The sequence below is a fragment of the Pan troglodytes genome, chromosome 20 (assembly GCF_028858775.2).
Source record: "Pan troglodytes isolate AG18354 chromosome 20, NHGRI_mPanTro3-v2.0_pri, whole genome shotgun sequence".
Taxonomy (NCBI): Eukaryota; Metazoa; Chordata; class Mammalia; order Primates; family Hominidae; genus Pan; species Pan troglodytes.
The window spans coordinates 22,431,219-22,552,897 of NC_072418.2; the positions used below are offsets into that span (position 1 = coordinate 22,431,219).

The window sequence follows — 121,679 nt, forward strand, 5'->3', positions numbered from 1 at the left end:
TCTGATGACCTCATTTAACTTTAATTACCTCTTAAAAATCTCCCTCTCCATACCCAGTCCCAATGAGGGTTGGGACTTCAATATGAATAACTCTATACACATAAAATTTAACAGCTTAGATGAAATGATTTAATCACTCAAAACATAAATTATCACAATTACCCAATTAAAAAACTGATATTTTTGAATTGCCCTACACTAGGAAGAAACTGAAACCATAATTTTATTTATTTATTTATTTATTTATTTATTTTGAGATGAAGTCTCGCTCTTGTACCCCAGGCTGGAGTGCAATGGTGTGATCTCGGCTCACTGCAACCTTTGGAATAATGTTCATGAGCCCAAAGACAAGACAACCTTTGGAATAATGTCCATGAGCCCAAAGACAAGATTCCCAGCTTAATAAATGGCCCAACAGCATCAGAATTAGAAGATTTAGAAGTAACTAGAATTCTTCCTAGCTCCATTGGAAAGGATGAACATGGGGGCTCCAGCAAGATAAGTACAGGGGCAGTGGACAGTGACTGGTCTAGTGAGAATAGAATCCCAAAGATCCTGGGAAATAAAATTACACAACAAGCTTCCAGGAAACAAGTGGAACAAACGAGGCAACCTCGCAGATACTACCAGGAATGGATAAGCAGAAGAGGGTCAGAGCCACAAAATCTAAACAAAAGACACCAAACCATAAGAAGCACCCAGCCCTGTGAACACCAGCTGTGGCTACATCAGTACCAATCTTTTCAGACAGCTGCCGTGGGACTGCTGAGAGCAGCCACACACCAAACAGCAGTGCATCTGAACACAAGTCCGAAGACACTCCTCTCTATTAATCCTCATTTTGAGAAGATGGATATGGTTATGTTACAACATCCCCATACAACACTTGTGGGTGAGGGTAATCAGACACCCTCACCTAAAGAGGGCACAGGAAGGAGGAGGATGAAAACAGACGGCTAGGGAAGGGATGTGTGCTCTGGATCACATAGACTTTCCCCACAGGCACTATTTAAAACAAAAGAAGAGCCCTAGAAATGTGCTGTGGTCTCCCTATACTTCCTCATCTTGCCACATGCATAGGTGCCACATGGTTTTGTTTTGTTTTGTTTTTTGAAATGGAGTTTCGCCCTTTCGCCCAGGCTGGAATGAAGTGGCTTGACCTAGACTCACTGCAACCTCCCCCCCCGGGTTCAAGCGATTCTCCTGTCTCAGCCTCCCGAGTAGTTGGGATTATAGCGCCTACCACCACGACCGGCAAATTTTTGTATTTTTAGTAGAGATGGGGTTTCGCCATGTTGACCAGGCTGGTCTTGAACTCCTGACCTCAGGTGATCTACCTGCCTCGGCCTCCCAAAGTGCTGGGATTACAGGCTTGAGCCACTGCGCCTGGCAGATGCCACAATTTTTTTTTCTTTCTTTACACAGGTGCTGATGAAATCAGGTGTAAGTAACCCTAAGGGGTAAATTATTCACTAAATGCAGTAATAGGGTCCAATTTTTATGACCAGGTTTTCAGTTCTTTGATATTGTCCTACATTCAGAAATCACAAATGAAAAATACTGGAATGTGTGACGTGAACAATGTCTTGGAGATTAACATCCAGGTTTTTACATATTAGATGTAACAACATGAAAGCTGGTACCATCTGGGAACCAAAGGAACTGTCCCTGAGAACACACAATTTTAGGGACATCAATTATTAAGAGTTTACATGGAAGCAGAAGTGCTCCTAGATGTTTCCATTATCTAGATAGAAAAATTCAACAGATGAGCCCCAGTGAGTTAAGGAACATCTCTGACAGCTGTGGGTGATGGGCTTTCCATCCAAAGCAGAGATGTGAAACCTGACGGGTTTCAATTGACCCCGAAGTGCTCCATATCTCAAAAGTCAATCCCACAAAGCTGGAACGCTATCTGTTCCTGAGGGATCAGGTCCCACCTGTGTCTCTAAGACACTGCCTTGAGATGAGGCCGATGATTTCAAACGTAAATTGCCTAAATTATCATCAGCTTCATGTTGTGTTTTGGAGCTTGTCCACTTAAGTGGGTTGATAAAAAATGGCTCACAAGACACATGCCTGGGAAATGGGGTTTTCTTCTTTGCTCTTGGCAGATCCTGGGCAACCCTATAATTAACCTTCTTGATGTCTCAATTTTCACATTCGCGAAAAAGGTGCCAGTGCGCGTGACATTTCCCTGAAGCCACAGCCCTTGTCACCCCCTGCAAAGCTCTGAAGTTGTGCACAGGTGGGCCAGGTGGCAGATTTCTCTCAAAAGCGGCTGAGCTCGCGCTCTGGCTAGGGAAGGCAGAGGCCTGCGGCACAAAGTACATTGTCTTAGACATCAGGACGGTTTCTATAGCAGTTTAGGAAAGAAGGCAGCTCCCTGGGCTGGAGACGACGCAATGCTCTGGGAAGAACCCTGGGTGCGGGTGAGAGAGGAATCCGAGCTGCACAAGGCCAATGAGGGGAGGACAACCCGCCCGATTTAGACAAAGGTAAGGCATACTTCCTAGCTTAATACCCTCCTCAATGCCCAGCCCAGACCTGCCTTTCACGTCCCTAGCTGTATTCACTCTCCCTGGCGACCGGGCGGCGTAGAATCGGCGGCCAGCAGTGCTTTAGACACAGGTTAAGTGTCTGCCCCTCCCTCCAGGGTTACGCACCACCCCGATGCATACTGGGATTGTAGTTCTGAAGCTACCTACCCATGGGCTGAGAGCAGTAAAGAGACTACAACTCCCAGCATACCAGGCGCGGCGCGCACCGCCCTGCCCCTTCCTCTGGGGTTGCGAACAGCCCCCGAGCCTGGTACAGGCTGGGATTGTAGTCCTGCAGCCTTGTGGCCGAAGGGCTGGGACTGGCCATGAGATTACATGTCCTAGCATGCTCAGCCAGGCGCGCGCAGCTCTGCCCCTTCCTCCAGTGATGCGCACAGTCCCTGATCCCTGTGCATGCTGGGATTGTAGTCCTGCAGCCCTGCGATCACTTGCCGGTAACAAGAAATTTCAGCTCCCGGCATGGTGGGCGAAGGCCCCCACCTTCAGCCTCGCTCCTCCATGCCTTCAGAGCAGTTCCGCCATGCAGAGGGGGAGACTGCCTGTTCTTTAACCTCTCCTACCTGATGGGAGAGGACAAGCTACCAGGGCAGCTTGTCTCACCAAGAAACTGTGATACTGCATCCCCCAACGTGCTGGCTTCCTGACTTCCAAAGTTGCGGTAAGTTTGATTTCTCACAGAACCGCAAGAGTCCGGGATCGTTTCCCAGCCTGCCCAAAGTTGCCATGGTTCTCACCCTCTGGGAGGTTGGCACACCCAGTGACACCTTGTGTCCCTTGAAACTAATCTGTGTCACCTTTTAGGCTTTTGAGACCACTTGAACTCTGACTTTGTGGCGTTTATTACCAAATCTACTAAAATGGGTCAACTGTCAGATTTTAACTCCTTTTCCACACATGTTGGTTAGGTAATCTGTTGATTAGACATGGTTTTCTCCAAAAGGGGATTCTCTCTTCCTGATTGCCTCCAAGAGAAGGATGAAACGATTGGGCGCTCTAAGGATCTATTTCCCAAACTTGAGATTCCACACTGATCATTCCTGGGCAAAATGTGTCTTTCTGTTCCATAACCACAATCTTAGGCCAGCCTGAGTGCCATCCCAGCCCAATGGGGGTTATGGAACTCCAACTTAGTTCTGTTTAAGTTTTATGTAAATATCCTTGTCTCTGTTTCACCTGGCTCTGTTAGATAAAATGTCTAGGAGAAAGTAGGAGGTGACAAGAATACAGGTGAAATCATAGGTACTGGAATGGGGCACACTGATTCTGTGGAGGCAGAGGGAGAACAACAACCTAAAACCCAGGGAATGAACAACTTAGACCTCAGGAGCTGTGGGGAATGGAGGGGCATTAATAACTTTTCGTCTTTCTGAATTACCCCTGGTGCAACCCAGAAAAGAGTCTGGGAATCTTGTTGGGCCAGGACAAAAGTAGTTCTGGTTAGACCAGAAGGTAAGGCACAAGCTGTGAATTCATCTCCTCCTTTGGCTCCCCACATTAACCCTTAAGAATCCTTTGAGACTGTTCTGTCTCTCTGTGATGTAGGTGTGGAATTCTAGGGGGCAGCGTGCACTCTCAGTGCCCAGCTGTCTGAGACCACAGTTCCTTCAGATGATGAATGATATGGTTTGGCTGTATCCCCACCCAAATCTCATCTTGAATTGTAGCTCCCATAATTCCCATGTGTTGTGAGAAGGACCTGGTGGGAGGTAACTGAATCATGGGGGTGAGTCTTTCCCATGCTGTTCTCGTGATAGTGATTATGTCTCACGAGATCTGATGGTTTTATAAAGGGCAGTTCCCCTGCACATGCTCTCTTGCCTGCCACCGTGTAAGACATGACTTCGCTCATCCTTGCCTTCCTCCATGATTGTGAACCCCGCTGCCCTGACCTACAGCCATGTGGAATTGTGAGTCAATTAAACCTCTTTCCTTTATAAATTACCCACTCTTGGGTATGTCTTTATTAGCAGCATGAGAACAGACTAATACAATGGAGAACCATCGCTTTTTTCTGAAGAGACTCAGTCCCTCATGGGTAAGCTTAAGCTGGACGCTAGGCAGCACTGATTATATTTTCTCCTTCTGTGAACTGGAGCTCCTCCTTCCATTTTCCTACCACCATTAATCTTTTTGGTCAATATTTGGGTAAATTAGAGACATAGATAAGGGAATCTTAGACAGCCCCAGCATAGCTAGACTCTTGCTTATTTCTCTTCCCGGTTTATGAAATCAATTATGTTGGCACAGAGAGATACCCTTAGATGGGGTCACTCAGGAGCAATTAGAGCAGTGTACTTCTAGAGAAGCTGATAGGACAGGGCAGATGTGCCAGTGAGGATCACAGCTTCTGTCTAAATTTTTGAGTCTATCTGTGTGTGGCAGATGAATTCAGGAAAGATCCCAGATCCCTGGAAGGGACCATTAAGAGAGGATTCATGTAGATCAGAACACTAGGGCATGTGTTCATCAGTGACCTTCTAAGTCAGATTGACAGGGTTAAGTCTGTGGTAGGGCTACAGAGCAATGCTTGCCCATGAAAGCCTCTGATCATGTGTAAAATATGTGGTTCTGGCAGGGGGAGACATCTTTATCTGACAGAACATTGTACTTCTGTGGATGTGAGATTCTTTGCTCTTCCTTAACAGTGCACCGCTGACTGATTGTTTGAGAATCACGCATACATAGGCCTGTTTATTTTGAATTTCTTAAATATTGGAACAGGAAAAAACATTTTTATCCACTTTTTTTCTTTTTTTTTGAGATGGAGTCTTGGTTTGTCTCCCAGGCTGGAGTCCAGTGGTGCAATCTCGGCTCACTGCAACCTCTGCCTCCCAGATTCAAGCGATTCTCCTGCCTCAACCTCCCGAGTAGCTGGGATTACAGAAGCGTGCCACCATGCCCAGCTAATTTTTAGTAGAGACGGGGTTTCATGATGTTGGCCAGGCTGGTCTTGAACTCCTGACCTTGTGATCCACCTGCCTCGGCCTCCCAAAGTGCTGAGATTACAGGCGTCAGCCACCGTGCCTGGCCTTTATTCACTTTCAAATTGAATAAGAACATGAGCAACTTCAGGGAAAATGTCACGAGAGGAAACTCTGGGGCCCTGCCCATCCCCAGAAACCTCAGAAATCCTGATACAACCTGAACCTGTAGAATTCACCTTATCAACACTGATTCATTTTTTTGTATAGATTTATCTTTCATTGGACCTTTATTTTGTTCTATGTCATGAAGAACATGAATAATAAGTCATTTCTTTCCTTTGTGATAGGAACATCAATTTTTCACATGTCAAGTATTAATGATGCCATCCTCCACATAGTTTTTCTTGTTTATTAAATTTTTGGTTTGGTCTAAATATTTGTGTCCCCCTCCAAATTCATATCTGGATAGTATTAGGCATGCGACCTTTCGGGAAGTGACTAAGCCAAGAGAGCGCCATCTTCCTGAATGGAATAAGTGCCCTTTTTAATAATATTGAAGGGAGTGTCCTTGTCTTTCGCCATGTGAGGACACACCAAGAAGGTATCATCTATGAGAATCAGGGCTGTCACCAAACACCAAATTTGTTGGCACCTTGATCTAGCACTTTCCAGCCTCCAGAATTGTGAGCAATAAATTTCTGTTGTTTTTACATTACCCAGCCTAAGGTATTTTGTTACAGCAGCCTGAATGGACTAAGACACTTTCTTAGGCACTTTAGTCTATTTCTGAATTTTTAGTTCCAATTATCTATTAGCTTTTATTTATTTATTTTATTTATTTATTTTTAGACAGAGTCTTGCTCTGTCACCCAGGCTGGAGTGCAGTGGCACAATCTCAGCTCACTGCAAGCTCCATCTCCCAGGTTTGCGCCATTCTCCTGCCTCAGCCTCCCAAGTAGCTGGGACTACAGGTGCCCATCATCACGCCCAGCTAATTTTTTTTGTATTTTAGTAGAGATGGGGTTTCACCATGTTAGCCAGGCTGGTCTCGATCTCCTGACCTCGTGATCCACCCACCTCGGCCTCCCAAAGTGCTGGGATTACAGGCATGAGCCACCACGCCCAGCTGATCTATTAGCTTTTTTAATCAAGATTTTTCACAGGGCTGGCCAATATTATGGTTTTGTTTGTTTGTTTGTTTCCCCAGAGTTTTCTTGGCTCTTCTTATCTTTTCATCTATATGCTGTTTTATTTTATGTATGTATGTATGTATGTATTTATTTATTTATTTTTGAGACAGAGTCTTGCTCTGTCGCCCAGGCTGGAGTGCGGTGGCACCATCTTGGCTCACTGCAACCTCCACCTCACAGGTTCAAGCAATTCTCCTGCCTCAGCCTCCCGAATAGCTGGGATTACAGGCACCTGCCATCATGTCTGGCTAATTTTTGTATTTTCATAGAGACAGGGTTTCACCATGTTGGCCAGCCTGGTCTCGAACTCCTGACCTGAGGTGATCTGCCCACTTCAGCCTCCCAAAGTGCTGGGATTACAGGTGTGAGCCACCACAGCCGGCCTAAATGCTATTTTATAGTAAAATGCCTACCTCCAATATCTAATGGTATCTATATTAGAACAAAATTTAATTTATAAACTACCTTAAGGACAATTTATATTGATAGTATATTGAGTTTTTCTAAGAACATGTAATTTTTCTATTTGCTTATGTCTACATTCATATATTTTATGAATGTCGTATGTCTTTTCTCATTCTGTAAACCTTTGTGTAATATGGATTCCTAGTTTATTTTATTCCTCTAAAAAGTAATCTGAGACACGATAAAATTGTAAAGAGTTTATTTGAGTAACAGCAATTGATTAATTATAGGACACCAGTCTAAAAGAGGTTTAGGTTTCACTGACAGTGTAAGAGGCAACTATTTATTGGAAAAATGTAGAAACAAATTATTTGATTAGTGGTAGTTATAAACTTGTTTCTTCTTGGTTTTTTGTTTGTTTACCTTGTTGAAAAGTCCCTAGTTATATAAGGTTGTTGGCTACTTCTGATTGGTTGAGCTTCATTTCTGTTTTTCTTTAAAATAGGCAGCTATAAGAAATAATTCAAGTTAAGTTTAGCCGGGCATGGTGGCTCACGCCTGTAATCCCAACACCTTGGGAGGCGGAGGCAGGTAGATCACCTGAGGTCAGGAGTTCGAGACCAGCCTGGCCAACATGGGGAAACCCTCATCTCTACTAAAAATACAAAAAAATTAGCTGAGCATGGTGGCAGGCGCCTGTAATCCCAGCTACTTAGGAGGCCCACAGTCTGGTTAAAACTCCAACTGCCATTTTTTCTCTTTCTGACACATAAAGTGTAAAGGGTTTTGTCAGGTCAGGTAGCCCCAGGGCTGGCGCCGACATGAGTTTTTCTTTTAACTCACGAAAAGCTCGTTGCTGTTGGTTGTAATAGATGTAGTTTATCCAATTTACATTTTTATTAACTGTCACCCACCAAAATATTGACTTGAATCCTGCAGCTATTTGATTTCAAGCTTTAAATTGATTTGGTATTCCCCATGGGACTCCAGTTGCGTCTAAATAGACGTGAGAGTTGAAAGACCCATAAGGGGCTTCTCTCGCTTTACGATGTCTTATTTTTCTTCCCTCTGGTTGATGAAATGCCAGGGTGAAAGGGATAGCCAATTGGACTAAAGTACAAGTGCCACTCCAGTTATTCGGCAGAATGCCCAGTAAAGGTCCACCACAATATCACCACACATTAGCTTGGGGATGAACAAGGGCTGATTGATAAGCTCTTGAAAATTCTTAAGCTCACTGCATCCCTTCAGGTCTCCAAGGAACGCTAAGTTTTCTCCCTATCATGAGAGACACAAAGTGAACTTACTGTTGGGAGACGGAGGCTGGATGGCCCTCGGGGACTGACCTGCAGGGTGCCGGACTTTGGGATATAGCAGAGAGAGCTTGGCACGACTTGTTACTCCAGGCTGTAGAATCCTGAAAAAGAGCTACCATGCAGCCCATGCCTGGTCAACTGGAGGACCACCTTAGTGGAAAGGGGACAATCTGGGCCTCTGGCCTGCCATGTGCACAAGCATAACAATTGCTTTTGTTTAACGTGGGATGGAATATTTGATCCATTCCAACCAGGCATTTGCATCTTGGTATCCTGTCTTAATTGCCAAAGTTCGTTTTAAGTCTTTAACTTATATGATCCTCTAGTAAAATGAATGCATGATTTTAGGGAATTACAAAAACCATTTGGGGCAGTCCATCCTTGCTCTTTAGTGGTCCACAGAATGTTGGACCAACTACAGCATAAAAGCTCTACATTGGGGAGCAAGACTCCTGGTTGACACTGGAGTCTTTATCAAGATTTCCCCAGATTAAATAGTCCTAATTTACTAATGCCCAGTCTGAGGAGATTCAGGAGGGACAGAGGTACTTTTCTGAAGTAGAGAGCTGTCTTTCACTTGGTGAGTCCCCACAGGGTATAACAAGGCAAGCATTAAATGCAATAGTTTGAGGCAAAATTGACTTGGTTATGTTAATAACTAGATGGTCAGCAATAGAGCGAGGAAAGAAGAAACAGTAATACAATAGATTTTGAAAGAGTTAAAAGTTTTCTTAGCTTTAGTTTGGTAGGGTTTTCCCCTGGGACTATGGCCCACGACTCTGGAGGGGGCGGCGCTTTCTTGACTCAGTTGTGATGAGTCCATCCTTTTTCCGTTGTACGAACAGCAGTCTCGGTGGTTAGCAGCACAAGGTAGGGTCCTTCCTAGGCTGGCTCGAGTTTCCTTTCTTTTCACCTTTTGATGAGAACGTGATCTTTAGGCTGGTGCTGGTTTGCTGGAAATTCTAGGGGTGGTACATGTGCTAAAAGACTTGTAGTTTTGAGGTAAAGGAAAGTGGAAGATAAACCAAGTATATAATTTCTAAGAAATTGACCTTTTGTTTTAAATGTGGGGACGTCAGCAGTGGACTTTATAGTCTTTGGTGCCTTTCTACTGAGAAATTTCTTTTAGCACCTGCTTTTATTAGTTTTTAGACCAAAGAAAGCCAAACACCATTTTATATTTAATAATGCTTCTTATATGATTTTTATACCAGATAAGCTAAATTTCACCATTATATTAGTGTGTTATTAATGTGAAACTTAATTTTAATAAAACCTTGTAGATATATTTATCCAATTTTTAATGTCAGACCATAAGGTAAGATTTTTATAGACTCTTTTTAACCTTTTATAATTTTTGTTAAAGAGTACGTTAGTGCTTTAAGAAAAACCTGTTGTGTTTTTATTTTAATGTCCAGTTCACAAAAAAACTGGATGATACCCCTTTAACTTTAGCTAATATGTTTACACACAGAATTTTCTTTAAAATTAACGTTTAAAAACTTGCTTAAACCTTCAAAACAATAATTTTTTTAATCTTTTAATGTAGGTAAAAATTTACATTCTTATGCCTCCTTATAATCCTTTTACCAAAGGTATATTTTACTTTCCTTATACACCTTGCACATAAACTGTTTTTTTCAATAGTTTTACATTCAGGAGGCCTAGCTACTTTTAAATTATACAACATTTCTTGCATAAATTCTTTTTTTATAACATTTTTCTCTTTCATGACTTTTGCAGACAATTCTTTGACATGCCTCAACTTTCTGACTTATTACAAACCTTTCTTTCTTTAAACAGTTAATTTATTTCAGGACAAGAATTTACCATATAACACTCTTTTTACATAAATTCTTCCCCCACTTTTTTCCCTTTTCTTTTGAAGATGATAACCATTCTTTTCCAAAGTGAACTTCCTTTATGTCTGTGGACGAGACTGTCTAAGGCCACAAGATTAGAAGTTACTATAATACATGTTACACTGTTAACTTTTAGCAAACTTTACTTTTGTTGAAAACCTTGTAAGTTTGGGATTTTAATTATCCTTTGCCATTAATAAGACCTTGTTTTGTCCAAATTAATTTAGAATTGGTGTAGATGGCTTTTTTTTTTTCCTTCAATTATCTGGGAGGAACGATTGATCCTCCTGTCCTGAAGGGAGTTCCTCCTAGGTCTGGTCGGGTCGGACCCTTGTATGGTAATTAAGATTTAGATGCCCTGTTAGGAAAACTTCTGGGTTAAGGGAATTTTCAGTGGTTAATGTTAAATCACACTTTTTTTTTTTTTTCCCTTAGGATACTTCTGAACTGGTGAGGTGTGCTCACAATGAGGTTTCCTCTAAAAGTTATTTTTTTACTTTCTTCTGTTAGCAAAGCAGTTGCGGCTACAGATTGAATGCATCTGGGCCATCTGCGGGTTACTGGGTTAAGGATTTTTGATAGGAAGGCTACGGGTTATCAGTGGCCTCAGTGCTTTCAGAATACGCCCTTGTTTACACTGACAACAAAGTGGTATTGGAGTGTTATAGGGTTATGGAGAATACCTTCAATTATCAATTATAGGTTTTAAATTTACCCTGGCTTTTAAAGGAATAGGGTACACTTTTTTCTTAACTACTTGTATATCTCTCTTTCTTTCTCTGATTTTCTTTTTCTCTTTGACTTTCCTTTTGCCTCTGTCTCTTTCTCTTTCTCTGCCTCTCTCTCTCTTTCCTTGACTCCCTCTTCATCTCTGTCTCTTCCTCTTTCTCTCTCTGCTGGTCTTTCCTTGCCTCTGCAAGCTTGCTTATGCTGCTGTTCTCTCAACCATTGTGGGGTGGGGGTCTAAAACCAGCTATAACCAAGTGTCTATGTACAGGAACTGGTCTGGGTGCCCTGGCTTACAGGTTACCTTGTGCCATACCTTTGAAACAAGGGACCTGTCCAATCTTCCTTCTGATGGCCAACCCACCTCTAATGCTGGCCAGTCTATTTCACACAAAGTTCTAAGTTTTCCTGGTATCACAGTAACACTGTAATCTCCCTTAAATCCTTTCTTGAAAATTTTCAACATAGTTCCTACTGGGGCAGGCTTACTTTGTGCCTGACCCATGCTTCTTCAAGACAAAACACCACGCTCGCACCACACGCACACCACAAAACAAATAACGGGTAAAAAGGGCACACACATACTTTTACAGTTTACACCAAACCAGAATCAATACCAAAATCGGGGTATCTAGAAATCCAAGCAAGGTCAAAACCAAAACCAAAGTATCAAGCAATCCAAGTCAAGTCAAAAACAAAAACCAAAGTGCCGGTACAGGCACGCCATAGGTGATCAGGCCACACTTCCACTCAAATGGAGTGGGCAAGTTCCAAAGACTGGTCTTACCAAGTTTCAGATGTCCAGACTCCAAGTGCCAGTTCCTTCCCGGTGTTCAGCCACTGCATTGATCCTCCGCGGGGGCTGCCACACGCTGCTCTGGTGAGGCGTTCCACCAGGGAATTTGCTTACCCGGGAGCGCTCTCAGGATCCGCATCGCTCAAGCTGGCCGGAGTCCCCCGCAGGGATGCTCCACAGGGCAGGCCTAAGCCGCCTAACAGGCTGCCTCAACTGTCCGTTAATCACCTCGCTTCCTGGTCAGGGAACCAAGAAATGTAGCAGGACGAGCCGCAGACAAAACCCCTCAGACACCGAGTTAGAGAAGGAAGGGCTTTATTCGGCCGGGAGCATGGGCAAGACTCACGTCTCAAAAACCGAGCTCCCTGAGTGAGCAATTCCTATCCCTCTTAAGGGCTTACAACTCTAAGGGGGTCTGCATGAGAGGGTCGTGATCGATTGAGCAAGCAGGGAGTAAGTGACTGAAGGCTGCATGCACCAGTAATTAGAATGGAACAGAACAGGACAGGGATTTTCACAGTGCTTTTCTATACAATGTCTGTAATCTGTAGATAACATAACCGATTAGGTCAGGGCTCGATCTTTAACTACCAGGCCCATGGTGTGGCGCTGGGCTGTCTGCCTGTGGATTTCATTTCTGCCTTTTAGTTTTTACTTCTTCTTTCTTTGGAAGCAGAAATTGGGCATAAGACAATATGAGGAGTGGTCTCCTCCCTTAGTGGCGCATGCCTGTAATCCCAGTTACTTGAGAGGCTGAGGCAGAAGAATCACTTGAACCTGGGAGGCGGAGGTTGCAGTGAGCCGAGATTGTACCATTGCACTCCAGCCTGGGCAACAAGTGCGAAACCCCATCACACACGCAAAAAAAGGAGGACACTATGGTAGGCTGCTTGGGAGTTAGGAGCTGTATCTGACATGAGGCCAGGAGAAGCCTTGGCAAAGCTCACATGACCTTCAAGCTCCTTTCACTCCAAAACATGAGCAAGGACTGTGCCGTTGCTTTCCATTCCTCAGGTGGGGACAAGAAGTGGAAACCTATGCAGACACTAAAGATAGGGTTTGTTTTACAGGCAAGGTAAGAAGAACTACAGAGGAAGAACCTACTGCAGATGTTTCCCAGGAGACTTTAATTGAAGTATCAGCAAAACTGAAAGGTAACGAGAGAATCTTGTGCCTCTGAGGGTGTCTTTCCCATGGATCCCTGCTCAGTTGCCTTTCACGGGCCCCCTGATTTGCGTGAACTCCTGACCTCAGATGATCCACCTGCCTTGGCCCTCCAAAGTGCTGGAATTATAGGCATGAGCCACCGTGCCTGGCCTGTTCCATGCATTAAAAAAAAATTAAAAAATTAAAAAAAATCAGTGAGAACAAGAAGAAATGTAAATGCTGGGCTTTTCATATAAATCCAGGGAATTATGGGACAGTTAGTACCCACCTCCCAGGGTATTATGAGGATAAATTCATGTCATCTTCCCACCACAGTGCTCTGTAGCGTGCTTCTGAGCACACAGAGCATGCTCCATAAACATTGCATTAACGCATGTGTGCATGTTGTTTTCCAAATGCAGACTTACTCAGACATGAGCTGCCTTCTCCAGCCTCTGTAAAGTTTAAAGGACCAGCAGAGTATGCCATGTTTTAGGATAGTGATTGGTGGTTTTTATTTTGGACTGAAAGCATTTATGTTGTGAGAAGAGTATGGGTTTAAGGAACTGTGTGCTGTGGCACTTTGTCTAGTTGAGTGCTGCTATAAGTGATCTAGGGCAAGTAGGGTCAGCATTAGCTGTGAATGAAGCCAATCCATGGACCCCTTTCAAACCTGCAGAATTGGCCAGGCATGGTGGCTCATGCCTGTAATCCCAGCACTTTGGGAGGCCGAGGCGGGTGGATCACTTGAGGTCAGGAGGTCGAGACCAGCCTGACCAATATGGAGAAACCCCGTCTCTACTAAAAAATACAAAATTAGCCGGGTGTGGTGGCACATGCCTGTAATACCAGCTACTCGGGAGGCTGAGGAAGGAGAATTGCTTGAACCTGGGAGGTGGAGCTTGCGGTGAGCTGAGATTGCGTGCCATTGCACTCCAGCTTGGGCAAGAAGAGCAAAACTCCATCTCAAAAAAAAAAAAGAAAAAGAAAAAAAGGGAAAAAAGAAAACATTAAATGCAGCAAGATGCAGGTCAGAGCATACCTCCATTTGTGTGCTCTTGTGGACAAAATTTAAATGGCAAATAAGATTTTGCATTTATTGACGTTTTTCTTTACATTGCTATAAGTACAAATACCCATTTATCCTTTGACCTCCTATATCTTTATTCTGTATGCATATAAAAAAAATGCTAGATCTGTATCTAGATTATACATGGGTAAACACAACATATAGAATTATATGACTTTGCCTATGTAGATATTTATGTATACAATAGATATTAATCAACATTTTAAATTCCCCAGCCTACACTGAGGATGCAGATATAAACTTACTCTCATCTATATGGATCCATACCATCTCAGACTGGAACACAGCCATACAATGTTATGTTTAAACATCAATAAAGCTTCACATATAGGTGCATGGCCTGGGAAGTATGTTTTTGGTAAAGCCATCTTAGACTCTAGTTCCAGCTTAGCATTTCAGGGCCCTGCTTCCTTTCTCACTGTATGCCTGTGATTCACATTTGCCATTTGGGTCGATTGACTTATATCCATCTAAGCTGATCTAAGTGGTTTATTAAACTCATCTGGGCTGCAGAAGTTGAGAAGGAAAGCGACCTCTGACCTACTTATTCTGAGGCTTGTCTACAGGACATATGCAATAATGGGAATTACATTGACATACCTATGTTACCCATTTTCTGTTTTTTTTTTTTTGAGATGGAGTTTCACTCTTGTTGGCCAGGATGGAGTGCAATGGTGCAATATCAGCTCACTGCAACCTCTGCCTCCTGGGTACAAGCGATTCTCCTACCTCAGCCTCCCGAGTAGCTGGGATTACAGGCACCTGCCACCACACCTGGCTAATTTTTTGTATTTTTACTAGAGATGGGGTTTCACCATGTTGGCCAGGCTGGTCTCGAACTCCTGACCACAGGTGATCCACCCACCTCGGCCTCCCAAAGTGCTGGGATTACAGGCATGAGCCACCGTGCCTGGCCTTTCTGTGTATATGTTTATCTAGCCACCGATATCATATCTATATGTATAAAAAAGACCACCAAAGCACTCAGAGGTGATTTTTATTTTCCATTCAGGCCAAGTAAATCCAATCAGCCATTAGCTCAGTGAAGATTTGTCAAATCCAAGCCACACACCAAATCACGTTATACTAAATGTGAAAATGTTCTCATTACTGGGCACCAAGGTGTTTTAAATTCAGAGTCTAATCAAAATAGCCCATGTGGTTCTGTCCATCCAGCTAGGACGCTTCAGACATACCAGTGGGCCTAACCTTTTTCACAAGGAGCTCTGGCCTGGCCAACAAGAATCACCTTTGGTGCTTCAGTGCAGTGTCACCATCACCTGTTTGAAATGCAGCCAGGTAACATGTACCATTTTATTTGCTTTCAGTATCACCGTCTATCTTCGAAATGCAGCCAGGTAACATGTACCATTTTATTTGCTTTCAGTATCACAGCCTATCTTCTAATAAGAAACGTAGGCCTCTGGCTGGGTGTGGTGGCTTACACCTGTAACCCAGCACTTTGAGAGGCTGAGGTGGGTGGATCACTTGAGGTCAGGAGTTCGAGACCACCCTGGCCAACATGGTGAAACTCCCATCTCTACTAAAAATATTAAAATTAGCTGGGCATGGTGGCATGTGCCTCTAATCCCAGGTACTAGGGAGGCTGAGGCAGGAGATCACTTAAACCTGGGAGGCGGAGGTTGCAGTGAGCTGCGATGATGCCACTGTACTCCAGCCTGGGCAACAGGAGTGAAACTCCATCTCAAAAAAAAAAAAAAAGGAATTTTTTTTTTTTTTTTTCTGTGCTGGGTTTACTTAGCATACCTTTCAGATTCATGAATGTTGCAAATAACAAGACTTTATTTTTAAGGGCTGAATGGCATTTCATTGTGTATATATACATTTTCTTTCTCCATTCACCTACTGATGAACACTCAGGTTGATTCCATACCTTAGTTATTATCAGTAATCCACTTCCTTCCCTTTCATTTGTGTTTGTTTTGTTTTGTTTGAGATGGAGTCTCATTCTGTCACCCAAGCTGGAGTGCAGTGGCGCGGTCTTGGCTAACAGCAACCTCCGCCTCCCAGGTTCAAGCAATTCTCCTGCCTCAGCCTCTCGAGTAGCTGGGATTACAGGCACACACCACCACGCCCAGGTAATTTTGTATTTTTAGTAGACATGGGGTTTCTCCATGTTGGTAAGGCTGATCTCCAACTCCCGACCTCAGGTGATCCACCTGCCTCTGCCTCTCAAAGTGCTGGAATTACAGGCTTAAGCTACCATGCCTGGCCAAAAGCCTAGGTTTCTTTCTATGTAAGCCTAGGTTTATTTCTATGTAAGCCTAGGTTTATTTCTATGTAAGCCTAGATTTATTTCTATGTAAAGTATAAAAGAAATTTAAACTCATAGAAGCAGAGAGTACAATAATGAAAAAAAAAATCTCCTATGGGGTTTTTTGTCTGATTGAGAGCTTCTTCATGATCTTTCAGGGATTGTATTTTCTTTCATCTTCTGCATCCTCCTGTTTTTTAGCCAATGGATGAAAAAAGATACAGAGAAGACACATTTGCTTTTATCCACTGCACTTCCACTCACTATTAGTCATTGTGGATACAGCTGAGAATAGCAGTTTTCTGGCAGGACAGCCACTTCTCAGTAATAAACAACTGAAAAAGTATAAATGTGTCATAAAAAGCTAATGGATTTTAAGAAAAACAAGCATAGGCATCAATAATGTTTGTGGTAAATAAAGATTCATATTGTTGATTTCTATTGAGCTCCCGTAATATTTGATAAAAGCTTGCAAATATACAGCAGAAAAGGAGTATTATTCTAAATCAGAATATTGTTATGGCTATTTTGTCAATAGAAGTCAATATCCAATATACAGAATGGTTATTTTGTCAATGTAAGTAAAAATATGACTTCACACTAATAGTCTCACCAATAGTTGTAATCAAATGCTATTTTTTATTTAAAATTTTATTTCATATAAGTAATCCCAGCACTTTGGGAGGCCCAGGCGGGCAGATCATGAGGTCAAGAGATCGAGACCATCCTTGCCAACATGGTGACAGCCCATCCCTACTAAAAATACAAAAATTAGCTAAGCATGGTGGCACATGCCTGTAGTCCCAGCTATTCGGGAGGCTGAGGTAGGAGAACCACTCGATCCCGGGAGCTGAGATCATGCCACTGCACTCCAGCCTGGGGACAGAGCAAGACTCCATCTCAAAAAAAAAAAAGGTCTATATGTTTGCAGACAGACCAGATGTTCAAAGAAAACTATATAATAAACATTTACTAATACATTTTTCAGGATTCAGAAATACATGGATTCTATTTCTATTTCTTTCTCTTTTTTTTTGAAATAGAGTCTTGCTCTGTTGCCCAGACTGGAATGCAGCGGCATGATCTCAGCTCACTGCAACCTCCACCTCCGGGGTTCAAGCGATTCTCTCCTGCCTCAGCCTCCAGGTGTGTGCCACCATGTCTGGCTAATTTTTGTATTTTTAGTAGAGCTGGGTGTTGGGGTTCAATCAGGCTGGTGGGAAAAATATTTAAAAGAGTAACAGTCAAAAGCTCTCCTAAAAGGCCTGAGAGTTTGCATAGCTTGATTGCTTGGCTGAAGGCAGCCAGGGTCTCTTTGCAGGAGGCCAGGAAGATTAGGGTGCAAGTAAAAAGGAATGTAGGAAGTTTATCTTACTAACCTGTTTAGTTATATGGGCTTAAGACTAACTTGTCCTGCTGAGGGTACTTTACTGCCGCCTACTCGGGGGTCCGCAGTTTATTACCCACAAATGGTGTTGGCTTTAGGCCTGGGAACCTGGCCTTTAATTTTACCCTCTAGTGGTGTTTACTCACAACTTTTGTTAATTAGTCTTACTGAATAAATGCAAGCCTCACTATCTGATCAGAGCCAAGTTGCAACTGTTTACAGAACTCACCTTGGAGCCTGTAAGCAGCTCAGACCCTCAGCTGGACTGGCAGAGCAGAAATGTGTGTCAGTGTACTTTATTAATCCACAGCGAGTGCCCCCGCGAAAGGAGCGCTGCCTCAGACGGGGTTTCACTATGTTGGCCAGGATGGTCTTGAACTCCTGACCTCAGACAATCCACCTGCCTTGGAAAGTGCTGGGATTACACGCCTGAGCCACTGCACCTGGCCATATTTTATTTATTTTTCTGTATAATTTTTATTATGACCATAAAAATAAACCTGTAGTCAGTAACAATTTAATTGTACATTTTAAAATAATTAAAAATGTATAATTACACTGTAATTCAAAGGATAAATGCTAGAGGTGATGGATACCTTATTTACCCTAATGTAATTACTACATATTGTAGGCCTGAATCAAAATATGCCATATAAGGCATAAAGATATACACATACTGTATACCCACAAATACTAGTAATAGATTTCAATAAGAAAAAAAAATTTAACCTATGGGAACAATTCTTCAACTCATTTGCAGTTTAAAGCCACTGGCAAAGTGACGAGTAGAGATGTTATTCCACTATGTACCAAACAGTATATTGTTACCATCTTTTAAGTACACCCTTGATTAAGGTGGGATAGGTTAAAGTTAGTGGCATAATGGCCAGGTGCGGTGGCTCACGCCTGTAATCCCAGCACTTTGGGAGGCCGAGGTGGGCGGATCACAAGGTCAGGAGATTGACCATCCTGGCTAACACAGTGAAACCCCATCTCTACTAAAAATACAAAAAAATTAGCCGGGCATGGTGGCGGGTGCCTATAGTCCCAGCTACTCAGGAAGCTGAGGCAGGAGAATGGTGTGAACCTGGGAGGTGGAGGTTGCAGTGAGCCGAGATCGCGCCACAGCGCTCCAGCCTGGGTGAAAGACCGAGACTCCATCTCAAAAAAAAAGAAAAAAAGTTAGTGGCATAATAATGCTTCATTAAACGCAGAATAGTCTTAACATGGTATAAAAAATGAAATTAAGTTCACACATCATCTAACAATTTTTAAATATACTGCATTCGATTACATAAAAGTACAATTAGTAAAATAATATTCTCATTTAATACTTTTAACTGTAATTTTTCTCACTATAATGTAGAAAACTATTACTCTGAACCCCCACTTTTTAAAAATCTTTATTAATAAAGTAATTCATTATAATTTTTGAAAAAAAAAAGTTTTAAAATGGTCTGCCAACATGTTAATGTAGGTTAGGCCACCCAAAAGACAAAGCAAAACATCAACATTAAGTCATAGGCTAGGATTATACAAATGAGAACCCCCACCTTATACATTACTTAATATAAGTTAACTACAAAGAGCCTCTCCACTTACATTTTTATCATGCATCTTACATTTTAATGTCCTTATTCTTTTATAGAAAAGGTCATAATACCCAATAAAAGAGAATCTGTAATATCCCTGATGCAGCAACACTTGATCACATGCTTTCACATGTGACCACAATAGGAATAAAATAACAGCATAAAGAATTTGAAAGTTGTATTACATCATTATTCACTGTTCAAAAATTTTTTTCAAGAAACAAGTACACTTTCAATGAAATTACAATGCTTCAGAAAATCTCCCTTTTAAAGTTATATACAAAAACAGCTTTAGTTGTGGATTCATTTTTATACTCAATACTCTGATTTAGTGTAATGTCTGAAGTGTCAGTGCCTTATTCTAGTGTAAATTCTCATATTTACATAAAATCAATTTTGAATTATTTTTTTCATATTTACATCTGCAAAAATATACTTTAGTATAAACTCTCTGATGTTTTCTAAGCTATAGATTTTGAAAAAAAAAAGTCTTTCAAAATTCATTATATTTGCAGGACTCTTCTCCAATATAAATTCCATGATGTTGAATAAAGCTGGAGCAACTGCTTCAGGGTTTTCCTCTAGTACACAATGTGTGCAACAAGATCTGGGATACAAGTAAAGGTACTACAACCCCCCCTTATATTTGTAATAGCTGATTTCAGAATAAATATTCTTCTTTAAAGGCTTATATTTTCTGAAAGATTTTTTGACAGTAATTGCACTTTTAATGCTTTTATTAACTATGAACCTTCTTCTGTTGAGATGTGAGTGGGCGTTAATGGCGTTTCCATATTCTTTATATCTGTACAATTCTTCTCAAGGATAAAAGCTTTCCTGTGAAATAAGGTGTAAGCACTCAAAAGTTTTGCCACATTCTTCACACTTGTAGGAGTTTTGGCAGCTTTAATTCTCTTACCTACAATCAAGTGTGGCAACCATATAAATGCTTTGTCTCATTTCATACTTTTCCAGGGTTTCACATTAGTATAATTTATTTTTATGTATACAAAAGTTGGAGGTGGTGGTAAAAGCACTGTTGCATCTTTCAGGTTTGTAGAGTTCCTCTTCAGCATGAATTATCGCCATGTCTCTTAAGAATTGAGAACTTGTGGCTGGGCGTCGTGGCTCATGCCTGTCATCTCAGCACTTTAGGAGGCTGAGGTGGGTGGACCATCTGAGGTCAGGAGTTGGAGACCAGTCTGGCAAACATGATGAAACCCCATCTCTACTAAAAATACAAAAATTAGCTGGGCATGGTGGTGGGCACCAGTAATCCCAGCTACTCGGGAGGCTGAGGCAGGAGAATGGCTTGATACCAGGAGGCAGAAGTTGCAGTGAGCTGAGATCGTGCCATTGCACTCCAGCCTGGGTGACAAGAGTGAAACTCCATCTCAAAAAACAAAAAGAATTGACAAGTTGTTATAGGCTTTGCCATATTCTTCACACTTGTAGGGTTTCTGTCCAGTATAAATTATGTGTAATAAGGGTTGAGAACTTCCTTAAAAAGCTTTGTCACATTCTTTGTATTTGTAGGGTTTATGTTCCATATAAATTCTCATATTTAGTCAGAGTCCAGGGCTAGTTAAAGGCTTTCCCACATTCATCACATTCATACGGTTTCTCTCCAGTATGAATTATCTTATGCTTATTAAGGGTTGAGGAACATTTAAAAGATTTTCCACATTCTTCACTATGCAGGGTTTCTGTCTAATATGAATTTTCTTATGTTTATTAAGGGCTGAGGACCAGTTAAAAGCTTTGCCACATTCTTCACATTTGTACGGTTTCTCTCCTGTGTGAATTATCTTATGTTCAGTTAGAGTTGAGAATGCAGTAAAGGCTTTGCCACATTCTTCACACTTGTAGGGTTTCTCTCCAGTATGAGCTCTCTTATGTTTAGAGAGGCTTGAGTACCAGGTAAAGGTTTTGCCACATTCGTCACATTTGTAGGGTACATCTCCAGTATGAATTCTCTTATGTTTAGTAAGGTTTGAGGAACGGTTAAAAGCTTTGCCACATTCCTCACATTTGTAGGGTTTCTCTCCAGTATGAATTATCTCATGTTTAGTAAGGGTTGAGGATGAAATAAAGGCTTTGCCACATTTATCACACTTGTATGGTTTCTCTCCAGTATGAATTTTCTTATGTGAAAAAAGGGTTGCGGGGTGGTTAAAAGCTTTGCCACATTCTCTACATCTGTAGGGTTTCTCTCCAGTATGAATTATCTTATGTGTAGTAAGGTTACAGGACTGCTTATAGGCTTTGCCACATTCTTCACATTTGTAGGGTTTCTCTCCAGTATGAATTTTCTTATGTGTAGTAAGGTGTGAGGACTGCTTATAGGCTTTACCACATTCTTCACATTTGTAGCGTTTCTCTCCAGCATCAATTTTCTTATATGTAGTACGGGTTGAAGACTGGTTAAAAGTTTTCCCATATTCTATACATTTAAAAGGTTTTTTTCCAGTATCTCTTATCTTATGTTTGTTTGAATTTGAAAATTTATGCAAGAATTTCACATATTCATCACATTGAAGTATTTTTCTCTGGGTAGTTGTCAAACATTGTTTAAGTCCATTATAACCTCTTTTGTGCACTGGACACTCATCTACACTTTCACAGCCTTTTTTTAACTGTAAATTGTCATGTCTACATTTTTCATATCTTCTTAGTATCACTTTTTGGAAAGAATCTTTTATGCTGTGCTCTGACCAAAGGTCTTGGGCAAAATGAGAATACATAACTGAAAGAAACAATAAAAACACATGACTTCAATTGCTAGACTCAGATAAATATACTTCACAAATCTAACCTATAAAATTATACAAACTACGTAAGCAAGATGACACAGCAAAATACCACAAGCTGTAATTTCTTCCTGGATATATAACTGTAACAAAAACATACTGACCAAAATACATTTGTAAAAAATTTATAAATTAGTTAAGTGTGTAAAGGGCTCCAGGTGAGCACAATGCAAAGAGCCACATAGAAAAAAAGAAAAGTCTGTTACTTATACCCAACACAGCTCTTACTGCTCTCCAGTATAAAATTGTGCCTTTAAAAGTAAATTGCGGGCCGGGTGTGGTAGCTCACACCTGTGACCCCAGCACTCCGGGAGGCTGAGGCAGGTGGATCATGAGGTCAACAGCTCAAGACCAGCATGGCAAAGATGGTGAAACCCCGTCTCTACAAAACTACAAAACGTTAGCCAGGTGTGGTAACAGATACCTGTAATCCAGTTACTTGGGAGGCTGAGGGAGGAGAATTGCTTGAACTGTGGAGGCAAAGATTGTAGTGAGCCAAGATCATGCCATTGTACTCCAGCCTAGGTAACAGAGTGAGACTCTGTCTCACACATGCACACAAATATGTAAATTGCCAACCCCTGGTTTCTTTTTTAAAAAACAAGAAAAGTATTGGCACATACATCTTTATTTCTGGATTCTAGGGGCTTTTTTATTTTTATTTTTTATTTTATTTATTTATTTATTTTGAGGTAGAGTCTCGCTCTGTCTCCCAGGCTGGAGTGCAGTGGCGCCATCTCGGCTCACTGCAAGCTCCGCCTCCTGGGTTCACGTCATTCTCCTGCCACAGCCTCCCAACTAGATGGGACTACAGGTGCCCGCCACCATGCCCGGCTAATTTTTTGTATTTTTAGTAGAGATAGGGTTTCACCGTGTTAGCCAGGATAGTCTCAATCTCCTGACCTCGTGATCCGCCCGCCTCGGCCTACCAAAGTGCTGGGATTACAGGCATGAGCCACCGTGCCCGGCCTCTAGGGGCTTTTTAAAATACTGGTTAATGTCTCCCACGACATGAAATGGTAATATACGTTGGAATGACACTTTGAGTCTAAAGGTAAATGTTTCAGAAGCAAAGAAACTGCAGTATCCCAAACACGGAATGGGTGTAGCAAGTGATTACTGATTTATTAAGAAGAAATAAGAATAAGCCGATTTAACTAAACAACACAAAATTTTAGACAAGACACATCCTAAAAACATGTTTGAGAAATTCCAAGAATTGCTATCCAAGACGATTGATTTTCAGACTATGCGAGGACAGAGCTATATTATAAAGATCATAACAGGTAGCTTTTTGTTCATGTCCAAATCTCAAAGATTACAATGTATACAAAATATTAGGGCAACATGGCCCCATCAAAAAAATTATAAAATTTTCAAAAGCAACAATAAAAAGTGTATAATTTTTAAAATTCCAAATAAATTGAACAGGCCAGGCTTGGTGGCTCATTCCTGTAATCCCAACACACTGGGAGGCCAAGGTGGGGAAATCAAATGAGGTCAGGAGTTTGAGACCAGCCTGGCCAATATGGTGAAACCCCGTCTCTACTAAAAATACAAAAAATTAGCTAGCCGTGTTGGCAGGCACCTGTAATCCCAGCTATTCAGGGGGCTGAGGCAGGAGAATCGCTTGAATGTGGGAGGCGGAGGTTGCAGTGAGCTGAGATTACGCCACTGCACTCCAGGGCGAGACTCCGTCTCAGGAAAAAAAAAAAAATAAAACAAATAAAATAAATTTAATTTTCACAAAGTGAAACAGGAACACAGACAACTACTGAAGATTAGAAAAATGAGGATAACAACGAAAAAATATTAAAATAGAAAACAAAAATTGTGGGTGTAAAAAATACAAAAACTAAGTGAAAAATTTCTTAAAAGAAAAAATTGTGTAAATAGGGCAAAGCTGAAAAGCTGAACAAACAAACTAGGATATACCCAAACATCTATTTATAACAAACACATATATAAACAAAATTTCAAAAATCACAGATAAGAAGAGAATTTTGGGAGCTGCAAGATAAAAATGATGGTCATTTATAAGCATAGTCTTATGAGATAACCAATAAATTGATCAAAAAAATTTTTGTAGGTCAAAAGGAAACTGTGATATTGTTATTAAAGTTATAATAAAAAAAGATGTCAAGTGGGAATAGTACCATCACCAAAATTGTACTACCAAATAAAAAGAAGTCCTTCCAAAATAACCAAATCCTGAGAAAGTATATTGGCACTGCATATGCCCTATATATCAAGGATGCTGAAAGGAGTTTTTTTCCACAGAAAATAACATAATGCAAGAAAACAACACATAATCATATGAAGATATGTAAGTTTCTGGAAAAGATAGGCACATTCATAAAAATGGAATTTCTTACTTAACTAATGTTAGTTATGTTAATCATAATGGTACAGTTTAAAAGATAAAAGTATGGAAATTATGAACATCTGTTAATGAATAGACAACATAAAAAATATAATTAGTAAAATCAATAACAAATGTGAAGGCAGATGTAATAATGAGGAATTTCTGTATGCAACTGAAGTTAATTTTCTACTACATTAAAATATATTGTTGGATCTTTTAGAGGTTTTAGATAATCCCCCAAGGTACTACTAAGAAAATATCCGAGGCCAGGCACGGTGGCTCACGCCTGTAATCCCAGCACTTTGGGAGGCCGAGGCGGGTGGATCACAAGGTCAGGAGATGGAGACCATCCTGGCTAACACGGTGAAACCCCGTCTCTATTAAAAATACAAAAAAAAAAATTAGCCGGGCGTAGAGGTGGGCGCCTGTAGTTCCAGCTACTCGAGAGGCTGAGGCAGAAGAATGGTGTGAACCCAGGAGGCGGAGCTTACAGTGAGCCAAGATCGCGCCAGGGCACTCCAGCCTGGGCGACAGAGCGAGACTCTGTCTCAAAAAAAAAAAAAAAAAAAAAAGAAAATATCCGTATAGATACACAAAAGAAAATAAGAAAAAAGCTCAAAGCATGTCAACACAAAAATAAAAAAAACTTAAAAAGGAGAAATTAAGACACAAAGATACAAGAATCAAAACAATTATTTCATTAACAGTTTTTCTCTTTCAGAAAACTATTTAAATATAATTATCTTTCCAATCAAGAGACATACTTCTAAAAAGGCTCATTAAAAAATTTTAAAAATCAAGATTCAACTTGCCTTTTTACAAGAGTCAGCTGAGATCTAATGACAAGAAAAGACTGAAAGTGGCAAGACCAAGTAGAAATTTCATGTAAATACTAACAAAATGAGAGCAGAAGAGGTCAAAATAATGTTACACAAGCTACATTGTTAAAGTCAAAAGCTGTCATATTTTATAAAATGTACTTTAAGTTAAAACTTCAAAAAAGAAGGACATTAAACAATATATAGATTAATTCATGGAAACCTATGACAAATTTGTTTATCCATGTGTGTATTTGTGCGTGTGTGTGTCTCAAATTGGGGTTTCAAATATATAAAGCAAATACTAACAAAGTTGAATAAATAGAGCAATATAATTATAGTAGGATATTTCAATACCCCACTTTCTGTAATAATAATAAAACAAGACAGTATATTAGTAAGGGAACAGAGGACTAGAAGGCAGTAAAAAACAATTATTTCTAATGAAGGTATAGAGAACACTCCTCAACATCATCAGGATACACAGCCTTCTCAATAGCTCATAAAACATTCCTCTTTCTAGACCACCTGTTAGGTCAAAAACAAAGTCTTAACACATTTTTTTAAACTAAAATTTCATAGATTACTTTCTATGACAAAAATGGAATTAGAGTATAAGACAATAATATAAATAATTGATAAAATTTCAAATATACAGAAATGATACAACACACTCTTGAGCATGCACTTGTTGAAATAAACTTGGCTGGGTGCGGTGGCTCATGCCTGTTACCCCAGCACTTTGGGAGGCTGAGGCGGGTGAATTTAACTCCATCTCAAAAACAATCAAAAAGGAAATAATTAATATTGTGAAGATGTCTATACCGCTCAATTTAACCTATAGATTTAATGGAATATTTTTCAAATTTCTCATTGTATTTTTGAAGAAATAAAAACAGCAAATCCAAAACTATATGGAACCTAAAAAGACAAAGTACCCAACAATCTTCAAAAAAAAAAAAAAAATGTTGGAGGCATTACAATTTCTGATTTCAAAACACATCAAAAAGCTACAGAATTAAAACAATTTGGTATGAGCATAAAGATGAAAAAGTAGACTAATAAAACAGAATGCAGCACATGTATTATATCACCTTTCACATAATTACTGCAGCATTGCTACCGAAAGCCAACAGGTAAAAGCAATGCAAATTTCTGTCACCAAATCAGTAGATATAAAAATACTGGCATATCACTCAATTTTCAAAAAGAAAATATTCTAACAACTATTAAGATAAATATTGATGACATTATGCAAAATAAAACGAGCCAGCCACAAAAAGACAGAGACTGTATGAGATATATAAAGCAGTTATATGCTTAGAAACCGAAAAGAGTGGTGTTTTAAAAGTGCTAGGAAATGTGAAGAATTGGTAGTTGTTTAATGTGTATTGAGATTTAGCTTTGCAAGATAAAAATATTCTAGTGATATGTTGCATGTCAACATAATTAATATAACTAAACAGAATATATATATATATATTTATATATATATATTATTTTTTTTCGAGATGGAGTCTCACTCTGTCTCCGAGGCCGGAGTACAGTGGCAAGATACCGGCTCACTGCAATCTCCGCCTCCCAGGTTCAAGCAATTCCCCTGCCTCACCCTCCTGAGTAGCTGGGACTACAGGCATGCGCCACCATACCTGGCTAATTTTTTGTATTTTAGTAGAGACGGGGTTTCCCCATGTTGGCGAGGATAGTCTCCATCTCCTGACCTCATGATCCGCCTGCCTTGGCCTCCCGAAGTGCTGGGACTACAGGTGTGAGCCACTGCGCCTGGCCTAGAAATATTTTATTATAAATTTTCTTACGTGTTTTTGACAGATAACACATTTTGTTAGGTGTTTCCCCCACACAAAAATAATATAGATTCATAAATAAATAGATGTTGAAATTAGGAGAATTTTTATGACTACTCACGTAGACAGGATTAAAAAACTGTTTCAGGCTGGGAGCGGTGACTCGCACCTGTAATCCCAACACTTGGGGAGGCTGAGGCAGGCGGATCACCTGAGGTCAGGAGTTTGAGACCAGCCTGACCAACATGGTAAAACCCCGTCTCTACTAAAAATAGAAAATTAGCTGGGTATGGTGGCGTGTGCCTGTACTCCCAGCTACTCAGGAGGCTGAGGTAGGAGAATCACTTGAACCCGGAAGGTGGAGGTTGCAGTAAGCTAAGATTATGCCATTGTACTCCAGCCTGGGCAACAAGAGCAAAACTCCCTTTTAAAAAAAATAAAAAAAGAAAAGAAAACAAAACAAAACAAAAAAAACCTGGCCGGGTGCCGTGGCTCACGCCCATAATTCCAGCCCTTTGGGAGGCCAAGGCAGGTGGATTGCCTGAGGTCAGGAGTTCAAGATCAGCCTGACAAACAAACATGGTGAAAACTCCCCTCTACTAAAAATACAAAAATTAGCCAGGCATGGTGGTGCACACCTGTAGTTCCAGCTACTCAGAAGGCTAAGGCAGAAGAATCGCTTGAACCCAGGAGGTGGAGGTTGCAGTGAGCCAAAATCATGCCACTGCACTCCAACCTGGGCAACAGAACGAGAATCCATCTCAAAAAAAAAAAAAAAAAAAAAAAAAGACAGGCACGGAGGCTTGAGCCTGTTTAATCCCAGCACTTTGGGAGGCTCAGGAGGGTAGATCACCTAGGTCAAGAGTTTGAGATCAGCATGGCCAACATGGTGAAACCCCATGTCAACATGGTGAAACCCCATCTCGACTAAAAATACACAAATTAGCCGGCTGTGGTGGCGGGTGCTTGTAGTCCCAGCTACTCGGGAGGCTGTGGCAGAAGAATCTCTTGTACCCAGGAGGCGGAGCTTGCAGTGAGCCGAGATCGCACCACTGCAATCCAGCCTGTGTGACAGAGTGAGACTCTGTCTCAAAAAAAAAAGAGAAACCTACTCTGAAAAAGCACACTAATGTAGAACTTCAAAACAATAATAAGAGAAATGTTTACTCATAAAATCTGGTATGCAACATTGATGTATCATTTAAACAAACATTGTTAGGCCAGGCGCAGTGGCTCACATCTGTAATCTCAGCACTATGGGAGGCCGAGGCGGGCAGATCACCTGAGGTCAGGAGTTCAAAGACCAGCCTGACCAACATGGTGAAACCCCATCTCTACTAAAAACAGAAAAATTAGCCGCGCGTGGTGACACATGCCTGTAATTGCAGCTACTTGGGAGGCTGAGGCATGAGAACTGCTTGAAGCCAGGAGGTGGAGGTTGAGGTGAGCCAAGATCGCACCACTGCACTCCAGTCTGGGTGACAGAGAGTGACTCTATCTCAAAAAAAAAAAAAAAAAAAAAAATTGTCTACGTAACTGCAATATTTAGCTGTTACTGTGTACTCATTAAATGCAGGTATTTTGAATCACTGGCATGCACTGTGTGGCAGTAAAATTTCAGAGAATATATGCAGTGTAATTATACACAGAAGATTCTGAGAAATTTTTAATAAATAACCATTTAAAAGAAACTAGTTACTTTTTATGTTTTAAATATCTTCTTACACAAAATGAAACTGCTATAATCCAACTTTAGAAGAAAAGAATAGACATATTGTTAAATAAAAAATATATATATTTTGCAGAATAGGGTTAGACCCTCTGATATGTAAAACAAATATTAGGAAATAAACTACATTATTATTTAGATATAGGCTGAAGAAAGTTGATGAAAATTCTGTAATTCCCTTTTGCCTGCAGCAAACTTGAATTTACAAGTAACTATTTTCGTAAATATGGAGTACCTACTAATTATCCAATTTACTTCAGGCATACCATGCAAATTCTAGCACACTGTCCTAAATTTCTGAATCTAAAATTACCACAAATTTGAAATAGAAAACAGAAATGTATAGGGAGAGTGACCTCACTAAGATGAAAAGATTAAAAGTCCCCTATTTTCATATCCTCTTACAGCAAAAAAAGGTTAGCTATCCCTGACAAAAATGCCTTTATGAGAAAACCAGGCATTATGGCTCACACCTGTAATGACAGCTTCATGGTACATTAAGGTAGGAGAACTGCTTCAGGCCAGGATTTTGAGACCAGTCTGCGTTATGTAGCAAGACCCCATCTCCAAAATAAGTGCCTGTAAGATTTGAGATCCAGGGAGGGAGTTGTGAAATGCTGTTAAAGCTGAAGATTGAGAAGTGTTCTATTCAGAAGGCAGGCCCTCATTCAGGTGGGAAACTACAAGACCCCTGGTTCTTGGCTACAGACCAGGATAGGGTTCACCCAACTTGGTCCCACTGAGAATTCTGAACTTACTCTCTAACTATCCGAAACTCCTCCCGGCCACAGTCTGGCAGAGGTCCTGCCATTCCAGAGACCTGGAGGAAGGTGCCCATTTACAGCCACGTAGGCAGGCCTGCAGACCTTGGCCTTTACTGTGGTCCCTGAAACAGTTCAATGACTCAGTTTCATTTACCTGTGCCACAGTTTATGGTCAGTTCTGCCTATATAGAAACCCACCCAGTTACCTGAGGAAATGCTCTCTGGTACACAGTGAAAGCCACACTCATCCACATCCTGATACAACGCCCACCATATGCAGAACCGAGTGCAAAAACATGTCCTAATGTCTGCCCTATGGAGCAAAGTCCTGAAGGATATGCAGTCTGTCCAAAAATAAAATGGGAATTACAACTACCCAAGTCCCTGTATCAAGCCAACTAAAGGTGAACCCTAGTGCAGACCCAGCAGCCTTGTGACCAAGCTACAACCCCTCTTCACTACAAATTCAGAGGGAATCTCATCACACTAAGGGCCCAATAAAAGATTTTTTACTTTCTAAAATTAGTTTATGAAAACTTGAAGAGGTGTTTTGTTTTCTCCATCAAATTCAGACACCAATACAAAACTATATTGTGCCCATATTTTAAAACTATATTTTAATCTAGGACTGGAAGTATGTGGCAGAAGAATTAGTCAAATAAATAAAAAAATCCATTGAAATAGAAAAATAAGTAAAATGCTGTTTGTAGATCATACAATCTTATTTTTAAAAAAACCAAACACAGTACTTTTACATTTGCTGAGGTGTGGTTTACTTCCAACTATATTGTCAATTTTGTCCATTCAGGACATAGGCATGGGCAAGGACTTCATGACTAAAACACCAAAAGCAATGGCAACAAAAGCCAAAATTGACAAATGGGATCTAATTAAACTAAAGAGCTTCTGCACAGCAAAAGAAACCACCATCAGAATGAACAGGCAACCTACAGAATGGGAGAAAATTTTTGCAATCTACCCATCTGACAAAGGGCTAATATCCAGAATCTACAAAGAACTTAAACAAATTTACAAGAAAAAAACAACCCCACCAAAAAGTGAGCAAAGGATATGAACAGACATTTCTCAAAAGAAGACATTTATGCAGCCAACAGACACATGAAAAAATGTTCATCATCACTGGTCATCAGAGAAATGCAAATCAAAACCACAATGAGATACCATCTCACATCAGTTAGAATGGCAATCATTAAAAAGTCAGGAAACAACAGATGCTAGAGAGGATGTGGAGAAACAGGAACACTTTTACACTGTTGGCGGGAGTGTAAACTAGTTCAACCATTGTGGAAGACAGCGTGGCGATTCCTCAAGGATCTAGAACTAGAAATACCATTTGATCCAGTGATCCCATTACTGGGTATATACCCAAAGGAGTATAAGTCATGCTACTATAAAGACACCTGCACACGTTATGTTTATTGCGGCACTACTCACAATAGCAAAGACTTGGAACCAACCCAAATGTCCATCAATGACAGACTGGATTAAGAAAATGTGGCACATATACACCATGGAATACTATGCAGCCATAAAAAAGGATGAGTTCATGTCCTTTGCAGGGACATGGATGAAGCTGGAAACCATCATTCTGAGCAAACTATCACAAGGACAGAAAACCAAACACCCCATGTTCTCACTCATAGGTGGGAATTGAACAATGAGAACACTTGGACACAGGGCGGGGAACATCACACACCGGGGCCTGTCGTGGGGTGGGGGGATGGGGGAGGGATAGCATTAGGAGAGATACCTAATGTAAATGACGAGTTAATGGGTGCAGCAAACCAACATGGCACATGTATACCTATGTAACAAACATGCACGATGTGCACATGTACCCTAGAACTTAAAAGTGTAATTAAAAAAACCCATACACAGTACATTAAAACCTCTCTAAACTAATAAATACACTAATTAAATTAGGAAAATATAAAATTAACATAAAAGTATATCTATGGTTTCATACAGTTTAACTATCTGATAAAATAAAGAAAAAATCTTATTTACTATAACATTAAATAATAAATTTCTGAGGAAAAAATTAACCAAGGAGGTAATACAAAAAAAAAGAATGAAACAATTGGAGAAGATCCAAGTAAATTTTAAAATAGTTTATGTCTATGGATTGAAAGATTAAATATTACTGAAGTGCCATATTATCCAAAGTGATCTACAGATTCAATAAACTTCCTATTAAAATTGCAGGTTTTTTTTCACAGTAATCAAAAATACAATTCTAAAATTTACATGAAACTAAAATAAACTTTGAATAGCCAAAGCAATCATGAGGAAAAAGAACAAAGCAGAAGGATATCATACTTAAAATTTCAAACTATACATTTCAAGACTATATAGTAATAAAACAGAAAAATGAACAAAAAAATGGAACAGAAACTAATACTTTCACACACACATTTAAGACCTGATGCAAAAAGAGAACTTAAAGAGTTTTCGTTTCTCAAAATCATGCAGATACTTGTGTGTCCCCAAAACAATGGAAAAACAGCCAGATAGTGCAGTCTCTTATCTGTCATGAAGAGGACTTTGGCTCTCAGTGTGAACTTGAAGGAAGCTCACCGAAAGAAAAATAGAAATCTTAGAGAATTGAAAAGCATAAGACAGAAGATGCCTCTTTGTGAGAGCAAAATTAAAAGAAAAAAGAAAAGAAAAGAAAAAAAAAGCTGCCCAGGAACTATTTCCTTGGTAACACAGCTTCCCAAATCACATTTTAAGGACTCGCTTTCTCTTTGACCTTGGGACCTCTATCTGTGTTGTCTGTCGTATTCATTTTCACTCGCACCTACCTGGGGGTTTGGCAATCATCTCATGCCTCTTCATAGTTAAAGGTTTTTTTCCTTGCTCCAGACAGGTGATCAGGTTTGGTTTAGAGACAACAATACCTGTTTTATTAAGAATAAATAATATGAATCTTGCTCATATTCTCCAATTACAAGCTAGTACTGTGCTCAGCAGAGAGGATGTGATAAAGTATTCTAGTAAATTAATACTAAAATACTAAGTTATAACAGAAATTTTTTTTCTTTTTTGAGGCAGAGTTTCACTCTTGTTGCCCAGGCTGGAGTGCAATGGCTCGATCTTGGCTCACCACAAGCTCCAACTCCAGGATTCAAGCGGTTCTCCTGTCTCAGCCTCCTGAGTAGCTGGGATTACAGGCATGTGCCACCACGCCCGACTAATTTTTGCATTTTTAGTACAGACAGGGTTTCACCATGTTGGTCAGGCTGGTCTCGAACTCCTGACCTCAGGTGATCCACCCGCCCGGCCTCCCAAAGTGCTGGGATTATAGGTGTGAGCCACCAAGCCTGGCCTATAACAGAAATTTCTAAATATTTAGAAAATACTTTCAATTTGTAGGTTTCTTAATTTTACTACTGGGTTCTACTAAATCAAAAATTGGTGGTGGCAATTAGATTTTCAGGTGGGGGCAACAATATTTTATGCCACTAAATTTTTGGAATTACCACTAATTTGGAGTGAAGAACAAAGCTCAACTCAGGAATGTGGAAAGTTTGGATTAAGATGAAACATCATGAAGAAATTCTTTTCCAAATGAAAAAATTCTGAAGATTTTTCTGGAAAAAGGGGATCTGAAACTCTTGTATGCAAAGAATAAATTACTAAAAAACATTCAACAAAAAAGAGAAATAAAACCTTTAGAGTAATATTATGAATTATGTACTCAAGTTATCCTCACCAAGGAAGACCAGGTTACTGTAGTTCTCTAACATCACATTCCTATATAGATTCCGCTGTGCAGCGTCCAGGCAATGCCACTCCTCCAGAGAGAATTCTATGGCCACATCTCTAAATTGCAATGGTCCCTGAAAAACACACACACACTTATTTTTACCAAGTGGCCATGGGTGGAATTTTTAATTTGACTTCAGGTGAAATGAGAGAGTAAAGAGAAGTGGTTCTGACTTATAGGACTAAAATTATCCAATAAAATGATTTTCAACACAGAAATATTCTCTAATGTATTCTCTAACTCTGAGAAGAAAGAGCAGCACAAGATCCACAACATCAGTTCATATATGATATTTTTCTAGATAATAAAGTATAAAATTACGGCCATGAACACGAACATGTACATTTTTGAGTGGTATATTTACATCATACGGAATGAGTAGTGAATATTTTTCAGATAGAAAAGAAATGTTGGGTTAGAAGGCACCTCTCAAATTTTAATATGTACAATAAGCTGACGACCTTGTTATGCAGGTTTTTTTTTCCAGAACATCTGAAATAAAGTCTTTCTTATTTATTTATTTATAGATGGAGTTTCGCTCTTGTTGCCCAGGCTGGAGTGCAATGGCGCCATCTTGGCTTACTGGAAACGCCGCCTCCTGGGTACAAGCAATTCTCCTGCCTCAGCCTCCCGAGTAGCTGGGATTAGTCATGCGCCACCATGCCCGGCTAATTTTTTTTTGTATTTTTAGTAGAGATGGGGTTTCTCCATGTTGGTCAGGCTGCTCTTGAACTCCCGACCTCAGGTGATCCGCTGCTTCAGCCTCCCAAAGTGCTGGGATTATAGGCGTGAGCCACTGCGCCCGGTCAATTTTTTGAATTTCTAACAAGCTCACCAGTAATGCCAATGTTTTTGGCCCCAAAAGGATATTTTTTCAAACATTTAGTAAGTGGAAGAGCCTGTGTTTCCCCCCACATTTTCTAGCCTATAAACAAAGAGCCCTCATTTATCAAAGAAAATATGTAGGAAAAAAATAAGAAAGGCCAGCTGCCAGATTAAATGTGATGGTTTATGCACATCAGCTGCATAAAGATACTTAATAATAAAAATAACTCTATAGTGAAAAAAATCTCTCAGGGAGCTACTTAACCAAGTGAATCATTAGCCATTAACTGCACTAGGACAAATTTTTATGATATGCTAATGCTCACAGAAGAACACAGCATCACTGTTGAAATACTCCCCCCAAAAAAGTAAATTATAGTCTGAATTTAACCATAAAGAAACATCAGTTTTAGGCCGGGCGCAGTGACTCACGCCTGTAATCCCAGCACTTTGGGAGGCACGAGGTGGGCGGATCGTGAGGTCATGAGTTCGAGACCAGCCTGACTAACAGGGTGAAACCTCATCTCTACAAAATACAAAAATTAGCCGGGCGTGGTGGCAGGCACCTGTAATCCCAGCTACTTGGGAGGCTAAGGCAGGAGAATTGTTTGACCCCGGGAGGTGAAGTTTGCACTGAGCCAAGATCGCGCTACTATACCCCTGGCCTGGGTGACACAGCAAGACTCTGTCTCAAAAAAAAAAAAAAAGAAACATGTTTTATGCAAACTTTAAAATACAGATTACTCCTCTGTTCTGTAATTTTTAGTAGTAATTTTAAGTAGGCTTCACTTAGCTCCCTAGAGAGCAGGTATCTCTTAATAATTTTTTTCAGAACTTTCTGGGTAATAAATGCCATCTCATTTAAATAAGCATTTTCTTAATCTCGTTCTGCATAGAGCTAATAGAACACACAGATGGAGCCTCAACATTACATGTTCTCCATCTTTACTAAGGACCAGAGTTTTGCCCAATAGAAATCTTGAGTATCCACATCTTTCCATGTTCAACAGCCACAGAGGAAACATTTTTAATATTGCAGATTATAAATTATTGCTGAGAATCCTGCATAGCATATAAGAAGCTATGATGCAGAGAATAAAGAGAAGGCTCTGAGATACAGGAAAGAAATATTTTTCAGAGACCCTTGACTATCATAAGAATTTTAACAAGTAGTTAAACCAAACTCATTAGGGCGGAAAAACACAAGTAGAGAAGTAAAGTTTTGTAAGTACTAAACAAAAGGCAGTCCAGGAAGCAGAGTGGACACAGCTCTTCATCTGACGCATGTTTACCTGAAGGAAAGTTTTTTTTTTTTCTTCCTCCTTCTTCTCTGGAATTCATTCTCAGATGAGACTCTCTGAATAAATTACATCTGCACCTTGAGAATATGCTTTAAAGGTGTCAGTATTACATGTTTACCTGATAGCATGACATCAATTGGCAGAAAAAGAAAAAGTTAACCCATTTCTGTCCTTTAAAACAGAAGAGATTCAGGAACAATGAGCTGCTCCATGAAAATAAAAATGTTTCTCCTTTCCTGTCCCCAGGTGCCCTCCCCTGCCACAGACACCAGCAATTTCTGCTACAGTAATGGAAATATGTGCCACACTGACCTGTCCCTACCAAGTCAAAACAGAATAGGCCCTGTGACCATCCTTTAGTGCAAAGGTGGAACTTAACTCTCATGAATGTATTTTGAAGCCCTCATACCTGATTCTGGCCTCACCTTAGAGTCATATGAGGCCCTTCATTAAACAACATGGATGCTTCCACACACAACAATAAACAGAAGCTGTGGGGAGGGCACAAGAGATTTCTGCAAATTGGCCATGTGATCCTAATGAGAAGCCTGGGCTGATAACCACTAAGCTAAGCATTGCCTCTCAAGCTTTAACGAGCTTATAAATCACTTGGTAATTTTGGCCCCACTTTATGTAGTGTGATTTTGCAGGTTTGAAAAGGGTCCATGAATGGGTGTTTTAAACAAGTTCCCTGTCAATGCGGATGTTGCTCCCCCTTAGCTCATTATTAGCATTAGTTACAGAAGCAGGAACAACACAGGGTCCCTTACACTCAGCACTCTTGTCACAACCAAATACTTCTGGTACAGATAAGGACAACCCATCTCCATCCTAAAGTTTTATATTCTTTGCTGGCTCTTTACAGACAAAACAGAAGGCAGCAATGTCTGAGTAAGTCTTGATTTAAAAAGCAACATGTACACATTTACTAATGCAATGTTTATTAAGCAGGTACTATGTGCTCAAGAGTATGATACAGAGCACTGTGCTGGGTATTCTCATAACACCCTGGGAGCTGGCACTAAGGGTTTAATAATTTCCAGGATGTAGTTAAAGGTCCCAGCATTTTTATTTCTTCTATTTATCGGTCATCAAAATTTTTTTAAAAATTGTATAGAATAAAAGCTAAATATAGACAGATGGAAGAGATATAGAAGGAAGAGTTTAATGTATTATAGAGATAATTTTATTCTATTCATATTTACTTTTTTGTGACTTATGGAGCAACTACTGGATCTGCAGGAATAGAAAACAAGTTGCTAATTAGAATGTCTCTGCAAGCATTGGTTTTAATACAACATTTAAAAACTAAGACCCTAAAATACATACTTTATTTTTCTCATTTATATGCTTTTGGGTTTCAGAAAATTGTGAGCACCAGCTCTAGAAATGCAGTAGGATTTACCAGCCAAAACTCTGATCTCTTCTAATCAGTTCTGTGAGGCAAGACTCCATGGTAGGGTCAGAACTAAATAGTCTCCAAAAAGGGTGAATCTGAATAGGTCTGGGGCAGGGTGAAGACACTATGTAGAATTCTGTTCTCTATGCCACTGGGGTATTTCCAGTTTTGTTTTTCCTAAGCTTACCTAAAAGAAATGTAAATCCAGAGTTTCTGCAATTTTAATCTTTTCTAGCCACTGCCCTGTCAACTTTATACTATATACTAATATGCAATTTAAACAAATCCCTTAAGGTCTTCTAGGGTAACTTTTTTTGTTTTGAGATGCAGTCTCACTCTGTCGCCTAGGCTGGAGTGCACTGGTGCGATCTCGGCTCACTGCAACCTCTGCCTCCCAGATTCAAGTGAATCTTCTGCCTCAGCCTCCCAAGTAGCTAGAACTACAGGTGTGCATCACCATGCCTGGCTAATTTTGGTATTATTAGTAGAGATGGCATTTCACCATATTGGCCAAGCTGGTCTCAAACTCCTGACCTCATGATTCGCCTGCCTTGACCTCTCAAGTGCTGGGAATACAGGCATGAGCCACCGTGCCTGGCCTTTCTAGGGTAATTTTATTAGAAAATAAATACGTACACTTAAGGAAAAAGAAATAGAAATTATACTGCTGGGTGTAGTGTCTCACGCATGTAATCCCAGCACTTTGGGAGGCTGAGGTGGGTGGATCGCGAGGTCAGGAGTTCAAGACCAGCCTGACCAAGATGGTGAAACCCCATCTCTGCTAAAAATACAAAAATTAGCTGGATACGATGGCAGGCACATGTAATCCCAGCTACTCAGAAGGCTGAGGCAGTAGGCTCACTTGAATCAGGGTGGCAGAGGTTGCAGTGAGCTGAGATTACACCATTGCACTCCCTCTCAAAAATATAAAAAAAAGAAATTATAATAACGGTTCTTCTCTTCATAAATATGCCTTCAGATGTAGACATCAGAAGCCACAGCAATATAAAGTGGCCTAAATAAAGCCCAAGATTTTAGACACATTGTATTTGTTGTACCAACCATATGATGCACAATTCAATTATTTATCCAGTTGCTAGTCTAGACTAAAAGTTTCTGGATTGTAGGAACCATGACTGCTTCATGTTTTTTTTTTTTTTAAATGGCCATATGAAATGGAAGCTACTAGTTTATCTATTTGGGTCTCCAGATCTCCTCCTTGTTTATCATCCAAGTACCAGGAAACTGGAGAAACTCTCATCTGGGTACCAACCAAAGACATCTCTTGTATGAGGGGATGAACAAACACAGATGACTCATTTCTCTTACACTGAGACAGAAGCAGAATTAACTCCTGTCAGCCTGACACAATTCTGCATGGGACATCTCAAATGCCTCAAAGACACCTAGGTGATTTTGAAGGAATTCCCAGTGGCCCTGGGCTGCTGGCCCAATGATAAGCCAGGCTGGAGAGACTCAGGCTGATTCTAAATAGAAAATGGAACTGCCCTGGTGGAACTCCACAACCTGGATCACCCATTCTGATTTACTAGCTCTTGGGTAAGAGAAAGAACAAAAATACTCTACTCCAGTATCACATTTTACAGGTAAATATAGTTGTGGTTGTGGTCATGGCTCTGGATACTTTGCAGCCTTGATCTCTCACTACAGATTATGCCATCAGATTCTATTTCCTCCTGGAGCCTCTGATCTCACTGTAGCAGGTCAATGAACAAGATGTGAAACATCTCAAAGAGCCACACTCCCAATGCAGAAAATGCCTTTTGTTAGTTTTCTGTACATTCTCTATCCAAAGTCTGGCCCTTTTTTATCTGCAGATTCTAGGTAGGATCAACTTGGCTCTGTATCCTTTGGTGTTACAGCAAGTGGAGTACAATTAAAGGAGCAATCTTAAGAAAAAGCTCAGATTAGATATGAGATTGATCAAGTCAGCCAGAAAATATTCCCCTAAAAGCAATTTCTCTCTCAACACCCAAAGTACACAGCTACTCTCAGCATGAGAAACATGAACATTATGTAGAAAGGGGGCAGATTTTCAGAATAATTTTATAAAGTTTCTTTTCCATCTCTGCTGCTCTCTCATCTCCTAGCCATTGAATAGGGGTTCTATATTTAAATACATCTGACAACTTCCAACAACACTTTTTGATGAAGAAATAGAATCTGACTGTGTTCATATAGTGGAATATATTAGAGCTTGCAATATAACTAACTAAAGAGCTATGTTGGTGGTGTTTGGGTGGCCACATCACCTGTCTTTATTTGTCCTGTAATAGCAGCATTCCAATGTAGTGAAATAAAAGATACTAAAATTGTGTTTACTCATAATTATCCCTATTGAATAAAGTAATAAACATGTCAGACTAATATCTACTATAACAATTTGGTAGTAAATTTTCTTTGGATATTAGATATAAATATCTAAGCATTAATAATTTTAATGAACTAGTCATAATGTATGTAGCATTTTTTAAAATTGCAACTATATTTCAATTAAAACACTTTTACACTTTCAAAAGTGTAAATAATATTAAAATAACCATTTAAGTGAAAAGGAATGCTTATACTCTGCTGGTAGGAGTGTAAATTAGTTCAACAAGTATAAAAAGCAGTGTGGTGATTCCTCAGAGAACTAAAAACAATTATCATTTGACCCAGGAACCTCATAATTGGGTATATACCCAAAGAAATATAAATTATATTATAAAGACACATCCACATGCATGTTCATTGCAGCACTATTCACAATAGCAAAGACACGCACAGGCCGTAAATGCCTATCAATGGTAGACTGGATAAAGAAAATATGGTATGGTCAGATGCGGTGGCTCATGCCTGTAATCCCAGCACTTTGGGAGGACAAAGCATGTAGACTGCCTGAGCTTAGAAGTTTGAGACCAGCCTGGCAACATGGCAAAATCTTGTCTCCACAGAAAGTAGTACAAAGAGAAAAACTGGCCAGGTGTGGTAACGCCCGCATGTAGTCCCAGCTACTTGGGAGGATGAGATAGGAGAGATTTGCTTGAGCCTGGGAAGTTGAGGCTAAAGTAATCCAATATCATGCCATGGCACTTTAGTCTGGGCAATAAGTGAGACCCTGTCTCCAAAAATAAAATAAAATAAAATAAAAGATTTAGTAAAAACAAAATATGGTACATCATGGAGTACTCTGTGGCCACTAAAAAAAAAGATCATGTCCTTTGCAATAACATTGATGAAGCTGGAGACCATTATTCTTAGAAAACAAATGCAGAGGCTGGGTGTGATGGCTTATACCTGTAATCCCAGCACTTTGGGAGGCCAAGGGGGGTGGATCACATGAGGTGCGGAGTTTGAGACCAGCCTGACCAACATGGAGAAACCCCGTATCTACTAAAGATACAAAATTATCCGGGGTTGGTGGCACGTGCCTGTAATTCCAGCTACTCGGGAGACTGAGGCAGGAGAATTGCTTGAACCCAGGAGGCGGAGGTTGCAGTGAGCCGAGATCACACCATTGCACTCCACCCTGGGCAACAAGTGCAAAACTCCGTCTCAAAATAATAATAATAATAATAATAATAATAATAATGCAGACACAGAAAACCAAATGCGTGTTATTATTTATAAGTAAGAGCTAAATAATAACAACACATGAACACAAAGAGGAGAACAAAAGACACTGAGGCCTAGTTGAGGGTGGAGGGTGGAAGGACTAAGAGGATCAGAAAACATACCTGTTTGGTGCTATGGGTAGTATCTCAGTGACAAAGTAATCTGCACACCAAACCTCCATGACATAATTTTAGCTGTGTAACAAACCCACATGTGTACCCTGAACCAAAAATAAAAGCTAAAAGAAAAAAAAAATCCCTTGGTGGGAGAGAGTGCAATGTAGGTGAGAGGACTGATTTTTGGTACAGATAGTGGTCCCAGTGGGGCTGTACTCTGATTTATTTCCGTGTGCATGCAGGCAGGTGAGATTATGAACAGCTGGTCCAAAATGCTAGGATGGTGGAGAAAACAGGTTGCTGCTGCAGATTCAGTGTCTGTGAGTGGGAATATGCTAGGAGACTTGTAGAGACTTGTGGATTCTTGGCAAGAAACACTAGGATCAAAAATGCCATTGTGGGCCAGGCGCCGTGGCTCATGCCTGTAATCCCAGCACTTTGGAAGGCTGAGGCGGGAGGATCACGAGGTCAGGGGATCGAGATCATCCTGGCTAACATGGTGAAACCCCATCTCTACTAAAAATACAAAAAAAATTAGCCGGGCGTGGTGGCGGGCGCCTGTAGTCCCAGCTACTCAGGAGGCTGAGACAGGAGAATGGCGTGAACCCGGGAGGCGGAGCCTGCAGCGAGTCAAGATCGCGCCACTGCACTCCAGCCTGGGCAACACAGCGAGACTCCATCTCAAAAACAAAACAAAACAAAAACAAAAACAAAAAATACCATTGTGAGTTTCCTGAGGGTGGTGCCGAGTCCCGGGAGGAGTGTGGACATGTCAATGTCTAGTGTGTGTGTTCGTGAGTGGGTGGGAATCCTGTGGTGGCAGCTGTGGGAAAAGGGGGTCTATCAGAGCTTCTTTCCTCTACATTTTCAGTCCTCTGTCACCCTGAGAGAAGACCTGGGATCACAGGACAACGAGCAGTGTGACAGCCTGTGTACGACAGAGCAGAGCCTCCCATTCCCAATCACCCAAAGTTTTATTCCAGGCCAGGCCTCCGTGATATCTTTTTTCTGGCACCACATCTGTAGAGTCTGCTGAACATCAAACAATTCTCCAACACTAACTTATTGTCTCACATTTGAATTCTGACACCACCCAGAGTCATCGTAGACCCTGATTCAGGGCTCAGTCCCGCAACACTGTCCTCATGGCAGATGCCAGTCACAAACCCCAAGGGCCCATCTATGCTTCTGAGCTACTGTTTAAAACCTGGGGAGTCCCATAGCCTCTCTGAAGTTCAATAATTTGGTAGAGCTACTCACAGAACTCATCAAAATACTGTAGTTATCTTTACTGTTTTAATATATAAGATGCAGCCCTGGAAAAGCCAAATGGAAGAAATGCACAGAACAAAGAAAAGAGATGGGGAAAGATGAAACACATAGATAATCCTGGAAAATATTTCTGATTAATAAAATTCTCCACCTTTGTGTGCTCCAGGAACAGTTTATGCAAAGAAACACCCTTCCCATTATAAGTTAGATGGTGCTCTCTTTTCTTACCTATCACACAGCCAGACACACACTCTGCACATTTTCTCTTTCTCATTTAAAAAAATCAGCTGAATTTGTTTTCAGTGGTCATAATGAAATATTTCTTTTCTTTTCTTTTTTTTTTTTTGAGCCAGAGTCTCACTCTGTCGCCCAGGCTGGAGTGCAGTGGCACTATCCCGGCTTACTGCAACCGCTGCCTCCCAGGTTCAAGTCATTCTCCTCCCTCAGCTTCCCGAGTCGCTGGGATTACAGGTGCCCACCACCACACCCGGCTAATTTTTGTTTTTTCGGTGGTGTTTTTGAGATGGAGTCTTGCTCTGCTGCCCAGGCTGAAGTGCAGTGGCGCGATCTCGGCTCACTTCAAGCTCCGCCTCCCGGGTTCACACCACTCTCCTGCCTCAGCCTCCCCAGTAGCTGGGACTACAGGCGCCTGCCACCACGCCTGGCTAATTTTTTTGTATTTTTAGTAGATACAGGGTTTCACCGTGTTAGCCAGGATGGTCTCGATCTCCTGACCTCGTGATTCACCCGCCTTGGCCTCCCAAAGTGCTGGGATTACAGGCTTGAGCCACTGCGTCTGACTTGTGTTTTTTAAAATAGAGACAGGGTTTCTCCATGTTGCTCAGGCTGGTCGCGTACTCCCAACCTCAGGTGATCTGCTCAACTCGGCCTCCACAGGCTGAGTGCTGGGATTACAGGCGTGAGCCACCAGCCTGGCCTAAAATAAAATATTTCCTTTTTTTTTTTTTTGAGGGGAGTTTTGCTCTTGTTGCCCAGGCTGGAGTGCAACGGCGCCATCTTGGCTCACCGCAACCTCCACCTCCCGGTGGGATTACAGGCATGTAAGCCTGCAACAGGCGGCACCACGCCCGCCTAATTTTTTTTGTATTTTTAGTAGACACAGGGTTTCTTCATATTGGTCAGGCTGGTCTGAAACCCCTGACCTCAGGTGATCCACCTGCCTCGGCTTCCCAACTTGCTGGGATTACATGTGTGAGCCACCACGCCCAGCCAAATAAAATATTTCTTAATCAAACGTAAGTTTATCTCCCTCCCTCAGGCTCCTGAACTTTGAGCTACCCTCAGTCTGAGTCAACATACAACCCCATTTTATGTCCCTCCTAAGAACATGCTGATTTCAGTGTAAAACATTCTCTGATCTAAGATCTGATTTTTTCACCCTCCATTTGCCATTCCCCTCCCACCTCCTTTCTAATCTTGTTTGCACCTCCCTAGGAAAGAAAGTCTTTTTCTGCCTACACCTTTGCAAGCCATAAAGATCTTATAGTTAGTTGGTATTTCCTCTTGTTGCAATACTTTTTTAGAATTTTTTTTTACGTAAATCTAATTTTTTTTTTTTTTTACAAAGTCTAGAAAGTACCTCAAAACAATAACGACTTCATCATCAGTAAGACTCTCTCAGTTTCCTTTCATCTTAACCTCAACTGCATCTGCCTGTGGATCCCCAGCTTTCCAGGGCTCTGTGGCTTCTCTCAGAATAAAGGCTTCTTCTATGGCTGGGGTGAGCAGGCTGAGACATCTGCAGGGGTGGCTCCTCAGAAAGAACTAACTGGGCCTTTAATAACTTCCTCTTGCATGCTTAACATTAGCCTTAGCTTGGAGTCACTAGGTTCAAGCTTTAATTTCCATGTCAGAGTTATTCACTTGGTTTTTGAAACTGTTTCAACAGTCCTGTGAAATTACTCAAACACAGTGTTTACGTAAGGGAAGGAAATTTTAAGGTGCTTTTTTTTTTTTTTTTTTTTGAGACGGTCTCACTCTGTCACCAGGCTGCAATGCAATGGCCCGATCTCAGGTCACTGCAACCTCTGCCTCCCGGGTTCAAGCCACTCTCCTGCCTCAGCCTCCCAAGTAGCTGGGACTACAGGCATGTGCCACCACACCTGGCTAATTTTTGTATTTTTAGCAGAGACAGGGTTTCACCATGTTGAGCAGGCTGGTCTTGAACTCCTGACCTCAAGTGATCAACCCCCCCACGGCCTCCCAAAGTGCTGGGATTACAGGCATGAGCCACTACACCTGGCTAAGGTGCTTGCATTTTATACCTTCATAAGAAAAGCAAATATATCTACTTCTTTCAGACAACATATTATTTTATTATTTATATTAAAAACAATGTAGTAAAAAATTAGTCATATGGGAACACTTCTAGAAGGTACCACATTTCATCACATGTAATTTAGCATTAAACTCAGAAATCAAGACAACAGGAAATAGAACCAAGATATTCACTGTCACAAATTTACCCTGCAAAAAGAGGAACTGATGTTTTGACGATCTGTATAACTCATCAATTATCTACCAGATTTTCCTGTGGAAACATTTTCATTGTCTACAGACAAAATGGAAGAGAGATTTTCTCTACTTTTTTCCTTGGTAGCTAGCATTCTTAAAGCTAAGGCTTAGAATTCTGTTTGAAATCACTCAGCCATAAAAAACACATCTGAGAAAATTCCTAAACTCACTCTGGGAAAGAAAAAGGTAAATGAGAATTATTAACAAATAGAATATATGATTAGAGACTAATTTTTTAAAACTCATCTCTTTTATGTGCTTTGTAAATATTTTTTTACCTTTCAAGCCCTACTAATAAAATGCAAATTACAGTTAAAAAACACTGATGCAGCTGAGTGCAGTGGCTCATGTCTGTAATCCCAGCACTTCGGGAGGCCAAAGCAGGTGGATCGCTTAAGAACAGAAGTTTGAAGCCAGCCTGGTCCATCTCTACTAAAAACACAAAAACTAGCCGGGGGCAGTGGCGGGCACCTATAGTCCTAGCTATTCGGGAGGCCGAGGCATGAGAATCACTTGAACCCAGGAGCCAGGGGTTGCAGTGAGCTGAGATCGAGCCACTGCATTCCAGCCTGTGCAACAGAGACTGTTTCAAAACAAAACAAAACAAAACAAAACAAAAACAACAACAGCAAAAACACCTGACGTTAAAATAAGTGAACAAATCTTTTCAAGGTACAGATCCTATCACCCACCCCATCCTGTTCAGGTACACGCTCAATAACTACCCTCCCAGGAGACACTGCGCTATGCCCCAGTGAGTGCCCCGCGTGCATTTTACTTTGTTAAGTTTTTACACCCTCTCACTGGGGTGAGTTTTTTTTGTCTTTTGAAGTGTTTTTTCACTACTTTTCTGCTCCCCACCCAAGAGAATCCAGGGGTCAGAAATTATTTGTTTTCCCCTCAATACCAGCATCTGATTGTTTGACCAGCAATGTGTCTCCAAGAAATGGAAGCTAGGTTGGGTGAAGAAAATCTTCATGTCTCAAGGGGTTAGCTTTTCAAAAAAAAAAGAAAAAAGTGCACCAGGATCTGCCTTTCAACCCCAAGGTTGCCACCTGCTCCCTTAAGAGTCTACACTCCATACTTCAGGTAGTCCCATGGGAGAAAATGACCCAAGAGCTAATAGTCACTAGACACTCTAGCAGACATAGCCATGGTGGGTATCTTGGTTTATCCCCAGAAAGTACTAAAACCCAGGACCAGAAAAAAACTGAAGGTTGGCTGAGGACACATCACCCTATTAAGTTTCCAGAGGGTAATCTTGACCCAAAAACATTCGGTAAGTTCTCTGGAAATATAAAAGACAAAGAGGCACAGATATTTTTTACAATACAGTGTCAGGGGACTATTCTTTGCTTTCTTCTCATGGGAAATATTTACAAACAGAAAACAAATCTTTTCAATAGTGTTATGCAATGCTTTTTAAAAAATGACTATTGGTCAGGCGCAGTGGCACACGCCTGTAATCCCAGCACTTTGGGAGGCTGAGACGGGCGGATCACGAGGTCAAGAGATAGAGACCACCCTGGCAAACAAGGTGAAACCCTGTCTCTACTAAAAATACAAAAATTAGCTGGGCGTGGTGGCACGCGCCTGTACTCCCAGCTACTCAGGAGGCTGAGGCAGGAGAATCGCTTGAACCCAAGAGGCGGACGTTGCAGTGAGCTGAGATCGCCCCACTGCACTCCGGCATGGCGACAGAGTGAGACTCCATCTCAAAAAAAAAAAAAAAAAAAAAGATTGAGGAACATGGGGTACACCTGAGGCCCTGCTTGGGACACATGTGAAAAACGCCAGGGAAAATCAGTCCCCTGTGGGATGTGAAAATAATTAAGTGGCAGGCAATTAGAATGAGGAAGCTCTAGTCCCCAGATTCCCACTTCTAAGAAAAAAAACAAAACAAAACTCAAGTGTATTCTTTGGTAAATTACTAAATTAGGGGAAACAAAATTCAGGCTTAAGCAACTATAAACTGCCAATTAAACTCTGATTACATAACCAGGAAATTTCCATCTCGATTGTACAAATTTAAAAACTACCTAACTAGGCTGGGCGCGGTGGCTCACGCCTGTAATCCCAGCAATTTGGGAGGCTGAGGCGGGTGGATCACAAAGTCAGGAGATCGAGACCATCCTGGCTAACACGGTGAAACCCATCTCTACTAAAAATACAAAAAATTAGGCCGGCGTAGTGGCGGGCGCCTGTAGTCCCAGCTACTGGGGAGGCTGAGGCAGGAGAATGGCGTGAACCCAGGAGGCGGAGCTTGCGGTGAGCGGAGATCGCGAGACTGCACGCCAACCTGGCGGCAGAGCGAGACTCAAAAAAATAAATAAATAAATAAAATAAAATAACAACTATGTAACTATACCTAATCAATTATTGAATTTGGTTTTCTTCATCATGCATTTTATAAATGTCTTTTCTTCAAGCCCCTCCCATGGACTACAAACAACAAACTGTAGCTGGGTGCTCTACAATTCTTGAATCACACTTTGATTAAATTATCTTATATTTTTGCGGTGACTCCCCCCTCCCCGTTTTTGTTTTTTTAAGGCAGAGTCTTGCTCTGTCGCCCAGGCTGGAGTTCAGTGGCGCGATCTCAGCTCACGGCAACTTCCGCCTCCTGGGTTCAACAGATTCTCCCACCTCTGCCTCCCCAGTAGCTGGGACTACAGACATTTGCCATCACACCCAGCTAACTTGTATTTTCAGTAGACATGGGGTTTCCCCATTTTGGCCAGGCTTGTCTTGAACTCCTGACCTCAACTGATCAGCCCGCCTCGCCTCCCAACGTGCTGGGATTACAGGGGTGACCCACCACGCCCGGCCCCATAAATTTTTAATAGGAGAAAAGAGAAACTGTGAACCCCACGAACCAAAGCTCTTCCCATTCATGAACCCGCACCCCGAGTCAGGATTCTCCCCTGACGACCCTCCCGTGGCCCCTGAACAATCTGGGAAAGACCTGTGGGTGCAGAGCTGCCCGGAGAGGGTTCCAGGCCAGGGCACAGTCACTGCGCAGGGAAAAGACAGGACACCCCGGGGACCCGCTGTCAACGCAGCCGCCATGTTATGGCTGAGGCGGAGCTGGGCAACGAGAACTTGGAGCGCAGATTGTGGAGCTGACTGCCGGGAGGCCTGAGTTCTGCCACTGCCACAGCCACAGCCACTTCCTCCCCGGTTCCAACCAGCCCCTCCCCCTCTCTCGAGATGTCGAACTGGCACTCTCACCATTTCTAGGCTTCCAGGGGGTCCCGGCGTCCTAGCTGTGACCCTCCCAATACCTGCAGGTCACAGGGCCACAGAGGCTGGGCCTCTAGGAGCTGACGGCACAGAGAAGTGAAGACGATAGCTGGATCTCTGGCGTCAGCGAGAGACAATGGGCCCGCCAAAGCCGGAAGCCGGAAGCCGTCCTGTTCGCTCCAGCTGCGTGGCTGATTGGACAGTTTCCAGCCCAGCGTCCCTGATTGGATAATGCTTGAGGGCCCGCCCCTTCAGGTCCTGAGTGACAGAAGACGTGATCCGATGCTGGACTGAGTGAAGAAAGAGAGACAGTCTAAGCTGCAGCCTTTTCTTTCTTTTTTTTAAAATTTTATTTATTTATTTATTTGAGACGGAGTTTCACTCTTGTTGCCCAGGCTGGATTACAATGGCGTCATCTTGACTCAGTGCAACCTCTGCCTCCTGGGTTCGAGCGATTCTCCTGCCTCAGCCTCCCGGTTATCTATCTGATATTACAGGCGCCGGCTACCATGCCCGGCTAATTTTTTTTTGTAGTTTTAATAGAGACGGGGTTTCACCATATTGGCCAGCCTGGTCTCAAACTCCTGTCCTCAAGTTATCCGCCTGCCTCGGCCTCCCAAAGTGCTGGGATTACAAGCTTGAGCCACCAAGCCTGGCCAGCTGCAGCCTTTTCAAACAGGGCTTCCTCCCTGAGCTGAGCCAGGCCCACCCCAGAGCATGGGAAAATTCTCTCTCTTTTTTACTCTCTCTCTTTTTGAATATATTCAAAAGGTGGACGGAAGTATTCTGCTGTCATATTAATAATACGTAAAATTTTTGTTCAAGAGAAAATCAACTTTTACTTTGGTAATAGTGTATTATCAATTAAAGCTAATTTTAATAAAACCTTACAAATAAATTTGTCATTTTGAACACTCCAGATTTACATATATATTTTGTAATCTCTTGTAAGTTTTTTAACTTTTTATTTTTTATTTTTATCCACATTCTTTTTATTTTCCCATTTGAAACAACCTTTAAGTAATTTCAAACTGCTATAGGGGGTAGAAATAAATCATTTAGAGCCAGGTGCAGTGGGTCAAGACTGTAATCCCAGCACTTTGGGAGGCCAAGGTGTGCAGATCACTTGAGGTCAGGAGTTCAAGACTAGCCTGGCCAACATGGTGAAACCCCATCTCTACTAAAAATACAAAAAATTAGCAGGGTGTGCTGGTGCACACGTATAGTCCCCGCTACTCTGGAGGCTGAGGCAGGAGAATCACTTGAACCCAGGAAGTGGAGGTTGTGTAACGGCCCAAGGGGTTCACCTTGCCCTTTGCCTAGACAGAGCCAATTCATCAAGACAGGGGAATTTGTGGAGGAAAACTTAAATATTAAATTTGAACTTATTGAACGTGGACACAAACAATGGTCACCAAGTCTTGGAACAGGTTATGTGAACCCCTTGAGGTGTTCATCCTGCGCTGTTTTGGAGAAATCTCTATTTCAATCTATTCCAATACATTGGTTATTGAAAAACATTAGGCAATCACACACACACACACACAAAAGTTGACCTTTTTGTGTTCTTTGAGCCCAATCGCGAAGGGCCCTCATGACTGGGCCTCATGCCAAAGAACTCGTTACAAAAAGAGCTAGGGTCCCAGATCACGCGGAACCTTCATGAGACCTCTCCTTGTCTGTGCAGAGATGGGTGGCTGACTCTGGAGCCCAGGCTGTTGCTTTCCAGTCTGGTGGTGAATCCTCCTAGTCTGATGAGTGCGGTATCTGACTCTGGAGCCCAGCCTGTTGCTTCCTGGTCTGGTGGTGAATCCTCCATAGTCTGGTGTGGAGGAAAAGTTAAATATTAAATTTGAACTCAATTGAACATGGCTACAAACAATGGTCACCAAGTCCTGGAACAAGTTGTGTGAGCTGCTTGAGGCATTCATCCAGCGCTGTATTGGAGAAATCTCTATTTCAATCTATTCCTATACATTAGTTGTTGAAAAACAATAGACAATCGCAAAAACCAGTTGGCTTTTGTGTTCCTTGGGTCCAGTCACGAATGGCCCTCATGAATGGGCCTTATGCCAAATAATTCGTTACAAAAGAGCTAGGGTCCCAGACCGTGCCAAAGCTCCATGAGAGACCTCTCCTCCTCTGTGCATGGGCGAGTGTCCACCTCTGGAGCCCAGGCTGTTGCTTCCCACTCTGGTGGTAAATCCTCCATAGTCTGGTGAGTGTAAATATATATATATCTCTTTTCTCCTCTCCTTTTCCTATTGTAATTTGCTTATTATATGAATCTTCTTCTTATATCAATCTGCTTATTATATTTATTTGCTTATTATATCATTTGCTTATTATATCTGCATTGCCATTTACATGGGATAAAGCTTGTTTACCCTTAAAGGTATTGTGTGTGTGTCTTTTCTTCTCGCCTTGCGCCTTTCCCTCACAGAACATTTTTGGCATTACAAACAGGATTTGAAACCAAAAGTGTGCCTCTTTTTGGCCACAAGGACAGGGCTGGAGGCTCGGGGACTTCCCATACCCTGGGATGGGAACTCCCCCAGTTCTCCCCCTTGGTGATTGAATGGTCCAGGGGAACTGGACTTTGTGAGAATTGAGAATCTAAATTAGTGCAATTTAAACCTTTGTGCATGAAGTGCTGCAGGAGATTCCAGTCAGCAAAAAAGATGCTGAGGGATCTCCCAGAGTGGATGGTGTTTCCTTACTGCTTATAAGTTTATGTGTCAAGATACGGACTGGTTGCAAAAAGAGAAATGTAAGTTGGAAAACGAATATGCTAATCTGACTTCCAGACTGGCCCTGGCCCAATGCCAGGTCTATGTCTTGATTGATCAGGCTCAAAGCTATCAGCCTATTGCTGAAAAAAGCAGCTTTCCAAGTGGCCCGGTCAGGGTGAAACTGAAGAACTAGTCGGTTGGGGCTTGGAACAGGTAAAAACCCAGCTCCTATCTCAGAAATGGGAAATTAACCTACTAAAATTCAAGGACCTGCACAAACTGTAAAATTCCATGGCGTTCTATGGAATGCAGAGATGTAGTCCATCTTACTAAAGGCTAAGGCTAAAATACTAGAATTTACAACCCCTACCACTAAAAAGGAGGCCCAGAAATTTATTGGCTTTGTTTGGATTCTGGAGACATCACATTCCCCACTTGGGTAACATTTTACAACCTCTGCATGCAGACTTTCACTGGGGAGAGACAGAGATGGCTTCTTAACAAGCTAAAGAAGCAGTGCAACTGGCCCTGGATCTATGGCCCATATGGGATGGGCCAGCAGAACTCCAAGTGACTGTCCTAGATCAACATGCGAATTGGAGCGTTAGGCAGAAACAAGATGGGAAGAGGGTACCTTTCAGGTTTTGGACCCAGAAACTGCCAGAGGCCAGAAAAGCTTATACCCCTTTCAAGAAGCAATTGTTAGCTTGCTATTGGGCTTTGCTGGAAACGGAACACCTCTGTTTCAACCATGAGGTCTTTATGAGGCCTGAAATTTCTATTATGACTTGGGTCATGAGTTCCCTCAAAGCTCACCAGATAGAGCACTCTCAAGAAAGTAGCATCATAAAATGGAAATAGTACATACAAGTCCATTTAAGCCAAAACCAAACGGGGTATCACTTTTACATGAGGACGTACAAAACTTCCCAGCTCAGGAAATCACCAAGCAAGCCTTGCTGTTAGGGAAGGAAACCTCCCCTGCCCAATGGGGCAAATCCTTTAAAGAACTAAGCCCAGAGGATCAGAAATATGCTTGGTTTACTGATGGATCCACCAAATACATTGGTGGGACCCGATGCTTGAAGGCCGTGGCTTATAATCCTGTTAAAAACATAAGTATTTATGATGAAGGAAGGGGTGGAAGCAGTCAGTTGGCTGAACTAGTAGCCATCCTCTGAGCTATTCAAGAGGAGGCCAGAGGGATTTGTCACTTGTATACCAACTCTTGGTCTGTAGCAAATGGTCTTACTACCTGGATACCCCAATGGTAACAAAACAAATGGTTAATTGGGAATAAAGAGGTTTGGGGAAAACAATACTGGGGAGATATCTGAATCCTGGCGCACACTACCATTATCACCGTTTTTCACGTTGATGCCCATGCATCTCTGCTTTCTCTTGACAGACTATTTAATCAGCAAGTTATCAATAAGGCCAAAATTTCCACCATAACTGCAAACTTGAATGGATTACATGTCCAAGCCTTTCAATGACAGGCATTGTAATGTATGGTGGTATAATTGATAGTGATTATTGGCCTAAATGCTACTAATTTAGTGGCCTAAATGCTCCACTTAAAAGACACAAAATGGCAGAATGGATAAGAGTTTACCAGGCTGGGTGCAGTGGCTCCTGCCTGTAATCCCAGCAGTTTGGGAGGCTGAGGTGGGTGAATCACCTGAGGTCGGGAGTTTGAGACCAGCCTGACCAACATGGAGAAACCCTGTCTCTACTAAAAATACAAAATTTAGCCAGACGTGGTGGTGCATGCCTGTAATCCCAGCTACTCAGGAGGCTGAGGTAGCAGAATAGCTTGAACTCAGGAGGCAGAGGTTGCAGTGAGCCGAGATCATGCTGTTGAACTCCAGCCTGGACAATGAGAATTAAACTCCAACTCAAAAAAAAAAAAAAAAAAAAAAGATTTTACAGGCCAAATATCTGCTATCTTCAAGAGACTCACCCAACACATAAGGACTCACTTAAACTTAAGGTAAAGGGTTGGAAAAAGATATTCCATGCAAATGTACCCCAAAAGCTAGCAGTAGTAGCCATTCTTACATCAGACAAAACAGATGTTAAAGCAAAAACAGTTAAAAAAAAAAAAGAAAAGACAAAGAGGGACATTATATAATGATAAAAGGACTAGTCCAACAGGAAAACATCACAATTCTAAATATATATGCACCTTACACTGGAGCTCCCAAATTTATAAAACAATTACTACTAGACCTAAGAAATGAAATAGATGACAACACAATAATAATGAGGGACTTCAATACTCTACTCACAGCAGTAGACAAGTCATCAAGACGGAAAGTCAACAACAACAACAACAACAAACAATGGACTTAAACTATATCCTAGAACAAATGGACTTAAAATATATTTACAAACATTCTATCCAAGAACTGCAGAATATACATTTTATTCATCAGCACTTGAAACATTTTCCAAGATAGACATATGATAGGCCACAAGTCTCAATAAATTTAAGACAATCAAAATTATATCAACTACTCTCTCAGACTGCAGTGGAATAAAAGTGAAAATCAACTCCAAATGAACCATCAAAACCATGCAAATACATGGAAATTAAATTAAAAAATTAAAGATCAACCTGTTTCTGAATGAGTGTTGGATGAAATCGAGATGGAAATTTAAAAATTCTTTGAACTGAATGCACCCGCCATGTCCATGGAGAGAGGCTGAGGCGGCCGAGCTCCGGCTGGAGGTACCGGAGCGCCAGGACAGCAAATATGTCGGCTGCCTTAGTCCGGGCAAATGTCTGGGCTGTGAGCAAGAGGAAGCTTCAGCCCACCTGGGCCGCCCTCACCCTGACACCTTCAGCAGTAAACAAGATAAAACAACTTCTTAAAGATAAGCCTGAGCATGTAGGTGTAAAAGTTGGTGTGCGAGCCAGGAGGCTGTAATGGCCTTTCTTATATTCTAGAATATACAAAGACAAAAGGAGATTCTGGTGAAGTTATTCAAGATGGAGTCAGAGTATTCATTGAAAAGAAAGCAAAGCTAACACTTTTAGGAACAGAGATGGACTATGTTGAAGAAAAATTATCCAGTGAGTTTGTGTTCAATAACCCAAACATCAAAGGAACTTGTGGCTGTGGAGAAAGCTTTAATATTTGAAATCTCAGGACTCTTCTGGCCGTAGGTTCCAGGAAAGCTGGTGGAAGCCTTGGGGCTCACTGCAGAAATCATGTGACTGTCACGTGTTTAACATGCTGCTGCCTTGTAAGGAAAATAAAGTGATGCATTTTGAAAATGAAGCCAGTGTGTTAGATTCCAGAAGAAATGATATTTGTATTCCCTGTAGGGGACAGAAAATGAGAAGCCATCACTCTCTTTGGATCATTTAGGTCTCTTACATCCTTTGTTTTAGAAACAGTTTCATTAAAGTTGCCTTCCTGGGCACCTGTTTATCCATTTCCTGGACCGTGTGCCCTCCTTAGCTCTCTACTGAATGGCTTGAACATGCATCCCCCTCAGCATTTCTCCCAACCAGATCGGCAACTCCTAAAATCTGAGACAGGACGTCCTGACTGCTGGTAGTAACATGATGGTGCATTGTTTTTTCCAACCAAACTTAACATAGCCTTTTAGTACATTTGTATGAAAATTTTTATTGTCAGATGCCTCATTGCGTACCCTTTAATAGTACCGGGCAAAGATTTTCTTCAACTATAGTACAGATTAGTTCTGAGTGATGGTATCAAAAGGTGAGAAAGATGTCATCCACCTGTTTTTTAATCCATTTCTTTTGCCACCCTATATGTCTGCTCAGAGATGGGATCTCAAGGTGACTTTGATTCTTTTAGTTGTGGGGTCTCTTAAAGCCGTCTACCCCACCTCCCTCAATTCCCTATGTGAGGAAGCAAATCCCCAGGGAAGCCAAAGTGCTCCTGTCCACCCCCACTCCACAGGCCAAGGGAGAATGGGGACTCTACCCCCATCTCCCCTTCCTTGTAGGTGACACATGCTCTGCCCTCTGAGGCAATCAGTGAAGGCAAATGGTCTGATTTCTTTATTTGGTTGACATTTTGATAGAATTTCTTTATAATTTGATGGAGATCATAGTATTTTTATTTTATTTTGAGTGGGAAGAATTTTAAAACCATTTTATGTGAATTACCATCTTGTTTCTTTCACCTTTGAAACAATGGTTTGTAGCAGAGAAGACATTGTAGCAACCCAGAATTATGCTTTTGGAATGTGGTCCTCATTGTGCAGGAGAACGTGGGGATCTTTTCTTAAAATTCTGTGTGCATACACTTTCTGATTCCTCGGTCCAGTTGCTAAAGTTTTTAATATTTTAGCCTAATATTTTTATCATCAACCTTTCTTTAAAAGTGTTCCTTTTGTCACGTAGTTACTGATTTTCCCGGGTTTGACATGTTAAGTATTCTATGAAATGACATATATGCTTTTTTTGAAAGCTGATTCTCATGAATTCAAGTAGCTGAGGTCCTTTATGTTTCTTTCATTCCCTAAAGTAGCTGGCACAAAACACACCAAAACCTAGAGCAGTAGTTTTATGTAAATGCTCATGAGTTTGTATCAATAATATAATTGTTGATCCACTTATAATTCATACAATACTGTATGTATCTAGAGATTGAGTTGTCAATTAAAAAAAAAATAAGGCCTCAGGCTGGGTGTGGTGGCTCATGCCTGTAATTCCAGCAGGCATGCCTGTAATTCCAGCAGGCAGAGGCCGAGGTGGGTGGATCACCTGAGGTCAGAAGTTCGAGACCAGCCTGGCCAACATGGTGAAACCCCGTCTACTAAAAATAAAAAAAATTTAGCTGGGCATGATAGCAGGTACCTGTAATCCCAGCTACTTGGGAGGCTGAGGTAGGAGAATTGCTTGAACCTGGGAGGTGGAGGTTGCAGAGCCGAGATCTTGCCATTGCACTCCAGCCTGGGAAACAATGTGAGACTCTATCAAAAGAAAAAAAATGTGGCCTCTTTGTGATCATAAAAAAAAAATTCTTTGAACCGAACAATAATAATGACACAAGCTATCAAAATATCTGGTATACAGCAAAAGTGGTGCTAAAAGGAATGTTCATAGCATTAAGTGCCTACATCAAAAAGTCTGAAAGAGCTTAAGTAGACAATGTAAGATAACACCTCAAGGAACTAGAGAAACAAGAACAAGCCAAACCCAAACCCAGTAGAAGAAAAGAAATAACAAAGATGAGAGCAGAACTAAATGAAACTGAAACAACAACAACAATAAAACAGAAGATAAATGAAATGAAAAGCTGGTTCTTAGAAAAGATAAACAAAATTGATAGACCATTAACAGCATTAACCAAGAAGAGAGAAGATCCAAACAAGCTCAGTTAGACATGAAATGGAAGATATTGCAACTGATGCCACAGAAATACAAAAGATCATTGAGGGCTACTGTGAACACCTTTACATGCACAAATTAGAAAACCTACAGAAGATGACTAAATTCCTGGAAATGTACAACCCTCCTAGATTAAAAAACAAAAACAACTCTGAACAGACTAATAACAAGCAGTGAGATTGAAATAATAATTTTAAAAAATTGCCAACCAAAAAAGAAGTTCAGAACCAGGTGGATTCACAGCTGAATTCTATCAGACATTCAGAGAAAAACTGATGGGGATGGGGCCAAGATGGCTGACTAGAAGCAGCATCCCATAGAAAAGAATCATAATAGCATGTGAAACCTGCACCGTCACCTGAGGTATCCAGGTTCTGTCATCAGAACTGACTAGGTGGCTGGCATGAACCATGGAGAAGAAGGAAGAGCAGTGTGGGGCAACAGGCCACCTGGCACCCACATGGGGCTGGGGAGCCCCCACCCCCCAGCCAAGGGAGGCAGTGAGTGAGCATCCTACCCAGCCTGGGAAACTGTGCTTTTTCCATGGAACAGTGCAACCCATGGATCAGAAGATTCCACTCGTGAACCCACGCCACCGGAGCCTAAGGTACCAACTGTTGGAAACAAGAGCTCAGAGTCACAAAGAAAACAAGCACTCAAACAAGGAATTTCTCAGCAAGGCAAATTTACTTCTACAGAAGGGTGCTGCTCACATCTCTGGTTGTTGTGAGAGCACACTGTACTAGAGAGGGAAGGGGTTATTATTGCTAACATAGTCCCTATTTCTGTGTCCTGTCCCCATTGGCTGGAGTCAGACCACATAATATAAGCTAACTCGATTGGTTATTTTAAATCGAGACTGGCAGGAAGGTTGTTTACAGAGCAGGTAACTAGGAGTGAGGAGGAATTCTTCCAAATAAAGAAGAGATGTGGGTTACAGATTGGGACTGGTGGGAAGGGTTGTTTACAGAGCAGGTAGCTTGGAGCAGGAACATACAAGGAAGTTGATTTGGAGAACAAAGAACAAGGAGGTTATCCTTTGAAGAGAAACTTATTATGCCTGACACAACCCTGGAGCTAAGCAGATCCTCAACAGCCTCTCAGCTAGAATCTGCTTAAGCCTGCCAAGTTCCCAGGGGAGGGGCAACCGGTACCACAGCTGTGTCTGGCTGCTGTCTAAGCCCTTTGAGCTCCTTGGGGGAGGGACAGCAGCCAGCAATGGGACTCACAACTGCCTGACAGGCTAAGCTCCCTGGGCTCAGGAAGGGCAGCAGCCATCTCTATAGCTCCTGGCCACACTTTTCCCCTGCTAGAGCCAGGGAGGCTGGACAGCTTGGTCTCAAGAGATGTCCCCTACAACCCAACACTCTGGCTGTTGCAGACTGCAGCCAGAGTGTCTCTTCAGGCCTGACCCTGACCATCCCTCCTCACTGGGCAGGGCCTCCCAGCAGGAACTCCAACAGCTCCAGCCAGGGGCTCAGAGGCAGAACTGTGATCTCCCTGGGCCTGAGCCCCTAGGGGGAGGGGTGACTGCAGTCTCTGTGGACCAGCAGACTTAGCCTTTCCTCCTGCTAGTTCTGAGGAATTCAGGCAGCCCAGATGAGTGGGTTTCCCCTCAGGAAACACCCCACCCCTCCACCGAAGGATAGTCAAAGTGCTTCATTAAATGGGTTAGGCTCCCTGTGCCACCCAAATGGGTGAGACCCTTCAACAGGGGTTGTCAGACACCCTATACAGGAGCGATCCTATGGGCATCAGGTTGGTGCCTCTTGAGGTCAAAGATTCCAGAGGAAAGAGTAGGCACCTGTCTTTGCTGTTCTCCAACCTCCTTGAGTGACATCTCCAGGCACGGGAGTAAACCAGATGAATAGGGCCTGAAGTGATCCCCCAGCAAACTGCAGCAGCCCTACAGAAGAGGGACCTGACCATTGAAAGAAAAACAAGCAAACGGAAAGCAACAACAACAGCATCAACAACAAAAAAGTACCCACAAAAACCGTATCTGAGGCCGGGCATGGTGGCTTACACCTGTGACCCCAAGACTTTGGGAGGCTGAGGTGGGCAGATCGCTTGAGGCCAGGAGTTCAAGACTAGCCTGGCCAACATGGCGAAACCCTGTCTCTACTAAAAAATACAAAAATTAGCCAGGCGTGGTGGTGCGTGACTGTAGTGCCAGCTACTCGGGAGTCTGAGACATGAGAATCACCTGAACCTGGGAGGTGGAGGTTGCAGTGAGCCGAGATCATGCCACTGCACTCCAGCCTGGGTAAGAGAGCAAGACTCTGCCTAAAAAATAAAAATAAAAATAAAATAAAAATAAAAATAAAAAAACATCCAAGGATCAGCAGCCTCAAAGATCAAAACTAGACAAACTCATGAAGATGAGAAAGAATCAACAAAAAAATGCTGAAAGGCCAGAGTGCCTTTTCTCCTCCAAATGATCAAAATGTCTCTTCAGCAACGTGCAGAACTGGACAGAGGATGAGATGGATGAATTAACAGAAGTAGGCAGATAATAACAAAGTCTGCTGAGCTAAAAGAACATGTTCTAACCCAATTCAAAGAAGCTAAGAACCTTGATAAAAGGTTAGAGGAAATGCTAACTAGAATAACCAGTTTGGAGAAGAACATAAATGACCTGATGGAGCTGAAAAACACAGCATGAGAACTTCATGAAGCATACAAAAGTATCAATAGCCGAATAGACCAAGCAGAAGAAAGGATATCAGAGTTTGAAGACCACCTTGCCGAAATAAGGCTTGCAGAGATTAAAGAAAAAAGAATAAAAAGGAACAAACAAAGCCTCTGAGAAATATGGTGTTCTGTGTGGGAAATGCACAAGGGGAGAAGAAAAGACACACACACAGTACCTTTAAGGGTAAACAAGCTTTATCCCATGTAAATGGCAATGCAGATACAATAAGCGAATTGATATCATAAGCAAATTGCAGTGGGAAGGGGAGAAGGGAAAAGAGATGTGTATGTATACATATTTACACTCACGAGACTATGGAGGATTCATCACCAGATCAGGAAGCAACAGCCTGGGCTCCAGGGTCAGACACCAGACTCACCAGACTATGGAGGATTCACCAACACACTGGGAAGCAACAGCCTGGGCTCTAGAGTTGGCCACCCATTCATGCACAGACAAGCAGAGGTCTCTTGAAGCTTTGGCGCAGTCTGGGACCCTAGCTCTTTTTGTAACAAGTTGTTTGGCATGAGGCCCAGTCACGAGGGCCCTTCATGACTGGGCTCAAGGAACACAAAAAGGACAACTTGTTTTTGCGATTGTCTATTATTTTTCAATAACTAACATATAGAATAGATGGCAATAGAGATTTTTCTGAAACAGTGCTGGATGAACGCCTCAAGGGGCTCACACAACCTGTTCTGGGACTTGATGACCATTGTTTGTGTCCACGTTCAATGGAGTTCAAATTTAATATTTAACTATTCCACCGCATTCACAACTCCTTCTGTATATTGTAAATATAGCACTCAAAAATGTGCATGTTCGTATTCATGACTTTAAATTTCTACTTTATTATCTAGAAAAATATCATAAATAAACTGATGTAGTGGATCTCATGCTGCTCTTTCTTCTTGGAGTTAGAGAATACATTAGAGAATATTTCTATGTTGAAAATTATTTTATTGGATAATTTTAGTCAGTCCTATAAGTCAGAACCAATTGTCTTGACTCTCTAATTTCACCTTAAGTCAAATTAAAAATCTCGCCCATGGCCACTTGGTAAAAACGTGTGTGTATATGTGTGTTTTCCAGGGACCATTGCAATTTAGAGACGTGACCATAGAATTCTCTCTGGAGGAGTGGCATTGCCTGGACACTGCACAGCGGAATTTATATAGGGATGTGATGTTAGAGAACTACAGAAACCTGGTCTTCCTTGGTGAGGATAACTTGAATGTATAATTCATAATGTACCCTAAAGGTTTTATTTCTCCTTTTTGTGAAATGTTTTTTAGTAATTTATTTTTTGCGTAAAAGAGTTTCAGATGCCCTTTTTCCAGAAAATTTTTAGAATTTGTTCATTTAGAAAAGAATTTCAAGATGTTTAATCTTTTTTTTTTGAGACAGAGTCTCGCTTTGTCGCCCAGGCTGGAGTGTAGTGGCGCGATCTCAGCTCACTGCAACCTCCACCTCCCGGGTTCATGCTATTCTCCTGCCTCAGCCTCCCGAGTAGCTGGGACTGTTGGCGTACGCCGCCACGCCTGGCTAATTTTTTTTGTTTGTTTGTATTTTTAGTAGAGATGAGGTTTCACCGTGTTGTCCAGGATGGTCTCGATCTCCTGACCTCGTGATCTGCCCGCCTCAGCCTCTCAAAGTGCTGGCATTACATGCGTGAGCCACTGCGCTCAGCCAAGATGTTTAATCTTAATCCAAAATTTCCACATGCCTGAGTTGAGCTGTGTTCTTCACTCTAAATTAGCGGTAAGCCCAGAAATTTAGTGGCATAAAATATTGTTGTCCCCACCTGAAAATCTAATTGCCACCACCAATTTTTGATTCAGTCACACCAGGTAGTAAAATTACAAAATCTACAAGCAAAACTGGGTGCGGTGGCTCAAGCCTGTAATCCCAGCACTTTGGGAGGCCGGGGCGGACAGATCACCTGAGGTCGGGAGTTTGAGACCAGCCTGACCAACACGGAGAAACCACATCTCTACTAAAAATACAAAATTAGCAGGGCATGGTGGCGCACGCCTGTAATCCCAGCTACTCCAGAGGCTGAGAGAGGAGAATCCTTTGAATCCGGGAGGCAGAGCTTGCAGTGAGCCAAGATCGCACCACTGCACTCCAGCCTGGGCAACAGAGCAAGACTCCATCTCAAAAAATAAATAAATAAATAAAAGCACAATATTATACTGGACAGCAGGAAGAGCTGTGTTGGGTATAACAGAGCTTTCTTTTTCTTCTATGTGGCTATTTCATTCTGCTCACGTGGGGAACTTCACACATTTAACTCATTTATACATTTTTTTACACATGTATTTTGGTCAGTACGTTTTTGTTACATTTATGTGTCCAGGAAGAAATTAGAGCTGGTGGTATTTTGCTATGTCATCTTGCTTATGTAGTTTGTATAATTTTGTAGGTTAGATTTGTAAAGTATATTTATTTATCTGAGTCTAGCAATTGAAGTAATGTGATTTTACTGTTTCTTTCTGTTATGTGTTCTCATTTTGCCCAAGACCTTTGGCCAGAGCAGAGCATAAAAGATTCTTTCCAAAAAGTGATACTTAGAAGATATGAAAAATGCGGATATGACAATTTACAGTTAAAAAAAGGCTGTAAAAGTGTGGATGAGCATAAGCTGCTCAAAAGAGTTATAATGGACTTAACCACAGTCTGACAACCACCCAGAGAAAAATATTTCAATGTGATAAATATGGGACAGTCTTTCAGAAATTTTCAAATTGAAACAGACCTAAGATACGACATACTGGGAAAAAATCTTTCAAATGTATAGTATGCGGCAAAGCTTTTAACTGGTCCTCAAACCTTACTACACATAAGAAAATTCATACTGGAGGGAAACCCTACAAATGTGAAGAATGTGGCAAAGCCTTCAAAAGGTCCTCACACCTTACTGTACATAAGATAGTTCATACTGGAGAGAAATCCTACAAATGTGAAGAATGCGGGAAAGCCTTTAAGCACCCCTCGCATGTTACTACACATAAGAAAATTCATACTGGAGGGAAACCCTACAAATGTGAAGAATGTGGCAAAGACTTTAAGTGCACTTCTAACCTTACTACACATAAGAGAATTCATACTGGAGAGAAGCCCTACAAATGTAAAGAATGTGGCAAAGCTTTTCACCTATCCTCACACCTTACTACACATAAGATACTTCATACTGGAGAGAAACCCTACAGGTGTAAAGAATGTGGCAAAGCTTTTAACCATTCCACAATCCTTTTTTCACACAAAAAAATTCATACTGGAGAGAAATTCTACAAATGTGATGAATGTGGCAAAACCTTTACCTGGCCCTCACTACTCTCTAAACACAGGAGAACTCATACTGGAGAGAAACCCTACAAATGTGAAGTGTGTGGCAAAGCCTTTACTGCATCCTTAACTCTAACTGAACATAAGAGAATTCATACTGGAGAGAAAACTTACAAATGTGAAGAATGTGGCAAAGCTTTTAACTGGTCCTCAGACCTTCATAAACATAAGAGAATTCATATTGCACAGAAACCCTACATAGTGAAGAATGTGGCAAACATTTTAAATATTCCTCCACTTTTAATAAGCATAAGATAATTCATACTGGAGAGAAACTGGATGAATGTGGGAAAGCCTTTAACCAGCCCTCGACTCTTACTAACTATCAGAATTTATATGGAACATAAACTCATACAAATATAACAAATATAAAAAATGTGACAAAGCTTTTTTTAATTAATTAATTTATTTTTTAATTATACTTTAAGTTTTAGGGTACATGTGCACATTGTGCAGGTTAGTTACATATGTATACATGTGCCATGCTGGTGCGCTGCACCCACTAACTCATCATCTAGCATTAGGTATATCTCCCAATGCTATCCCTCCCCCCTCCCCCCACCCCACCACAGTCCCGAGTGTGATATTCCCCTTCCTGTGTCCATGTGATCTCATTGTTCAATTCCCACCTATGAGAATATGCGGTGTTTGGTTTTTTGTTCTTGCGATAGTTTACTGAGAATGATGATTTCCAGTTTCATCCATGTCCCTACAAAGGACATGAACTCATCATTTTTTATGGCTGCATAGTATTCCATGGTGTATATGTGCCACATTTTCTTAATCCAGTCTATCATTGTTGGACATTTGGGTGACAAAGCTTTTAAAGGAAGTTCTCAACCCTTATTACATGTAATTCATACTGGACAGAAACCCTACAAGTGTGAAGAATGTGGCATGGCCTATAAGAAGTTCTCAATTCCATTTTTTTTTTTTTTTTTTGAGATGAAATTTCAGTCTTGTCACCCAGGCTGCAGTACAATGGCATGATCTTGGCTCACTGCAACCTCTACCTCCTGGGTTCAAGCCATTCTCCTGTCTTAGCCTCCCAAGTAGCTGGGATTACAGTTGCCCACCACCACGTCTGGCTAATTTTTTGTATTTTTAGTAGAGACGGGGTTTCACAATGTTGGCCAGTCTGGTCTCGAACTCTTGACCTCAGGTGATCCACCCACCTTGGCCTCCCAAAGTCCTAGGGTTACAGGCATGAGCCACCATGCCTGGCTACAGGTTCTCAATTCTTAAGAGACATGGTGATAATTCATGCTGGAGAGGAAATCTACAAACCTGAAAGATGTGACAGTGCTTTTTACCAACACCTCCAAATTTCCTATACATAAAAATAAATTACACTAATGTGAAACCCTAGAAATGTATAAAATGTGACAAAGCCTTTATATGGTTGTGACACTGATTGTAGGTAAGATAATTCATACTGGCAAAACTCCTACAAGTGTGAAGAATGTGGGAAAACTTTTCATCAGTGCTTACACTGTATTTCACAGGAAAGCTATTATCCTTGAGAAAAATTGTACAAATATAAAGAATATGGAAAAGCCATCAATGCCCATCACATCTTTCTCAACAGAAGAAGGTTCGTAGTTAATAAAAGCATGAAAAGGGCAATTACTGTCAAAAAATCTTTCAGAAAATATAAGCCTTTAGAGTGAAGAATATTTATTTTGAAGGCAGCCATTACAAATATAAAGTGGGTTGTAGTGCCTTTACTTGTGTCACAGATCTTCTTGAACACATTTTGTACCAGAAGAAAACCCTGAAGCAGTTGCTCAAGCTTTGCTCAGCATTGGAATTTATATTGGGGAAGAGTCCTGCTAATGAATTTGGAAAGCCCTTTTTTTTTTTCAAAAACTGCAGCTTAGAAAACACGAGAGCTTATACTAAAATATATTTTTGCAGACGCAGTAAATATTAAAAAAATTTAATTCAAAATTGATTCTATGCAAATATCACATAATTTACAGCAAAATAACTAAGGCACTGACACTTCAGACATTACACTAAATCAGAGTGTTGAGTATAAAAACTAATCCACAGCTACAGCTGTTAAATTATTTGTATATAACTTTAAAAGTAGTAGATTTTTTTGAAGCATTGTAGTTACATTGAAAGTATAGTTGTTTCCTTGAAAAAACAATTTTGAAAAGTGAATAAGTATGTAATATGGTTTTCATATTACTTTATGCTGTTATTTCTATTGTGCTCACATGTGAAAGCATGTGATCAATTGTTGCTGCATCAGATATATTAGAGATTGTTTACTAATTGGGCATTACTTAGAACCTTTTCTATAAAAGACTAAGAACATCAAAATCTATGATGGATGATGAAAATGTAAGTGGAGCGCCTTTTTGTAGTTAACTTATACTAAGTAAATGTATAAGGTGGGGGTTCATGTTCTCATTTGTATTATCGTACCCTATAACTTAATGTTGACACTTTGCTTTGTCTTTTGGATGGCCTAACCTACATTAACATGTATGCAGAACACCTTAAAACTGTTTTTTCAAAAGTTATAATGAATTATTTTATTAGTAACAAAGATAAAAAAAGGTGGGGGTTCAGAGTAATATTTTTCTACATTATAGTGAGAGAAAGAAATTATTATAGTTAAAAGTATTAAAATAAATTAGTATATTATACTAGTTGTACTTTTATGTAAGAAAATACAGTACACTTCAAAATTGTTAGATTGTGAACTTAATTTTATTTTTTTACCATGTTAAGACTATTGTGCATTTAATGAAGCATTATTATGCCACTTAACTTTAACCTATTTAACCTTACTCAACAGTGTAGGTAAAAGATGGTAGCAATATACTATTTGGTTCATAGTGGAATAACATCTCTAGTAATCCCTTTGCCAGTGGCTTTAAACTGTAAATCAGCTGAAGAATATTTTCCCACTGGTTAAATTTTTATTCTTTTTTCTTATTGAAATTAATTATTAGTATTTTGGGGTATATAGTATGTGTATATATTTATTCCTTATATGGCATATTTTGATTCAGGCCTACAATATGTAGTAATTACATTAGGGTAAATAAGGTATCCATCACCTCTAGCATTTATCTTTTCTGTTACAAAGAGTGTAATTAACACTTTTAGTGTATAATTTAGTGAGGCAGGTGGATTGCCTGAGGTCAGGAGTTCAAGAGCAGCCTGGCCAACATGCTGAAAGCCCGTCTCTATTAAAAATTCAGAAATTAACCAGGCATGGTAGTGCAAGCCTGGAGGCTGAGGCAGGAGAGTCGCTTGAATCCCTTAGGTGGAGGTTGCAGTGAGCTGAGATCATGCCACTGCACTCCGGACTGGGGAATAGAGCGAGACTCCATCTCAAAAAAAAGTGAAAGAAATATAAATAAAATTCTTACATTCTTAGTCCTGAAAAATTATTAATAAACAATTGTTATTTAATTTTTTTTGAACATGTGGTCTCTCTGCCTGCAAACATATACACTTTTAGTTTTAATTTACATATAGTTAAATATACACATATTACTCTGAGGATAACTTTAGGTGTAAGAAAATTATGCAGTGAGTAAGTGTGTTTGTGTGAGTATGAGTTTGTACATATTTTCAGAAGAAAAGAGCAATTATTGGAACAAAATGAATTATTTTAATAGGGTAACTAATAAAAAACTAAACACCTTGAAAATGCTGAAAGCAAATCCACACTTTCTGCTTTGTCTTGAATTTATTAATGTAAAATTTTATGGCTTATGTCTCAGATTCTCCCCAGAATCTGCCTATTAAAGCACAGGCAATTTTGTCTCCAGAAATAACACTCTTGACTACAACAATAAAAGCCCTCTTCAAACAAAAAATCATTTTTAACACTTATTTTAATGAAAATTTAACCACAATTGAATAATTGGTATATTTTTATTGTTCTGTGTGTGAATGTATAAAACAGTACATAAAGAAGCCAGAAAAAAAGATGTTAATATTTGTAATGAATTAAACTGGAAAGTTATTAATTATTATTTGCAGGTGATATCTTTGATTATGTAGATAAGAAAAGCAGCAGAAAGACTTTTAAAAGTTTATTCAGGTGGGTAAGCAATATTCTAAGATAATACCCTGGATTCCCAGTCTGTTGCACACCTGCGGTGGAATACTCTCGAGTGTAAAAATGTGACTGTGGTGGGAAATCACTCATGAAATTAGGTTACCCATGTGTTGAATTTGTGTTTATCAAAATGGAGATTATCCTGACTGTGCTAAACTTAATCAGAGGTGTTTTTAAGAGAAAAAGACACATTATAGGAAAACACCCCTGCTGGCCTGAAAGTGACTTCTATAGGTGGAACATGTTGTAAGCTGCTTATGGTGGCCACATGGCAGGAAACATGCTTGTATATTGTCATCATTCCTGCCTCTTGCATGTTGTTCCCAGTAGGGAGAATAAGAGGTTCCTATGGCAGATGGAAAAAAAGAGAATCTCATTCATGCAAGAAATAATCACCTCTCATCTGGGATAGCTTAAGAGAAACAGGAGACCACAAAAAGACCACATTAATGGAAGGAAAAGGGTAACCTGGCTAAAAGTGCTCACTGACATTAAGGAACAACATTTAGCAAGCTGTAGTGAACCATCAGCCTCTGGGATACTGATAGTCTACCAACAAAGTTGAACTTATTCTAATTCAGTCAACATCTCTGCACCATTCTGGTGACCCAGGTTTACACTATTCATTACAGAAATGCCATGAAAACCAGTGGGTAATGTCCTAGAATTGAACTTACTTCAAAAGGCATACCTTTTGTTTTCACATTTGAAAAACCTCAAAAACAATGAATTTATAATTAACTTCTAATTATAGAGGATTCTACTATACTGTAATAGATGAAACTGTAAAGAACTTAATATGAATGTTTCTTGAATACATAATTAGTTGTGTAGATAGTTTCTTTTAGATTAACATGCAAAAACTATTAGAGAAAACATTTGAAATGAGATAAAATTAATCAAGACCACAGCTTTTCAGTGGGTTGGCCTAATTGCATGCTTTTGGAGATGGCCAGACGACTAACAAGAAACAGACAAGATTTGGCTTTGCTCAATGATTGTTTTGCACCTTTTGAAATCTAACATCCTGGCTAAAGTATTCAAAGGGAATATTTTATAGGTGGCTTCTCAGGGTTTCCAAGGCAATGAAAGAAAAATTTTGATAGGCAGGAAAATGCACACTGTCTACACACATTGCTCTTCTCTGATTTGCTTTAACACTGAAAAATTGAAGATTGTAAATGTCATCTCAATTTAGAGTAAATTAACAAAAGATTTGTTTTTGAAAAAAGCAAATGTATAAAATTAATGGGTAACGGATGCCATTAGCTTCTAAAAACTAGTATGACTAAATTCAGTAAGTATCTAGCCATGCAAATATCAGCCCAATTAAATGAAGACCCTCATAGGTGCATGTGGAAAGCATTGCTGTGCAGTGTGGTGCCTCCACTCAGCATTTTCTTCTGCCTCTTCACAGAGAAACCAGTTTCCCCTGAGTGACTGACGGTGCATACTGGGGACTGAGAATGCTGTGTTCAGAGTGATTACTGAAAACGTGGTTAATACACTTCTTCTATATGATAATAAAATGTTATAAACCTTACTCTGCCTCAGAAAAGCTTTTAGTAAATGATTATAGTACTCAATTTGGGTTAATGGAAAATTTCAGTATTCCAGATAATTCAGACACTTAAATGTCAGTGAAATCCCATAAAACATATTTGAATAAGATAAAGTCTTCTTTGCTGAGAATTTTATATTACTGGTAAATTTAGAAAACCAGTACTTTAAGCCAATTAGCAGTGTTTGACATGTGAGTCGCACCCAGACAAGTGCTCTTCATGATCATTGTTAAAGCAGCAATAGCACCACGTGCTTTCCTGGGACCTGCTGTCCTGTTTTCCACTGATATAAAGTGGAGAAGGCATTGAAATGGCAAAGGAGTGTGATATAAATTGAATACTTATATGAAACAAAATTTTAAATAAAAAATAGAACTTGATGTTGTACAACTATAGGTGAGACTATTAGTGTGAGGTCATATTTTTACTTATATTGACAAAATAACCACAATATTCTTATTTAGAATAATATTCCTTTTCTGCTATATATTTGCTAGTTTTTGATAAAATACTATGGGAGCTCAATAGAAATCAACAAAATGAATCTTAATTTTACCAGAAGCATTATTGATGCATATGCTTGTTTTTTCTTAAGATCCATTAGCTTTCTATGAAAGATTTATACGTTTTTTTCAGTGTCTTATTTATTGCTTAGAAGTGGCTCTCCTGCCAGAAAACTGTTATTCTCAGCTGTACCCATGTTGACTAATAGTGAGTAGAAGCCAAGTGGATAAAAAGTAAATGTATCTTCTCTGTATCTTTTTTCATCCATTGGCTGAAGAACAGAAGGATGAAGAAGATGAAAGCAAATATAATCTCTGAAAGATCATGAAGCTCTGTTAACCAGACAAAAATCCCCATAGTGGATGTGTGTTAATTTTATTTATTTATTTTTATTGTACTGCCTACTTCTATGAGTTGAATTTTTTTTTTTTTTTTGAGATGGAGTCTCGCTCTGTTGCCCAGGCTGGAGGGGAGGAGTGGCACGATCTTGGCTCACTGCAACCTCCAAATCCCGGGTTCAAGCGAATCTCCTGCCTCAGTCTGTTGAGTAGCTGGGATTACAGGCACGCACCACCACCCCCAGCTAATTTCTGTATTTTTAGAGTAGACACAGGGTTTCACCAGGTTGGTCAGGCCGGTCTTGAACTTCTCATTTAGTGATTTGCCTGCCTCGGCCTCCCAAAGTTTTGGGATTATAGGTGTGAGCCACTGCGCTGGGCAAGTTTAAATTTTTTTTTTTTACACTTTATATGGAAATAGGATTATGTGGGCTGGGCCCGGTGGCTCATGCCTGTAATCCCACCAATTTGGGAGGCCGAGATGGGTGGATCACTTGAGGTCAGGAGTTCGAGATCAGCCTGGCCAACATGGTGAAACCCCGTCTCTACTAAAAATATGAAAATTAGTTGGACGTGGTGGTAGGAGCCTGTAATTTCAGGTACTGAGGCGGCTGAGGCAGAAGAATCGCATGAACCCAGGAGGCGGAGGTTTCAGTGAGCTGAGATGGTGTTACTGCACCATCGCCTGGGCAATAAGAGCTAAACTCCGTCTCCAAAAAAATAAATAGGATTTTTGTGTGTGTGTTTTTCTGTGCTGGCTTATTTTACTTAGCATAATATTTTTTAGGTTCATGAATGTTGTAGCAAATAACAAGACTTTCTTATTTCTAAGGGCTGAATAGCATTTAATTGTGTACATATACCACATTTTCTTTCTCCACCTATTGATGGACACTTAGGTTGGTTCCATACCTTTGCTATTGTGAGTAATCCACTTCCTTCCTTCTCTTTTGTTTTGTTTTTGTTTTGTTTTGAGACGAGTCTCATCTGTGGCCCAAGCTGGAGTTCAGTGTCGCGATCTTGGCTCACTGCAACCTCCGCCTCGCAGGTTCAAGCCATTTTAGTGCCTCAGCCTTTGCGCCTGGCCAAAAATATATTTTAAATAAGATACTTATGACCGAGCGTGGTGGCTCACACCTGTAATCCCAGCACTTTGGGAGGCCAAGGTGGGCAGATCATCTGAGGTCACGAGTTCGAGACCAGCCTGGCCAACGTGGTGAAACCCCGTCTCTACTAAAAAATACAAAAAAAATTAGCTGGGTATGGTGGCAGGTGCCTTAATCCTAGGTACTTGGGAGGCAGAGGCAGGAGAATCGTTTGAACCCCGGAGGCAGAGGTTGCAGTGAGCTGAGATAAAGCCATTGCACTCAAACCTGGGGGACAAGAGTGAGACTTCTTTCAATAAATAAATACTTAGATATAAACTAACAAATCTTGTAGAAAAAAATGAGAAAAAGACATAGCATTGGTCTTGGCACCATTTCCCTAGATACCACATTAAATGCATGAACAACAAATAAAAGTTTAACTACACTAGACTTTAAAATTTCTGCACATCCAAACAAAATTGAAGAGTGACAACGTCACTTAGAAAATGGGTGAAAACATTGGCAAATTACATGTGAAAAAAGTGAATATTCAAAATATATAAACAACTCTTAAAACTAAACAATAAAGTTAAATAACTTGATTTAAAAATGGAGGAACAAAATTTTCATCAAAAAGACACCCAAAAGGACACACAAATTGGGCACATGGGCTCACGCCTGTAATCTCAGCACTCTGGGAGGCCGAGGCGGGTGGATCACCTGAGGTCGGGCGTTCTAGACCAGTCCGACCAACATGGAGAAATGCCGACTATACTAAACACAAAATTAGCCGGGCGTGGTGGCACATGCCTGTAATCTCAGCTATTCAGGAGGCTGAGGCATGAGAATCGCTTGAACCCGGGAGGTGCAGGTTGCAGTGAGCCAAGATCGCACCACTGCACTTCCAGCCTGGGTGACAGAGTGTGAATTCATCTCAAAAAAAAAAAAAAAATTTGTTAGATAAATGCAATATTTAACTGTTACTGTATACTCATCAAATGCAGATATTTTGAATCATTGCCATGAACTGTGTGGCAGTAAGATTTCAGAGAATATGCAGTATAATTATAAATAATATTCTAATGAGAAACTTTTAATAAATAAGCATTTAAAAGAAACTAGAGTTACTTTTTATGTTTTAAATATATGCTATTCTTACACAAAATGGAACTGCTGTAATCCAACTTAAGAAGCAAAGAACAGCCTTACATTGTTAAATACAGAAAATACATACATATATATATTTGGCAGAATAGGGTTAGACCCTCTGATATGCAAAAGAAATATTAGGAAATAAACTATGGTATTATTTAGATACAGGCTGAAGAAAGTAGAAGAAAATCCTATAATTCCTTTTTGCTTGCAGCAAACTTAAATATATAAGTAACTATTTTGGTAAGTGTGGAGTGCCTCCTAATTATGTAATTTACTGTAGGCATATCATATAAATTCTAGGATATTGTCCTAAATATCTGAATCTAAAATTACAAATTTGAAATAGAAAATAGAAAGTAAAAATATATAGGGAGAAGGACATCAGTAAGATGAAAAGATTAAAAGTGCCCTGTTTTCATATCCCATTACAGCAAAAAAAAGTCAGCTATTTCTGACAAAAATGCCTATATTGGCCAGCTGGGGTGGCTGATGCCTTTAATCCCAGAAATTTGGAGGGTCGAGGCTGGAAGATCACGAGGTCAGGAGTTTGAGACCAGCCCAGCCAACATGGTGAAGACCCATTTCTAATAAAATACAAAAAAATTAGCCGGTTATGGTGATGCACGCCTGTAATCCTAGCTACGCAGAAGGCTGAGGCAGGAGAATTGCTTGAACCCAGAAGGTGGAGGTTGCAGTGAGCTGAGATGGCCCCACTGCACTCCAGCCTGGGTGGCAGAGCGAGACTCCATCTCAGAGAGAGGAAAAAAAAAAAGCCTTTATTTGAGAACCAGGCATTATGGCTCACACCTGTAATGACAGCTACATGGTACATTAAGGTTGGAGAACTGCTTCAGGCCAGGATTTCGAGACCAGCCTGGGTTATGTAGCAAGATGACATCTCCAAAATAAGTGTCTGTAAGAGAGATTTGAGATCCAGGGAGGGAGTTCTGAAACACTGTTAAAGCTTAAGATTGAGAAGAGTTCTATTCAGAAGGCAGGCCCTCATTCAAGTGGGAAACTACAGGTCCTGCAGATCTTGGCCTTTACTGGGGTCCTCAAAGCAGTTCAATGACTCAGCTTCAGTTACCTGAGCCACAGTTTATGGCCAGTTCTGCCTACATAGAAATCCACACAGTTACCTGAGGAAATGGTCTCTGGTACTCAGTGAAAGCCACACTTACCCACATCCTGATACAAGGCCCACCGTATGCAGACCCGACTGCAAAAACCTGCCCTAGGGTCTGCCCTACTGAGCAAAGTCCTGAAGGATATGCAGTCTGTCCAAAAATAAAACGGGAATTACAACTACCCAAGCCCCTGTAACAAGCCAACTAAAGGTGGACCCTAGTGCAGGCCCAGCAGCCTTGTGACCAAGCTACAACCCCTCTCCACTACCAATTCAGAGGGCATCTCCTCACCCTAAGGGCCCAACAAAAGAACAACTTTACCTTCTGAAATCAATTTATGAAAACTTGAAGGGGTGTTTACTCCATCAAATTCAGACACCAAGACAAAACTAGATTTTGCCCATTGTCAATGGCTCTATTTTAATGTAGCACTGGAAGTATGTGGCAGAAGAATTAGTCAAAGAAATAAAAAAAATGCATTTAAATTCAAGAAAAATAAGTAAAAGTTGCTGTTTGTAGATCATACAACTATATATATCTATATATATATATATATATTTTTTTTTTTTTTTGAGATGGAGTTTTGCTCTTGTAGCCCAGGCTGGAGTGAAATGGCATGATGTCAGCTCACCACAACCTCTGCCTACTGGGATTAAGTGACTGTCTGGCCTCAGCCTCTCAAGTAGCTGGGATTACAGGCATGTGCCACCATACCCAGCTAATTTTTGTATTTTTAGTAGAGATGGGGGTTTCTCCATGTTGGTCAGGCTGGCCTTGAACTCCCGACCTCAGGTGATTCACCCACCTCGGCTTCCCAAAGTGCTGGGATTACAGGCGTGAGCCACTGCACCTGGCCCATACAACTTTATATTTGAAAAAGCATAAACAGTATATTAAAACCTGTCTAAACTAATAAATATACTCAGTAAATTAGCCAAATATAAAATTAACATAAAAGTATATATATGGTTTCATACACTTAAACTATCTGGTAAAATAGAAGAAGAGGCTGGGCAGGGTGACTCATCCCTGCAATTCCAGCACTTTGGGAGGCCGAGGCGGGTGGATCATGTGAGGTCAGGAGTTTGAGACCAGCCTTGCCAACATGCTGAAACCCTGTCTCTACTAAAAATATAAAAATTAGCTGGGTGTGGTGGCAGGCACCTGCAATCTCAGCTAGTCAGGAGGCTGAGGCAAGAGAATTACTTGAACCCAGGAGGTGGAGGTTGAAGTGAGCAACAGTGCAAGACATCATCTCAAAAGAAAAAAAAAAAAGAAAAAATAGAGGAAAAAATCTTATTTACTATGGCATTAAATAATAAATTTGTGAGAAAAAATTAAGGAGGTAAAAAAATCCATACAATAAAAAAAAAAATTAGAGAAGATCACAATAAATTTTAAATTATTTTATGTGTATTAATCGAAAGAATAAGTATTGTTAAAGTGCTATGTTATCCAAAGTGACTTATAGATTCATTAAACTTCCTATAAAAATTGCAGTGGTATTTTTTTCACAGTAATGGAAAATACGATTCTAAAATTTACATGAAACTAAAATAAACTTTGAATAGCCAAAGCAAACTTGAGGTAAAAGAACAAAGCAGGATATCATATTTACAAGTTCAAACTATATTTCAAGACTATATAGTAATAAAAACAGAATGGACTGTGCAGAAAAATGTACAAAAAAAATGCAACGGGATCTACTACTCTCACACATTTCAGTCCCGATGCAAAAAGAGAACTTAAAAAATAGTTTTAATTTCTCGAAATCATGCAGATATTTGTGTGTCCCAAAAACAACGAATAATAAGCCAGTGCAGTCTTTTACATGCTATTAAGAGGACTTTGACTTTCAGTGTAAATTGAAGGAAGCTCACCTAAAGAAAAGTAGAATCCTTAAGAGAATTTAAAAGTATAAGACAGGGCTGGGCGCAGTGGCGCATGGCTGTAATCCCAGCACTTTGGGAGGCCAACGCGGGCCGATTGCCTGAGGTCAGGAGTCCGAGGCCAGCCTGACCAACATAGAGAAACCCCTTCTGTAATAAAAATACAAAATTAGCCGGGCGTGGGGGCGCAGGCCTGTAATCCCAGCTACTCGGAAGGCTGAGGCAGGAGAATCACTTGAACCCAGGAAAGGGAGGTTGCGGTGATCTGAGATCGTACCATTGCACTCCTGCCTGGGCAACAAGAGTGAAACTCTGCCTTAAAAAAGAAAAAGCATAGTCGGGCGCGGTGGCTCACGCCTGTAGTCCCAGAACTTTGGGAGGCGGAGGTGGGCGGATCACATGGTCTGGAGTTGGAGACCAGCCTGGCCAATATGGTGAAACCCCATCTCTACTAAAACTACAAAAATTAGCAGGGCATGGGGCGCTCTCCTGTACTCCCAGCTACTCGGGAGGCTGAGGCAGGAGAATTGCTTGAACCCGGGAGGTGGAGGTTGCAGTGAGCAGAGATTGCGCCACTGCACTCCAGCCTGGGCGACAGAGCGAGACTCGGTCTCAAAAAAAAAAAAAAAAAAAAAAAAAAAAGCATAAGACAGAAGATGCCCTGTGTGAGAGCAAAATTTAAGAAAAGAAAAAAGAAAAACTGCCCAGGAACTATTTCGTTTGGAGCACAGCTTCCCAAATCACATTTTAAGGACTGGCTTTCTCTTTGACCTTGGGACCTCTTATCTGTGTTGTCTGTTGTATTCATTTTCACTCGCACCTACCTGGGGGTTTGGCAATCATCTCACGTCTCTTCACAGTGAAAGGTTTTTTCCCCTGCTCCAGACAGTTGATCAGGTCTGGCTTAGAGACAACAATACCTCTTTTATTAAAAATAAATAACAATAATCTTGCTCATATTCTCCAATTACAAGCTAGTACTGTGCTCAGCGGAGAGGATGTGATAAAATATTCTAGTAAATTAATACCAAAATACTAAGTTATAACAGAAGTCTCTAAATATTTAGAAAATACTTTCAATTTGTAGGTTTCTTAATTTTACTACCTGGTACTGCTGAATCAAAAATTGATGGTGGCAATGAGATTTTCAGGTGGGGCAACAATATTTTATGTCACTAAATTTCTGGAATTACCACTAATTTAGAGTGAAGAATACAGCTCATCTCAGGACTGTGGAAAGTTTAGATTAAGATAAAACCTCTTGAAAAAACTATTTTCTAAATTACCAAATTCTGAAAATTTTCTAAAAAAAGAGGATCTGAAACTCTTTTTTTTTTTTTTGAGTTGGAGTTCTGCTTCGTTGCCCAGGCTGGAGTGCAGTGGCATGATCTCGACTCACTGCAACTTCCGTCTCCTGGGTTCAAGCAATTATTTGCCTCAGCTTTTTGAGTAGCTGGAATTACAGGCACCCGCCACCACACTTAGTTAGTTTTTTTATTTTTAGTAGAGACACGGTTTCACCATCTGGGCCAGGTTGGTCTTGAACTCCTGATCTCGTGATCCACTTGCCTTTGCTTCTCAAAGTGTTGGGATTACAGGCGTGAGCCACCACACCCGGCCCTGAAACTCTTTTATGCAAAGAATAAATTACTAAAAACATTCTACAAAAAAAGAGAATGAATTATGTATTCAAGTTATCCTCACCAAAGAAGACCAGGTTTCTGTAGTTCTTTAACATGACATCCATATAAAAATTCTGCTGTGTAGTGTCCCGGCAATGCCATTCCTCCAGAGAGAATTCTATGGCCACATCTCTAAATTGCAATGGTCCTGAAAAGACACACATACACACATTTTCACCAAGTGGCCATAGGCAGAATTTTTAATTTGACTTAAGGTGAAATGAGAGAGTAAGGAGAACTGGTTCTGACTCATAGGACTGACTAAAATTATCCAGTAAAATAATGTTTCAACACAGAAACATTCTCTAATGTATTCTCTAACTCTGAGAAAATAGATCCACAACATCAGTTCATCTATTTTTCCATATCATAAAGTATAAAATTAAGGCCATAAACACGAACATGCATTTTTGAGTGCTGTATTTTCATCATACAGAATGAGTTGTGAACATTTTTCAGATGGGAAAGACATGTTGAGTTAGAAGGCACATCTCAAGTTTTGTTTTGTTTTGTTTTGAGACGGAGTTTCAATCTAGTTGCCCAGGCTGAAGTGCAGTGATGTGATCTCAGCTCACTGCAAACTCCGCCTCCTGGGTTCAAGTGATTCTCCTGCCTCAATCTTCTAAGTAGCTGGGATTATAGGCATGCACCACCACACCTGGATAATTTTGTATTTTCAGTAGGATGGGGTTTTCTCTATTTTGGTCAGGCTGGTCTCGAACTCCTGACCTTGGATGATCTGCACGCCTCGGCCTCCCAAAGTGCGGGGATTACAGGCATGAGCCACCGGGCCAGGCCAATTTTTTGAATTTCTAACAAGCTCACCAGTAATGCCAATATTTTGACCCAAGAAGGATATTTTGTCAAACATGCAGTAAGTGGAAGAGCTTGTGTTTTTCCCAGTTTTTCTAGCCTGTAAACAAAGATAGGAGCCTTCATTTTCCAAAGAGAAATATGTAGAAAAAAAATAAGAAAAAAGGACAGCCACCAGATTAAATGTGATGCTTTATGCACATCAGCTGTGTAAAGATACTTAATATGAAGAGAAAAATAATTATAGTGAAAAAAATCCATCAGAGAGCTATTTCACCAAGTGAATCATTAACCATTAACTGCACTAGGACAAATTTTTATGATGTGCTAATGCACACAGAACACAGCATCACTGTTGAAATATTCCTCCCCAAAAAAGTAAATTATAGTCTGAATTTAACCATAAAGAAACATCAGTTTTATGCAAACTTCAAACCACAGATAACTCCTATGTTCTGTAATTTTAAGTAGGCTTAATTTAGCACCCTAGAAAACAGGTATCTCCTAATTATTTATTTCAGAATTTTCTGGGTAATAAATGCCATCCCGTTTTAATAAGCATTTATTTATTTTTTTTGAGACGGAGTCTCATTCTGTCACCCGGGCTGGAGTACAGTGGCACGATGTCCGCTCACTGCAACCTACGCCTCCCGGGTTCAAGAAATTCTCTGCCTCAGCCTTCCAAGTAGCTGGGATTACACATGTCCACCACCACACTCGGATAATTTTTGTATTTTTAATAGAGATGGAGTTTCATCATCTTGGCAAGGCTGGTCTTGAACTCCTGACCTTGTGATCCACCCGCCTCAGCCTTTCAAAGTGCTGGGAATATAGGTGTGAGCCACCGCACCAGGCCTAAATAAGCATTTTCTTAATCCTGTTCTGCATAGAGCTAATGGAACACACTGTTGGAGCCTCAACATTACATGTTCTCCATCTTTACTAAGGACCACAGTTTTCCCCAATAGAAATCTTGAGTATCCACATCTTTCCATGTTCAACAGCCACAAAGGGAGCATTTTTAATATTGCAGATCATAAATCCTTGCTGATAATTCTGCATGGCATATAAGAAGTTATGATGTACAGAATGTAGAGAAGGCTCTGGGATATAGGAAAGAAATATTTTTCAGAGACCCTTGACTATCATAAGAATTTTAAGAAGTAGTTAAACTAAACTCATTAGGGAGAAAAACAGAAGTAGAGAAGCAAAGTTTTGTAAGTACTAAACACATGGCAGTCCAGGAGGCAGAGTGGACACAGCTCTTCATCTGACACATGTTTACCCGAAGGAAAGCCATTTTTTTCTTTCTCCTGCTTCTATGGAATTCCTTCTCAGATGAGATTCTCTGTACAAATTACACCTGCATATGGAGAATATGCCTTTAAAGGTGTCAGTACCACATGTTTACCTGCTAGCATGACATCAAATGGCAGAAAAAAGACAGAATTTCATTCATTTCTGTCCTTTAAAACAGAAGAGATTCAGGAACAATGAGCTGCTCCATGAAGTTAAAAATATAAGTTTCTCCTTTCCTGTCCTGAGGTGCCCTCCCCTGCCACAGACACCAGCAATTTCTGCTTCAGTAATGGAAATATGCACCACACTGACCTGTTCCTACCAAACCCAAACAGAACAGGCCCTGTGACCATCCTTTAGTGCAAAGGTGGAACTTAACTCTCATGAATGTATTTGGAAGTCCTCATACCTGATTCTGGCCTTACCTTAGAGTCACATGAGGCCCTTCATTAAAACAACATGGATCCTTCCACCCAGGACAATAAACAGAAGCTGTGGGGAGGGCACAGGACATTTCCGCAAATTGGTCATGTGATCCTAATGAGAAGCCTGGGCTGATAACCACTAAGCTAAGCATTGCCTCTCAAGCTTTAACGAGCTTATATATCACTTGGTAATTTTGGCCCTACTTTATGTAATGTGATTCTGGAGGACTGAAAAGGGTCCATGAATGGGTGTTTTAAACAAGTTTCCTGTCAATGCTGATGTTGTTCCCCCTGGGCTCATTGTTAGCATTAGTTAGAGAAGCAGGAACAGCACAGGGTTGCTTACACTCAGCACTCTTGTCACAACCTAATATTTCTGGTACAAATAAGGACAATGCATGTCCATCCTAAAGTTTTATATTCTTTGCTGGCTCTTTAAAGTTTACAGAGAAAACAGAAGGCAGCAATGTCTCGATAATTCTGTATTTAAAGAACAACATGGGTCGGGCTCTATGGCTCACACCTGTAATTTCAGCACTTCGGGAGGCCAAGGCAGGTAGATCACAAAGTCAAGAGATCGAGCCCATCCTGGCCAACAAGGTGAAACCCCGTCTCTACTAAAAATACAAAAATTAGCTGGGCATGGTGGCGCGTGCCTGTAATCCAGCCACTCGGGAGGCTGAGGCAGAATTGCTTGAACTCAGGAGGCGGAGGTTGCAGTGAGCTGAGATTGCACCACTGCACTGCAGCCTAGGGTGACAGAGTGAGACTCCATCTCCAAAAAAAAAAAAAAAAAAAGAACAACATGTACACATGTACTAATGCACTATTTATTAGGCAGGTACTATGTGCTCAAGAGCATGATAGAAAGCACTGTGCTGGGCCTCACACGTTATGTGATTTAATCCTCGAAACACCTTGGGAGCTGGCACTAAGTGTTTAATAATTTCCAGGATTTAGATAAAGGGCCCAGCATTTTTTCTTCTTCTGTTTCTCTGTCATCAAAATTTTTTAAAAACTGTAAAGAGTAAAAGCTAAATATAGGCAGATGAAGGAGATATAGAAAGGAAGAGTTTAACATAGTTTAAATTTTATTCTGTTTACGTTTACTTTTTTGTGACTTGTGGAATAACTACTGGATCTGCAGGAAGAGAAAACAAGTTGCTAAATGACTCTGCACGCACTGGTTTTAATAGAGAATTTATAAAATATGACCCTAAAATACACACTTTGTTTTTCCTGTTTATGTTTTTGTGTTCCAGGAAATTGTGAACACCACTTCTAGAAAGGCAGCAGGATTCACCAGCCAAAACTCTGATCTCTTCTAATCAGTTCTGTGGGGCCAGACTCCAAGGTAGAGTCACACCTAAATAAGGCCTCCAAAAAGGATAAATCTGAACAGGTCTGGGGCAGGGCGAGGCCCCTATGTAGAATTCTGTTCTCTATACCATTAGGGTACTTCCAGTTTTGTTTTTTCTAAGCTAACCTAAAAGAAACTTAAATCCCAGAGTTTCTCTAATTTTAATATTTTCTAGCCACTGTCCTGTCAACTTGATACTATATACAAATATGCAATTTAAACAAATCCCTTATGGTTTCCTAGGGTAATTTTATTAAAAAAATAAATACGTACACTTAACAAAGTAAAATAAATAGAAATTATATGGCCGGCACTGTGGCTCACACCTCTAATCCCAGCACTTTGGGTGGCCAAGGTTGGTGGAACACGAGGTCAGGAGTTCAAGACCAGCCTGACCAAGATGGTGAACCCTTGTCTCTACTAAAAATATAAAAATTAGCTGGGCGTGGTGGCAGGCATCTGTAATCCCAGCTACTCAGGAGGCTGAGACAGGAGTATCGCTTGAATCTGAATGGCAGAGCTTGCGGTGAGTCGAGATTGTGCCACTGCACTCCAGAATGGGTGACAGAGTGAGACTTTATCTCAAAAATTAAAAAGTAATTAGAATAACAATTCTTCTGTTCATAAATATCCCTTATGTGTAGATGTCAGAAATCACAACAATATAAAGTGGCCCAAATAAACCTTAAGATTTTGGACACATCTATTTATTGTACCAACCATATGATGCATAATCCAATTATTTATCTGGTTGCTAGTGTAGACTAAAAGCTTCTGGGTTGTAGGAACCATGACTACTTCATGGTTTTTTTTTTTTATGGCCATATGAAATGGAAGCAACTAGTTTATCTATTCGGGTCTCCAGATCTCCTCCTTGTTTATCATCCAAGTACCAGGAAACTGGATAAACTCTCATCTGGGTACCAACCAAAGACACCTCTTGTATGAGGGGAGGAACAAACACAGATGACTCATTTCTCTTACACTGAGACCGAAGCAGAATTAACCATTTTTGTCAACCTGACACAATTCTGTTCTGGACATCCTCAAATGCCTCAAAGACACCTAAGTTATTGTGAGATTATTAGATATCATTGGGCTGATGGCCCAATGATAAGCCAGGCTGCAGACTCAGGCTGTTTCTAAATAGAAAATGGAACTGCCCTGGTGGAGCTCCAGAACTTGGATCACCCGTTCTGATTTGCTAGCTTTTGGGTAAAAGAAAGAACAAAAATACTCTACTCCAGTATCACATTTTACAGGTAAATATAGTTGTGGTCATGGCTCTGGATACTTTGTGGCCTTGATCTCTCACTCCAAAGATGCTTATTTACACTTACAGATTCTGCCATCAGATTCTATTTCATCCTGGAACCTCTCACATCACTGTAGCAGGTCAATGAACAAGATGTGAAACATCTCACAGAGCCACATTCCCAAATGGGGGCTGTAAGCTGTCTTTGCTGACATCTCGCAAGGCAGAAAATGCCATTTGTTAGTTCTCTGTACATTCACAATCCAAAGTCCAGCCCTTTCTTGTAAATCCCAGGCAGAGGCCAGACCTTATCTGCAGATTCTAGGTAGGATCCACCTGGCTCTGCATCCTTTGGTGTTACAGCAAGTGGAGTACAATCCGAGGAGAGATCCCCTCATAGAGGCTCCTCTAGCACATTCTAAATGATAAGTCTACATGAAATAAAAAAAAAAAAGCTGACACAACATCAATATAAGTAGACAGTTTATTTGGGTCAAGCTTAAGGATTATAATCTGGGAGCAAAGATTCAAGTTGTCTGGAATCTACACTTTGATTGGCATCAGTTACAAGAGGATTTGTAAAGACAACAAGAGAAGAACAGAGTAGGTAGACACAAAGTTGTTTGTCAGAAATTTTTATGTATTTAGAGAAATAGCATTTATTATTGATTAGATATATATAGTTATGGTTTAGGATATGGGATATAGTGTCCAACGTGTCATTATTAGTTTAATTTATAGCTACTTTTGGCAATCGTGAACAGTTTCAAGAGATGAATACATAGTTCAAAGGAGGGAGAAATAACTGCACTTTCATTTTCATGTCTCTGAGTTTGATAACCAAAGGACTTGCATTTTTTAGATAAAAGTTTTTTATTTCCCAAATCTCAAGACCTAAATTCAAAATTTGGAGCTGCAGATTTAGGGGCTGAAGGACTGGAGGAGCAGCAGATGTTACCTGAACATTTGTGAGCACTTTAGCAAGAGGAGACAGGGGAACGTGGAGATTCTCATGTCTCTGTGTCTACTAATGCACATGTTACTGTGATTGGGTTTCTGGGCTAAACAGTTTTTGTATCAGTTTCAGGCCTGAAGATACAAGAGTCATTGATAGAGGTAAAATGATTGATTGTTGCCCTGTGAAGTTTGTAGAAATGTGGTCTAGCCTCTCTAGAAGTGACTCTAGAGGACTATAGATACCAAATAGGAAGAGACACAATTCTGCCTCCATATTTAGGGGACAGCATGCATTTTGAAGCGCAAATGTGAGTTGACTGGAAGCCTGAGAGGAAAAGTCCCCTCTAGAGTAAATTCTGGTTGGCACCTTATGTGTTTTTATCATGTCTGGTAATTCTAGACAGTGTTTGGAAACTATTAAAAGAAAAATTTTCTCCAGCCCCAGAGAAACTCCACAAAAATAGCACAGAAAGAAAATGGTTTTATTACACAATTGAATTTAATTGTGACATGCATCATCATCAGTCTGCTTAAGGGATCGCAAAGACAGAAAGATGGTCACCATAATTAGTTCACAAATAGAAGAATTTCCAGCACCATATCATACATAGTTCATCCTATGAACAGATTGAAGAGGCCATCTGTGTATGCTAATTGCTTATATTCAATGACAAACTTTTCACATCTTCATAACAGGAAGTAGTTTAGTAGCTTTAATCCAGGTGCCTTCTGAAGGTAGGCTTTCATTGTGCTACAAAAATGGTTGAATAGGGTTCTATCTTTTTGGCTATTTACATTTTAGAGCAGTGGCTCTGTACTCCCTGGCATTGGGTTACAGCACTCCTGCTTGCTTTCTCCTGGTTACTAGTGGCCTCTTTTTTTTTTTTTTTTTTTTGAGACGGAGTCTCGCTCTGTCGCCCAGGCTGGAGTGCAGTGGCGCAATCTCAGCTCACTGCAAGCTCCGCCTCCTGGGTTCATGCCATTCTCCTGCCTCAGCCTCCTGAGTAGCTGGGACTACAGGTGCCTGCCACCATGCCTGGCCTGGCTAATTTTTTGTATTTTTAGTAGAGACGGGGTTTCACCATATTAGCCAGGATGGTCTCGATCTCCTGACCTCGTGATCTGCCCGTCTTGGCCTCCCAAAGTGCTGGGATTACAGGCGTGAGCCACCGCGCCCAGCCTAGTGTCCTCTCTTGACCTATAACATCTGCCACTGAGGCACAGCCCAGAGCACAGCTCACATTTTATATGAACCCCATTTGCCACAGCAGCACTCTAGTGTCACATCAGAGAGTGAGGCCTGAGCTGCAGGAGGAGAGCCTGCAGGCCTCCTGGGTAGAATTACACCTTCACAATCATGAGAATGTGATTAGTTTTCAGCCTCAGTTTCTACGTATAGTAGGGACATGGAAAAAATACTGCTGAATTTCCAGCATAAGTCCAGATAGAAATAGCTCTAAAAGTTCTCGCTATGAAAGTCCACCTCATGTAGACACCATCGGATATGAATAGGGCTTTTGAAACAGACACCCAAAGCATTGGAGAGAAAAACAGATCTCCATCTGAGCCAGATTATTTTGAGAGAAAAAAGTTCAAAAGATCTTAAGAAAAAGCTCATATTAGATATAAGATTGATCAGCCAGAAAATATTCCCCTAAAAGCAATTTCTCTCTAAACACTCAAAGTGCACAGCTACTCTCAGCATGAGAAACATGAGCCTTATGAAAAAAAAGTGCAGTTTTTCAGAAGAATTTTATAGCCTTTTTCCCATCTTTGCTGATCTGTCATCTCCTAGCCATTAAATTGGGGTTCTATATTGAAATACATCTGACAACTTTCAACAACACTTTTTGATGAAGAAATAGAAACTGACTGTGTTCATATAGTGGAACATATTAGAACTGGCAACATCGTTAACTGCAGAGCTATTATGGTTTTTGGGTGGCCACATCACCTGTCTCCTGTAATAACAGCATTCCAATTTAGTAAAATAAAAGATACACAAATTGTGTTTACTCACAATTTTCCCTATTGAATAAAGCAATAAACATGTCACTAATATCTACTGTAAAAATTTGGTAGTAAATTTTCTTTGGATATTAGATATAAAGATCTAAGTATGAATAATTTTAATGAACCGGTCATAATGTATTCAGTATTTTTAAAAATTGCAACTACATAGCCAGGCATGGTGGCTCATGCCCGTAATCCCAGCACTTTGGGAGTCTGAGGCAGGCGGATCACCGGAGGTCGTGAGTTTGAGACCAGCATGACCGACATGGAGAAACCCTGTCTCTACTAAAAATACAAAATTAGCTAGGCCAGGTGTGGCACATGCCTGCAATCCCAGCTACTCAGGAGGTTAAGGCAGGAGAATCCCTTGAACCTGGGAGGCGGAGGTTGCAGTGAGCCGAGATCGCACCATTGCACTCCAGCCTGGGCAACAAGAGCGAAACTCTGTTTCAAAAAAAAAAATTGCCACTACAGTTAGGTGCAGTGTCTCACACCTGTAGTCCCAGCACTCTGTTAGGCCGAAGCATGTGGATCACCAGGTCAGGAGTTCAACACCAGCCTGGCAAATATGGTGAAACCCCGTCTCTACTAAAAATACAAAAAAAATTACCTTGGCATGGTGCAGCGCGCCTCTCATCCCAGCTACCCGGGAGGCTGAAGCAGAAGAATCGCTTGAAGCCAGGAGGCAGAGGTTGCAGTGAGCCAAGATCAAGCCACTGCACTCCAGCCTGGCTGAAAAAGCAAGACTCCGTCTCAAAAAAAAAAAAAAAAAAAAAAAAGAAAAAAAATTGCAACTATACTTCAGTTAAAACACTTTATATTTCAAAAGTATAAATAAAATAACCATTTAAGCGATTAATTCAAAGTAAGTATTGTGGCTTAATATTCATAGGATTGTAGAATACAGTGTTTATGGCTCATGCCTGTAATCCCAGTACTTTGGAAGAGTGAGGCAGGTGGATCACCTGAGGTCAAGATCAAGCTGGCCAACATGGTGAGACCCCATCTCTACTAAAAATACAAAAACCTACCCAGGCTTGGTGTTGCATGCTTGTAATCCCAGCTGCACGGGAGGCTGAGGCAGGAGAATCACTTGAACCCAGGAGGTAGAGGTTGCAGTGAGCTGAGATCAAGCCACTGCATTCCAGCCTGTGCAACAGAGGGAGACTGTCTAAAAAAAAATTGAGGTCAAAATAAGTAAACAAATCTTTTCAAGGTACAGATCCAATCACCCACCCCATCCTGTTCACTTACATGCGCAATAACCACCCTCCCAGGAGACACTGCACTATGCCCCAGTGAGTGCCCCAGGTGCATTTTACTTTGTAAGTTATTTATGCCATCTCACTGGGGTCAGTTTTTTGTCTTTTGGAGTGTTTTTTCACTATTTTTCTGCCCCTCCCACAAGATAATCCAGAAGACAGAAATTATTTGTTTTCCCCTCAATACCAGCATCTGATTGACTGACCAGCAATGTGTCTCCTAGAAATGAAAGCCAGGTTGAGTGAAGACAATCTTCATGTCTCAAGGGGTTAGCTTTTCAAAAAAAAAAAAAAAGTGCACCAGGAGATGCCTTTCAGCCCCAAGGCTGCCACCTGCTCCCTTGAAAGTCTACACTCCATGCTTCAGGTGGTCCCATGGGAGAAAATGACCCAAGAGCTAATAGTCACTAGACACTCTAGCAGACATAGCCATGGTGGGTATGTTGGTTTATTCCCAGAAAGTACTAAAACCCAGGACCAGAAAAAAACTGAAGGTTGGCTGAGGACACATCATCCTACAAAGTTTCCAAAGGGTAATCTTGACCCAAAAACATTCCGGTAAGTTCTCTGGAAAAATAAAAGAAAAAGAGGCGCCAGACGCGGTGGCTCATACCTGTAATCCCAGCACTTTGGAACGCGGAGGCGGGCGGATCACGAGGTCAAGAGATCGAGGCCATCCTGGCCAACATGGTGAAACCTCTCTAGCTGGGCATGGTGGCACGTGACTGTAGTTCCAGCTACTCAGGAGGCTGAGGCAGGATAATTGCTTGAACCCGGGAGATGGAGGTTGCAGTGAGCCCAAATCGCGTGGCTGCACAACTGTAGGACCTCCCTCCAGTCTGGCAACAGAGCGAAAACTCTGTCTCAAAAAGCAAAACAAAAAAAAGAAAAAAGAAAAAGACACAAATATTTTTTACAATACAGTGTCAGGGGATTATTCTTTGCTTTCTTCTCCTGGGAAATATTTACAAACAGAAAACAAATATTTTCAATAGTGTTATGCCATGCTTTTTAAAGAATGATTAATTGAGGAACATGGAGTACACTTGAGGCCCTGCTTGGGACACATGTGAAAAATGCCAGGGAAAAATCAGTCCCCTGTGAGGTGTGAAAATAATTAATTGCACTTTTTGTTAAATTACTATATTAAGGGAAATAAAATTCAAGCTTAAACAACTATAAACTGCCAATTAAGCTCTGAATCATAACTAGGACATTTCCACCTCGATTGTACAAAATAAGAAACTACGTAACTATACCTTACCAACGATTGAATATGGTTTTCTTCATCATGCACCTTATAAATGTCTTTCCTTCAAGCCCCTACAATGGACCATAAAGTACAAACTATAGCTGGGTGCTCAACAATTCTTGAATCACTCTTTAATTAAATTATTTGATATTTTTGCGGCGACTCTCATAATTTTTTTTTTTAGACAGAGTTTTGCTCTGTCGCCCAGGCTGGAGTGCAGTGGTAAGATATCAGCCCCTGCAACCTCCGCCTCTTGGGTTCAAGCGATTCTGTCACCTCTGCCTTCCAAGTAGCTGGGACTACAGACATTCGCCATCACACCCAGCTAATTTTTGTATTTTTAGTAGAGATGGGGTTTCCTCATTTTGACCAGGCTCGTCTTCAACTCCTGACCTCAAGTGATCCGCCCGCCTCGGCCTCCCAAAGTGCTAGGATTCCAGGCGTGAGCCACCGCGCAAGGGCCCATACATTTTTAATAGGAGAAAAGGGAAACTGTGAAGCCCACGCACCAAAGCTCTTCCCATTCATGAACTTGCATCCTGAGTCAGGATTCTCCCCTGAGGACCCTCCCGTGGTCCCTGCACGATCTGGGAGACACGTGGCGCCGTGGGTGCAGAGCTGCCCGGAGAGGGCTCCAGGCCACGGCACAGTCACTGCGAGGGGAAGAGACAGGACGCCGGGGGGCCCGGGTGTGAGCGCAGCCTCCATCTTACGGCTTAAGGGGACTGAGGCCGAGCTGAGCAAGGAGAACTTGGGGCGCAGATTGCGGAGCTGACTGCGGGGAGGCCTGAGTTCCGCCACAGCCACTTCCCACCGGTTCCAACCAGTTCCTCCCCTGCTCTCGGGATGTCCGACGGCCCTCACCATTTCTAGGCTTCCAGGAGGTCCTGGCGTCTTAGCTGTGGATCTCCCAAAACCGTCAGGTCACAGGGCTGGGCCTCTAGCAGCAGAGGACACAGAGTAATGAAGATGAGACCTGGAGCTCCAGGTGCAGTGAGAGACAAAGGCCCCGCCAAACTCGGAAGTCGACCTGTTCGCTCCAGCTGGGTGTCTGATTGGACGGTTTCCAGCCCAGCGTCCCTGATTGGATAATGCTTAAGGCCTCGCCCCTTCAGGCCCTAGTGAGAGAAGATGTGATAAGATGCTGCGCTGAGCAATGAAAGAGTCACAGCCTAAGCTGCATCTTTTTCAGGCAGGGCTTTCTCCCTGAGCTGAGCCAGGCCCACCCCAGAGCATGGGAAAATTCTCTCTTTTTTGCTCTCTCTTTTTGAATGTATTCGAAAGGTGAACGGAAGTACTTTGCTGTTATATTAATAATACGTAAAATTTTTGTTCAAGAGAAAATCAACTTTTACTTTGGTAATAGTGTATTATCAATACTAAAGCTAATTTTAATAAAACCTTATAAACAAATCAAATTTGTCATTTTTGACCTTTCGAGATTTGCATATATATTTTGTAATCTCTTGTAATTTTTAAACTATTTATATTTTATTTATATCTACATTCCTTTTATTTTTTCAATTTGAAACAACCTTTAAGTAATTTCAAACTGCTATAGGAGATAGAAAGCATTTAGGGACAGGGACTGTGGCTCACGCCTCTAATCCCAGCATTTTGAGAGGCCAAGGTGGGCAGACTACTTGAGGTCAGGAGTTAAAGACCAGCCTGGCCAACATGGTGAAACCCCATCTCTACTAAAAATACAAAAATTTAGCTGGGCATGCTGGTGCACACCTGTAGTCCCAGCTACTACAGAGGCCGAGGCAGAAGAATCGCTTGAACCCAGGAGGCAGAGGTTGTGTAAGGCCCAAGGGGTTCACCTTGCCCTTTGCCTAGACAGAGCCGATTCATCAAGACGGGGGAATTTGTGGAGGAAAAATTAAATATTAAATTTGAACTCAATTGAACGTGGACACAAACAATGATCACGAAGTCCAGGAAGAGGTTGTGTGAGACCTTTGATGCGTTCATCCAGTGCTGTTTTGGAGAAATCTCTATTTCCATCTATTCCTATACTTTACTTATTGAAAAACGATAGACAATCACAAAAGCAAGTTGACCTTTTTGTGTTCCTTGAGCCCAGTCACTAAGGGCCCTCATGACTGGGCTTTATGCCAAATAAAAGAGCTGGGATCCCAGATGGTGCCGAAGTTTCATGAGACCTCTCCTCGTCTGTGCATGGACGAGTGGCCGACTCTGAAGCCCAGGCTGTGGCTTCCTGGTCTGGTGGTGAATCCTCCACAGTCTGGGGAGTGTGGTGTCTGACTCTGGATCCCAGGGCTGGAAACTCAAGGACTTCCCATATCCCAGTTCTCCCCCTTGTCATGCCCCATCTGGTGAGTTTTGGGGGAACTCATGACCCAAGTCATAATTGGAATTTCAGGCCTCATAAAGACATCATGGTTGAAGCAGAGGTGTTCTGTTTCCAGCAAAGCCCTATAGGAAGCTAACAATTGCTTCTAGAAAGAGGTATAAGCTTTGCTGGCCTATGACAGTTTCTGGGTCCAAAACCTGAAATGTACCTCTTCCCATCTTGTTTCTGCCTAACGCTCCAATTAGCATGTTGATCTAGGACAGTTACTTGCAGTTCTACTGGCCCATCCCGTATGGACCATAGATCCAAGGCCAGCTGCACCACTTGTTTAGCTTGTTCAAAAGCCATGCTCTCCTTCTCTCCCCAGTGAAAGTCATAGCGTTTTCTAGTGACAGCATGCAGAGGTTGTAAAATGTTACCCAAGTGGGGAATATGATGTCTCCAGAATCCAAACGAGCCAATAAATTTCTGAGCTTCCTTTTTAGCGGTAGGAGTTTCGAATTCTAGTATTTTAGCCTTACCCTTTGATAAAATGGACTATTTCCTCCCATTCCATAGGATGCAACCAGCTCCTATCTTGACACATTAACCTATAAGCAGTAAGCAAACACCATCCACTCTGGGAGATCCCTCAGCATCTGCTTTGCTGACTGGAATCCCCTGCAGCCCTTCATGCACAGTCAAAGGTTTAAATTGCACTAATTTAGATTCCCAATTCTCACAAAGGCCAGTTCCCCTGGACCATTCAACTGCCAAGGGGGAGAAGTGGGGGATTTCCCATCTCTGGATATGGGAAGTCCACGAGCCTCTAGCCCCGTCCTTGTGGCCAAAAAGTGGCACACTTTGGTTTTCGAATCCTGTTTGTGACACCAAAAATATTCGCGTGGGAAACGCATGAGGGGAGAAGGAAAGACACACACACAACACCTTTAATGGTAAACAAGTTTATTCCACATAAGTGGCAATGCAGATATACTAAGCAAATGATATAATAAGCAAATCAATATAACAAGCAGATTGATATAAGAAGCACATTGATATAATAAGCAAATTGCAATGGGAAGAGGAGAAAGGAAAAGATATATATATATATATTTACACTCACTAGAGTATGGAGGTTTCACCACCAAGGTGGTAAGCAATAGCCTGGGTTCCAGAGTCAGCCACTCATTTCTGCACAGATGAGGAGAGGTCTCATGAAGCTTTGGAGCAGTCTGGTACCCTCAGTTTTTTGTAACGAGTTGTTTGGAAGGAGGTCCAGTCACGGGGGCCTTCCGCAACTGGGCACAAGGAACACAAAAAGGTCAACTTGTTTTTGTGATTGTCTATTGTTTTTCAATAACTAATGTATAGAAATAGATTGAAATAGAGATATCACTGAAACAGCTCTGAATGAACAACTCAGAAGGCTCACACAACCTGTTCCAGGACTTGGTGACAATTGTTTGTGTCCACCTTCAATTGAGTTCAAATTTAATATTTAACTTTTCCTCCACAAATTCCCCTGTCTTGATAAATCATCTCTGTCTAGGCAAAGGGCCAGGGGAACCCCTTGGGCCTTACACAACCTCCGCCTCCTGGGTTCAAGCGATTCTCCTGCCTCAGCCTCCGTGGTAGCTGGGACTACAGATGTGCACCAGCACGCCAGGCTAATTTTTTTTTTTTTTTTTTTTTTTTGAGACGAAGCCTCGCTCTATCGCCCAGGCTGGACTGCAGTGGCGCAATCTCGGCTCACTGCAAGCTCCACCTCCCGGGTTCACGCCATTCTCCTGCCTCAGCCTCCCGAGTAGCTGGGACTACAGGCGCCCACCACCGCTCCCTGCTAATTTTTTGTATTTTTAGTAGAGACGGCTAATTTTTTGTATTTTTAGTAGAGATGGGGTTTCACTGTGTTGGCCAGGCTGGTCTTTAACTCCTGACCTCAAGTATTCCACTCACCTTGGCTTCCCAAAGTGCTGGGATTACAGGCGTGAGCCAACGCACCTGTCCCTAAATGATTTCTTTCTATCTCCTATAACAGTTTGAAATTACTTAAAGGTTGTTTCAAACTGAAAAAATAAAAAGAATGTAGATATAAATAAAATATAGTTAAAAAATTACAGGAGATTACAAATTATATATGTAAATCTCGAGAGGTCAAAAATGACAAATTTTGTTTATTTACAAGGTTTTATTTATTTATGTATTTATTCATTTTTGGAGACGCAGTCTCACTTTGTCACCCAGGCTTGAGTGCAGTGGTGTGATCTTGGCTCACCGCAACCTCTGCCTCCTGGGTTCAAGCCATTCTCCTGCCTCAGCCTCCTGAGTAGCTGGGACCACAGGTGCATGCCACCACGCCCGGCTAATTTTTTGTATTTTTAGTAGAGACAGGGTTTCACCGTGTTAGCCAGGATGGTCTCGATCTCCTGACCCAGTGATCTGCCCTCCTCAGCCTCCCAAAGTACTGGGATTACAGGCCTGAGCCACCGCACCTGGCTTTACAAGGTCTTATTAAAATTAGCTTTAGTATTGATAATACACTATTACCAAAGTAAAAGTTGATTTTCTCTTGAACAAACATTTCATGTATTATTAATATGACAGCAAAGTACTTCTGTTCACCTTTTGAATACATTCAAAAAGAGAGAGAATATGAGATAGAATTTTCCCATGCTCTGGGATGGGATGCTCAGCTCAGGGAGGAAGCCCTGTTTGAAAAGGCTGCAGCTAGGCCAGGCGCGGTGGCTCACGCTTGTAATCCCAGCACTTTGGGAGGCCGAGGCGGGCGGATCACCTGAGATCGGGAGCTCGAGACCAGCCTGACCAACACGGAGAAACCCTGTCTCTACTAAAAGTACAAAAAATTAGACGGGCGTGGTGAGGCATGCCTGTAATCCCAGCTACATGGGAGGCTGAGGTAGGAGAATCGCTTGAACCCGGGAGGTGAAGGTTGCGGTGAGCCAACATCCTGCCATTGCACTCTAGCCTGGGCAACAAGAGCGAAACTCCGTCTCGGTGGGGGGAAAAAAGAAAGAAAGGAAGGAAGGAAGGAAGGAAGGAAGGAAGGAAGGAAGGAAGGAAGGAAGGAAGGAAGGAAAGAAAGAAAGAAAGAAAGAAAGAAAGAAAGAAAGAAAGAAAGAAAGAAAGAAAGAAACAAAGAAAGAAAGAAAGAAAGAAAGAAAGAAAGAAAGAAAGAAAGAAAGAAAGAAAGGCTGCAGCCTAGGCTGTCACTCTTTCTTCACTCAGCCCAGTATCTGATCACATCTGTCACTCAGCGACTGGGGAGGCGGGGCCTTAAGCATTATCCAATGAGGGACGCTGGGCCGGAAACCGTCCAATCAGGCACGCAGCTGGAGCGAACCACATGGTTTCTGGGGGCCTTTGTTTCTCGCTGCAGCGGGAGCTCCAGGTTTATCCTCTGTGTTCTGTGTCCTGTGCTTATAGAGGCCCGTCCTCTGTGGCCGTGTGACCTGCAAGTGTTGGGAGAGCCACAGCTAAACCCCGGGACCCCTGGAAGCCTAGAAATGGTGAGTGCCAGGTCCAACGTCCCGAGAGAGGGGAGAGGCTGTTTGGAACGGTGGGAAGTGGCTCTGGCGGGACTCTGCTTCCTCACAGTCAGCTCCACAATCTGCCGCCGGAGTTCTCCCTGCCCAGCTCGGCCTCAGTCCCCTTCAGCCATAAGATGGCGGCTGCGGTGACATCCGGGGCCCGGCACAGTGACTGTGCCCTGGCCTGGAGCTTTCTTTCAGCAGCTCTGCACCCGCAGCACCGCGTCTCTCCCAGATCATGCAAGGACCACGGGAGGGTCGTCAGGGGAGAATCCTGACTCGGTTCCCTGCGGGTTCATGAATGGGAAGAGCTTTGGTCCGTGGGGTTGTTAGAAACAAGCGCTTGGTGCCGCAAAACAACGCAAAACAAAAAACTACCCAGCACTTAGAAAATTTCACAGGAAGGCATATTTACTTCTGAAGAAGGGTGCTGCTCGCGTCCGTCCTGATCGCAAGAGCACACGGAAGAAAGGAAGGAAGGTTTTTTTTTTTTTTTTTTTTTTTTGAGGCGGAGTTTTGCTCTTGTGGCCCAGGCTAAAGTACAATGGCGCGATCTCGGCTCACTGCAACCTCCGTCTCCCGGGTTTAAGTGATTCTCCTGCCTCAGCCTCCCGAGTAGCTGGGGTTACAGGCATGCGTCACCACGCCCGGCTGATTTTGTATTTTTAGTAGACATGCGGTTTCACCTTGTTGGTCAGGCTGGTTTTGAACTCCCGAACTCAGTTGATCCGCCCGCCTCGGCCTCCCAGTTTGAAAGGGGTTTTTAACCCTAAACGCCGTTATTGCCTCTGTGTCCTTCCCCCATTGGCCGGGGTCTGACCTCACAATCTAGGCTGACCCCACAATCTAGGCTGACCCGATTGGCTACTTTCCAAATAAGGAAGGGGTTCGGGTCGCAGATTGGAACTGGCGGTTTGGGTTGTTTACGGAGCGGGTGTCTAGGTACAAAGAGGTACAAAAAAGTTGGTCCTAAGAACAAGGAACAAGAAAGTTAGGCCTTTGAAGAGGAATCTATTGTATCTGTCAGGGTTCACAGTTTCCCTTTTCTCCTATTAAAAATTTATGGGGCCGGGCGCGGTGGCTCACGCCTGTAATAACAACACTTCAGGAGGTCGAGGTGGATGGATCACTTGAGGTCAGGAGTTGAAGACCAGCCTGGCCAAAATGGGGAAACCCCATCTCTACTAAAAGTACAAAAATTAGCTGGGTGTGATGGCGAATGTCTGGTTTTCTGTTTCTGCATTAGTTTTCTGAAATAATGGTCTACAGCTTTATTGATGTTATTGCAAAGGACATGATCATTTATCTTTAAATGGCCAGAGAGTATTCCATGATGTTTATGTACCATATTCTGTTTTTACTAAATCTTTTATTTTATTTTATTTTTGGAGACAGAGTGTCACTTATTGCCCAGGCTAGAGTGCTGTGGAGTGATGCAGCCTTATTTAGCCTCAACCTCCCTGGCTCAAGCAATTCTCTCCTACGTCATCCTTTCAAGTAGCTGGATCTACACGCTGGTGTTACCACGCCTGGCCAATTTTTCTCTTTGTATTTTCTGTGGAGACAGGATTTTGCAATGTTGCCCAGGTTGGTCTTAAACTTCTAAGCTCAGGCAATCCACCTGCCTCAGCCTCCCAGAGTGCTGGGATTACAGGCATGAGCCACCGCATCTGACCATACCGTGTTTTCTTCATCCAGTCTACCACTGATAGGGCCTGTCCATGTCTTTGCTATTGTGAATAGTGCTGCAATGAACATACATATGAATGTATCTTTATAATACAATAATTTATATTTCTTTGGTTATATACCCAATTATGAGGTAGATTATAAGCATTCCCTTTTCTCTGCAAACTTGCCAGCATCTGTTATTTTTTGACTTTTTAAAAATAGCCATTCTGACTGGTGTGATGTGGTATCTCATTGTGGTTTCTGTTAATTTCTCTAATGATTAGCGATGAGCCTTTTTTTTTTTCATATGCTTGCTAGCCACATGTGTATGTTCTTTTGAAAAGCATCTGTTCATGTTTTTTTGGCCTATTTTTTAATGAGATTTTTTTTTCTTGTAAACTTGTTTAAGTTCTTAATAAATTCTGGATATTAGACTTTTGTCAGAGGCAAAGTTTGCAAATTTTTTTTATTCTGTAGGTTGTCTGTTTACTCTGTTAATAGTTTCCTTTGCTGTGAAGAAGCTCTTTAGTTCAAATAGGTCCCATTGTCAATTTTTGCTTTTGTTGCAATTGCTGTTGGTAGCTTCATCATGAAGTGTTTGCCAGTTTCTGTGTCTAGAATGGTATTTCCTAGGTTATCTTGCAAGGTTTCTTACAATTTTAAGTTTTTCATTTAAGTCTTTAATTAATCTTGAGTTGATTTTGTATATTGTGTAATGAAGGGGTCCACTTTCAGTCTTCTACATAGTGCTAGCTAGTTATTCCAGCACCATTTATTAAATGGAGAATTCTTTCCACATTTCTCTTATCAGCTTTGCCAAAAATCTGATGATGATAGGAGGGTGGCGTTATTTCTGGGCTCTCTATTCTGTTGCATTGGTCTTGTGCACTCATGAATTTTTTTTATAACATCTTTCTCTCTTCTGCTTTTTCCCCCATAAGCATTTTTTCAAGTGCATACAGTGTGTAAAATTCTGATGTCCAAGAGTTCAAAAACTCTTTAAAAAGTTCCAAAAAAGGGGATTGGGGGGCTAGGGGAGGGACAGCATTAGGAGAAATACCCAGTGTAAATAATTGTTTGATGGGTGCAACAAACCTCCATGGCACGTGTATACCTATGTAACAAACCTGCACGTTATGCACATGTACCCCAGAACTTAAAGTATAATAAATAAATAAAAAGCTTAAAAAATATTTTGATATTCTCTCTTTTCTTAAGAAATTTAGGTTATATGTAGATGCTTTTCTCTGCTTTTTTTGAAATATATGTAAATCATATGAACAGCTAAATAAACCCTTTGTCATTTTCTCGGGTCCAGATTATCTTTATGTAGTACTTCAGAATTATTGCTTTATTTTTGCTTCTGAAAAGTTTATTTTTTTCATTTTTAGTCCTTTAAATTAGACACAGATTTGTTTAGATAAAAGCTCATTTTAAGAGCACACAGAAGTTTAGCACAAAGATAGGATTAAATTTAGCAATGCAGAATGCTAAAGACTAAAAGATATTAAGTTTCTTTTACAGAAACCTGATTATCCAAGGTAATTATCCAATATTTGCAGGCTGAAGTACTTATACTGCAAAAGCAAGAACAGTGCATAAACAGTGGAGTCTGTAGTTGTATCTTGCTTTCTATTTATTACTTCAGAACAATTAGCATAGTTATGTGTAGGGTTTGTAGGCAAACTGCATTAATATAAATTAAACATTTTTTTTTTCGAGGTGATGTTTTGCTCTTGTTGTCCAGGATGGTGTGCAATGGTTTGATCTCGGCTCAGGCAAACTCTGCCTCCCAGGTTCAAGCAATTTTCCTGTCTCAGCTCCCAGTAGCTGGGATTACAGGCATGCACCACCAGGCCCAGCTCATTTTGTATTTTTAATAGAGATGCGGTTTTTCCATGTTGATCAGGCTGGTCTTGAACTCCTGACCTCAGGTGATCTGCCTGCCTCAGCCTCCCGAAGTGATGGGATTACAGGCATGAGCCACCATGCCTGGCCTTTTTTTTTTTTTTTTTTTTTTTTTTTTTTTTTTTTAAACAGTCTTACTCTGTTGCCCAGGCTGGAGTGCAGTGGTGTAATCTTGGCTCACTGCAATCACTGCCTTCTGGGTTCAAGTAATTCTCCTGCCTCAGCCTCCCGAGTGGCTGGGAATACAGGCATGCACCACCATGTCCGGCTACTTTTTTGTATTTTTAGTAGAGACAGGATTTCACCATGTTGGTCAGACTGGTCTCGAACTCCTGACCTCAGGTGATGCACCTGCTTCAGCCTCCAAAAGTGCTGGTATTACCGGTGTGAGCCAAAAACAATATTTTCTACAATAGTATGAACATAAAGCCACAATACTTACTTTGAATGATTCACTTAAATAGTTATTTTAATATTGTTATTTATACTTTTAAAATATAAAGTGTTTTAACTGAAGTATAGTTGCAGTTTTTAAAAATGCTACATACATTGCCCAGTGCAGTGGCTCACACCTGTAATTCCAACACTTTGAGAGGCTGAGGCAGGTTAATTACCTGAGGTCAGGAGTTCGACACCAGCCTGACATGGTGTAACCCCATCTCTACTAAAAATAAAAAATTAGCTGGGTGTGGTGGCACGCGCCTGTAATCCCAGCTACTTGGCAGGCTGAGGCAGGAGAATCGCTTGTTCCTGGGAGGCAGAAGTTGCAGTGAGCTGAGATTGCACCATTTCACTCCAGCCTGGGTGACAGAATGAGATTGTGTCTCAAAAAAAAAAAAAAAAAAGCTACATATATTATGACCTGTTCATTAAAATTATTCATAGTTAGATATTTATATCTAATGTCCAAAGAAAATTTGCTACCAAATTGTTAGAGTAGATATTAGTCTGACAGGTTTATTACTTTACTCAATAGGAATAATTATGAGTAAACACAATTTTATTATCTTTTATTTCACTAAGTTGGAATGCTGCTATTACAGGAAAAATAAAGACAGGCGATGTGGCCACCCAAACACCATAATAGCTATTCAGTTAGCTGTGTTGCAAGTTGTAACATATTCCACTATATGAACACAGTCAAATTCTATTTCTTCATCTTAAAGTGTTGTTGGAAGTTGTCAGATGTATTTCAATATAGAACCCCCATTCAGTGGCTAGGAGATGAGAGAGCAGCAGAGATGGAAAAGAAACTTTATAAAATTCTTCTGAAAATCTGCCCCCTTTCTTCGTAATGCTCATGTTTCTCATGATGAGAGCAGCTGTGTACTTTGGGTGGTTAGAGAGAAATTGCTTTTAGGGGAACATTTTCTGGCTCATTTGATCAATCTGATATCTAACCTGAGCTTTTTAAAAAGATCTTGTTTACATTTTTCTCTCAAAATAATCTGGCTCAGATGGAGATCTGTTTTTCTCTCCAATGCTTTGGATGTCTGTTTCAGAAGCCCTATTACTATCCTATGGTGTCCAAATGAGGTGGACTCTCACAGTGAGAACTTTTGGAGCTATCTCTATCTGGACTCATGCTGGAAATTCAGCAGTATTTTTTCCTTGTCACCATTACAAGTAGAAACTGAGGCTGAAACACTGCTCACATTCTCATGATTGTGAAGGTGCAATTCTACCCACGAGGCCTGCAGGCTCTCCTCCTGCAGCTCAGGCCTCACTCTGATGTGACACTGGAGTGCTGCTGTGGCAAATGGGGTTCATATAAAATGTGAGCTGTGCTCTGAACTGTGCCTCAGTGGCAGATGGTAGAGGTCAAGAGAGGACACTAGCATTCAGGAGAAAGCAAGCAGGAGTGCTGTAGCCCAGTGCCAGGGAGTACAGAGCCACTGCTTTAAAATGTAAATAGCCAAAAAGATAGAATGCTACTCAGCCATTTTTGTAGCAGAGTGAAATCCTGCCTTCAGCAGACACCTGGCTTCAAGCTGCTAAACTACATCCTATTATGAAGATGTGAAAAGTTTATTTGTCATTGAATATAAGCAATTAACATACACAGATGGCCTCTTCAATCTCCAGGTGAATTTAGGATGAACTATGTATGACATGGTGCTGGAAATTCTTCTAATTGTGGACTAATTATGGTGATCATCTTTCTGTCTTTGGAGCCTCTTAAGCAGATTGACGATGATGCATATCACATTCAAGTTCAATTGTGTAATAAAACCATTTTCTTTCTTTTGTCTTATTGTGAAGATTTTCTGGGGCTGGAGGAAATTTTTCTTTTAATTATTGTTTCCAAACACTGTCTAGAATTACCAGACATGATACAAACACATAAGGTGCCATCCAGAATTTACTCTAGAGGGGACTTTCCCTCTCTGGCTTCCAGTCAGCTCAGAGTTGTGCAGCAAAGTGCATGCTGTCCCCTAAATATGCAGGCAGAATTGTGTCTCTGCCTTTTTGGCATCTATAGTCCTCTACAGTCACTTCTAGAGAGGCTAGATCACATTTCTACCAACTTCACTGGGCAGTGATCAATCGTTTTATCTCTCTTAGAATGACTCTTGCATCTTCAGACCTGAAACTGATTCAGACATCATGGAGCTCACAGACCGAATCAGAGTAACATGTGTGCATTGAGTAGATGTGTAGACATGAGAATCTCCACTTTCCCCTTTGTCTTTTTGCTAAAATCCTTACAAATGTGCAGGTAACACCTGCTGCTACTCCAGCCATTCAGGTCCTAAATCTGCAGCTCCACATTTTGAATCCAAGTTTTTGAGATTTGGGAAATAAAAAACTTTTATCTGACAAATGCAAGTCCTTTTGATTATCAAACTCAGAGAGACGTTGAAAATAAAGTGCAGTTATGTATTTCTCCTCCCTTTGAACTATGTATTCATCTCTTGAAACTGTTCACTATTGTCACAAGTAGCTATAAATTAAGCTAATAGTGCCACATTGGACACTATATCCCATACCCTAAACCATAATGAGATATATATATATATATATAATCAAGGTTATTTCTGTTAATAAATAAAAATATCTGACAACTTTGTATCAGCCCACTATGTCCCTGTTTTGTTGTCTTTACCAATCCTCTTATAACTGCTGCTAATCAAAGTGTAGATTCCAGGCAACTTGAATCTTTGCTCCCAGGTTATAATCCTTAAGCTTGACCCAAGTAAACTGTCTACTTATATTCATGTTGTGTCAGCTTTTTTTTCTTTCATGTAGACTTACCATTTAGAATGTGCTAGAGCAGCCTCTATGAGGGGATCTCTTCTTTGATTGTATTCCACTTGCTGTAACACCAAAGGATGCAGAGCCAGGTGGATCCTACCTAGAATCTGCAGATAAGTTCTGGCCTCTTCCGCGGATTTACAAAAAAGGGCCGGACTTTGGATTGCGAATGTACAGAAAACTAACAAAAGGCATTTTCTGTATTGTGAGATGTCAGCATAGACATCTTACAGCCCCCATTTGGGAATGTGGCTCTGTGAGATTTTTCACATCTTGTTCATTGACCTGCTACAGTTATGTCAGAGGCTCTAGGAAGAAATAGAATCTGATGGCAGAATCTGTAAGTGTAAATAAGCATCTTAGGAGTGAGAGATCAAGGCCACAAAGTATCCAGAGCCATGACCACAACTATATTTACCTGTAAAATGTGATACTGGAGTAGAGTATTTTTGTTCTTTCTCTTACCCAAGAGCTAGCAAATCAGAACAGGTGATCCAGGTTCTGGAGCTCCACCAGTGCAGTTCTATTTTCTATTTAGAATCAGCCCGGGTCTCTCCAGCCTGGCTTATCATTGGGCCATCAGCCCAGGGACACTGGGAATTCTCTCACAATCTCCTAGGTGTATTTGAGGTATTTGAGGATGTCCAGAGCAGAATTGTGTCAGGCTGAAAAGTGTGGTTAATTCTGCTTCTGTCTCAGTGTAAGAGAAATGAGTCATCCTGTGTTTGTTCATCTTCTCATACAAGAGGTTTCTTTGGTTGGTACCCAGATGAGAGTTTCTCCAGTTTCTGGTGCTTGAATGAAACAAGGATGAGATCTGGAGACCCAAATAGATAAAGTATTTCCTTACATCTCATATAACCATTAAAAAAAATGAAGCAGTCATGGTTCCTACAATCCAGAAACTTTTAGTCTAGATTAGCTACTGGATAAATAATTGAATTATGTGTCATATGGTTGGTACAATAAATAGATGTGTCCAAAATCTTGGGCTTTATTTAGACCACTTTCTTTATATTGTTGTGACTTGTGATGTCTACACCTGTAGGGATATTCATGAACAGAAGAATTGTTATTGTAATTAATTTTTGGTTTTTTGAGATGGAGTCTCTGTCGCCCAGGATGGAGTGCAATGGCTAACTGAAACCTCGGCCTCCCGGGTTCAAGTGATACTCCTGTCTCAGCCTCCAGAGTGTCTGGGATTACAGGTGCCCACCACCATGCCCAGCTAATTTTTTGTATTTTTAGTAGAGATAGGGTTTCACCGTGATGGCCAGGCTGGTCTTTAACTCCTGACCTCAGGTGGTCTGCCCGCCTCGGCCTCCCAAAGTGCTGGGATTACAGGCAGGAGCCACCGCGCCCAGCCACATATTTATTTTCTAATAAAATTAGCCTAGGAAGGCCTGGTGCAGTGCCTCACACCTGTAATTTTAGCACTTTGGGAGGCCGAAGCGGGCAGATCACAAGGTCAGGCGTTCCAAACCAGACTGGCCATTATGGTGAAACGCTGTCTTTACTAAAAATACAAAAATTAGCTAGTCATGGCGGCACACGCTTGTAGTTTCAGCTACTCGGGAGGATGAGTCAAAAGAACAGCTTGAACCTAGGAGGCGGAGGTTGCAGTGAGCCGAGATCATGCCAGTGCGCTCCAGCCTGGGCGACAGAGCAAGACTGTGTCTCCAAAAAGAAAATAAAAATTACCCTAGAAAACCTTTGGGGATTTGTTTAAATTGCATAGTAGTGTATAGTATAAAGTTGACAGGGCGGTGGCTAGAAAATGTAAAAATTACAGAAACAGGCCGGGCGCAGTGGCTCACGCCTGTAATCCCAGCACTTTGGGAGGCCGAGGCGAGCGGATCACGAGGTCAGGAGATCGAGACCATCCTGGCTAACACGGTGAAACCCCGTCTCTACTAAAAATACAAAAAAATTAGCCGGGCATGGTGGTGGGCGCCTGTAGTCCCAGCTACTTGGGAGGCTGAGGCAGGAGAATGGTGTGAATCCGGGAGGCGGAGTTTGCAGTTAGCCGAGATCGCGCCACTGCACTCCAGCCTGGGTGACAGAGAGACTCCATCTCAAACAAACAAACAAAAAAATTACAGAATTAAACTCTTTCTTTCTTTATCTTGAAATCTGTCTACATTTAGCTTTTATTCTATGTAATTTTTTTAAAAAGTTGATGATGGAGAAACAGAAGAAGAAATAAAAATGCTGGGCCCTTTATCTAAATCCTGGAAATTATTAAACCCTTAGTACCAGCTTCCAGGGTATTATGAGAACTAAATCACATAATGTGTTATGCCCAGCACAGTGCTCTGTATCATATTCTTGAGCACATTGTACCTGATTAATAAACATTGCATTAGTACATGTGTACATGTTGTTTTTTAAATATAGACTTATTCAGACATTGCTGCTTTCTGTTTCTTCTGTAAACTTTAAAGAGCCAGCAAAGAATATAAAACTTTAGGATGGAGATGGGTTGTCTTTATTTGTACCAGAAGTATTTGGTTGTGACAAGAGTGCTGAGTGTAAGCGACCCTGTGCTGTGCCTGCTTCTCTAACTAATGCTAACAATGAGCCCAGGGGGAGCAACATCAGCATTGACAGAGAACTTGTTTAAAACACCCATTTATGGACCCTTTTCAAACCTGCAGAATCATATTACATAAAGTGGAGTCAAAATTATCAAGTGATTTATAAGCTCATTAAAACTTTACAGGCAGTGCTCTCATTCATGAGAGTTAAGTTCCACCTTTGCACTAAAGGGTGGTCACAGGGCCTGTTCTGTTTGGGTTTGGTAGGGACAGGTCAGTGTGGCACATATTTCCATTACTGTAGCAGAAATTGCTGGTGTCTGTGGCAGGGGAGGGCACCTGAGGACAGGAAAGGAGAAACTTATATTTTTATCTTCATGAAGCAGCTCATTGTTCCTGAATCTCTTCTGTTTTAAAGGACAGAAAAGGGTGGACTTTTTCTGTGTTTTTTTTTCTTTCTGCCATTTGATGTCATGCTAGTAGGTGAACAGGTGGTGCTGGCACTTTTAAGGGCATATTATCAAGATACGGGTGTAATTTGTACAGAGAATCTCATCTGAGAAGGAATTCCAGAGAAGCAGGAGAGGGAAAAGTGGCTTTTCTGTTTCAGATCAAGAGCTGTATTCACTCTGCCTCCTCGAATGCTATGCATTTAGTACCCACATTTACTTCTCTACTTTTGCTTTTTTTTTTTTTTTAATGAGTTTGGTTTAAATACTTCTTAAAATTCTTATGATAGTCAAGAGTCTCTGTAAAATATTTATTTTCTATACCTTAGAGCCTTCTCTACATTTGCTGCATCATAGCTTCTTATATGCCATGCAGGATTCTCAGCAAGAATTTATAATCTGCAATATTAAAAATGTTCCCTTTGTGGCTGTTGAACATGGAAAGATGTGGATACTCAAGATTTCTATTGGGGAAAACTGTGGTCCTTAGTAAAGATGGAGAACATGTAATGTTGAGGCTCCATCTGTGTGTTCCATTAGCTCTATGCAGAATAGGATTAGGGAAATGCTTATTTAAAAGGGATGGCAGTTATTACCCAGAAAGTTCTGAAAGAAAATTAAGATACCTGCTCTCTAGGGAGCTAAATGAAGCCTACTTAAAATTCCTACTAAAAGTTACAGAACATAGGAGTTATCTATATTTTGAAGTTAGCATAAAACATGTTTCTTTATGGTTAAATTCAGATTTTATTTACTTTCTTTGGGAGGAATATTTCAACAGTGATGCTGTGTTCTTCTTCTTCTTTTTTTTTTTTTTTTTTAAGCAGAGTTTCACTCTCGTTGCCCAGGCTGGAGTGCAATGGTGCGATCTTGGCTCACTGCAACATCTGCCTCCCAGGTTCAAGCAATTCTCTTGCCTCAGCCTCCTGAGTAGCTGGGATTACAGGCATGTGCCACAACACCCAGCTAATTTTGTATTATCAATAGAGACGGGGTTTCTTCATGTTGGTCAGGCTGGTCTCGAACTCCCGACCTCAGGTGATCCACCCATCTCGGCCTCCCAAAGTGCTGGAATTACAGGCATGAGCCACCATGCCTGGCCGATGCTGTGTTCTTCTGTGTGAATTAGCACATCATAAAAATTTGTCCTAGTGCAGTTAAGGGTTAATGATTCACTTGGTGACATAGCTCTCTGACAGATTTTTTTTACAATAGAGTTAATTATTTTTCTCTTCATTAAGTATTTTTATGCAGCTGATGTGCATAAACCATCACATTTAATCTGGCGTCTATCCTTTTTTCTCTTTTTTGCTACATATTTTTCTTTGGAAAATGAAGGCTCTTATCTTTGTTTACAGGCCAGAAAAACTGGGAAAAACACAGGCTCTTCCATTTACTGAATGTTTGACAAAATACCGTTCTTGGGCCAAAAACATTTGCATTAGAGATGAGCTTGTCAGAAATTCAAAAAGTCAGACTTTATGCCAGATCTTCTGGAATAAAAAAAAAACCCTGCACAACAAGGTCTTCAGCTTATTGTGTATATTAAAATTTGAGAGGTGCCTTCTAACTCAACACATCTTTTGCATCTGAAAAATATTCACAACTCATTCCATATGATGCAAATATAGCACTAAAAAATGTACATGTTCATGTTCATGCCCTTAATTTTATGCTCTATTATCTAAAAAATATCATATATAAACTGATGTTATGGATCTTGTGCCGCTCTTTTTTCTCAGAGTTAGAGGATACATTAGAGAATATTTTTGGGTTGAAAAATATTTTATTGGATAATTTTAGGCAGTCCTTTGAGTCAGAACCAGTTCTCTTTACTCTCTAATTTCACCTTAAGTCAAATTAAAAATTCCTCTCATGCCATTTAGTAATTATGTGTGTGTGTGTGTGTTTTCCAGGGACCGTTGCAATTTAGAGATGTGGCCATAGAATTCTCTCTGGAGGAGTGGCATTGCCTGGACACTGCACAGCGGAATTTATATAGGGATGTGATGTTAGAGAACTACAGAAACTTGGTCTTCCTTGGTGAGGACAACTTGAATATATAATTCATAATATACCCTGAAGATTTTATTTCTCTTTTTTGTAGAATGTTTGTTAGTAATTTATTCTTCGCAAAGTGGTAGAATTAACAGGCATAAGCCACTGCGCCTGGCCATATTTTATTTATATTTCTGTATAATTTTTATTATGACCACAAAGATAACCCTGTAATCAATAACAATTTAATTGTACATTCTATTTACACTGTTTGTACTACAAAGGATAAATGCTAGAGGTGACGGATACCCTATTTACCCTAATGTAATTACTACATATTGTAGGCCTGAATCAAAATATTCCATATAAGGCATAAATATATACATATACTGTATGCCCACAAATACTAGAATAAATTTCAGTAAGAACAAAGAATAAAAATTTAACTGATGGGAAAAATGTTCTTCAACTCATTTGCAGTTTAAAGTCACTGGCAAAGTGATTACTAGACATGATATTCCACTATGTACCAAATAGTATATTGCTACCATGGTTTACCTACATGCTTGAGTAAGGTGGGATATGTCAAAGTTGGTAGCATAATAATGCTTCATTAAGCAAACCATAGTCTTAACATGGTAAAAAAAAATTAAATAAAATTAAGTTCACACATAATCTAATAATATTTAAATGTACTGCATTTTATTACATAAAAATGCAATTAGTATAATATACAAATTTAATACTTTTAACTATAATTTTTCTCTTTAATGTAGAAAATTATTTCTCTGAACCCCCACCTTATTTTTTATCATTGTTTATTAATAAAGTAATTCATTATGTTTTTGAAAAAAAGTTTTAAAATGTTCTGCGTACATGTTAATGTAGGCTAGGCCATCCAAAAGACAAAGCAAAACATCAACATTAAGTCATAGGCTAGGATTATAGAAATGAGAACATGAACCCCTACCTCATACATTACTTAGAATAAGTTAACTACAAAGAGCCTCTCCACTTACATTTTCATCATGCATCTTACATTTTAATGTCCTTACTCTTTTATAGAAAAAGTCATAAATAACGCCCAATAAAAAAGAATCTGTAGCATCTCCGATGCAGCAACAATTGATCACATGCTTTCACCTGTGAATACAATAGGACTAAAATAACAGCATAAAGTAATCTGAAAACTGTATTCACTCTAAATTAGTGGTAATTCCAGAAATTTAGTGGCATAAAATATTGTTGCCCCAACTGAAAATCTAATTGCCACCACCAATTTTTGATTCAGTAGTATCAGATAGTAAAATAAGAAACCTACAAATTGAAAGTATTTTCTAAATATTTAGAAATTTCTGTTATAAATTATTATTTTGGTATTAATTTACTGGACTATTTTATCACATCCTCTCTGCTGAGCACAGTACTAGCTTGTAATGGGAGTATATGAGCAAGATTCATGTTATTTATTTTTAATAAAACAGGTATTGTTGTCTCTAAGCCAGACCTGGTTACCTGTCTGGAGCAAGGAAAAAAACCTTTAACTATGGAGAGACATGAGATGATTGCCAAACCCCCAGGTAGGTACGAGTGAAAACGAATACAACAGGTGACACAGATAAAAGGTCCCAATGTCAAAGAGAAAACCAGTCTTTAAAATGTGATTCTGGAAGCTGTGTTCCAAAGAAAATAGGTCCTGGGCAGCTGTTTTTTTTTGTTTGTTTGTTTTTTTTACTTTTGCTCCCACAAAGGGGCATGTTCTGTCTTAATGCTTTTAAATTCTCTAAGAATTCTACTTCTCCTTTGGTGAGCCTCCTTCAGGTTCACAGTGAGAGCCAAAGTCCTCTTCATGGCATGTAAAAGGCTGCGTGGGCTAGCAGTGGTGGCTCACCCCTGTACTCCCAGAACATTGGGAGGCCAAGGCAGGTGGATCACGGGAGGTCAGAAGTTCGTGATTAGCCTGACCAACATGGTGAAACTCCGTTTCTAGTAAAAATACAAAAATTAGCTGGGCATGGTGGTGGGCACCTGTAATCCCAGCTACTTGGGAGGCTGAGTCAGGAGAATCATTTGAACCTAGGAGGTGGAGGTTGCAGTGAGCCGAGATCATGCCATCGCACTCCAGCCTGGGCAACAGAGCGAGACTCCATCTCACAAAAAAAAAAAAAAAAGAGAGAGAGAGAGAATGAGAGGCTGCACAATCTGGCTGCTTTTCCATTGTTTTGGGGACACACAAATATCTGCATAATTTTGAGAAACTAAAACTATTTTTTTAAGTCCTCTTTTTGCATCAGGTCTGAAATATGTGAGAGTATTAGTTTATCTTGCATTTTTTTGTTTATTTTTCTGCACAGTCCATTCTGTTTTTGTTTCTATAAAGTCTTCAAATATAGTTTGAAATTATAAGTATGGTATTCTTCTGCTTTGTTCCTTTTCCTTAAGACTGTTTTGGCTATTCAAAGTTTATTTTAGTTTCATGTAAATTTTAGAATTGAATTTCCATTACTGTGAAAAAAAATACTGCAATTTTGATAGGAAGTGTATTGAATCTATAGATCACTTTGGATAATATGGCACTTTATTAATATTTATTCTTTCAATCCAAAGACATAAAATATTTTAAAATTTATTTGGATCTTCCTTTTTATTGTTTTTTTTATTGTAAAGGTTTTTTACATCCCTGGTTAATTTTTTTCTGAGAAATTTATTATGTAATGCTATAGTAAATAAGATTTTTTTTCTCTATTTTATCAGATAGTTTGTTTTAAGTGTATGAAACTGTAGCTGGGCACAGTTTAAGTGTATGGAACCATAGCCGGGGTGGTCTCCCAAAGTACTAGATCACGCCTGTAATCCTAGCACTTTGGGAGACCAAAGTGCATGGATCACCTGAGATCAGGAGTTCGAGACCAGCCTGACCAACATAGAGAAACCCTGTCTCTGCTGAAACTACAAAAATTCACTGGGCATGGTGGCGCATGCCTGTAATCCCAGCAACTCGTTAGGCTGAGATGGGAGAATCGCTTGAACCTGGAAGGCAGAGGTTTCAGTGAGCCGAGATCACCCCACTGCACTTCAGGCTGGGCAAAAGAGCTAGACTCCTACTCAAAAAAAAAAAAAAAAAGTGTAAGAAACCATACATATACTTATGTATGTTAATTTTATGTTTTGCTAATTTACTGACTGTATTTATTAGTTTAGACAGGGTTTAATGTACTGTTTATGGTTTTTTAAATATGTGATTGTATGATCTACAGACAGCAACTTTTTACTTACTGTTTTTCAATTTCAATGGATTTTTTTTTTATTTCTTTGACTAATTCTTCTGCCACATACTTCCAGTGCTACATTAAAATAGAAGCATTGGCTGGGCTCCCTGGCTCACACCTGTAATCCCAACACGTTGAAAGGGCAAGGCAGGTGGATCACCTGAGGTCAGGAGTTCGAGACAAGCCTGACCAATATGATGAAACCTCGTCTTTACTAAAAATACAAAAGTTAGCCGGGTGTGGTGACATGCACCTGTAATCCCAGCTCCTTAGGAGGCTGAGACAGGAGAATCGCTTGAATCAGGGAGGTGGAGGTTGCAGTGAGCCAAGATCACACCATTGCACTCCAGCCTGGGCAACAAGAGCGAAACTCCATCTCAATAAAAAAAAAAAGAAGAAGAAGAAGAAGAAGCATTGACAATGGGCACAATATAGTTTTGTATTGGTATCTAAATTTGATGGAGCAAACACCTCTTCAAGTTTTCATAAACTGATTTTAGAAGGTAAAGATCTTCTTTTATTGGGCCCTTAGGGTGATGAGATACTCTGTGAATTTTTAGTGAAGAGGGGTTGTAGCTTGGTCACAAGGCTGCTGGGTCTGCCTTTGGGTCCACCTTTAGTTGGCTTGCTACAGGGGCTTGGGTAGTTGTAATTCCATTTTATTTTTAGACAGACTGAATATCCTTACAGGTTCAAGCAGTTCTCATGTCTCAGCTTTGCAAGGAGCTGGGATTACAGATGTGAGTCACTGTGTCCGGCCTTAGTGTAGGTTTCTTAACATCAGTTTATTGTGTCTTGGTTTTAATTTGTATTACAGTTTTAGACAACTTGCAATTCTGTTTGTACACTTTAAGTCAATTTGAGGTTTAATTAAGAGATAAATTGCTGGGCGCGGTGGCTCACGCCTGTAATCCCAACACTTTGGGCGGCTGAGGTGGGTGGATCAAGAGGTCAGGAGTTGAGACCAGCCTGGCCAACATAGTGAAACCCCGTTTTCACTAAAAATACAAAAAATTAGCTGGGCATGGTGGCGGGCACCTGTAATCCCAGCTACTTGGGAGGCTGAGGTAGGAAAATTGCTCGAACCTGGGAAGCGGAGGTTGCAATGAGCCGAGATTGCACCTTTGCACTCCAGCCCGGGCAACAGTGCGAGACTCCGTCTCAAAAAAAAAAAAGATAAATTATGCATGTTTATTACAATCAGATTACATATGTATGAGTGTTTATCTATAAATATGACCCGAATTTTAGTTATGGCTTATCTTATATTCTTTCTTAGCTGATTTTCCATGGTAGTTTTATCTTAAGTGAGCAGTCATTGAGATAGTTTTATTTTTTCCATGTGTTTAATGATGAATATATATTTCCTTTTGTGAGAAAAGCACTTTTGTGATTTGAAGGTAATTTTCAAAAGGATTTATAATTCTGTATTTTTTTCTGTTTTTCTTTAAAACTTGTTTTAAAAACACGTAACATAAAATTTAATGTCTTAAATCTATTGAAGTGTACATTTCAGGGCCAAGTGTGGTTGTGGCTCTCATCTGTAATCCCAGGATTTTGTGAGGCCAAGGCAGGAGGATCCCTGGAGTCTAAAAGTTTGAGAGCTGCCTGCGGAACATATGGAGACCTCTCTCTATAAAAAAAATTTAATAATAGCCAAGCATGGTGGTGTGCACCTGTGGTCCCAGCTACTTGGGAGATTGAGAGGGATTCAAAATTGTGCCACTACATTGCAGGTTGGGGGACAGAGTGAGACCCTGTCTCAAAAAAAAGTTGTTCATTTCAGGCATGTTAAGTATATTCACACTGTTATGCAAAAGACTTCTAGAAACTTTACATCTTATAAAACTAAAACTTAATTCCCATTAATTAACAACTGCTCATTTTACCCTCTCTCCAGCCCTGACAGACAAACCTTCAACTTTCTGTTTTATGATTTTTGACTACTTATGATACCTCATATAGCTGGGTGTGGTGGCTTACACCTGTAATCCCATCACTTTGGGAGGCTGAGGCAGGCAGATCACCTGAGATCCGGAGTTTGAGACCAGCCTGACCAACATGGAGAAACCCCATCTCTACTAAAAATACAAAAAAATTAGCCAGGCATGGTGGCGCATGCCTATAATCCCAGCTCCTCGGGAGGCTGAGATAGGAAAATCGCTTGAACCTGGGAGGTGGAGGTTGCAGTGAGCCAAGATCGGGCCATTGCACTCCAGCCTGGTCAACAAGAGTGAAACTCCATCTCAAAAAAAAAAAAAAAAAAAAGATACCTCATATAAGTGGAATCATATAGTATCCATAATTTTGTTACTGGTTTAATTCAGGTGACATAATATTCTCAATCTTCATCTTAAAATGTGACAAGATTGTTATTTTTAAGGTGGAATAATAGTCCATCATATGTATATGTTACATTTTTTGATATGTTTATAAATCAAGAGACATCTGGGTTGCTTCAGCCTTTTGACTTTTGTGAATACTGGTACAATAAACATATATTTTCAAATATGTCTTCCAGGTCCTGTGTTACATATTTTGTTTCTTTTGTTGTTTGTTATTTTTATTTTTTTTTGAGATCAAGTCTCCCGTTGTCACCCAGGCTGGAGTGTAGTCATGCAATCTTGGCTCACTGCAACCTCTGCCTTTGGGGTTCAAGCAATTCTCCTACCTCTGTCTCCCAAGTTCCTGGGATTACAGGTGCACGTAACATCACCCATCTAGTTCTTGTATTTTTAGTAGACATGGTGTTTCACCATGGTGGCCAGGCTGGTTTTGAACTTCTGACCTCAGGTGATCTGCCCACCTCTGCCTCCCAGTGTGCTACGATTACAGGCTTGAGCCACTACACTTCGCCTGTGTTATGTATTTTAGATATAGATTTATAAATGAGAAACATTTCTAACATTTTAAAATAATGGCTGCATCATTATTTTCCACCAGCAGTCAACATGAGTTTCATTTTTATTGCATCATCAACAGATTTGGTGTATTAAAAAAAATTATAGTGGCCATTCTAATGGGTATGAGGTGATTTTGTTTGTTATGTTTCTTTTTTCATTTCTCTACAAATTAGTAATTTTGTGTGTGCTTTCAAATGCATTTTCCAATTTTGTGTATTTTTTTGAGACAAATTTGTCCATTTCTAAATCAAGTTATTCAAACTTACTGTTAGTTTTAAGAGTCATTTATATATTTTGAATATTAACTCTTTTAACAAGTAATATGTAAATGTTTTCAACTATTTTCTAAGGGACGTTGTCACTCCTGAAATTTTTTTCTTTCAGAAATTTTGAAGTATAGTGTAGTTAAACTTTTTTGTTCTTTTATTTGTTGCTCATACATTTAATGTCGTACCTAAAAAAATGGTGCCAAGACCAATGTCATGTCTTTTTTTTGTATTTTTTCTTTCTTTCTTTCTTTCTTTTTTTTTTTTTTTTGAGACGGAGTCTTGCTCTGTCCCCCAGGCTGGAGTTCAGTAGCGCAATCTCAGCTCACTGCAAGCTCTGCCTCCTGGGTTCACGCCATTCTCCTGCCTCAGCCTCCCAAGTAGCTGGGACTATGGGCGCCCGCCACCATGCCCGGCTAAGTTTTTTGTATTTTTAGTAGAGACGGGGTTTCACCGTGTTAGCCAGGATGGTCTCGATCTCCTGACCTCATGATCCGCCCGCCTCGGCCTCCCAAAGTGCTGGGATTACAGGCATCAGCCACCGTGCCCGGCTTGTTTTGTATTTTTTCTAAAATATTTGTTAGTTTATTTTGTCTAAGTATCTTATTTAAAATATATTTTTGTATCATTCAAGGAAATAATCCAACTTTATTTTATCAGTGTTGATACTGTAGCTTTTAACTGTTGTATTGACATCTTTGAACAATAAAATTTTTTGACCCCTGAGCAAGAATACGTTGAAGAGTGTGTTTTATATTCACATGCTTTTGAATTTGCCATTTGACTTTTGCTTTTAATTCCTAATATTCAGTTTTTGTTAGAAAACACACAGTGTATAATTTTAGTCTTTTAAAATTGTTTTGTTGTTGTTGTTTTGAGACAAGATCTTACCGTCATCCAGGCTGGAGTGCAGTAGCATAATTTTGGCTCACTGTAGCCTCAGTTTCCTGGGCTCAAGTGATCCTTTCACATCAGTTTCCTGAGTAGCTAGGATTACAGACATGCACTACCATGTCTGGCTAATTGTGTGCTTGTTTGTAGTGTTAGGATGTCAATATGTTGCCCAGGCTGGTTTCAAACTTTTGGCCCCAAGGGATCCTGTTTTCTTGGTCTCCTAAAATGTTAGGATTATAGGCAAGAGCCACTGTTCCCAGTATTTTAAAATTTAATAAAACTTGCTCTGTGTCCTAACAGAATACACCAGATGCAAATAAGAATATTGTGTATTATCTTGGTTTTGACTGGAGAGTTTTGTATGTGTCTGTGAAGCCTAGTTGGTCTATAATATGGGTTGGATATTCATGTTGTCCAAACCTCATGCTGCAATATAAATCCTCAATGTTGGTTGTGGGACCTGGTGGGACACGTTTGGATCATGGGGCAAATTTCTCATGAATGGCTTGGTATATCCTCTTTGTAACCAAAAACTTTTCACTCTATTAATTCAAATGAGAGCTGGTTCATTAAAAGAACCTGGGTCCTTCACCTCACACTTGCTCTGTCTCTTACCATATAACATGTCCAGTTACTCTTTACCTTCCACCATGATTTTAAGCTTCCTGAAATCCTCACCAGAAGCAGATGCTGACACACACTTCTTATACAGTCTGCCAAACTGTGAGCCAAATAAACCTTTTTTCTTTATAAATTATGCACTCTCAAGTATTCCTCTACATGCAAAATAATTAATATTATCTATAATGTTAGCTAAGTTTTTTTCTTATTTTTTATCTGAATTTTATATTTATTACTGCAAATGGGGTCTTGATGTCTACAATTATTATGTTGCCATGTATGTCTTGCTTCACTTTTGTCAATAGTTGCTTTATATATTTTGGAGCCCTGATGTTATATACACACATTTATATAGATAGATAAATATTACAATTATAGATTCCTGCTAAATCAACTCACTTTACTACAATATAATATCAGTCTATGTCTCATGGTGGTACTTGACTTAAGGCATATTATGTCTAATATAATTATGACCACATCACTCAATTGTGGTTACTATTTTCATGGAATATACATTTTTTTTCATTTTTTATTTTCAGCCTATTTGACTCAATGCAAAATGAGTCTCTTGTAGGCAGCGTACTGTATGCTTTTTAAAAACCACTCAGGCATTCTATTTTTTTATATATAATTTTATTTATTTATTTATTTATTTTCTTTTGTGATGGAATTTCACTCTTGTTGCTCAGGCTGAAGTGCTATGGTGCGATCTCAGCTCACTGAAACCTGTGCTTCCCGGGTTCAAGCAATTTTCCTGCATCAGCCTTCTGAGTAGCTGGGATTAAAGGCATCTGCCACCACACCTGGCTAATTTTTTTGTATTTTTACTAGTGACAGGGTTTCACCATGATGGCCGGGCTGGTTTTGAATGCCTGACCTCAGGTGATCTATATATTGTCCTTCTTTGTCTTTTTGAAGTTTTGACTTAAAGTACATTTTATAAAATATGACAGTTTTTGACTTTAAGATGTAGCTTGTGTAATATTATTTTGACCTCTTCTGCTCTCATTTGGTTAATATTTACATGAAATTTCTACTTCTGTCTTGCCACTTTCAGTCTTTGTCATTAGATCTCAGGTGACTCTTGTAGAAAAGCAAGTTGGATCTTGATTTTTAATTTTTTTTTTTTTTTTTTTTTTAGAAGAAGTCTCACTCTGCCGCTCAGACTGCAGTGCACTTGTTCAAGTGATTCTCCTGCCTCAGCCTCCTGAGTAGCTGGGATTACAGGCATGCACCACCACGCCTGGCTAATTTTTGTATTTTTAGTAGAGATGGGGTTTCACCATGTTGGTCAGGCTGATAAAATTTTTTAATAAACCTTTTTATTGAAAGTATGTTTCTTGATTGGAAAGATAATTATATATATTTAAATAGTTTTCCGAAAGAGAAAAACTTACTAATGTTATCTATTTATTTATTTATTTTGAGACGGAATCTTGGTCTATCACTCAGGCTGGAGTGAAATGGCACAATCTTGGCTCACTGCAACCTCTGCCTCCAAGGTTCAAGTAATTCTCCTGTCTCAGCCTCCTGAGTAGCTGGGATTATAGGCACCCACCACCATGCTGGCTAATTTTTGGTATTTTTAGTAGAGATGGGGTTACTCCATGTTGGCCAGGCTGGTCTTGGACTCCTGACCTCCAGTGATTCACCCGCCTTGGTCTCGCAATGTGCTGGGATTACAGGCGTGAGCAACTGCGCCTGGCCAACGTTATTTTATTGTTTTATTTGATTCTTTTATCTTTGTCTCTTTTTCTCTTTCTGTCTTTTTGTGTTTTTTTTTTTATTTTTGTATTGATATGCTTTTAATTTTTTTCTTATTTTCTTTTGTGTATCTAGGCAGGTATTTTCTTAGTGGTATCTAGGGGATTACATAAAACCTCTAAAAGATCCAACAATATACTTTAATGCAGTAAAAAATTAACTTCAGTTGCATGCAAAAATACTTCATTACATCTGCCTTCAACTTTGTTATTGATTTTGCTAATTCTACTTTTTATGTTATATATTCATTAACAGATGTTTATAATATTTCCTCTACTTCTATCTTTTGCCTTTTAGAGAATAACTAAAAGTGTTTTCTGTGCCATTATGATAATAAGTAAGGAATTCTATTTTTGTGTATGTGCATATATTTTCCAGAAAGTTATGTATTTTCATATGATCATGTGTTGTTTTCTCGTATTATGTTATTTTCAGTGGAAGAAACTTCTTTCAGCATCTTTGATAGGTAGGGCATATGCAGTGCCAATATACTTTCTTAGGATTTGGTTATTTTGGAAGGACTCCTTTTTATATGATAGTACAATTTTGCTGATGGTATTATTTTCTGCAAAAATTTTGTTTGATAAATTCACTGGTTATCTTATAAGACTATGCTTATAAATGACACATCATTTTTATCTTGCAGCACCCAAAATTCTTTTCTTATCTGTGATTTTTGAAATTTTGCTTATAGGTGTGTTTGTGATAAATATCTTTTTGTGTATCCTAGTTTGTTCAGCTTCTTCATGTTTACATTATTTTTTCTTTTAAGAAATTTTTAAGTTATTTTTGTATTTTTTATATCCATAATTTTTGTTTTTTTCTATTTTAATATTTTTTCTTGTTTATCCTCATTTTTCTGATCTTCAGTAGTGGTCTGTGTTCCTATTTCACTTACTGAATATCATTCGATTTCTTTTATGTAATTAATTAATTTATTTATTTTCTGAGACAGAGTCTCACTCTGTTGCCCAGGCTGGAGTGCAGTGGCATGATCTTGGCTCACTGCAACCTACCCCTCCCAGGTTCAAGTGAGTCTCCTGCCTCAGCCTCCCAGTAGCTGGGATTACAGGTGCATGCCGCCACATTTGGCTGATTTTTGTATTTTTAGTAGAGATAGGCTTTCACTCTGTTGGCCAGGCTGATCTTGAACTCCTGACCTCAAATGATCCACCCACCCCAGCCTCCCAAAGTGCTGGGATTACAGGCATGAGCCACTGTTCCTGTCCTATTTTATTTTTTTTTGAGACAGCCTTGCTCTGTTGCCCAGCCTGGCCAGCAGTGGTACAATCACTCACTGCAACCTTCCCATCTTGGGTTCAAGCATTTCTCATGTGTCAGTCTCCTACGTAGCTGGGATTACAGGCACATGCCACCATGCCCAGCTAATTTTTGTATTTTTAGTAGTTACAGGGTTTCACCATGTTGGCTAGGCTGGTCTCAAACTCCTGACCTCATGTGATTTTCCTACCTTGGCTTCCCAATGTGTTAGAATTACAGGAATGAGCTTCCAAGCTTGGCCTGTTCAATTTATTCTGAATTTAAAAAATTACTTTATTCACTTTTTATGGCTGCTTTTGAAAATTTTATAATTTTTTTGATGGGCCATGTTGCTTAAATATTTTGTATACATTGTAATCTTTGAGTGAGATTCAGGCATTAACAAAAAGCTACCTGTTCCAATCTTTATAATATAGTTTTGTCCTTGTGTAGTCTGAAATCAGTTGTTTTGGCTAGAGATTCTGGGAATTTCTCAAACATGTTTTTAGGATGTGTCTTGTCTAAAATTTTGTTTATTGTTTAGTTAAATCGGCTTATTCATATTTCTTCCTAATAATCAGTAATCACTTGCTACAGCCATTCCTGTTTGGATTACTGCAGTTTCTCTGCTTCTGTAACATTTACCTTTAGACTCAGCAGACTCAAACTGTCATTCTAACATATCACTATTTCAGCATTTTATGTTATGGGAGACATTAGCTGGTGTCTAAAAAAGTTCATAGATGCCAGAAATAAAGATGTATGTGCCAATATTTTTCTTATTTTTAAAAAAGAAACCAGGAGTTGGCAATTTGTATTTGTGTGTGTGTGTGTGTGTGTGTGTGTATGTGTGTGTGTGTGTGTGACAGAGTCTCACTCTCTTACCTAGATTGGAGTGCAGTGGCAAAAATCTTAGCTCACTACAATCTCCGTCTCCACAGTTGAAGCAATTCTCCTGCCTCAGCCTTCAGGTAGCTAGGATTACAGGTATCTGTTACCATGCCTGGCTAATTTTCTGTATTTTTAGTTGAGATGGGGTTTCACCATGTTGGTCAGGCTGGTCTCAGTCTCCTCACCTTAGGTGATCCACCTGCCTTGCCTTACCAAAGTGCTGGGGTTACAGGCATTAGCCATCATGCCTGGCCAACAATTTAATTTAATTTAATTTTTTTTTTTTTTTTGAGATGGTGTCTCACTCTGTTGCCCAGGCTGGAGTGCAGTGGTGCAATCTTGGCTCACTACAGTCTTTGCCTCCCTGGTTCAAGCAATTCTCTGCCGCAGCCCTCCGAGTAGCTGGGGTTAAATGTGCCCGCCACCATGCCTGGCTAATTTTTTGTATTTTTAGTAGAGACAAGGTTTCACCATCTTGGCCAGGCTGGTCTTGAACTCCTGACCTCATGATCCACCCACCTCAGCCTCCCAAAGTGCTGTGATTACAGGCGTGAGCCACCATGCCCAACTGGCAATTTACTTTTAAAAGCACAATGTTATACTGGGCAGCAGGAAGAGCTGTGTTGGTTATAACTAACAGAGCTTTCTTTTTCTTCTATGTGGTTATTTGCATTCTGCTCACCTGGGGCCCTTTACACACTTAACTCATTTATAAATTTTTTACAATTTTATTTCTGTCACTATGTTTTTGTTACATTTATGTGTCCAGGAAGAAATCAGAACTGGTGGTATTTTGCTATGTCATCTTGCTTATGTAGTTTGTATAATTTTATAGGTTAGATTTGTAATGTATATTTATCTGAGTCTAGCAATTGAAGTAATGTGTTTTTATTGTTTCTTTTAGTTATGAGTTCTCATTTTGCCCAAGACCTTTGGCCAGAGAACATAAAAAATTCTTTCCAAATAGGGATGCTGAGAAGATATGAAAAATGCAGACATGACAATTTACAGTTAAAAAAAGGCTGTAAAAGCGTGGGTGAGCATAAGGTGCACAAAGGAGGTTATAATGGACTTAACCAATGTTTGACAACTACCCAGAAAGAAATATTTCAATGTGATAAATATGGAAAAGTCTTTCATAAGTTTTCAAATTCAAACACATATAAGACAAGACATACTGGAATAAATCTTTTCAAATGTATAATATGTGGCAAAGCTTTTAAACGGTCCTCAACCCTTACTACACATAAGAAAATTCATACTGGAGAGAAACCTTACAGATGTGAAGAATGTGGCAAAGCTTTTAACCAATCTGCAAACCTTACTACACATAAGAGAATTCATACCGGAGAGAAACCCTACAGATGTGAAGAATGTGGCAAAGCCTTTAAGCAGTCCTCAAACCTTACTACACATAAGAAGATTCATACTGGAGAGAAACCCTACAAATGTGAAGAATGTGGCAAAGCCTTCAACCGATCCACAGACCTTACTACACATAAGATAGTTCATACTGGAGAGAAACCCTACAAATGTGAAGAATGTGGCAAAGCCTTTAAGCACCCCTCACACGTTACCACACATAAGAAAATTCATACTAGAGGGAAACCCTACAACTGTGAAGAATGTGGCAAATCCTTTAAGCACTGCTCTAACCTAACTATACATAAGAGAATTCATACAGGAGAGAAACCCTACAAATGTGAAGAATGTGGCAAAGCCTTTCACCTAACCTCACACCTTACTACACATAAGATACTTCATACTGGAGAGAAACCCTACAGATGTAGAGAATGTGGAAAAGCTTTTAACCATTCCACAACCCTTTTTTCACATGAGAAAATTCATACTGGAGAGAAACCCTACAAATGTGATGAATGTGGCAAAACCTTTACCTGGCCCTCAATCCTCTCCAAACATAAAAGAACTCATACTGGAGAGAAACCCTACAAATGTGAAGAATGTGGCAAATCCTTTACTGCATCCTCAACTCTAACTACACATAAGAGAATTCATACTGGAGAGAAACCTTACAAATGTGAAGAATGTGGCAAAGCTTTTAACTGGTCCTCAGACCTTAATAAACATAAGAAAATTCATATTGAACGAAAACCCTACATAGTGAAGAATGTGACAGATCTTTTAAATGTTCCTCCACTTTTAATTAGCATAAGATAATTCATACTGGAGAGAAACCCTATGAATGTGATGAATGTGGGAAAGCCGTTAACCAGCCCTCAACTCTTAGTAAATACGAGAGTTTATATGGAACACAAACCCTACAAATATAAAGAATGTGACAAAGCTTTGTAAGGAAGTTCTCAACCCTTATTACACATAATTCATACCAAACAGAAGCCCTACAAGTGTGAAGAATGTGGCAAAACCTATAAACCTATAACAAGTTCTCAATTCCTTTTTTTTTTTGAGATGGAGTTTCACTCTTGTCACCGAGGCTGGAGTGCAATGACATGATCTCGGCTCACTGCAATCTCTGCCTCCTGGGTTTAAGCCATTCTTCTCCCTCAGCCTCCCAAGTAGCTGGGATTACAGTTGCCCAACACCACACCTGGCTAATTTTTGGATTTTTAGTAGAGATAGGGTTTCACAATGTTGGCCAGGCTGGTCTCGAACTCCTGACCTCAGGTGATCCACCTGCCTTGGCCTTCGAAAGTGCTGGGGTTACAGGCGTGAGCCACCATGCCTGGCTACAAGTTCTTAATTCTTAAGAGACATGGCGATAATTCATGCTGAAGAGGAAATCTAGAAACCTGAAAGATGCAACAGTGCTTTTACCAACACCTCCACATTTCCTATACATAAAAATAAATTATACTAGTGTAATACCCTAGAAATGTATACAATGTGACAAAGCCTTTATATGATTGTCATACATGATTGTAGGTGATATAAGTCATACTGCCAAAACTACTGTAAGTGTGAAGAATGTGGCAAAATATTTTATTAGTGCTTATACCTTATTTCACAGGAAAGCTCTTATCCTTGAGAAAAATTGTGCAAATACAAAGAATATGGAAAAACCATTAATGCCTACTCACATCTTACTGAACAGAAGAAGGTTCATAGTTAATAAAGCATTAAAAGTGCAATTACTGTCAAAAAATCTTTCAGAAAACAGAAGTCTTTAAAGTGAAGAATATTTATTCTGAAGACAGCCATTACAAATATAAAGGTGGTTGTAGTGCCTTTACTTGTGTCACAGATCTTAGTGCACACATTTAGTACTAGAGGAAAACCCTGAAGCAGTTGCTCAAGCTTTGTTTCAGGGAATCAAGGGAATTTATATTGAGAATAGTACTGCAAATGTAATGAATGGAAAGACTTTTCTTTTCCAAAAACTACAGCTTAGAAAACACCAGAGGGTTTATACCAAAATATATTTTTTCAGATGCAGTAAATATGAAAAAATATTTAATTCAAAATTGATTCTATGTAAATATCAGAGAATTTTCCATAGAATAATTAAGGCACTGACACTTCAGACATTACACTAAATCAGAATGTTCAGTATAAAAACTAATGCATAGCTACAGCTGTTAGATAAATTATTTCTATATAATTTTTTAAAAAGTGGATTTTTGAAGCACTGTAATTACATTGAAAGTATACTTGTTTTCTTGAAAAAATTTTTTTGAAAAGTGAATAATGATATAATACAGCTTTCACATTGCTTTATGCTATTATTTTATTCCTATTGTATTCACATGTGAAAGCATGTGATCAATTGTTGCTGCATTAGAGATATTAGATTGTTTTTTATTAGTTGGGCATTATGTATGACCTTTTCTATAAAAGAGTAAGGACATTAAAATGTAATATGCATGATGAAAATATAAGTGGAGAGGCTCTTTGTAGTTAACTGATAGTAAGTAATGTGTAAGGTGGGGGTTCATGTTCTCATTTCTATAATCCTAGCCAATGACTTAATGTTGATGCTTTGAATGTCTTTTGGATGGTCTAACCTACATTAACATGTATGCGGAACATCTTAAAACTTTTTTTCAAAAATCATAATGAATTATTTTATTAATAAGCAAAGATAAAAAATAAGGTGGGGTTTCAGAGTAATGCTTTTCTACATTATAGTGAGAGAAAGAAATTATTAATTATAGTTAAATATTAAAATACAGCCAGGTATATTTATTAGTTTAGACAGGTTTTAATATAATGTTTATGGTTTTTTAAATATAAAGTTGTATGGGATGGGTGCCGTGGCTCATTCCTGTAATCCTAGCACTTTGGGAGGCTGAGGCAGATGGATCACTTGAGGTCAGGAGATCGAGACCAGCCTGACCAACATTGAGAAACCCCACCTCTACTAAAAATACAAAAATTAGCTGGGCATGATGGCACATGCCTGTAATCCCAGCTATTCAGGAGGCTGAGGCAAGAGAATTGCTTGAACCTGGGAGTTCTCGGATTACAGGTGTGCGCCACCATGCCTGGTTAATTTTTGTATTTTTAGTAGAGACGGGGTTTCACCATGTTGGCCAGGCTGGTCCCATACTCCTGACCTGAAGTGATTCGCCCACCTCGGCCTCCCAAAGTGCTGGGATTACAGGCATAAGCCACCGCACCCTGCCTATTTTTTTCTTACTGAAATTTATTATTAGTATTTGTGGGTATATTGTATGTGTATATATTTATGCCTTATATGGTATATTTTGATTCAGGCATACAATATGTAGAAATTTCATTAGGGTAAATAAGATATCCGTCACCTCTAGCGTTTATCATTTGTATTACAAACAGTGTAATTATACACTTTTAGTGCATAATTTAATGAAGCAGGTGGATTGCCTGAGGTCGGGAGTTCAAGATCAGCCTGGCCAACATGGTGAAACCCCGTCTCTACTAAAAATACAAAAATTAGCTGGACATGGTCATGCATGCCTGGAGGCTGAGGCAGGAGAATTGCTTGAACCCTGGAGGGACAGTTTTTTAAATAAGATTAAGGACTGAGGACTGGTTGGGGCTCATAAATAATATGAGTAAAGTGTTAGCCAAAACAGAAGAAAAAGGGGTGCCCAAACAAGTCACCTTAAAATTTGATCCCTGTGCTGTCATTAATAGTAATAAGTTAGGAATAAGGTGTGGTTCTCTTAATTAGAAAAGAGGCTATATGGCAGAAAATAAAAACAACTGTCATAAATTAGCACTGTGTGGAAATAAATGTAAATACTGGTCTTGTGTCATTTAGGCCACTTGGATAAAAAAAAAAAAGAAAAAGATCCATCCCACCTTCAGAAAGGAAAAAATGGCCCTTCCTGTACTAAGGGACAATGTAACCCCTTAGAGCTAGTAATAACCAATCCCCTTGATCCTCGCTAGAAAAAAAGAGGAGCATGTGACCTTAGGAATCGACGGGGCCAGACTGGATCCTCGAGTAAATATCTTGGTTCGAGAAGTTTACAAAGACTCTCCTGAGCCAGTGTTTCAAACTTTCTATGATGAACTAAATGTGCCAGTACCAGAAATTCCAGGAAAAACAAGAAATTTGTTTTTGCAATTAGCCAAGCATGTAGCCCAGTCTCTCAATGTCACTTCATGTTATGTATGTGGAGAAGCTGTAATAAGAGATCAATGGCCATGGGAAGCCTGAGAATTAGTACCTACAGTACCTGATGAATTCCTGGCTCAAAACAATCACCCTGATAATTTCTGATCCTAAAAGCCTCAATTATTAAACAATATTGCATAGCTAGAGAAGGAAAAGAATTCACTCACCGCGTAGGATGACTTAGTTGTCGGAGACAGAAACTGTATAATGGTACCACAAAAACAATCACTTGGTGGAGTTCAAATCACACAGAGAGAAAATTTAGTAAATTCTCAAAGTTGCAAACTGGACCCACCTGGACTCCCACCGGGACTGGACAGCCCCCACTGGATTATACTGGATATGTAGGCATAGAGCTTATGACAGATTACTGACCAGTAGGCAGGTAGTTGTGTTATTGGCACTATTAAACCATCTTTCTTCCTACTGCCCATAAAAACAGGCAAACTCCTTGGCTTCCCTGTCTACGCTTCCCGCGAAAAGAGAATCATAGCTATAAGAAATTGAAAAAATGATAAATGGCCCCCTGAGAGAATCATACAATATTATAGGCCTGCTACTTAGGCACAAGATGGCTCGTGGGGATACCGGACCCCCATTTACATGATCGACCGAATCATATGGTTACAAGCTGTCTTAAAAATAATCACTAATAAAACCAGCAGAGCCTTGACTATTCTGG

The 121,679-nt window shown here is 40.4% G+C and overlaps 2 protein-coding genes, 2 long non-coding RNA genes and 2 pseudogenes across 12 annotated transcripts; 4 read left to right on the top strand and 2 right to left on the bottom strand.

Annotated features, from left to right (window-relative positions):
- Positions 1-2,508: 2,508 nt before the first annotated feature.
- Positions 2,509-19,955, top strand: LOC107969852 (uncharacterized). 4 transcript variants are annotated; one of them, XR_002940784.3, is made up of 4 exons: positions 2,558-3,219; positions 12,851-16,115; positions 17,335-17,437; positions 19,786-19,955. It is a non-coding gene; the product is annotated as an uncharacterized LOC107969852 (long non-coding RNA). The 4 variants fall into 4 exon arrangements; XR_008540857.2 differs by having other exon boundaries at positions 2,555-3,219; positions 12,851-17,437; XR_010153773.1 differs by having other exon boundaries at positions 17,335-19,955.
- On the bottom strand, positions 19,066-47,828 carry ZNF506 (zinc finger protein 506). 5 transcript variants are annotated; one of them, XM_003316226.7, is made up of 4 exons: positions 47,646-47,828; positions 33,298-33,424; positions 32,387-32,482; positions 19,066-22,016 (listed from the first exon to the last, which is right to left on the bottom strand). In XM_003316226.7, the coding sequence occupies exons 1-4, from the start codon at positions 47,646-47,648 to the stop codon at positions 20,908-20,910; spliced, it is 1,335 nt and encodes a 444-aa protein (XP_003316274.1). In that variant the 5' UTR covers positions 47,649-47,828; the 3' UTR covers positions 19,066-20,907. The 5 variants fall into 5 exon arrangements, with proteins under 5 accessions (XP_003316274.1, XP_016792596.1, XP_003316275.1 ...); XM_016937107.4 differs by lacking the exon at positions 33,298-33,424; XM_003316227.7 differs by lacking the exon at positions 32,387-32,482.
- Positions 47,829-53,147: 5,319 nt separating this feature from the next.
- LOC738024 (iron-sulfur cluster assembly 1 homolog, mitochondrial-like) lies at positions 53,148-53,705 on the top strand (annotated as a pseudogene).
- Positions 53,706-59,538: 5,833 nt separating this feature from the next.
- LOC101056873 (zinc finger protein 253-like) lies at positions 59,539-62,067 on the top strand (annotated as a pseudogene).
- A 13,248-nt stretch (positions 62,068-75,315) lies between these two features.
- On the bottom strand, positions 75,316-86,920 carry LOC129137976 (uncharacterized). 2 transcript variants are annotated; one of them, XR_010153776.1, is made up of 4 exons: positions 86,745-86,920; positions 85,242-85,487; positions 84,398-84,537; positions 75,316-75,392 (listed from the first exon to the last, which is right to left on the bottom strand). It is a non-coding gene; the product is annotated as an uncharacterized LOC129137976 (long non-coding RNA). The 2 variants fall into 2 exon arrangements; XR_008540858.2 differs by lacking the exon at positions 75,316-75,392 and having other exon boundaries at positions 80,895-84,537.
- A 4,565-nt stretch (positions 86,921-91,485) lies between these two features.
- ZNF253 (zinc finger protein 253) lies at positions 91,486-117,878 on the top strand. The gene is given in 6 exon segments (XM_054672849.2): positions 91,486-91,706; positions 103,464-103,590; positions 105,030-105,125; positions 116,321-117,532; positions 117,535-117,670; positions 117,672-117,878. Coding segments are annotated over 6 exon segments (1,848 nt in total). The 5' UTR covers positions 91,486-91,487; the 3' UTR covers positions 117,730-117,878.
- Positions 117,879-121,679: the final 3,801 nt, after the last annotated feature.

Excerpts from the sequence above, each read along its gene's own strand:
- ZNF506 (XM_003316226.7), bottom strand. Across the intron at positions 32,483-33,297 it reads CAGTAACCTGGTCTTCCTTG|GTATTGTTGTCTCTAAACCA; the intron begins GTGAGGATAACT and ends TTAATAAAACAG. Across the intron at positions 22,017-32,386 it reads GATGATTGCCAAACCCCCAG|TTATGTATTCTCATTTTGCC; the intron begins GTAGGTGCGAGT and ends TGTTTCTTTCAG.